The 139,893-nt window shown below is 49.8% G+C and overlaps 6 protein-coding genes across 15 annotated transcripts; 4 read left to right on the plus strand and 2 right to left on the minus strand.

Moving 5' to 3' along the window:
• Window positions 1-4,767: 4,767 nt before the first annotated feature.
• On the plus strand, window positions 4,768-9,382 carry LOC123377253 (transforming growth factor beta activator LRRC32-like). The gene is made up of 2 exons (XM_045029912.1): window positions 4,768-4,887; window positions 6,864-9,382. Exons 1-2 carry the CDS (start codon window positions 4,768-4,770, stop codon window positions 8,859-8,861), a joined length of 2,118 nt encoding a protein of 705 aa, XP_044885847.1. The 3' UTR covers window positions 8,862-9,382.
• A 16,581-nt stretch (window positions 9,383-25,963) lies between these two features.
• Window positions 25,964-34,249, plus strand: LOC123377256 (protein Wnt-11b-like). Of its 3 annotated transcripts, none has more exons than XM_045029919.1 (5): window positions 25,964-26,225; window positions 28,176-28,411; window positions 29,695-29,972; window positions 30,917-31,209; window positions 32,427-34,249. In XM_045029919.1, the coding sequence occupies exons 2-5, from the start codon at window positions 28,183-28,185 to the stop codon at window positions 32,599-32,601; spliced, it is 975 nt and encodes a 324-aa protein (XP_044885854.1). In that variant the 5' UTR covers window positions 25,964-26,225; window positions 28,176-28,182; the 3' UTR covers window positions 32,602-34,249. The 3 variants fall into 3 exon arrangements, with proteins under 3 accessions (XP_044885854.1, XP_044885853.1, XP_044885856.1); XM_045029918.1 differs by lacking the exon at window positions 25,964-26,225 and adding an exon at window positions 26,832-26,959; XM_045029921.1 differs by lacking the exon at window positions 25,964-26,225 and adding an exon at window positions 28,022-28,040.
• Window positions 34,250-44,176: 9,927 nt separating this feature from the next.
• IGBP1 (immunoglobulin binding protein 1) lies at window positions 44,177-56,209 on the plus strand. Of its 2 annotated transcripts, none has more exons than XM_045030602.1 (6): window positions 44,177-44,400; window positions 45,885-46,196; window positions 49,004-49,199; window positions 50,614-50,696; window positions 54,045-54,157; window positions 55,710-56,209. In XM_045030602.1, the coding sequence occupies exons 1-6, from the start codon at window positions 44,210-44,212 to the stop codon at window positions 55,853-55,855; spliced, it is 1,041 nt and encodes a 346-aa protein (XP_044886537.1). In that variant the 5' UTR covers window positions 44,177-44,209; the 3' UTR covers window positions 55,856-56,209. The 2 variants fall into 2 exon arrangements, with proteins under 2 accessions (XP_044886537.1, XP_044886536.1); XM_045030601.1 differs by having other exon boundaries at window positions 44,178-44,400; window positions 55,707-56,209.
• A 2,449-nt stretch (window positions 56,210-58,658) lies between these two features.
• LOC123377776 (diacylglycerol O-acyltransferase 2-like) lies at window positions 58,659-76,112 on the plus strand. Of its 3 annotated transcripts, XM_045031018.1 has the most exons (10): window positions 58,659-59,125; window positions 60,341-60,926; window positions 61,009-61,237; window positions 63,264-63,392; window positions 65,602-65,709; window positions 67,272-67,342; window positions 68,598-68,802; window positions 70,041-70,215; window positions 70,709-70,911; window positions 72,170-76,112. In XM_045031018.1, the coding sequence occupies exons 3-10, from the start codon at window positions 61,198-61,200 to the stop codon at window positions 72,322-72,324; spliced, it is 1,086 nt and encodes a 361-aa protein (XP_044886953.1). In that variant the 5' UTR covers window positions 58,659-59,125; window positions 60,341-60,926; window positions 61,009-61,197; the 3' UTR covers window positions 72,325-76,112. The 3 variants fall into 3 exon arrangements, with proteins under 3 accessions (XP_044886953.1, XP_044886954.1, XP_044886952.1); XM_045031019.1 differs by lacking the exon at window positions 60,341-60,926; XM_045031017.1 differs by lacking the exon at window positions 58,659-59,125 and having other exon boundaries at window positions 59,224-61,237.
• An 802-nt stretch (window positions 76,113-76,914) lies between these two features.
• P2RY4 (pyrimidinergic receptor P2Y4) lies at window positions 76,915-92,770 on the minus strand. 3 transcript variants are annotated; one of them, XM_045031021.1, is made up of 2 exons: window positions 92,603-92,770; window positions 76,915-80,024 (listed from the first exon to the last, which is right to left on the minus strand). In XM_045031021.1, the coding sequence occupies exon 2, from the start codon at window positions 80,006-80,008 to the stop codon at window positions 78,908-78,910; it is 1,101 nt and encodes a 366-aa protein (XP_044886956.1). In that variant the 5' UTR covers window positions 80,009-80,024; window positions 92,603-92,770; the 3' UTR covers window positions 76,915-78,907. The 3 variants fall into 3 exon arrangements, with proteins under 3 accessions (XP_044886956.1, XP_044886958.1, XP_044886959.1); XM_045031023.1 differs by lacking the exon at window positions 92,603-92,770 and adding an exon at window positions 83,473-84,735; XM_045031024.1 differs by lacking the exon at window positions 92,603-92,770 and adding an exon at window positions 80,348-80,678.
• A 2,879-nt stretch (window positions 92,771-95,649) lies between these two features.
• On the minus strand, window positions 95,650-125,252 carry LOC123377941 (phosphatidylinositol 3,4,5-trisphosphate 5-phosphatase 2-like). 3 transcript variants are annotated; one of them, XM_045031318.1, is made up of 28 exons: window positions 125,095-125,252; window positions 123,642-124,242; window positions 117,798-117,861; window positions 116,435-116,573; window positions 116,046-116,121; window positions 115,357-115,497; window positions 114,250-114,337; window positions 112,181-112,267; window positions 110,689-110,796; window positions 110,034-110,148; window positions 109,472-109,578; window positions 107,067-107,169; window positions 106,342-106,538; window positions 105,253-105,370; window positions 104,786-104,882; window positions 104,047-104,185; window positions 103,673-103,772; window positions 102,789-102,877; window positions 102,104-102,185; window positions 101,882-101,971; window positions 101,334-101,450; window positions 100,478-100,566; window positions 99,928-100,015; window positions 99,041-99,196; window positions 98,642-98,717; window positions 97,746-98,310; window positions 97,201-97,319; window positions 95,650-96,891 (listed from the first exon to the last, which is right to left on the minus strand). In XM_045031318.1, exons 2-28 carry the CDS (start codon window positions 123,776-123,778, stop codon window positions 96,759-96,761), a joined length of 3,420 nt encoding a protein of 1,139 aa, XP_044887253.1. In that variant the 5' UTR covers window positions 123,779-124,242; window positions 125,095-125,252; the 3' UTR covers window positions 95,650-96,758. The 3 variants fall into 3 exon arrangements, with proteins under 3 accessions (XP_044887253.1, XP_044887252.1, XP_044887254.1); XM_045031317.1 differs by having other exon boundaries at window positions 115,968-116,121; XM_045031319.1 differs by lacking the exon at window positions 97,201-97,319 and having other exon boundaries at window positions 96,749-96,891; window positions 115,968-116,121.
• Window positions 125,253-139,893: the final 14,641 nt, after the last annotated feature.

Raw genomic sequence — 139,893 nt, forward strand, 5'->3', positions numbered from 1 at the left:
CTTCCCTTCTCCCCTTGACTGGGCCATGTTGCTGAAACCATTAGAACAGCCAGATCCAGCATGTCTAGCCTGGTACTGCCCAGCCACCCCAGTCTAGTTCTGTCTGAGAAACACACAGAAGCAGTGTCAATTCACAAGAGCAGGTTCTCTGTGTATTCCCACTAATGGGATTCAGTGCCTCTGATGCTGAGCTGTGGAGCTGTACAGAAAAGCAGTTGCCCCTGGGGGGTACAGTAGCGCACTTGTATTTGGAAGACATCACTGGTTCCATCTGTATAAGGGAGTGCACCCCCCAGCCACCTCAGTTCCTTTGCCACTGCCACGAAGAACTAATGGCACTAGTTCCCTGGTCTGTGAGCCTATGCTCTTTGGATAGTCACAGCTAATTACTGCTAATTTTTGTTAGTTGGATGTTGGCCTTGGGTTATCTCCAGGACCATGCCTGATCTCAAATTCCATATGGGGTTCAAAAGATGAGCACCTTGCTCAGCCATCTTCACTGAGATGGATACACATGTCCATGCCACAGGCCTGGGAGAATCACACATAGTGTCCCAGTGCACAACTTGCCATGTTGTACTCCTCAGACAAAGAGGGACAGGTAGCTCAGGCTGCAAGCATCCGAGCAGACTGACCTGATACTCCTGCAGGAGGTCTGAGGTCTGCTTCTGTGCTGAGATCTTCTCTAAAGAGGCCAAAGATGCACCTAGCCACTTCTGCCTTGGCACTTCCCTCAATATCGGGCCCGAGGTCCACCTTTCCGAAGTTAATGCTTGCAGAGGCTGAGCTTTCCGTCTGGCACCATCCTTCACCACAAGCTCCATGTAGACAGTCCACACTGGCACAATGGTCTGTGACAGCACTGAAGACTCCTTTGGTCCTGTTAGAATAGATGCTGGTCGATGCTATAAGCAAAAGGCAGGCTTCCAGATCTCCATGTGACCCTGCCCCAGAGAAGAAGGAAAAGAAGCAGCATCCAACTTGCAGAGAGAGGCCAAGGAGAAGAAAAATAGGAGGCATCATTCTCCTCCAGCACTGACACATTTCCTTTGAGGACTCCTTACCAGTGCTGCAGTCACCTTAGGCACATACTCCTCCTCAGCTCAGGCCTCAGTGCTGATACCATCACCACCATCAATTTATCTTGTTGGAGAACCCCCCTCAAAGCTGTTGACTACATTGCCACTGCTTGAATCAATTTATCTTGTTGGAGAACCCCCCTCAAAGCTGTTGACTACATTGCCACTGCTTGAATCCCAACAGCAATATTTGCCTTCAACTTCAATCCAGAACATAATGGAGGAAGATGGTATCCCCTCTGAACCAACTGTGTAAGTTCTTCTGGTCCACTCCAGAAAGCCCAATTCAACTTGCCTCATGAAAGATATTATGCAGGGCCATGTTCAATACTCATGTGGCCCTACATTCAGGGGTCCAAGCAGGCTCTCTTTTTCATGGTGCCAAACTCATCATGGCACTATCTTCAGCACAAGATACCTCTCCTGGCACTACAGGTAGCTGCACTAGCACCAAGATATTTCGAAGGACGGAGCCTACCCAAGGCACAGTTCTCTTTGAGAGTGTGTTCCAGATGGTGCAGATATGCCCAGCACTATTGCGGCTGTCATTGGTGCCAGCACTGACACCTCTTCCTCTTCCAAAGGGAAGAATAGATATGGATAGGCACAGGGAATTCCCAGCCTTTGGATGAAAATGCTGGGGATTCTCCAAGGAGTACATGAGTGTGCCAGAGTCTGATCAGGGACTTTCAGTTAATTTCACCCTAAAGGCCTAAACCAGCTGTTTAAAGTGCACAGAGGAGTTTGTTTGGGTTCCCCCATCTGACACTCTGGGGATGTAGAAAAAGGCTAGGGGATGCACAGAGCCTGGGTCTTGTGCTAGGGAATTATGTCACCCATACCAGTAGAGAGGTTAACTTTGTTCCCTTCCCTGTACTCCCTTCCCCCTCCTCTGCTCCTTGCTAGGGGTGGTGAAGCTGGATGGAGGAGGTGAGCTTGAGAGCTGCAGGCCAGCATCTCCCTAGTTGGAGATTCCACATTTTTTGGAGCTGCACACATTTTGTGACCTCTTTTGATTGTCTCTAAAAGAACAATAAAGACTTGTTCTCTCTAAGGTCTGTCTTTGCCTTCATAGCATTGAACCCAGGCCTTCAATAGAACCAATATGACCAAGCAAGGTTTAGAAGAGCTGACGCCTTCAGGGGCCCTGCACCCAGTGAAGCCTGATGAAGAAAATGGGTTTAAAGCATTGTACCTGGTTTTCTAGTCCAGAGACTAGAACTTCCACAGGATTCTCTACTCACTCATAAGAACCCTGTTTATTCACTGAGGTGCATGTTACCCTCAGCACTGCATTTTGCTTGAGCCCTGAACCATAAGAAACAAAGAGCTTTCCCACAATGTAAACCAGCAAGAGGATGGAAAAATCTAACATGCAGGCCTAGCTCAGCTCCACTGTGCTCCATCTCCTTGTAAGACTACACCATATTCCTTCACCGAAGACGCCAGGAGCTGGGGAAATAGCCTATTAGGAAACATCTAAAACAACCGCTGCAAAATAAGCTCTTGTGCAAACTGGGCAGTGGCAGTGCTGCCTGCTGCAGGAAAGGAATGAAGAGTCAACAGCATTGAGCCAAACAAACAAAAAAGTCCACTTAGCAAAATATCCCATGAACTGTCCCAGCAGCCAGACATTCTTGTTGTGATATGTATGGACCAACCAGTAGGTGGCAGAGTGGTCCTGGATATGTGACTACAGAAAAATTCTTTTTTGAGATATGCTGGTACTGAGGGAGCTAATATGAGTAGGGTGACTAGACAGCAACTGTGGGAAAAAAAGGGAGGAGGGGAGAAATAGATGCCTATATAAGAAAAAGTCCCCCAAAACGGGACTGTCCCTATAAAAATGGGACATCTGGTCACCCTAAATATGAGGCTGTCATAGGAAAATCCCCTATCTCTCCTCTTTCTCCCCCAGTGCAGTGTAACTACCAGGCAATCATCTTCCAGCCATGCTTTGCACCATCAGGTTCCTGGGAGGAGGGCATAGTGATAATGCAGTGAGCAGTGGCAGCACAAGTTCCCCCTCCCATCACCCACATATACTCCTGGCTCCTGTCCATGCCTGTTCCACCCTATACTAAGCGCCACCAGGGAAAGACAGATGGTCAGTCTCTGTGGCCCATTCAGTTCGGGGCCAGCTCCAGGCACCAGCCCAGCAAGTAGGTGCTTGGGGTGGCCAATGGTGAGGGGTGGCACGTCCAGGTCTTCGGCGGCAATTCGGCAGCAGGTCCCTCACTCCCTCTCTGAGTGAAGGACTAGCTACCGAATTGCCGCTGAAGACTGAAGCGGCGGCAGTAGAGCTGCAGATCGCGATTGCGGCTTTTTCTTTTTGCTGCTTAGGGTGGCAAAAACCCTGGAGCCGGCCCTGACTGGGGGTGAAGGGATGTTGTGAACACCTATTTGCTGAGCCCTGGACTGAGACTGCAGACTCACTGCTCACTCACCCCAGTGATGGCTTCTGTTCTCTCTGCACTGCGCCCTACACTGGAGGTGAAAGGCTCTTGCTGGTTGCTGCTGCTGCTCAGAGCTGTGTGGTTGAGTTGGTACATTTGTTACTGTCTGGGGGGCAGGAGGGGAGGTGGAATACCAGGGGTTTAAACAGAGGCCACCTCTATGAGCCCATCTCTTCTGTCCTCACCTCTCTTTTGATGTAGCTCAGGGAGGCTCCATCCCTTTGGGAGGCTACTCTGATCTTGGGAATAGAAGCAGCCCATGGGCTGTGGGAGACTGGGCACCCCCTAGCAGAAGCACCAGTTGAGCCCATGGGATACTCCAGGTGCAGGAAACCCCTAGTGAGGGTGTGAGCTGGACTTCACCTCAGGACTGTGCTGAGTGACTCATTCATGAGAGCTGGATGGTAAAACCCTTGGTGCATTCGCTCCCCAGCAAAGGGTCAGGTATTGTTGTAAAATTTCCCTCTGCATGAGCTGCAGTAGCCCAGAGAGGGAGAAGGGAATTCCCTCTCCAGGCTCACCCCAGCCTCGTCTCCCCCACCTCCTGGAGGAAGGCATGGCCAGTTGTGCTTAACAAGGACACCAGTGCTGATTATGACCACAGCAAGGGATTCAATCCCCCTCAGATGTCCAGCACCTCCCACCTTGTGACTATTCCAGCTTGGGCAGCAAAGGGAGCCCTACTCTTCCAGTTTACATTTTGCCTGGTGGCACCATCCAGTCTTAGGTGCTAGCCTGAGCCCAGCATTTCCTACAGTGTCAAATTGTTCGCTTGGGATCCCTTATACAAGCTAACCAGGCTTAGCTATGAGTTCTGACCCAGAGCACAGCAGGAAGTGGCAGCAGATAAGACCCTAGGACAAACCCTTTGGACAACAATGTGGTTTCCAAACTGGGGAAGCCCCACAAAAACTCCTCTCCTTTCCTGGGCTTTGTCTGCTCCATTCTGATATTTATTTCCTTTATAGTTTCAAATTATCACCTGGAAGCATGTGCAGTGGCATCTCCACCCCCTGTTCCCTAGTTTCTCTTTCCCTTGTGGCTTCATGCACTGTTTTTCCCCGTCAGAGGCATATATCTTTATTTTCCCAGTACTGTAGCTGGGACTCCCACACACTATCTCCTTCCCCAAGCTTGCACTGGAGCCTATTTATATAGAAGTCTTCCTCTCCCTTAGCCCATATGACAGCACAGAAGCGGTGGGAAGGGGCTGCTTGCTCCTGGAGTCCATCATGTTTCTGTCAGAACACCGGCTGGCTGAAAGAAGATATTTGCTGCTCTGGCTGCTCCCATCTGTTCTCAAAGCCCAGCCTAGTGCAGAGGTGAGCCCAAAGCCTCTGCCATGCCAGCAGGTAAGGCTAATTACCCAGGATCCTTTGTGATTTAATAGCCAAATGATGCCCCCGGTGGGTCTGAGACAGGAAGTGCTGGTTGTGCTCATACCCTGCTGTGATACTGAAGGGGGCGAATGGAAGTTTAAAACCAGATTTTGAAAACCGTCCCCCAAAACTCTGACCACCTCAGCCTAGCAGCCACTCCTTTCATAGCCTGTCTTTTTAATGTCCCCTCTCTTACACTTTCTTGTCTCTCTCTGCTGCAAGGACTTTCAGACCTTGTCTTCAAGCCTCTCTTCCCACACCTCTGCCTTGTAATCTCCCCCCTTTGACCATTAGCCTTGTACCCAGGTGCTTTCATTTTTGTCGTTACCCCTCATCTTCAGACAGACTCTGTCTTGAGCAGCTTTTTGGATACCATGTGTCTGAGTGAGGCTTTACACAGCTCTTGTATGTCCGGGCCAGGAAATGCTAGATACTTTGGACACATCTTGTCACCCTGTATTGTCTGTTCCTCCCCCACTTTTCTGTGACTGATCTCCAGGATGGCTCCCCTTTGGCGACCAGTTGGTGAAACACCAGATCTATAGAATTAAAATGTGGGGGACAGAGCAGAGAGAGAAGGAGACCATCTGGGCCCCTATAAGCAATGAGAACGATGGCTTTCTCCTCCCCTTATACCCACCCAGTTTCTACTCCCTGGTTGTCTTGGCCTGGAGAGCAAGGGAACATGGGCCTGAAATCAAACCCAGTCTTTCCAATGACAGTGAGAGTACTAACTCCTAGGCATCTTTTTTTCTTCATGGCCAGGCGCTAAAGCTGGATCTAGCTCCCAGCCAGTCACTCAGGTGAATGACAAACTGTTTAAAACAAGGGACAGATGTCATGGCATTGCCTCCTGCTTGATCACACCCCCTGGCTGGGTCTTTTCCTGCTCACTAAGTGATAGGCTGTGGTTAGAGGAGGTGGGATGGATCAATTGACACTTGAGGGAGGATTGTGGCTGCCAGAAGATTGAGGTTTCTCATTGTGGAATAGGAAATGACTAGGCAGGTCCCAATGGGAACTATTCTTACTTCCCTGTCCACTCCTTGAATATATGCCTGTCTGAGGGCTGTGCTTGGGGGAGTGGCACATGGCACAGTGGAGCCATCAGGATATGCACCCCACTGCAGCCTAGGCTCTGGGATGCAGCTGGCAGACTCCACGCAGTCTCATACCCTTCTGCAGCCCAGTGAGTGTGGCACAGACCCTTGCTGGTAGAGGGGTCAGTGATGATGGTACCTGAGAGCAGCCAATGAACAGTGGTGACCTAGCAGTTGGGAGCTGTCTGCCTCCCTTGTGCCTTATATTTGTTCAGGAGAGGGAGCAGAGGTGCTGTGTGGTTCCTTCATTGAATCTAAGCTGTGATCTGCTGGCCCAGCACAGGTGCATCTGTGTCACCCAGGCTGGGGGGCTTCAGCAGCACACACCAATAACCTGGGCTTATTCAGGGGCCTCTCTGAAGGTAATAGTGCCAGCAGGACCCTCCCTAAAGGAGTGCAGGGCCCGGGGCAGAAGTGACGAATCCATCACTTCCGGTACAGACCTCGCTGGCCAATCGGTTCAGTCCGCGGGGGCCCCCAAAGCATGGGGCCCAGAATGGTCGCCCTGATTCACCCTACCCAAGGGACAGCTCTGAGTTCCAGCCCCCACTTTCCAGTACCTCAGAAAGCCAGGTCACAACCCCCTACAGCTCTGAAAGAGCTTCCCAACCCACAAGGTCGGATTTGTGATTATGCTAGAAACTGTGTGTGAAGGAGCTTATGCCTTGATCTCAGTCTGCCACGGCCAAAGTACTTGCCTAACGGGGGGAGCATGCTTGTGTCTGAGGATTTCTAGTATAAATTCCAAACTGCAGTAAGGTGTGTGTGATAGGAGTGGAGCCACATCTGAAATGAGGTGTGGGCTGAGCTCCTTCACTCTCATTGATAGCTTTCCTTGTTTCTCCATAGAGCTCAGTTCAGGTCTCGTGCCAAGGTCTTGGCCTCCGCACATTTCCAGAGAAGCTTGGCCATGGGGTTAAGCAACTCGACCTCTCTGACAACTTCATCCAAAACCTGACGGAAAGCTGCACATCAAAGTTAGGGCAGCTAGAGCACCTCAATATGCATTTCAACCAGTTGGCAACTGTGTCAGAAATGGCCCTGACTCCTCTAACTCATCTTCACTCTCTGCTCCTAGCTGCAAACCACCTTGATCGGAATTACTTCACCAACGGAAGAGCCTTCGGGTCACTGAAGAATCTAAAGGTCCTGGACCTTTCTGCAAATAATTTGGACAGTGATATGGCAGCCTGGTACTTCAGCAATCTCACCTCTTTAAAAAAACTGGATCTGTCCTGGAACAAGATGACCAGGCTGCCAGGGAGCATGTTCCAGGGAACTCTAAAGCTGAGAGAGATCAACCTTAACAACAACTACATCACGGAAATAGAGGAGGGAGCTTTTGAGGCTCTATTAAATCTAAAAGTGGTGAATTTAGCTATGAATTCTCTTCACTGTATCTCGGGCTTCAGCCTCACACAGCTGCAAGTTTTAAATCTCAGCTACAATGCCCTGGAATTCTTTGTTACAGAGGAAAGAAAGGAACACTACCAGCTTCAGGTGCTAGATCTGAGTCATAACAAACTGATCTACTTTCCAGAGCTTCCCAAGGTGCATCGCCTCACACACTTAAACCTCTCTGATAACGCCATGGTCTCTTTGGCTCCAAGTTCCACCAGTACAGCAGAGTTCAGACTGCGGTATGATGAGATGGCAAGACCTAACATATCCTTGAATATTTACAATGCAGCAGCTAGACTGTCAAAGATAACTGACTTAGATCTCAGCAGTAACCTGTTGTATTTGTTCCCAGTTACTTTCCTTCATAATCTGAGCTCCCTCCAGAATCTCAATATGGCTAAGAACTGTCTCCATAATATAGCTGTGGAGTCACCTCCTGGTGATATGGAAAGCAAGGAGCCAGGCGCGATGCATGACAATGCCTTTCTGTCGGTGAGGTCACTGGATCTTCAAGGCAATTTCATTCATTCCTTGCCACAGTGGTTTTTTGCTATTCTGCCCAAACTGGAAACACTTGACCTTGGTTCTAACAGCCTCCAGCCTTGTGAGAGCCAGAATGCTAATAAAAGAGAGATCCCTATAGGTCATAACTCAGCTCACAGAGGTAACTGTACATCCTTCTGTGACCTACCGCAGCTGAAGTATCTGAGTTTACGTAGGAACAACATTGTGAGGCTATATCCTTACATATTCAACCAAACCTCTTTAGTCTCCCTGGATCTGTCTGAAAATGAAGACTTGTTCATGCCAAAAGGAGCTCTGGAGGGTCTGGAATTCTCTTTGCAGAAGCTCTCTCTGAGAGGAAACCAGATGGACAACAACAAGACAGAGTTCCCTTGTCTGAAGATGCTGAAAAAGTTGGACATGTCAGACAACAAGTTGAGTCTTTTGCCTCCTGATCTTGTCTGCTCTCCATTGGAAAACCTGGACATTCGCAATAACAAGCTCCAGGCCTTAGAGAAACCTGCCACCGTGAGATGGTCCAGCAGCCTGAATCATCTGAATGTTGCTGGCAATCCCTTTAGCTGTTGTGCGCTGAGCTGGCTGGAAATTCTACAAGCTGCCCATGTGCATGTGTTGGATCTGAATGAAACTCTGTGCTCTTATCAGGACAAGAACAGGAACTTCTCAGCTAAGATAGCCAACAAGACCACGTGGCTTTGTCCTCATCAGATAGGAAATCGCTACCTGATGGTATTGCTGGTAGTGGTGATCACTCTTTGCTTCCTGTTTCTCAGCTGTGGGATATGCTGTCGTCTGAAAAAGAGTCAGAAGCTCTCAAAGTATCTGGGATTCAGAAGCAACAGGGTGGACCCCAATCCTTATCGTCCAAATAAGGAAAAGAGAACTGAACAGATTGCAATAGACAGAGTTACAGAAGTATAGTACAGGACAGGAGAGGGAGAATAATATTTATTGTATTTTAGGCACCTGCCCCTCACTGATACATTAAAGGTTTCACAAACAAGACAATAAAACATTCAAAATCAAATCAATATGCTGTGCTCCCTCTTGATGCAAGCAGCCTAGACACATGCTGTAGCCTCCATGGGCCATCTCTCCATACTGCTTTTTTTGTGTGCAAGGGATAACCGCTCATTGTGGGAGACTTGGAAATGTTTTGTTGTATTTAGAAAGAATTCCCTGATGGGTTTCCTGCCCTGAAACAAGGCCGGTGCTCTTTGAATGGATCTCTCCCTCCTGCTTCTTCCAACGCTCACAGGTGAACCCATCCTCTCCTGTTTGTGAGCAGATCGTTACCTCCACAGCAACGGAATTATTGTTCTACAGAACTGTTGTTCAGCATTGTCCAGGAGTTGTCACCCGGCCTTTCAATAGGCAAACTAAATACTTGTTACTTGTCAACTTAGTAAACAAGAAGCCCCCCACCCCTGCTTTCCCCCCTGCAATATGAGGGCTGCAGAGTCCTGTGAAATGCCCCTTGTAAAGAAGTGTTAGGCCTGGTCTACACCTAAAACTTAGGTCAACCTAGCTACAGTGCTCAGAGGTGTGAAAAGTTCACACCCTGGGAGATGTAGTTAAACTGAGCTAAGCCCTGATGTAGACACTGCTAGATCCTCAGAAAAAATCTTCCATCAACCTAGCAACCACCTCTCAAGGGAGAGGATTTACCACAGCAATAGAAAAACTCTTCCATCACTGTGATGTGTCTACACTACAGCAGCATTGCTGCAGCTGTTTGGCTGTAGCACTTGTAGTGTGGACAAACCCGTAGTGTATTCTTCTTCTTCCCAAACACAACAGCTTACAGTGTCAAAAATGGCCTTGTGGGGAAGAGGGAGAGGGTGATTTCTGCAGAATCCCAGGATATTGTTTAAAAATGTGACTCTCCCCTTTGTTGACACTCCTGTCCCTTGAACTTTCATCCAAATCTTTGTGCTAAGTTGACACCTCTAAGTGGCTCTGAGCAGTGCAGATTGTGCCTGAGGACAGCGTGCCATGTTTTTGGCCATTGTGATAGGAATGAATCTACCTCAACAAAAAGAACCCGAGTTGAAAATTCTCAGCCTCTCTGTCTGCTTTTAAGTCAAAACTCCTAAGCTTTTCAGCTCAGTGTGCAGGCAGATGATCATCCTCAGAGCTTGAAATAGGACAGCCAAGCCACAATTTCTGAACTGTCATAAACTGCAGTGACTTCTTCCACAAGGACAGGAGAGTGCAATCTGGCTGTCTAGCTCCAGGGACAGCTGGACCTCCCCATGGAAGCCATCAAGACAAAGAGCTCTCAGTCACTGTTCTAACCAGTAACACCCTCACCATTGGTGCTCACGCTCCCCAGATAATCAGCAGATGCTGCAGGAGCAAAGTCCTGAAAGCAATAAAACATACTGAGACTGCAGCTCTCTAGCTGCCAGGTTACTCCTTCCTGGACTCAGGAAGCCAAAGAGAAACACTCATTACTATCATGGGTGTTGTGCTTGAGCTCAGATGCATTCATTTTCCATCCTGTCGCTGCCAGGATTGCTGTGACAAAAACCACTGCTTTTCAGGTTTCCTCAGTTCTAGTCTTTGTCATCCCAGCCAGCCTGGCACTGAGTCCGACACCCAGGAACATTTACAAGTCAAGCTCTACACACATCTGGTGCTGCAGAGTACCGCAGAATGAATGGGGTTTGGAAAAGGGTTAAATTATTCGTGAATTGTCATTAAATGATTTATTGTAAAATAAAGGACACTTTGCTCTAAAGAAGGTGCTGCCCTCTACCTCCCCCCAATCCCCGCCACCTGCATTGTGTAGGTCAGCTATTATGTGCCATGACAAACCAGCTTTCCTAATGAATGGGAATCTATGCCCATCTCATTGGATGGAGCTGAGCCCATGTTTCCATGTTCAGTTCAGACTGTCTTTGATCCAGAAGGGTACTGTGGTCATTTCAAGATTGGCCATGGGATTATGCTGTTCTCTATTCCACTGTGCTTCCTCCTTATCCACCAGGCTCTGTTGTTATCTGTGGATTTATCCATCTCATTTACATTTGAAGCTCCTTAGGACAGGGATGTATTTTCTTATTTGTCTTTAGAGCATCATGTACACACCACTGGTGCTACATAAGTAGTCTGGCTGCTCCCAAGAGCTGTGTTTATCATGCAAGAGAAGGTAAGGGAGAGAGGGCTGGATGCCCTCTGCATATCCAGGGCATGGTTACTTCAGAGGGTGTTTCATGATAAACAAAGCCCCAGTTGCAGGTGCTATTGTTTTTTGACAGGTGTTTTTGAAGCTGTAAATGTGCATATTGGGTGGCCTCTTAGTTAGGAATGTTCCTCATTTAAACCACATACTAGGCTGTACTTTCCTCCATACATTCCACAGTGCGCTGCCTTGGCCTTCACCGGGTTTAGTCATCACCACCTTCCGCTGCCCCATGAAGAAGCCTTCAGTGTTGTACATTCCATGCACTCTAAACCAGGACAGCCCTGCTGTGCCCCACTGAGAGCTTTGTTAGTAATTCACCTGGTACCCAAGAGCCATAGCTGCTGGCAATGTAAAATGGAACAAATTACAGGCACCTTCACCTTTAATATGAAAGAGCAGCCCAGGGAGTCTACAGACCCAAGTATGCCTCCCTTGCAATCTGAGTGAATGGTGACTTGAATTGAGCTGGAACATTGCATGCTGGGCCCTCTAGTCTTCATTAGACGTACTTCTGTATTAAAGGTGACTCGGCTGCAACCACACGCAAAAGCCCCGGTGCTGCCTTTGTGCCCAAAGCTGCTCTTTCAGATGTCCATCCTGCTCCAGTCCTCACAAAGATGCAAGAAGCAGCTTTCAAAGGCTGGAGATTCTTTATTCTCTGTTGCTCAGTGTGCCAAGCACAGCATCTAAGCGGAAGACAGGGAGGGAGGAATGTTTTCCATAATCCCTAGGGCTTATGCTGTGGCCATTGAACATTTCACAGACACTACAGCTGTCTCTTCACTAGGAAAAAGGTGTGTTCTGTTCTTAAGTTAATGAGCATGAGGTAAAATCCTAGTGAAGACAAGGCATTTGTAGTATAAATGCATGTGAACAGGTCAGGTTAAACCCAAGGCTCCCTCATAGTTTAACTCAACCTCCTAGCTCATGTGAAACCACAAACTGCCTTATCTTCTCTAGGATTTTATCCCATGTTAGCTAACTCGAGTTGAGAATGCACCTTTTTTCCTCATGAAGACAAGGCCTAAGTGAGCCTCCTGTCCCCTGTGCAGCAGGTGAGGGAGAGTGGTGATGGAGGCTGAGTAACTGAGGTGAGTGGGAGACTCTTACGCTATGTTCTGGGGTCTTTGCAAAAGGATCTTTGCAAAAGAAGCTCATGAACCTTTTCCCTCTAATTTTACCCTGTTCCCCACCCCCCCCGAGGGAGATTGAGGTTTTCTAAGCATTTCTAGGTAAGGTGATGCTTGTTCTGTGCATTAGGGACAGAAGAACCTGCATACCATGCATTTGCTCACCTCCTCAGAGCTCAGTGGGCCCCACTGGGTGCCCTATATATGGAAGAGAGAGACTATTTCCTTCTCGTTTACACTGGCACCCATTGCGGTCCCCGCTGCCACTCCTTTCCACTATCTCTTAATACCGCTTGCTTGTTCTGTGTGACTCAGCAAAACTCCCCTGACAGCTGTTTCTAATTAGAGGTGCTGGGTTTTTTGTTCTTGTTCCTTCCTCTGTGATGGGGATCAGTAGGGACTAGAACCTGCCACAGCCCAGCCAGTGCGGCATCTCGGTCGGAGGGAGATTTCCTCAGTGGAGAGTGACATGAAGGCAATTCGCAGCCTCTCCTGCTTTGCAGCCTCCTTTTAGAATCTCCCTCCTGCTGTGTCTGAAATCTCCCTCGTGCTCGCTCTGTCCCAGCCTGATGGTCCAGGAAAAGCAGAAGAGAAATTGTTCTCGTTCCATTGGCATGTTTTCCCTAACTGGATCCTACCTGTTGAGCTTCCATCAAAGGAGATGGGTGGGAGCCCGGAGATGCAATCAGCCAGGTAGCCTGAACTATGGATTGTGCTGCTGTAGGTGGGCATGGTCCCAGGGGCGTGCGAAGCGCTGTCTCTCTAACAGTGCCCTAGCCCTTTGGGATCCCTTACTGAGTGGCATTAGAAACTGCTCCAGCCTCTCCAGCTAGTGCTGGGGACAGTCCCCCTGCCCTTCAATGCCTAGCCCATGGGAGGAGGCATTGCTGCTACAGTCATCTGGGGGAGCTTGCTGCTCAGGGCTATAATGGGGCTGTCTGAGTTAGTCCCTGTGTGAGCTCACCGAGTATGGGCCGGTTCTGGAAGGTTACTGCCTCCCACGGCCCATTTCTTAGTATATTTTCTGTGGTGAAGCCACGAGTTCAGCCAGCAAACCAGAAAGAGGAAGGAGGCCTGGCCCTGAGGGAGAGGCAGCCCCTCCCTCCTGGAATGTTTGCCTACAGTCTCTTCTGCCCTGGGTCACCTACCCCCTCAGTGAGGAGCTCTGGGATGGGGAAGCGTGTACTTGCCCCTAGTGGATGCAAAGTGTACGCAGACCGCCCCCACCCAAGGATTTGTCTAGATTAGGTCAGTGACAGGGAAGCTGCCTCACTCCTGAACAGTGCTGGGGATGGAAGAGTCACCACCACATGACAGCCTGACACTTCTGGAGCGTTGGTGGCTTTACGTCATTGCAATACAGAATCCTCAGCTATTGTAATGTCATAGGACAAGATACTCATCAAATACCACCAGCAGCCTCCCTCCGGCCACCAAGGGGCTCTCTCTTCTCTCTGTCCCCATTTCCCTTCTAGCTGCCGGAAGGGAGAAGGATTCCCAGCAAAGCACCTCTTTTTCCCCATTCTTGGGCAACACTGTACAGGGCTCTTTGCTCAGCTCTCGCCATTGCCTCATGATTGTAAGGCAGCCCATGGATGTTGGCATCTGTGACCTGCACTTTGGTGAGAAGCACCAAGCCAGCCAGTGGTGTGTGCCAGAGTAATGCAGGGCTCTGAAGGGCACCCAAAAACGGGTTAGGGCACCCCTAAGGGCTCCTAACTCCAATAGTCGCCCTTTTCCCATCATCCTTTGTTCTGGTCTGCCTATCCAAGCCACTTTAATTAATGTATCAGAGAAGATTTCATGAGAGCTATTATCGAATCCTTTGAGGAACACAGCTCTATCATCCTATCAGAGAAGCAATCAAGTTTCCCTAGCAAGCTCTCTCTCTGGCCCCCTCAATGCTGTTTAGTTAATGCTCACAGTTCCCTTAATGTCCAGGTATTTCATAACCTTTTCCTCTCTCTCTATTCCTCCGCCCTTTCACTCAGGAGGGTGGTTACAGACACTTGCCCTGCATACAGAAGCTTGTCCAGTTTAGCAAGGTGTGATGTGGCACTGGTTTAATGGAATGAGTGCAACTTCTGTGCACAGACAAGCCCAGTGACAGGTTGCAGTTTGCCTGGATCCCTCTGCTGTCCTTCCTACAAGATCTCCCCAGGGAGACAGTCTGTCAGCTGACTCCCTAGACATGTTATCCAGACTGGCTGGTTTGGACATAGTCATATTGTCCAAGTGTTCCCTTCCCTGCTTTTTATCCATTTATACAGGCTCTTCCGCCCCTCCCCACATGACACACAGACCGGTCACAAGAACAGCACCAGCTACTCTGGTGGGTGGCAGTGGTTACTGTGGCTCCATTTCACTTTCTCCATGACATGCTTCCCCCTCCCCCCCCCACAAAAAAAAAATAAAAACCACTTATATGTAGAGTCTATATAGAAAAGTGAAGCCTCCCTCCTGACCTGGGAAAACCCCTCAGGATGGAGTGTGACACGGAAGTGGACTGGGTATTTTTAGCACTTACCCTTTGTTCGTTCTCTGGTTCAGGTTGGAAAGAGGAACTGACCTCAACTGAAGAATGGCGTTTGCTTTAAAAGGAAGCCCTTGTTTGTGGGCCAGTCATTGCAAGACTCATCTGCAAAGGGGGCGACCTACAAAGTCGCCTTTTTAGGAGGCAGCATGTTCCAGTGGACTGAGCTTGGGAACAGCTCAGCAGCTGAACTGAGCCAGCAGCTTCTGAATTTTAACCCCGACGCTGACACTGGCTCATTATGGGAGCTTGGCACTTACCCTCTTTCCCTTATTTTCCCCATCAGAGAGTCAGGGAAGGGAATAGTGATCTTCACGGTATGTTATTAAACAGGCAGCATTTGCCAATGGCTCCTGCACAGTAACCAGTGACTGCAGTTTCTTCCAAGCCTATGAAAAACTGCCATGTCTCGGCTAGTGCTGGGCTGTGTCTGTCCGCAAATGTTGCCTCTAATTGGCAACTACTGGATCTCCCAGAGCAGATACGAATGTGAATTAGCTAATGTTAGTGCAGTGCTGTGTAAGTGCTCAGCTGTAGTAGTAGTATTTCTGCCTCTTCTAACACACGGTGGCTCAGAGCCAGGCTCTACACCCTGTTCCATTTTATCCTTAATTCCCAGCAGACTGACAGCATTACCACTTGGGAGTGCTTCCCAGCCAGACCGCAAGCTCCTTTGCTCAGCTTGTGCAAACAACCTTGAAGAGTCTTCCTGGTTCATGAAGCCTCCTATCATAACAACCAACCCCATCCTATGTCTGTCTCTCTGCCATACTGTGCGTGTACCCACAGGGCCTCCACACTAACTTATTCCAGGAGAGGATCCTGTTCTGTGATTGGGACAATTAACCCCCTGGACAACATCCTGTAAAATAACAACAAACCACTGTGCCCCCATTTTAGTTTATGGTGGCTTTTGCTACTGGCTACTCCTGGCTTCTACTAAACCCCATTATCCAGCTCTTCCTGCAATGTATATACTCTGCTCATTGCTACGTCTGCTTCTTACTGGGCTTTTCTTCCATAGCCACCAACCACTGGACAGGCGTGAGAAGAGCCCAAGGCATCAGGCAGCCATTTCTTCCACTGGACCTCTTAATCCAATCAAAACAAAGTAGTGAAACATTGCTCCTTTGACCTGGTAGGAAAGTTTGGTCCTTTGGGGGCAGGCCTGTGACTCTAGAATCGCCTGTGCAAATGGTGTGACTCTGAGACTTGTGTTTGATCTGCTGCTAACATGCAGCAAAGCCCCTCTCCCATCCAGTCACAGCAGAGATGAGTAAATGTTTTTACCTGCTCTGGTGTTCAAAGAATATCAGGGTTGGAAGGGACCTCAGGAAGTCATCTAGTCCACCCCCCAAAATACAACTCTGGTGGGACTCAAACGCACAACCTTTGAATAACTTCATCTGTCATTGATCTAGAAGTCTAATTCGCTATCCGTTGCGCCACAGAGCTTCGTTGCAGAGCATTGCAGGCTTCACTGAGGTCAGGGGTCAGACAGACAAAATTGCAGCATGCTGGCTGCTTCAAGCCTCTGCTGTACTCCATACCCTGAGTAACACTGACAGCGAGGCTGGTTCCTCAGTGTCAGATGCATAAGTACCTGGATATCATACTCACCAACTCTCCTTTCCCTCTCCCTTTCAAACTGTCACTGGCTTTGATATTTGAGTGCTTTGGGATTTTATTAGATTTGCCTGCTAATTACTTGAGTTTAGATTCTTGAGATTGCCAAGTTGCCAGTATAAAGTGCCAGCCATACCCAGGGCTATCTGGGTGAACTGAAACCAAACAATGATTTGATGTATCTGGGCCAGGATGCATCAAACAGGTATCAACCCAGGGCAATAGGGCACAGAATGCCAATCTGGGATCTCTCACACTCTGACTCTTGGGTGACAAGCTAGCTAGCTAAGGCAGTTTGTACCAAGGACAGGCAGAGGATGACTCCAAGATCAGATTCTCTGCCTACCCCCTGGGAGGAGACAAACTGGAATGGGGTCCTTGTGCCCCCCAGAAGGGACTCTGGGATCAGTACCATGTTGGGGACAGAATCACCTGAACTGAGAAAGGGATATAAACATGTCTTAGCTGTACTGAAGCATGTCTATTATATGCACAGCATGTTGAGATCCTCAAATGTAGGGCACTATCCAATGCTCTGTGTAGACACATTCTTATTTCTGTGCCTCCTGGAATGAGCTCTGGACAGGAGCTCTGCCTCCAGTTTTAATGCACCAACTAAAAAAATTCTTTTATGCCATAAATTGCCTCCTGTGGGCATTCCTGCCTGTGGAGACTGAACTCTGAGGAGCTGACCCCTGGACAGAATGATGTGCAGTTACGCTTGCCACAGACACCAGGCCCGGCTGCATGTCTGGGATGTAAGCTGCTGCCCCACTGCCAGAGGGTCAGGAGCCCATCTGTTCTGGTGACAGCATGGTCTGGAATCCTCAAGTCACCAGTTCATGCTTTACAGCCTCATTGAAAAGGAGATGTGGAGAGGTTTATGGTGGTCATAAAGGTGGAGTGAATGTTAGAACTGAAAAGGAGGGGAGCTGAGCGGGAGCCTGTACTTGGGTGTATGCAGGGGGGGAGGGCCTGCTCTCACTGCACTGTCCCTTCTCCCATTAGCTGGGGAAGCAGGGCAGTGGGAGAGCTTTGAGCGTGGGAGGGGAAGAGGGTCCTCAGCTGGAGCAGGAAGCAGAGAGCCTGGAGAATGGAAGAGCTGGTACCAGGGAGTCAATTGTGTAACAGATTAGCAAATTACATGCTGGTGAAAAGGGACAAATCAGCCATGGGGTTCTCCACGCAGTGGGTCCAGCCCAGGCAGCTGCAGTGCAACCTTCCCATGCCCAACATGCCTCAGGCTGCCCTGAGCTCCATCCCTGTGGTCTGTCTGCTGAGGGGTGAAGAGGCCAGTTAGTGCCGATTGTGGAGGAGTTTATCAGTGTGGACACCTGGCCACTAGGAAGTGGACTGAGAGGCATCAACACTTCCCACATTAGCAAGGTCAGTGCTAAGGGGCAGGAGGTGTCTGTATGTCTGGGACTCCCCTGTTTGGCTGAGAGTGTTTAGGAGCATCCTGAAGTTGTCTGTCAGGGACCTGCATTTGGTGTTTATATTGCATGGGGCCTTATGCTGCAGGCTGGGGGAAGGTGTTAGGTCCCTCTGGGGCCCTGTCAGTTTGCATGCAGCCCAGGATAGCCAAACCCATTTCTGGTCATAAAACTCCCCTGGAGTTTCTCTGAGAATCAGATAAACCAAGGAGCAGGGGTCACAATGCATGGCTGGTGAGGGTGAGTCACCTGCCACGTAGCATCCTAAGTGCTACTTTCCTGAAGGCTTAGGGGGGTTCTCCTTCCTGTCTCACCCTGCTGAGAGTCCTGCTCCCTCCCTCTGAATGTGGGGAATTCTTCTCACATCCACTTCTCAAGTATTCAGTGTGGGGCCTGCCAGGAGCACAAAGAGCTCAGAGCTAGGTAGATGAGGCAGTAGTTTCCCATTGCCCAGGAATCCCATCACAGGGCCGGCTGGGAAACTGCTGATCTGTCATGTTCTTGAGTGGTAGCTGCTGTTAAGAGTCAAATGTCCCTTATCCCTGTATTTAGTCAGTTAATGAACCACACAGCTCAACACCCAGGATTTGGGGGAGAGGAAGCTGCATGAGTAGTTCACTCTCTGCAAAGATATGGTATTTTGCTAAGCCTGCCTTTGCATACAGGCTTGGGGCAGGTTGTGGAAACGCTGGGGCATAGGCGTTGTGCTGGCAGTACTTTTCTTGGGGTTGTGTGGTTCTGTTAGAGGTAGCTAATGAAATTAGCCCAATGAAATCACACAGTGAGGTTAGGGTCTCTGCCAGTTTTCCTAAAATCTCCCACCATTCCTCTCACTGGTGCAGCCCCCCCCGCCCCCGGTGACAGCGACAGTGACAGTGTCATGAAGACCTGTTCAGAACTGGGTTAGGTGCATAGAAGTTAAAACGCTGGGACGTGCCTACACAAGGACTCCCAACAGCGCTCACATGAGTGGAGCTGCACTGGTGGGAGATTTTAGAGAAACAGAGCCAGTGTAGATACTGTCCCATTAAACACATTTTGCTGGGTGCAAGGCAGCTCTGGGTGCATGAACACAGAGCACAATGACTTTGAAACTGGCAGGGCTGGGGCCCAGTTCGGAGCTGCCAGAGCTACTGTGCCCCTTTGGATGGTGCTCAGAGGGTGCAGAGGATTGTCAGCAGGCTGGGAGAATATGGAATGCTCCACGGTCTATGTGATTCTGAACATTTGGTTAACTGCATGGGATAGGCACCTACGCTGATATGTAAAACACATAGCAGGCATGCCCAGTGCAGTGCTTCATTCACTGCAGGGGCGGCTCTAGGTATTTTGCCGCCCCAAGCACAGCAGGCAGGCTGCCTTCGGCGGCTTGCCTGCGGGAGGTCCCCGGTCCCGCGGATTCGGCGGCAGTCAGCAGGAGGTCCGCCAAAGCCGCAGGACCAGCGGACCCTCCGCAGGCATGCCGCAGAAGGTCCTCGCGGCGACCGGCAGAGCGCCCCCTGTGGCTTGCCGTCCCAGGCATATGCTTGGCATGCTGGTGCCTGGAGCCGCCCCTGATTCACTGATCACTTCATGGCTCACTTGAGCTTAGCAAAACATGCATCTCTGAGGGCTAAAGATGTGATGAATTTGAATTGGTATGTTCCAGTTGGTTTTATTATACCAGCATGAAAAAGCACCTGGACAATTTTTCACAGCTGAAAAACCAATTTTTCATGTTCAGAAAACTCCAGATCCATTGGACAGATTTTCTTCAAACTTTCCCCCCACCTCTGGACCTAGAACAAGCGCAAGACACTTCAGCTCAAAGGGGAACTTACGAGGAAAGTTATTTAAAAACACTAAAAAAGGAGGTTAAAAATGAAAATAATATGCGAGCCATAACTAAAGAGAAGTGTGAACCACATGTCTGAGCTGTGTTCTAGGTAAAAACTATCAACACACCTATGCCTTTAGGGTGTGAGAAAAGATATTTACAGACATCCAGAGGCACAGCAAGTAGCATCAGGCTGGAACGGAGCAAAGAAAACTGTAGGCTGATTATCAGGAACCATTTTTACCAATTTGACCTGGATTTATCGCCCAAAAGAATTGATGGAAGCGCCATTGCTTGAATAATTTAATAGTATACAGGACAAAGCACTGGAGATTATACTGTTGGACAAATCCTGCCTCAGTCCTCAGGAGAACAGGCTAGCTAGATGGGGCTTTTCCAGTTCTAACTTCGGGGATCTTATCTTGTGTACTATCCAATGTGTCACGGAATTAAGGGACCAGTTTCTCTCTCATAGCTCCTGGGAAAGGTTAAAGTTCATGGACCAGATTCATGTTGGGCGTAAACACACTGAATTCAAAGGAGTTATAGGAGCAACTGGTCCAAGGTGGAGAAAAAGATTTCACATGCAGTGACAATACTCAAGTCTTCAGATAACATGGGGCAATGCCCAACTGCAGCCCAAACATTAAGTGGAGCAAATGACAGCAGCGCACATTGTTAAACAGAAGGGGTGGCCTGAGGAGACTTTGGATTGATAAGAAGTAACTGAGCTGGGTCGATGATGCTGAGGCTGTTACAAACTAATGTAAAGATAATTGTTTCCTGCACCTGCAGTGCATGTGTTGTTCTTTCTGATGATTATACCACCACCTCCCAGCCAGGAATTATGCCAAGGCTGCCTCAGGGCTCTGGATTTCTGTGGGAGGTGATTCCCTCTGGCTGATCTCCTGGGACTTCCTTGAGATTATCCTGCTATGCAGCACCTAACCAGCTCTTCCTTCCTCAGCAGTCCCCTTACACTGCCCCATATGTTCCTCATGAGAAGATGATCTCACCCACGCATGCCTCCATGCATTTAATCTGAAACCAGCCAGTGAATTTCATCACAGATGAGATCATGCACATTTATTTCATGGCCTTGGAAGAGGCAAGAGGAGTTGCTGCCCTCTGAGAGAGACATACAAGGTAATTAACAATGTAGAAGAGGCTGAAGTGCCTGGAATGTGTCCAGGGCAATAAGGAAACCCAGGGGTTATGGTATTACCAGGCTCTCTGAACTCCACTTGGGTGTGTCTGGATTAGGAAATGCACAGGGATGCAGCAGATCATAGCTTTCCCTCACCTGTCACCTTCCAGGGCCTTCCATCAGGGCTTCCTTCACAGTTGAACTTATTCCTTCACAGCTGAATTGGCAACATAGCCAATGTCTTAATCTTTCATAAGAAAGGGCAATCAATGGATGGATGGTCCCTTCCCATTATGCTGTATCTTGATCCAAACAGCCAGGAGATGGAGGGAGAAGAGAGGATGCACTGATGGAACAAATGAGACCAGACGTGAAGGACTAGCAGTGGAAGAGGCTGTACTGATGTATGTGCTGGAGCTCCGTCTAGGTCAGTGGCTTGGGTTACTCATTAAGTAGCAGGCAAGCAGAGACAATACCAGTCTGAGAATCAAAGCCATAATAGCAGATTTGTCTCTTTATCTTTCCCATTCTGTTTCTTCCCTCTTCTGGCCATCATCTGGAGCAAGGCAGGGCAGTGAAGAGGGCAAGAAATCTGTCCACCTGTAGCTGAGACATCTCTTGATGTCACTGTTGTGTCTGATACTAGTTTTGTAGTGTTCCGTGATGACCACACATTAGAGAGGATTCAGACAAGGCAAGAAGGGAAGGTAGGAGAAGGTGGCCACTGCTACTTTGTTTATTCAGATGCTTCGCTGAAAAACATATTGATTTAAAAAATAAATAGGCAGCTTAGCCCCCAGTTCTGGTAAGAGTCTGATCTTTAACATGGACTGTAGAGCTCCAGGAATATGGGACAGGCCAAATCCTCCAGCCAGATACAGCATACTGCATGGCACTTCTTTGTCTCCGAAATGTGCAGCACAAACCTGCTTTCACCAGCAGGAAATCTTCCCCATTCAGAGATGCTCAGGGAGGATTTTCAAAGTCCCTGCTACACAGGAAAAGAAAAGACCATTCTCCCTCTGATTAGGGCCGGCTCCAGGCACCAGCCCAGCAAGCAGCTGCTTGGGGCGGCCAACGGTGAGGGGCAGCACATCCAGGTCTTCGGCAGCAATTCAGAGACGAATCCCTCACTCCCTCTCGGAGTGAAGGACCAGCCGCTGAATTGTCGCCGAAGTCTGAAGCAGCAGCGGTAGAGCTGCAGATCGCGATGGCAGCTTTTTTTTTTTTTTTTTTTGCTGCTTGGGGCAGCAAAAACCCTGGAGCCGGCCCTGCCTCTGATACAGAGCACTCAACCCTCTGGTTCGACCTCAGAACCCAAAGCAAGATACTGGCAGTGTTCTGTCAGAGAACACATGGTAAATGGAAACTGGTTCTGTCTTGTGCCCTGATCTGAGGTGCAGAGATGAACCAGACTCCTCGTCCTGGAACACAGTGAAGCAGAAATCCATATGCAGGAGGGTATCTACTGGCCTCCATATGAAGGGGTCCTTGCAGAGACATCCCAGCTGTGCCTTTGTTGGGCAGCCGTGTGAAGCAGCTTTCCTCCGTTTGACTCTCCTACTCCCCTCCCGGGTCTCTTCTCCCTCCACTCTGCTGAAAAGTCATTCCACAATTTACTAGGGTTTGCTGAAAGCCCCGTGGTTCAAAACCTAATAATTGGGGAGAGCCCAGGAGCAGAAAGACTAATGAGATGGAAATCAGCTGATTTCAGCAATAATACAGTATCAGATTTTTCTCTTTTTCTTTTAATTTAAGCCTTTTTTATCTCCCTTTGGGATTTGGGAGTGACCTCATCCCCTTCCCAGTAGGTACCTTCCTCATGGACCATTACTCAGACACAAAGCACTAAATGCCTTTTCATCCCAGGGAAGTAACTGGGGAAGGTCAGCAATCCAAGCTCCATCATCGTTTTATTTCACATGATGGCAAGTCAAAAGGAGGTCAGGGGGAAGATATTAACTACCCATCTAATTATGGCCAGTAAAGAGAAGATCCCTTCCATTTAAAGCGGTGATCACACAAGGGAGAGAGTGAAAAAGCCCAAGGCAGATGTCTTATAACAGGGAATATTTCCAAAAGAAATTAGTATTTGACTTCACAAGGCTGTTGGCTCCATCACAGCCCATCTGTTCCAGTGGGAATCCTTCCCCTCAGCCCGGCTTTGCACTGGGACATCAAATGAATCTACCGTGGATAAGAGCCCAAGTTCACTCTGCTGTGAAGGCATACTTTCCTTTATATTTTCCCCACCTCTTTTTTTTCCCTCTTTCTTTGTCTTGCTAAATTCCTGAGTGTTATATGCATGGTTTTCCTCAGTTGTGTACATTGGTCAGCAGGGCTTCACACATTGTAGCAGTGGAATTCAAGATGCTGCTTCTGATCCAGAAAGCCTGCTGTGGTTTGGGACCTGCTCTGATCCCCTGCACCAGTGCTGTGGCTGAGATAGTTGAGGTGCTTTATCTATAATTTTCCCAGTGTGCACTCTGGGGTACTACTGGAGGCAGGAGGGTAATTTATGTGATGTGCTACATTCTGGAATTCAGTCCATCAAAGCCTGAGCTTCATTGTGCAGTGCAAGGCACATTGCTTTGGTCAAGCATTTGCCTGGCTGGATAATTGCTGGTTCTTTTTATGGCTGGTATGGGCCAGTGCAGAAGGAAAGGGCTTCATTGTGCTGTGAGACTAACTGCAGCATCATGCTGAGTTAGGTCATGCTGTGGGCAGATGTTTTGGTGATGGGCGTAGAGGAAGTTCAATCAATCAATTAGTTTTAGGGCTGCTGTGTATTGTGTGTAGTGTGTCTGTTCTCAGTGCTTGTGTATATATTGTGTGCCAGTGTTATGGATTCCAAAATGATGGTGGAAGCTGCTTTGCAGCCCCTTGCCTTCACACAGCTTCCGGAAAGGTGCTTTAATGAGATTACATTGGAAATGTTTTTGTTGGCAGCATGCTGAGAGCTCTCCCCAAGCTGGTCTGACACATCCCCAGTAGGTGTCCCCAAGTACCTCTCCTAATCACACTAAACTTTTGCAGATTGATCCTCATACAGTTATGAAACCTATTAGCAGCTCCTAATATCCTAAGCAAGTCAAACAGGTAGCGCAAAGGATTTGTCTCTAGGAAAAGAAAGAGGAAGGAGGTAACACTGAGAAGTCAACGGCTAGTAGCAGGACTTTCCCACGTTCAATCAGATACTGAGGAGTCCCTATACTCATTTTCAGGAGGGGACTCACTGGGGAGCCCAAATTCCTAGCCCCAAATCCAAAAGAGGGGATCTTTGGGCTTCCCTCATTTACTTTCCGCCCCATTTAAGGTGGGGACTTAGCTTGCTTTTATTAGTAACGCTGGTGCTTTTGGCAGTAATTTGGCCCCACATGTCTCTGCCTTTCCCAGAGGGCTGGATTCTCCCTGCTGATGAGGCTTAGTGAGATGGTCTCTATGTTTTTGATTGACTCGTATATTTGGATAGTCCTGCTGTTTAAACTGGGGGTGGGTATTGCCACTGAGCTCCACTGTAGCTAACCTGGAGACTGTGGAGGAAGTGGGGGCAGGAGAGAAGGATAGGACAGAAGGGCCGAAAACACAAAGCAAGTACTTGTGTAGGGTTGCAGGATCATTTTATCCTACAGAGCAAAAGGCCAAGAAGAGCAACCCTTGACTTTGTGCCCTATTGCCACTGGCTCTGATGTTCATGCCAACTGTTAAACCATGACATTATGCTGTTTCCATCATTTCTAAACTTATTCCAGAACTACGATGATGTCAGCACTGGAATAAAACACTCAGAGGCAACAGTGGCCACTGGATTATTAAGAACAAATGCAATGGAACACAGGGCTAGGGGCTAGGAACTGCCAGAGTTCAGTTCCCATTCACAGTGTGGCAATGGTCAACTCCCTCAAGGAGACGAGGTCAACTTGAAATTCAATCAGTTAAAAAAAATTACAAGTAGTTTCAACCCTGCCTGAGATAATTTGTAAAGCCACCTCTTGGTTCTCCTCCTTCAAATCCCTCAAGGCTTGACCTTGGGAAATGCACCCATTAATCATGGCTAGATTGAGGGACAGGTGGGGAGAGTGGATATTCTTTATTTATGAGTATTTAAAGTATTCAGAACCATCAAGCTCTGCACATAGTAACCTGGAGTTCTTCTTATTATCACCCTCACTTTTCCTTCCTGATGTCTTCTTGCATCTTGTTGAGACTGTAAACAGTAACTTCTGGATAAAGAGTGTCCTTGTGTGTGTCCCCCTACCAATGCCCAAACAATAAATATTAACAACTCAGCTCCTACATCTTCTGCTGAACTCCCCTGCCAGCCTCAGAGGTTTTACTATTTTTGTAAACCATTTTTCTCAGCAAAGTCCCACTCAAACTAGAAAAGGAAGGCCCAGATCCCAACTTCCCTTGGTTTCAACTATTTAAATGGATTCAGATGATTTCAAGGACCTCTGAGGATCTGGCCCTAATTGACTGCAGGGGAAGGTGGAAAACTGAACATTCACAAAGTGCTGTCAAGTCAATTAACTCAAAAATTCGGCTCCCCCCCCCCAATCTGTCACCTCTAGGAGGTGTAATTTAGAACTACCCTAGGTAAAGCAAATCACCCAGAATGTGAATACAGTGTAAATCGGCAGCAGCAATTTAACCTGGTTTGTCTCCCTCTTCCTATCTGCAACAGGGAGATACTACTTAATCGTTTCCCCCTCGAGGCAGCTCAATAATCCTAAATATTTGTACACTGTTTGCAAATGCAAGGCGTTATGGAAATGCCAAGCCGTGGCTGGCAGCGGACTCACTGGCTGGCTCTCCTACCTGTGCACTGAACAGGAAGAGGCCGCCACGCTCCGGCTGTTCACACGCCTTGGTCAATCCCAGGGGTGGTTTGCAAGCCAGGAGGTTTAAGGGTTTGAAGCAGCGGTGTAACGTTACTGGCCTTTGCTCTAATCCAGAGCCGCCGGGGAGCGGGGACCGGGCAGTGCAACGGGGGCTCCCCTTGGTTTTGGGGACGAACCCCTCGTGAGCTCCTAGAGGGACAGCGCCCCCAGTTGATTGCCTTGATTCACAGCAATTCACATGCAGATAAACCGGAGCCGCCTAGTTCTCATTTCAAAGCGGCAGCCAGCTCCTCGCTACTCCCCGGGGAAGTGGAGATTGACACAGTCTCAACACCTCTGAGAACTGCCTGAAATATTTGTCTGACACTATTTAAATGCCGAGGGGGCTGTTAATGCAAACAGGCCTGGCCAGGGAGAGCCCCCTCTGCGAGATCAGCCCCTGCACTGCCGTGAGATCCCGGGCCAGCCCGCAGGAGAGCGGCCCCCCAGGGGCGGCGCTGGGGAAGGCTGGCTCTGGGCACAGCCGAGGGGCCCGACCCTGATGCGCCAGGAAAAGGCACCGTCCGCGAGTCAGTCCCCGGGCTCTGCGCCCCAACCACTCTCACCCCACACCCCCGGCCGGGCTCTGCGCCCCCCCCCACCCGGGCTCTGCACCCCCCCAACCCCACCCGGGCACTGACCCCCCCAACCCCCCAGCCGGGCTCTGCGCCCCCCCCAACCCCGCAGCCGGGCACTGAACCCCCCAACCCTCCAGCCGGGCACTGAACCCCCCAACCCCCCGGCCGGGCTCTGCGCCCCCCCAACCCTCCAGCCGGGCACTGAACCCCCCAACCCCCCGGCCGGGCTCTGCGCCCCCCCCCAACCCCGCAGCCGGGCTCTGCGCCCCCTGGGCCGGGCGGGGTGGCGGAGGCGGAGGCGCGGGCACTGCCGCTGCCCCCCGTTCTCGCTGACCCTGGGAGCTCCGGGCAGCCCCGGGACACCTGGCCGGGCCCTGGGGCGGGGGCGGGGGCGGGCTGTGTGGCTTTGACACGAAGCTGCGAACGGCCCCGCGTGTCCGGCCGGGAGCGGAGCCGCCGTGTGAATGGCACCGAAACTCCCATTGTCCGTCCCCCCGGGGGGTGCCGCGCCCGGGCGCTTTAAGAGCCGGGGGCTGCCGGCCGCCCCCCAGCCCCGCTCCCGCACTCGCCTCGCCCCTCTCCTGAGCGCCGCCTGCTCCTGCGATGGGCTCGAGCTTCCCTGCCCCGCTGCGGCTCACCCTGGCGCTGCTCGGGCAGCTGGGACTCTCCGCGGCGATCCAGTGGCTGTGAGTAGCTCCTCAGGGCGGAGGGGTGGGGGCCTGCGGCCCGCCCCCGCCGCTGAGAGATGCCCTGCCCGGGGCTCCCCAGCTCAGCTGGAAAATCCCTGTTCCCTAAACGGCTGCCTGGGGCCAGGGCAGGCTCGGCCACCCGCCGGGGGAGCTGGCTCCCTTTCTCTGTCCTCTGCTATCTAGGGGGTCCAGCGCCCCTGCCTTTCCCCCTGGGTTAGCGCTACTTTCTGACCACGCTGCAGCTCCTTGCACAGGCTGTGTGCCATTGTTCCCCTGCTGGATTTTAAACTCTACCCGGTCCTCCCTTCCAAGCCCTTTCCCCTTCTGGCCAACTAGCCACTGCCTGCCTTGGGGCTAGCGTGGAAGGATTTTCAGTCTTGCTTTTTAAATGGCATCTCAAATCAGACTGACATTTGCCCCTCAGGATACAAGTGTTGGCTGGTCTTTATAACTGCTTAGGTCCACTGAGTTCACACATAGCAATAATGGGTCACATGCAGCCTTGGGTGGGTGGGAGCATCCATTTGCTCCAGTTTGGCCCTTTGTGTGTATAGAATAAACAAACATACACACCTATGTGGCGGTTTATAGCCCAATTTGCAGATGTTCTGGGCACCGACACTATTTTAAATTAACAGAAACTGTGGCTGCTCATCCCTCTGGAAATCAGGCCCTGTGTGTCTATGTAACAAAAGCGTGTGCTAGATGTATACGTTCTAAACCCCACACACTGTTCACACTTATTTCCTCCAGTAGGGAATGCCTCTAAGGGTGGAGTGCCACCAGGACAACTCACAGCGCTGACGACCAGCTTCCCAAGTGTGCTGCCCTACAATGTACCTCAATCTGGATCTGGAGAGGGTGCCTCTAGGGACAGAGGGGAGTTTTAGCTGTCAGGTCTATTCAGTCCCGGTGCCTCTGCTGAGGATACCAACAAAGGGATGCAATTAGTACCAGCTATGTTTGTTTTAACAATGGTGATACCAGGCCTGAGACCCACCACCTCTTTTCAGGGGGGGGGGGGCACCGCTGAACAGCTGTCACTGATTTGGACTGTAACCAGATTCCTGATCTAAAGGTGAAAGGCTCTTACCAATACTAAACACATGGCTCATCTCTCACCCCCAGTAACAAATCTGGTCACAAGAAGGGTGGGCTGGACTGGATTCTCTACCCATCTCACTTGTTTATGGTAATTCCTCTTTCATGACAGAGGGCTGATGGTGAATGGCAGCAGGGTAGCCTGGAACGAGACCCAGCACTGTAAGATTTTGGATGGGCTAGTCCCAGACCAGGTGCAGCTGTGCCGAAGAAACCTGGAGCTCATGCATAGCATTGTACGTGCAGCCAAAGAGACCAAGGGAGTCTGCCAGAAAACGTTCTCGGATATGAGGTGGAACTGCTCTTCCATTGAGTATGCACCCAGTTTCACCCCTGACCTCATGAAAGGTAAAGGAAGCTCTGCTTCTATACTCCGCATCTGGCATTTCTATACTCTGCTTGTCTAGGCACTGTATTTTCATTCTCCGGCAGTCCGTTCACATGCAAAATTCCCATTGTAATCAATGGGCCATATTCTGATGTCAGATACTCTGGAGTAACCATATTGACATCACTATAGAGATACAGAATTTATACCAGTGTAACTAAGATCAGAATCTGGCCTGGAGTGTGCAAAGAGACTGCAGGATGCAGTCTCAGAGCTAGCTCTCTGTCTGGGTGACTGACATTAACTTCCACATAAAAAAGAACAATTGCTAGAGACCCCCAAACAAGAAGGGGAGAGTTAATCCCAGGGGAAAGTAAAGAACAGAACAAAACAGGGTGAAAAAAGATAGCACAAAGAATAGAATCAGAATGGGATGCAGATGGGTGGGGGCACAAAGGAAGTATATTTTCTTATACCTGTTTTTGTCCAGTTGCTATTGACTCAGCAGGAATTTTGCATTCTTGCTCCTGTGAAAGGAATTACTGGCTAGAGGGAAAGAAAGTAGCTTTTTGGAAGGAACTGAGAGGGCCCTGTCTCCCTAATCTAATAGGGCTCTGGCCCTAGTGGCTGGGGTGCAGTGGGGTGGGGGGGAGGATGCCACTATAATAGAAATAATACATCTGTCAGAGGAGATCTACTTGATCCGTTAAAGTACATTGCTGAGTAAACCATCCTGGGTTCTGTTTCTGGAGCTGCTGCTGTTTTGCTGTGTGACTTTAGCAAGTTGCTCTAACTCCCTGTACTTCATTTTCCCTTTCTGTGAAATGGGGAGAATAATGCTGACCTACACCACAGTTTTTGTGACGAGTTTGTGAGATTTCAGTAGAGAGAGTGTGTGCGTGCATGCTCTGAGATCTTGGGTGAAGAGAGCTGTAGAAAACCAAGGTACTAATTGTAAACAGCACTGCTCTCTCCAAGGACCCATGTAATGAGGCTGAGGAGAGCGAGCCTCTGCTCACTCTGGAGCCCAAATCAGTGTTGCCTGGAGCGTCAGCCAAAAGGAAATGCTTCCCTCATGCCCCCTCACCCCAAGTCCTGAATTCTGATTGCTGTTGTGCTGCCGCTGTCACCGTGCTGAGATCCCTGTGAAACGTACAGTTAGCATCAAATGGATGAGAGGTGGGGATGATTCTGAAGAGTACATGGTGATTTTCTCTGTATGAAGAAAGCTCTGTGGCACTAGGAATCACATTGGTGTTTCTGGGATTCAGGACTTTCTGGGATTCTTCCTTTTTCTTTTTAGGGACCAGGGAATCTGCATTTGTCTATGCATTGGCTGCTGCTGCTGTCAGCCATTCCGTCGCTCGGGCCTGTGCCTCAGGGGAACTACCTATCTGTTCCTGTGGACCTGCACCATCTGAGGTGCCTGGGCCTGGCTTCAGGTGGGGTGGCTGTGGGGACAACCTCCGCTATGGCCTCCAGATGGGTTCTGCCTTTGCTGATGGTCCCATGAAGTCCAGTAAGGCAGGAGGACAAGCCACCAGGCTTATGAATCTACATAACAATGCAGTGGGCCGACAGGTGGGTATGGTCACTGGCCACAAAAATTGGCAAGACAGCCACAACCAGGGCACCTCCTTTAAGAAATAACTGGTTATTCTGCCTGAGTTGCAGAGGAGGGCTGCAGCCTCTTGCCAGATTGTTGGGAGACCACGCATGAATAAATTGTAGAAGCAATCGATGGGTTAAAGTAACTTTATAATGACCCATGCACGCAAACACATGCCTTACAGAAACAGGGCAGAGTCCCTGTCTTGCTAACCTCCAGGGAGATAATTGCTGGCTATTTATATCTTCCCAATGATACATTGAGATCCATCCTAGCTTTGAACCTGCTTTACCCCAGGAACTAACCTGCTATACTAAGAACTGCATGTTTTTCTGTATGTCTCTGCAGACCTCCACTCCTGGTAGCTAATGGACCTGTGGTGACCAAACTAACCCAATCAATGACCTTGCTGACAATTTGCCAGGAGCCCACAGCTGGCACCTAATGTGCAAAAATGAGCAAATAGCAGCTACCTCTCCTGCTTAATACTATGGAGTGATGGCATGCAGAGACTACAGGTCTCCAAACGTAGCCAAGCTACTTGGAGCAAGATGGGAAACATCCCACAGCACACCCCTGAATTAATGAAGGGAAACTTCAGGTCCCATTGCAAACTTATGGATGGCACTTGTCCCAAGGACTACCCTCTTGTTACAGGGACACTAAAGAATAGTAAATGAGCCCTTGGATTCCCTGTTAGTCTTGATGCAGCATTTCATGTTTGGCAATGCAGGAAAGCATCCCCCATAGGTAATAAGTGAGATAAGGCCTCCTGGGTGCCAATGACTGGCCATGTTTTCTCATATCCTGAAGCCTCCTGTGGATGCTCTTCAGAGATCTTCTTGGGATGTATGGGCTGTGTCAGGGAAGGATGAATCCCAGCCTTGGGTTCCTTAGTGATTTTATTTCTTTCCAGGTATTGATTGACTCCTTGGAGACCAAGTGTAAATGCCATGGTGTTTCGGGCTCCTGCTCAGTTAAGACTTGTTGGAAGGGGCTGCAAGATTTGAGTGAAATAGCCACTGACCTCAAATCCAAGTACTTGGCAGCCATCAAGGTGACCCACCGACACATGGGAACCAGAAAGCAGCTGGTGCCCAAAGAACTGGACATCAGGCCAGTGAGAGAGGCTGAGCTGGTTTATCTAGTCAGTTCTCCAGACTACTGCACAAAGGATCCCAAACTGGGGTCTCTGGGGACTCAGGACAGGTAAGGACCAGCTACAGATACTGTAGCTTCCCTATGTTATAACTCTCCCTCTGGTATAAGGGGCTACCTTAGACCTCTGCAGTCCAACCTAGAAACAGTCTCTCTTTAAATCCCTTCTTGTCTGAATGATGTAATCTCTGCTATAACATACACAACATGTCCCATAGCCAGCTTGATTGTGAGTGCATAGGGAGGCTGTAATTGCAAGAGGTTCTGAACTCTCCCTGCATCAGTTTTAATAAACTCCCTAGCCCCTCTCTTGTCGTGCATGCCCTACCACAGGCAAACCTTGTAACCATGTAACTCGCTGCAGACTTGAAGACAGTTTGAGGGAGGGGAGAGGATGCAAAAGGTGGAGAGAAGCACCTTCTCATATGGCATGGTCTTACAAGGGACCTCCCATGGTCTAGATTGGGCCCCATCCATCTTATTATTCTATCTTTTCCACTAGAGCTTGAGTGTTTTGTGGAGAGGAAGAAATTGCCAGTTAGTTAGATGACAGACCCAGCAAGTGTGGGGGATTCCCATGAAACCCTAGCAGCTTGTTTATCTCCCCTGGGTACAGGATGGCGGGCGCCCCCATATTCAGGATTCGGCTGTAAAGGCAATGGAGAGCCCAGTAGATTCAACTAGTCCATTCCTTAGCCCAGCCCTGCTGCCTGGCATATGAACCTGCTATTCCAATGGGTCTCAAACTTTTGTACCGGTGACCCCTTTCACATAGCAAGCCTCTGAGTGCAAGCTCCCCCCCCCCTAAATTAAAAACACTTTTTTGTATATTTAACACCATTATAATTCTGGAGGCAAAGCAGGGTTTAGGGTGGAGGCTGACAGCTCGCAGGCCCCCATGTAATAACCTTGTGACCCCCCTGACGGGTCCCAACCCCCATTTTTAGAACCTCTGAGCTATTCAGTAGGTGGAGTCAGAAGCATTTACCCACCCCACCCTGATGAGTCATGAGGATAATGGTCCTCCAGTCTAAACTCTTCCATAGTCCTCCTGCATCAAACTGGTTATCATTCCAGTGTCCCTCAGGGAGAAACAGCCCCTCCCAAACTATTCTCTGGTGCCCATGTATGTCTTTCCCTGGAGGCTGAGCAAGTCGCTTTCTAGACTGACCTATCTCAACTCCTATGCCATGACTAGCACCTCGACACAGCTGTGCCGTCACATCCCTGAAGCCCCTCAATGCCCTCATCTGCTTCCACTTTGGCAGGCAATGCAACAAGACCTCTGTGGGCAGTGACAGCTGCAACCTGATGTGCTGCGGGCGTGGCTACAATGCTTACACTGAGAGTGTGGTGGAGAGGTGCCAGTGCAAGTACCATTGGTGCTGCTACGTGATGTGCAAGAAGTGCCAGCGGACAGTAGAGAGATACGTGTGCAAGTAATGCAGGAGGTCCTGAAGCAGCCCATGCACTGAGAAAGCACTAAAGGACCTATGCTCCGAGACACTCCAGAGCATGCCTGGATATTTAATTAATCACAGTGGAAGCTGTGAGCTTTGGCTAGAAAAGGGGCCATGGTGGAAATCCTCATATTGGCATTACCCAGGAAAACACACATTTTTTGGGAAAAGGCCAGGCCTGATGTCCTTAGCCTCACCCCTTCCAGAGCAAGAGAAACAGCTGCCTACTGGGGCTGACCTGGTTTGTTTAAATTCTCAATCTCCAGCTGGGGACAAATAATTTATCACCCTACATGCATGGATCTCTTTCTCCCCTGAGCTGCCAGCAGCCATTGTCTCTTTGTGGGAAGCTTCTGAAGGTGGCCTGAAAGTCAGGAGTGATGGATGGAAAAGGGTGTGGGGTGGGGAGAGACAAGAGTGAATTCAGGGGAAGAAAGAAGTGCTGCTCCTGAATAAGCATGCTGAGGAAACCATGGGCATGCACTTTTGGGGTGGCAAGCTGACCCAAGGCCACCAGATACTCTCAATTTCAAGACAGGTACATGTTCATTGTCTTCTGCAGTATCACACTTTCCCTCTAACATTAGGATCAGGCTTGGGTGTAGGCTAGAGAAAGACCTCTGCCACCCTCTTCACTATCAGAGAGATCTATTCCTCTGTCCTCTTATAGCAATGAGAGAAAGAGAGAGATTCTAATATCATGGTGATGGGCATGCTATAAAAACTGAGACAAAGGAAAAGTCCATAGGGGATGTAGATGGAAATAGTGGGATGGAAAGCGCTATTGAACCAGAGGGGTCTTGGTAAGGACCAGGCCTGATGCTCCTGCCCCCGAGCTCACACCTTGTGAGGTGGAGAAGCCAGTAAATTGGGTGGCACATTCTCATTCTCACATCCTTTTCTCCCCTCCTCTTTTGCTCCTCCACACCCAGGGTGGCAGCCTGTCTGCCTGCCCCTGTCTCTGAACCAGGCTCACTCAGGAGTGCTGACAGTGAGTGCTGAGTACATTGGCTCCAGGGCCCCTTTGTAGGATTTGGAGATGAAACTGAATTTTTTGATTTCTGCTTATTTATTTGGTGCCTTTTAAATAAATATGTGCGTGTCTCTGCCAATGATGGCCCTAAGCCTCATGCGTTACCCAGGAAGGCTCCCCACTCTGTACCCCCCAGAACTCAGCTGGCCACAAAAGGGATGAGGCAATGCTGTCTCCCCTCTTTGCCTGGTAAAGGGAGTGCAAAGCAGACATTCCGCAGCCTTTCAGGAGATGAAATTGCAGAGGTGGCTTCATAGTTTAAAGGGAAAGGATGTTTATTTTCATTTGAAGATGCTTTTTTCCCTTTCTCCTGTATCTCCTTTGGTACTGATAACATACTGATTTGGCTGTTGTGGCCAGACACAGGTTTCCCTATATGCACATAACAAGCTTTGGAACATTTTTCTGGGTTACTGCAGATCTAATCTCCCAGCAAAGTACCCACTCTTCTGGGATTTATTCCTAGTAGCAGAGAGCTTGAGTCTGGGGAAATGATCCCTGAGTTGTTTCTGATCTTTATAAATCATGGGTCAAACTGACCTCTATGAGAGCTGGCAACTGGAGGAGAGGTCAAAAGTGAGTAACTTTCAAATGGACTGACTTTTTGATACATTTTCCTCCCCCTGTTTGTCTGTGGGTCACACTGCAGCTAGTGCTGGCCCCAACAGCCTTAGTTCTCTCAGAATACACATCAAAGCCAAGATGAAAGCAGAGAGACACCAGCTGCAGCTTTCACAGATTCCTCTTCCTCTGAGTGTAAGGGGAAGGATTTTTCTTTTTTTCTAAAAGGCAATATGCGCAGGACATCTGTAGGGTGGGGCAGGCTTGTAAACTTGATCAAAATTCTAGGGCAAAGCTCTTGTGGCCCTGGGGATTCTGTGCAGCTGCTGATACATTTATTTAAAAAAAATTGTGGGTTTAATTGAATTAAATAAGGAAATGAATAATTCTTTTGCTTCACTCTCTTGTGTCATGAAATCTGTTCTAACTCTTTACTGTACTCAGCCTCTAAATGTTAATATGCTGCAGGTTTTGTATTGAAAATGAAGAGCTGCATCTCACCAGTTCTCAGCAGAGATCTGGAGGTAGTTTGAGATAAGCAGATGTGCTAGAAATTAAAATGATCAGAGGTGAAATAGCTAACTGTTTACAATGAAATGCATATAATAAGAGTTCAGCTTAATGACTATTGTTTCAGACAATCTGCAGCCTCAGCCAGATATCTCTGCATCAGCTACTCTTAGGCCTTATGTAGATAGTTTTCTTCACAGCTGTGAAGGTTAAAAAGTTAATTTTCTATTTTTAAACAAAAGCTCAAATCTGGAGCTCATGCTTGTGGCGTGTTTGTTCTCACAAAATTTTATTCACAGAGAGAAGGGAGCTTCCAGCCCTGTTGGTTACAGAGGGCTTCCCACTGTGACTGAGGTGCTGGACTTTTTGTGCCTGCAACCAGCAAGTATAGCCAGACCTACCCTCCTTTATTCCAGTGAGTTAATGTTGGTGCTTAATTAGTAACATAAATGCCTCCACCATAACCACTTAATTGCTGAATAACTACCAGATCCAACCAGCAGAAGACATCGCCATGCCAGGCATACCATGAGCTGGAAATGCAGGTTAATAGTGTTAATGAACTCTGTGTATACTAAATATTATGGAAGTAGGAGGAGCTATGAATCCCACTGAGCATGGCAAAATGATTTAGTGATGCCAGAAATGTGAGTAGGAAATCACAGAAGGTGATAGTACACTAGATGTGAATCTCCAGTGGTTTGAGAAAAACCAGACTGTTTTGTGCTAAATCTGGAAAGGCATCATTTCTGGAGCCGTTAGAGGATAGTCCCACTCTATCTGGCACTGGTGAGGTTGTACCTGGGAGGCATCATTCAGTTCTGGGCCTCTCAGCCCCAAACATATTGGCGAAAGCTCCAAGTAGAGCAACAATAATAATTGGGGGTTGCAGGGACTGATAAATGAGCAGCAATTGAAAAGGTTAAAACTCTATGTGAGGGGAACATGATACATGTGTAATGGAATGAAGGGTGCAAACACTTTAAGGACTTATTTAGGGTGGTACAAGGGGATATAAGTAGGTGTCATGGGCTGAAGCTGAGAGGGAATCTGTGAGAAGGTGGGGGTGGGGGACAGACCCAGTGTCCAGTCCCCCAGCTCCAATGACTTATTATTTAGCATAGTGGAACAGTTTTGGCAAGAGAGGTTGAGGGAGCCCTGCATCACAATATCCCATAGCTCCCCTGAGAGGCAGGGGAGACCTCCTTTTCCAACCAAAGGCAGCTAGTCAGCTGTCACTGCAGCCTCAGGGCTGTGTGTCACCTCTCTTCCCCAATAGGGGAATAGATAAATGATCTGGGTAGTAGTGGATCCCTGGCCCTCATCCCCCCCACTGATGGTAGTCCCACAGAGCTAGAGAAGGTAGGTTGTGTGTGTTGGGATGGAATGCTCTTTTTACCAGAAATCTTTAAGCAGCCCCTAATTTGCATGAAATGGAGCAGATTGTAGCTTCTATTTGTTTACTCCTGCAGCTGGAGGCTTATCATAGTGTGAGCAAGAGCTTGGTGAATGATTACATATATGTGCAGGAGAACCATTTTGCTTCTGCATACTATGTTCATTATTTAATATGAAGGGGTAGCCTGCAAAGACATGTCCCACTAGGCAATACTCGGTCACTATCCAAGCAGCTAGGCTGCATTCTCATACCAGTAGTCATAACTGGCTGTGCCTATGTTGAATATAAAGGCAGATACAGGCCATATCCAGCCTAGAGCCCATACTTTGGCCACCCCGGCTGTAAGTGGCTCTGTAAATCTAATGAATCCTAAAGAAGAGCTAGATGTAGCTTGAAAGCTACATCTCTCACCAACACAAGTTGGTCCAATACAAGATATAGGGTTACCAGATAGCAACTGTGAAAAAATGGGACAGGGGATAATAGGCACCTATATAAGAAAAAGTCCCAAAAAAACAGGACTGTCCCTTTAATAATGGGATGTCTGGTCACCCTAGATATTACCTCACCCACCTTGTCACTGAAAATCTAACTCATTTTAGACCTAGGAAGGCAGCAGGTGAAAACAGGAGCCATAGCTCACAATAGGGGAAGGGCCTGGGCTCCTGACAATTCAACAGCACAGGTAAGAGCCTGCCCACACCGCTGGGTGGACCTGCTTGCTCACTCTAGACAAGACCTGGGTGGGGGGGCATTGTCTCAGCTTCCAATTATTTCCTTTCATCTCAATCTAGGATCCATTTGGCTAATGTTGATAATGCTCCTCTAGGCCTGTTTAACCCCACCCCAGATAATCGACACTGAAACTGCTCACACACAATGCAAAGGGGTGGGGTGCTATGCTTGACCATCAGCATGTTTGCAATTAGCCAGAGAGCACCACTTCAAAGAGGGAGCATCAGATCTGGTGAGCAGTTGTTGAGCCTGATAAGAGAACAGGCACTTCATAGGATTTCCTTTAGTTCTGGGCAAGGGATTTATTCTTGAAGGAGTTGGCAAATTCCAGTTAGCAGACAAAGCAAGGCCATTGATAGGAAAGATGGAAGTGGCCTTCATCGTCTTCCCTGTTTATGGAGCAGGGTCCCTTACCCTCCTCCCGAAGCTTCAGCTCTGCAGAGTGTGGGGCATCTAGCTTCCTTCAACTCCCCCAGACATTGTTGTTGTCCTTAGAGAATCATAGATTTAGAGTTGGACTGGATGACCTCCTGAGGTCTCTTCCAACCCCCTGCTCAAAGCAGGACCAACCCCAACTAAATCATCCCAGCCAGGGCTTTGTCAAGCCGGGCCTCAAAAATCTCTCCACCTCCCTAGGTAACCCATTCCAGTGCTTCACCATCCTCCTAGTGAAATAGTTTTTCCTAATATCCAACTGCAAAATAACTCAGTTGCTACGTGCCAACAATTGCTTCTTTAGGGCAGGTTCTGTCATGCTGCTTTGTTCAGACTCTGTGCTAATTTTTAAACAAGACTTGCCCATAGCGACATCTACTCCATAAACACCTTCTGGAGGGTCCCTGGATTCACTGACAGGGGCAGGTTTGCTCCTACCATGCAAACACACATACGTTTGGGGGTGGGGAGAGTTGTTTCACAAGCCTGGAAATCCTGCTAAATTGAGAACAGCTGAGGCTTCCTCATTGGGGGAAGGGGGAAAGAAAAGAGTTCTGCCTGTCCAGGTGGAAGAAATTAAGGGCTCGACTCTTGTTAATACCAAACATATGCCTCTCTGGTTTAGCTGATCTAGGACAATAAAATGACAAGGGTCCTCATTACTGAGCTAACCTTAGTACTCAGAACTCTAATAAGCTAGAGGAGCTGTTTAAGACAGCAAAACAAATGACCCTATGAGAAAGGAAAGAGCAGTTCCCTGCTTCCATCTCCCCACCCCAAGCCAAAGGGAGACAAACAAATGACTGGTTGATGTTCTACAAGAAGTTGACTCCTGCTTGCTGTTTCTTCCGGCTGTTATCCTGCTGAGGCTCCACTGCAGCCAGTTTGAAGTAAGTCTGTTTTTGTACAGGCTGGTGGGAATTGCTTCACAATTCATCACTTCTATCGGCTGAGTTCACACCATGGGCTCATCTTATTCCATCCAATAAACTCCCTGTGGGCCACTGTCCCATCCCTCTCTATTTCAAGGGCTCCCTGCAACTCCCCACCATCCTCTCCCTCATCCCTGGTGCTCTGTGTGCACCCCCATATTAGGGTCCTGTATTCTCTCCCCCTATGCCAGGGGATGTGAGGATTTATTTACTTTAGCCTCACCCAACCCTCCTGTGGGGTAGGCTTAGGATATACAAGGATCACTGACCTAATTGCTGAAAAACAGCCATCTGTGGAGCATGGTAGCCATTTAACAGCATCAGTACACAGGTGTTTAGGACAGGAAGTGAAGTAGAATTCTTTATCCAACTGAAAATGTAGGAGGTATTTAGGGAGCTAGAATTCATGCCCATTGGAATTTGGCTAGGAATCTGGGTTCTGTATGATGATGTCTCAGAAAACACTCTGAGTAATCAGGGGTTTGGTTTGATGTCCTCTGAAAATTGGCACCTTCAGCAGCATGATGTTCCTAGCTCCAGCATGGGGTTGTGGTAGAAAAATAAAACTGGCAAGAGACTGGGTCTGTGCTGATCAGGGCCTAGCCCACACCTTATTGCTGGGAAATTGGATCATACTAGTCCCGCTCTCTGTGAGGCTTGGGGCCAACTACCATGTGTAGATCTCTCGGATTCTGCTAATGTATCGTGGGCACCTAGCCTAGCAGTTTGGGAAGGAAGAGCCTGTGTTTACACTAGATTTTTTCCCTAATATTTCCCACTGGTGCTGCCAGCAGTTAGCCTCACCAGTGAGAGTGTAGTTGCAGGCCAGCTCCTGCTGTTCTAATCACTGTGCTGTCTAAACCAGCTCAGAGCAAGTCTAGGTGACATAATGGTTAAAATGCTGGAGGAGCCAGTCTACCCTACAAGTCCTTCTGTTGCTATCACCTGGAGCGCTGCATGTCCTAGAAGAGGATTACATTGTTGAAATCCCATTTCTAGAAGTAACAGTGGGTGGTTCAATGGGAGGTACTCTCCCCTCTTAACTAACTGATGTGCTGTACAGCTAGAGGTGCTCTCTTTCTGATGAGAGAAACTGGTTGTAATGCCACATTGCATTCTTTTTTCAGAGTAGCAGCCGTGTTAGTCTGTATCCGCAAAAAGAACAGGAGTACTTGTGGCACCTTAAAGACTAACAAATTTATTATTGCATTCTGTCTCCTTAACCCCTTCCCCCCTCCGCTTCAGTTGGATATAGGATTCTCCTTCTCTTCTTCTACTAGTCTGCTGTGTGGTGTCCCACTCTAGAGATGGCTGCATTTATGCAGTGGGTAAAATGATTAAATAGAGAGCATATAATTCATTAGTAAAGAGGTCTGGGATCCATTTGGATGACAGGCTACAGAAATTTCAAACAAAATATTCCTTTTAAGAAAATCTACACCTTTCCAGGGCTGAATCCATGTCTGTACTGGATTGTCTGTGTCTGATTTAGATCATGAGCTACTTATTATTATTATTATTATTAATCCAGTACAGCAAAAACCTCTTTAAAAAAACCTGCAGCAGCACTAGCTCTAATACAGCAGCATCAAGGTATTACTGGTGATCTTGCAATAGGTGCTTCTGGCTTCTTCAAGGGAGGGGAGAAGCCAAAACCTGAACCCACACCTCACCAAGAGTTACTTTAATCCTGGGATGAGACACAGTATGTGGGGGTGTTGCACCTCACTGAGAGACCAATCACAAAGGCTACTGTGGTCTTGGTTGGCTTTTCCCACCAAATCAATGAGCAGCAGCAGTTCGGTCAGGCATCTCCTGCTCTTTCAGTCTTGCAAGGAATTAGCTCCATTGGGTGAAGTGCAACAGGCAAAGCATATCAATGGACCGTGTGTCTGTGTCCAGCATGTGCTTCTAGTACAGCCAATATGTGATATTTCAGTTTTATAAAGCTTTTATTGGAAAGGATTCCCTGCTCTTCTCCCGGCACACAATAGGACTATGGGTGCAGCATCCAGATTTTCATTTTCACTGTAATTTCTTCATGGTAAGGTTAATGGGGAAAAGTGAGACTAACAATGGTATAACAAATACATCTTCAGAGAGCTGTGCGAAGGAAATTGGAGCAAAAATCATGGGAAAAGGTAAGACAATTAGCTTTAGGAAAGCTAGGTTTTCTCTGCATTAAAAGTAACATTGGTTTAAGATGGGTGCCCTGCTACTTTGCCCATTTTGCTAACAAGGGAAGATGCATAGCAAAGCTTGTAAATAAAATTGTCCACAATAGATCATTTTCATGTGCCCGCCAAAAGCTTGGGGCAAATACACAGCCCCCATATAAGGCACTAACATCAAACAAACAGGCTTCCTGACTAACAGTGAAATGCCCAGAGCACTCTGTGGGACCGTGAGAGCGGGAGTCATGACCAGGCTGGCAGGAACACGCTTCTTTCAGAATTTTGCCCATGGAAACTTCTTGAAATTCACGGTTAATTTACAGAGGATGAGACTTTGCCCTGTACACAGGCAAATGGTATATTCCTGAGGAAAAAATATTCTTTGATAATGGTCAAGGTTTAGAAATGCTGCTCCAGACATATACAAAGGTACAATTTATTTTAAAAAATACCCACCAAAATGTTAAAACTATGGCAATAACCCATAAGGTGAAGTATACATTCCCAATCCCTATTGGAATCTTGTTAAGATTTTAGCCTCCATATCTTCCACTGGCAATGAGCGCTACAGCTTAAACACATCATGCGTGAACAAGTATATCCTTTTAACAGTTTTGAATTTCCTACTTTTTAATTTCACTGTCTTGTTCTTAGATTATAAAACAAGGCAAATGGAAGCCCTCGATCTACCTGTCCTATAACATTGATACTTCTATCATATACCTTCTTATTTGTCTCCTTTATAAGGTAAATAATCCTAGTCTTTTCTATCATTCCTCTCATGAGTTTTTCCATATCTTTGATTGTTCTCATTGCTCTTCTCTGACCCCTGCCTCCAGTTCTGCAATATCCTTTTTGAGATGGAGTGACTAGTACCATACACAGTATTGCAGGTGAGGCTGCACTGTTGATTTATATATTACCTTCCAGTTCACTGAAGTGGATCACTGGGGATTTCCAGGACCTTGAATATTTGTCTCTGCTATTGCAGAGAAAAGAAAAGAAAAAAGAAAAGGAGTAGGTTCTTTCACCTCAAAGGGACTACTAGGAAACTAAGACCCTTCCTTCCTGGGCCAGGTGTATCAACCAAAACCAACACTGAAAACAAAAAAAGAAGGGGAACAAACAGCCTCTCTGATCCTAAACAACCCTTGGGGGATTTCCATGTATTTACTCGGTTCACTGCTTTCTTGTACTACAGAGTATAATTAGACAAGTAGTAAACCATTCACTAAATTACCCTGGCTTCATAGTCTTTTTTTTCAAGAGCACAGTAACCCTCTCTGAGACCATATAGCCTCAACTCAAGGAGACAATTGCAACCCCATGCAGTATCTTTGGGGACCTCTGTATTAAATATATGAAGACAAAAATGGGGGGTGGGAGCTTTTGGTATAAAAAGGCTGAATTAAGCTGACACAGGATTTTCTTTCTGATCCAGCAGAATTTTTGTCTAAGGGAGTTCCACTCCTGCTGAAGGCTTGGAAAGGCTTTGGCACTGTAAGTAGAGCCCGGTGTGGATACCAAATTTATATCTGCAGGTGTGGATACCTGAGGAGCTGCAAGGCTCTACCAGGAACGGCAGCGGCGAAAGCAGCCGCATGTCCAGCCACCGCTTGCAGGAGCCAGCGCCCTGTGCGGGCAGCTCCTCCGGTGTGGCTGTATTGCCCATAGCCTTGCCCATGGGAGTGGGCACCAAACTCAGTGACTTGCATGCTCCCAGTCTAGCATGACCAGGGACAGCTGCCACTGAGCCAGGTGCCTGCCCCAGTGGGCAGGGATGGTACAGCCATGCCGGAGGAGCTGCCCATGTGAGGTGCTGGCTCCTGTGAGTGGTGGCCAGACGCGCGGCTGCTTTTGCCGCTGCTGTTCTCGGTAGAGCCCTGCAACTCCTTGGATATCCACTTTATACCTGCATCCGTGTATATACATTTGGTATCCGCGCAGGGCTCTACCCATAACTGATGGGTGAATCCTGGTATGTTTAGTGTGTGGTTAAACTTGTTTTATTGTTTTTATACATTTTTTTTCTGTAATGCTTTTAACCTTAAGAATAAAGGTACTGCTGAAAAAGCTGTGTGGTCACTTGTAACTGGTGGCAACATACTGATCATTGTCCTTGGAGGAAAAATCACAGCCCACTGCTCTCGGATGGGAACACGGAGATGAGAAGCCTCACGGAGCAGCTGGGCTCCCAGTGGGGAGCTGTGCAGAGCTGAGAGTTCTGGGTCTGTTTCCCACACTGCCCCTTTTCAGTCGATGGAAGCGCTCCTGGTGAGGATGTGTTCCACTGACAGAAGGAGGGTAGTGTGGACATCAGCCACTGCAGTAATTAATGCAGTGGCTATAAGTCGACCTAACATACGTCAATTTAAGATTGTAGCATAGACATAGCCTCAGGCTTCCTGCTTCTGATATAAGATATTAAAACAAATTAGATTCTTTAGCTATTTGTTCTTCAAACTCCATTTTGACTCTTCTAACTTCCCTACTGCTTATTGCCTGCAATAATTTATGCTTCTGTTTCTTGGGCTCATGAGGGACGGACTTACAGATTTTGAAGGATTTCTGTTTGGTTAAATAGCCTCTCAAACTTTGGCCTTTTAGCTATACTGATTTCCTCCGTGCTTCCTGGTTCCTTTTTTATCCAGCAGTATACATCTCTTCTGAGATTCCATTATTGTTTTTTCTTAATAGCATCCCAGCCACCTCTAAGGATTTTATTTCACTTTTAGCTTTAGTGCATTTTTGACTAACCTCATTTTATTGATCATTTCTTTTCTAAAGATAGTCTGTGGATTGTGGAAAGTGATGTCATGTGCCAATATGAGAGGAGTTACAGGCATATGGTAGCGATCCAAAGTCATGTCAAATTTTTCTAGTGTGAAGATGGTCAGGGAGTTTTAATAAAAACTAAGTTAAGGAAGGACAGTCTTCTTTTTGCTGCTGCTCCTATAAGGAATTTATAGGTAAGGAAAGGTAACGTACACGTTTTCCTGGAGGCTTTGTAGAACTGCAGAGTCAGGCAGAGTTTGCTCAACCACTATACAATTAACAGTAATACATTCTAGAGGAGTTGATCACAGCTGACACACACATTTCCTATGAATTGACAGGGTTGGTTTAGGTATTTGCTGTAGTCCATGGAGGGGCATTAGTGACGAGTCTGGTAAATCCAATGTCAGTGTGTGCTGCTACAGTGGGCTCAGCACCTTTGGCCAGCACCAAGTTCACTTTTACAGGCAATCCTGTACCTGTCTCTATAGCATGCGGTGCCCCGGCCTCCAAGTGCACCAGCCATTAACAAGTTCACACACATACAGAGACGTGTCAGTATTGTCCTCATTTTACAACTACCCAGACTAAGGCACAGCGAGGAGAATGGACATGCCTGTGGCACACGCCAGGCCGGGCACAGCTGGCCACGGAACCCAGGCGTCCTGCCACGCTGGGTGTGACTCCCGCTTTCCCCGGGCCCAGCCCGAGGCACCCGCGCCTGCAACACCTGGAACCCAGGCTGAGCAGGCGCCTTTCGGCCTTTGTGCGGTGCTAGGCCACTGTCGGTGCCAGAGGCGCGACAGCCCAGGCACATCAGCCGGGGCTGCCTGGGCCCGAGCTCCCGCCCACGAGGAGACTCTCCGGGATCTGCCTCAAGCCCCGAACCCTCCGCGCAACTCGCTTCGTTTCGTCAACCAAGATGGCGAACGGGCGCGTGAGTTGAGGGCTGCCTCTACTAATATGGCGGCCGGGCGCGCCTTCGCCGCTCCCGGCCCCGGAAGGAGTTGCGCATCGGCCCCGCGCACCTTCCTAAGATGGCGGCGGGGGCAGCAGAGACGCTACCGCGTCTCCCCGAACTGCTGGAATCGGGCTGGCGGCTCTTGGAGGAGGTGGACGCCAGCACCGAGCCCTCCTCGGGGGCCCCGGCGCTCCAGGACAAGGTCCGGCGGGGGCTCGAGCTCCTGCAGCAGGCAGCCCGCGGCGTAGCGCAGCTCGACCTCTTCAGGTGCGCGGCCGAGCTGCCCCTTCGGGGGGTGGAGGCTTCAGACCGGGCCCCGCGGCCCCTTCCCCGGGCAACCGGCCCGGCCCCGGCCCCCTTTTCCCGGGTTCCGCGGCCCCTTCCCCGGGCAACCGGCCCGGCCCCTCCCCCCTTTTCCCGGCTCTGCGGCCCCTTCCCCTGGGTAGCTGGGCCCCGGCCCCGGGCTCTGCAGACCCGACCAACCAGTCGGGCTACCTCGGTCCGCGCACTCGGTGGACGAGCCTGCTGCATATCGCTTGGGTGGGCCGGGCGGTCAGTCTCGGAGCCTGCTGTCGGTCCTGGGAGCGCAGGTTTAGACAGGCCGCGGGTGTTTGAAGCCCCACATCACTGAACCCTTCCCAGATCTTAAAATGTCCCCGATAGGAAGCAGCTCCCTTACACCGGGACTCTGGCTGGGGTAGGAACCTGAACTGGTGCCACTAGCAGTGGGAAGGGTTTGCAAAATATCCCTAATAGAGGCAAGATTATGGAGGGTTAGCAGCAGAGCTTCGGTTAGGATCTGGGACTCCCAATGTTCGGATCACTGAATCCTGCTTCTCCGGTAAATATAGTTTCCAAGCAGCGGGTATGAATGAAAATCCCAGATATACTGTTTGTGGTAGGTGAGAGAGAACTCCTGCTGCCACCTCTATGGCAGTTTAGTGGTTAAGTTTTACAGAAGATGACAAAGCATTTCAAAGCATGTCAGAACAGATTTGGCTTTGTGCAAAATGATAAGATGTGTATATTTGCTCGACTTCATAAAGTGCAATATTTAAAAAAAACATGGACAACATTCTTGATAGAGAAGCAAAAAGCTACATATTAGTTTTATACTACTTTATTTTTCAAAGCCTGACCCCTCTCACCCCCCAGGGAGAAACTACCCTGGAATGTCACCACCACCTTGCAGATGAGGGGCATTGGCTTTCATAGCCCATCAATTCTCCAACTTGGTCTGTCAGAGGGATTGCTTCATAGTGACATGAAGTGCTCCATCACCTAAGTGCTAAGCAGCCTGCATCTATTTTCTTGCTGGTTCTGTTAGCAAGAGATCAAGTTAGAGAATTAAAACTGGCCCCCATTAATTAATGGGCTGGTCTACAACTATTTTAGGAGTGCATAACAATCCATATGGTGATGCAGAAAGACCTAAACCAATTGCTAAAGAGCATTGTATGTTGTGAGTATTACTGCTGTATCTGGGGCCTTGTCTAGGCTAAGATAAAAGCTATGGTGATATAAAATATTAGCTAACACATTTTAAAAACCCATCTTTTATCCTAGTTTAGACAAGACTTCAGAGCTTGCACTCCAGGAGCTGTCTTCAGCTGAGGAAATGTGTTCGTTCCATCCCTTCCTTTTGGTCCTCCTCCCATGGCAGAGATGTGGAGATTACAGCTCTTCCTATACATGCCATAGGCGTGAACCCAATAGGGCAGAGGTACAAGAAGATCTTATTTCTCTTTCAGCCAAAATGAAGACCTGGAGGAGATTGCATCTGCTGACCTGAAGTATCTGCTGTTACCTGCTTTGTTGGGAGCCCTCACCATGAAACAGGTCAATCTCAGCAAGCGGCTGGAGCATGTGCAGAGTGCTCGTGCCCACTTCATGGACTTCCTGAAGCTCTGCAAGAACTACCAGATTGGCAAGTTCCACCTTCCACCAACGCCAGAGAGTCCTAATGAAAATGAGCCTACAGAGAGTACTTCTGGGGCTGGCCCAGCTGGCAGACAGTCCAGTCTGGTGGCCATGGCATCTAGTAGACAAGCAAAAATTGAAAGGTAGGTCTTCCTTCCCCCCCCCCCCCCCCACCTTAAAGCAGTTGCAGATACAAAATTAGGGGTGGAAAAGTAGAATATTTCATAGTACAAAATGTATAGTATGATATTATAGAAATGAAGAATATAAAATGGTAAAGAGAATAGCTTGAATTGTAATTAAAGTGAAAAAACAGTTTTTCATCATCCATTTATTAAATAACATGCATTCTAGTTTTCAAGATATTCACCATAGGTATCATTTAATGCTATAAAGTTCTCCCTGGGCAGGAGAGCCCTTGATTTACTATAGCATTCATTAATAGGCATGTTGATTACAACTTCTATTCAGTAGTTGTAATCACTCAGGTAACTAAGACCCCATCTTGCACAGAGAGGAACCATTTGTGCCGTATTTACCATATTGGAGCCTAAAGTTGTAAAGGAGAGGAAAAGAAATATTACCAGAGCCTCTATTTCAGGCGTGGCCAAACTTGTTGACCCACCAAGCTGCATACAAACACATGGTCCCAGCCCCAAATTGTTCATATTCTAAGATAAATGGATTTGGGATTGGAAAATAGTATCATTTCACTGATCCAGTTGTCTCCAAAGCCTTTTTACTGTGAGAGGAAAAACACCATACACTTATCAAAGTCCTCAGTACTGCTACCTCTTCTTCAGCATAAGTTTTAATGCAACAATTTAAACAATACCTATTTTTCAAATTGTATAATAAGATATAATGTACATATAAGGTCATTTCTTTCTATGAGACCAAGATTGTTGGCAACAATATGTATTTGGGGGGGAGGCAACATCTTCTCTGTAGATTCTGTTCAAGGGCAAGCTGCAGTCTGATCTGGGAAGTTGGCTTGATGTCAGCAGTGAGGAATCACGTTGACTTTGATAAAGACAAGCATAGTTCACACAGACTGGGCAAGATTTTCTTATGTGGATTCACCAGTACACCTCAGTTCAGGTGAATGGCACCTCTTCCTTATATTCCAGACTTGCATGTTCCTGCCTCCTCTTCCCCCTCACCCTCCATCACCCCAAGTGCATGGAGGCCCTCAACTGTAACTGGAAGGAATGTGGTAGAATTCTAGAGTCTGGGGAACAGTAATAAAACGTGTGGTGTCCTTGGAGTAACTTATTTGAAGAGGATTGTCCTACTTCAAAGTATAAAGGTCGCTTGGATGGGGTCACTTCCCTTGTACTGCTCCAGGAGGGAAGTTGGAGTTCTGGTCCTTCTGTTGCTTAACATTATGCTTCTCCAGTCCCTCAGTATTGAATTTACTAAGAGATTCTCCTGAATGATCTGCCCTTCCAACCCCCTTAGTTTCTCTCTCCTTGGTTCTTAATGTTTTATTCTGAGGACCCCAGAAACGATTCCCTTGCTGAGTTTGTTAATCACTGAAACTGGGCATAAGGGGCTAGCCGTAGAAGCATATTTGATTTAAATAATCCATAAAGTAATAAAACAGCTCCCTGTTTTCTAGTTCAGGTGTCCTTTTGCACTTTGAACTCAAGGATTCAGACTTTGAAGCCCAGATCTCTGTCTAGCCAGGAATTACTGCATCCTATAGGATCCCCTCTGATATCTTTATTTCCTAAGAAGGGTTTAATTAGCTCTCATGTTGGTGGTCTCTCAGCAGGGGCACTAAAGATTTTAGGCCATAAAGTTCCAGTGCCCCTTTCCTTCAGGTAATCCCTCCATTAGGAGTATTGGTTGTATTGTGTGTGGGAAACTCATTGCTTCTGCCCATGCACTATCTATTCTATGCATAGGTGGCCTTAGCACAGCTTCTACCATAATAACATTTACTTGAGAAAAACCAAAATGACCTTTGCTGGAATATTTTATGCACCGTGGGTGGTTTTTTCTATTTGGTTTTTCCACCAGTGGCTATTGTATTGTTGGAGAAGCTCCTGGGTGTTAAGTACTCCCTTATTTGCAGTTATTCACACATCCTGTCAGCATGACTTTTCTCTTTAAAGAGCTAGTTTCCTTAAGATGGCACTGTACCCACTTTAAAATTGTATCTCTGGTTTTCGTTAATGGTCAGCAGGCTTTTTGGCATCTCAGCCAGCCTCTTGTTTGAAATATCTCCACTTTGCTGTTAAATAAGATATACCTGCAGCTAAGGTCTTTTCTTACCCACACTGCAGCAATGAGCCATCAAAAACTGCCCTTTTGTGTATATTTTTTTTTTGAGTTCCAAAAATTGTATTGGGCACCTCACAAAGACAGGTGAAGATCCCATGCTTGCTCCAAAGATCATATAATCTAAACTTGATTTGACACATCAAAGAAGGATCACAACCAGACAAAGTGAAGGGGAGACTGTAGCAGATTTCCCTCTTGTATTGTGCTATATGCATGTGACTTTTTATATATTCTCAGTAGCCTTACATGGGAAAGGGAAGGCCTTTAGTCAAGAAGATAAAGCCATCTGCTGGATGCTGATTAGTACTGATTAGTATGGGAAGAGTGTCCTTATACTCCATGTTAGGGTTCTCAAACTGTAGTTTGTGGGGCACTTTGCTGATGGTCTCCAGAGAGTGGGCTGGCCATAAGGTGCTGACTTGTATTGAAATATATTGCTTTACTTTTCCCTGTAAGCCACTGTAGTTCTGTTGGGATGTGTTCTAATTCTGAACTTCAGAGCTACTTGTTCCAAAAGGTAATTTTAACAAAGTGTGATCCACCCTGTGACAACATCCTGAACTCTCTTTGCTGTACTGTCAGCTGTGTCAGAATAGCATCTGTTAAAAAGTTGTTTGAAAGAGGCTCCTTAAATGGTCCTATCTCTCCCTCCCTGAGGCAGATATAAGCAGAAGAAGGAGGTGGAGAACAAGTTGGCCTCCATGAAAGCTTTTGTGGAGAGTGGCCAGGCAGAGGAGGAACAGATACGGGAATTCTATATTCTGCAAATCCAGAAGTGGATCACAACAAGCCTGGAGGAAATAGAGAGCATTGACCAGGAAATAGTGATTTTGAGAGGAAGGAATGCACTAAAACAGGTATGAGATTTGGGATATGTCGTGGGGTGTGGGGCTTGTAGGTTTTGTGTAGGTTGATGACGGACATTGGTGAGCCTGAAACAAAATGAAAGATTATCAGATGGTTTCAATGGCAGAGCTTAGTGTACGTTCATATGTGAAGTCATGGGTTAAAATCCTACATAGATCACAAGTAAAATGAATGGAGGAGTCTCTGTTTATATATTGGTCTCTGTTAACAAACCAGGACCAAATTTGGCATGACCTTTTCTAGTTGTGGGCAATCAAGGCTTGAAACAGCAGAGTGTTGCACATCAGACTAGAGATACATTAAAGACTGCTGGAGCAGGTTTTCCCTTTTTCTATACACTATGCCAGATTGTCAGTCCCTCACTCTTAAAATAATAAATCTGCCACAGTTAAAATAATAATCCAGTGATCTTTTAAGCATGCAGTCTTGGCTTTCGGAATGTCCAGGTGCCATCTGAAAGGAGTGACCCTGTTAAACAGTAAAAGCCCCTTCAGCAAATGCAACATCTGTATCATACAGAATGATGCTGTTTTCAAGAGTTCAAGCTTTGTGCTGTTCACTTAAAATGTCTACTGGTTAGAATTAGAAACACACTAAATGGATATTGCATACAATATCCTATTTGGGACATAAACTTGTTTTGTGCACTTCAATGACCTGTCCCTGTAGCACTGTCAGCTGGAGTGACAGTGCTCTGCTCATCTGTAGTGCTCTGAGGTGGTAGAATTACTGCTCGTGATAGGATTTACTGAGTGGCAGATGTGCCATGTTTGGTCTCTGGGAGCAATAACTGTTCTTGTTTCTTTCCTCCAGGTTAGTCTAGCTCAACTGAAGCTGCCTCATGTTTTATCAGCTTCTTGCTTTCACCCAGGACGGGAGTGCCTGAGTCACAGGGAAGTGATGTCACATGCTGAAGCTCACCTAGGAAGTTTATGGCGTAGCATGGGTTAAGGCCGGAACTTGTCAGACTCATGGTATGTCTACACTGCAGCTGGCACGTGATTCCCAGCACCAGTAGATAAGTGCACTTGGGCTGCTCAAGCAAGTATGCTAAAAACAGCAGTGTGGTCATTGTGGGACAGATGGTGGCACAGGCTAGCCATCTGAACTTCGACCCAGGGGATCAGGCGGTCTTGGATTCAGGCAGGAAGCCTGAGCCATTGCCTGTGCTACAACATCCATCCTGCTGTTTTTAGCACACTCTCTCAAACAGAGCTAGCACAAGTCTCTCTCCTCACTGGGAATCACACCTCCCAGGTGCAGTGTAGACGTACCCTCAGTATGTTTCTCTGACTGCAGAGGTGGCGCTCTTCTCATGCTCTGCACTTGAGGACATGGAGGGGGATGCAGGGGAGGTTATTCTGAAGGTAAATCTTCTGTTTGCTTTTTGTTTCCCATCTCAAGGCTTCAGCACCTCCTCAGACTTCTCAGCATCCCAGGACTGCAATGAAACCTTTCATTCTCACCCGAGACGCCATGCAGGCTAAGTATGTTGCACCATAATAATGTTAGATGCAATCTCTGTCATACGGCTCCATTTTCCTGGAAGTAGTGAGCAGAGCACTTGCGTTTACAAAAGGCTAAGCTGGGCTCGGGGCATTCTTCCACGTCCAAAGGGAATATTTCTTCGATACCTGCACCACATCAGGGTGGCTTTTATTGTATGTGGTGGAGTGGGAGCCTGTAAGAGACCTCCTCCCACTTTTCCTTTCCTTTTTATTTCCCCTCTACCAGCATGCTCCAATATGCTTTCCTAGCATCTCTCTGTGGAGTGCACTGATCCAAGAGTACCACCATATCTCTGGTCTGTTTTCTTTATATTTGGTTAACTGGGGAGAGTTCCCAGCTGGCAAGGCTTCCTTTGCCCCTCTCTGAGCCCTCGATGTGTCATAGCAGTATCACTGTTGCAACTCACGCAGAGAGTCTCTTAGCACTTCCTTTACCAATCTAGGGCTTGAAACAGAGCCAAAAAAGGAAAGAAGGTTGGTGGCTAGTAGGCAGTCTGAGTTGGCCTGCTATGCTGCTCTTTGCTTCACCTTTGTTACAGTTCCCTTTTCGTCCTATGTTTAAAGGAAATTTTACTCCCGCAAAGCTTGAGGTTTTGGATCTATCCATAGGAGTGAGGTGCATGTTTGTGCTCAAAGGATCTGGGTAACTCTGTTGTAGTTTGTCAGTGTCAGTCTCTAATGTGATGCGTCAATGTGTTAGAGCCAGTGAAAGCTGTGACTTCAGAAGCAGTCTGTCCATCAGTCTAATGGCAAACTCAGGAGAAGACTGTCATATAGCCAAAATAAATAACCTTGATAGGGGGAGCAAGATGTTAGCAGACCTCTCTAGTAGATATGTTTCTTGAGAGAAACACACAACTCCTTAATTCTAGCTGTTAATAGGAAGTGCACTGAATGGATTCAGGATTTTATATTTGTATACCTACCAGTTAATTGTATCGGAAAGAGTATGGTTGCCAGGTCTTTTGTCACCATCCTGTGCCTAAGCTTTTTGTCATGTTCACAGTATGGCCTTTGTTGGGATCTTAAAATGTGTTTGTTTAGCTAAGTAAAGGACTGGATTCTGAGCTTGGTTCCTAGTTGCTTGGTGGTCTACAGCAAGCATGTATCTAGAGGTGTCGTCCATCCTTATCCTTTGGGGTGAATGGATGCTGCTTCAAAGGTCCTAAGAGCTGAGCAGGTCTCTGCCTTTTAGACTTCTGGGATGGTCTCTGTGGATGTAAGGTTACTGGAGAGCAAATTGCTGTAGGCTTGAACTCCTATGTAAATACATTAGTTCAAGCACAAACCATGTTTATGTCCCGCATAGCATTACAGGATAAATGTAAGGTGTCCCAAAGTAGGTGGTATGCATCATAACACATATTAGACATTCCTAGCCATTAGTGACTTGAACTGCAACTGCTGAGCCCCAAATCCTCAGAGAAGATGTTGATTATAACTATTTGTGCAGAATAACAGCGTATATCCAGAGTTCACGGGGGTGGGGGGTGTGGATTAAGCCCATAGTGGCAGACTCCGGAATAGAAGTAGCCCTCTCCCAGAAGATGGCAAAGTGCAGTATGCAACCAGTTTGCTGTTTTCCCTATCCTTTTTGATAAACAAGGCCACATTACAGGCTTTGGGACAGAACAAGACAGGAAATGGAGGAAGAGACATTTCTAACCTTATAGCAGTATTACTATAATGTCCAATTTGAGGGGGAAAGTTTAAAAAAAAAAATACATTAAAAATAAAAAGTTCCAGAGGTTGGTACTTGCTCCTCTGCTGTTCCTAGTGAGTTTAAATTATCTTGATGGGGCAGTGACACAGTACAGCAGGCGCTCTAGGAGATGGAAGGGTATGTGTGTAAAGTTACTAAATGGGAAGACTGTAGGAAAGGGAAATCAATGAAAGCATTCAAATCTGTGTTCTGCATTGACTGATATAGTAAATAAAACGGACTGTTGCCAGATCTTCATTATGGCCATTAGATGCAAAAATGAATAAGCCAAATAAATGGAACTGAGCTAAAAGCAGCAGGAAACTGCATCGGATACACCCTGACTTTGACCGATGAGCCTAATAATGAACAGAAGCAATAATGATTCAGTAGTCCTGGGATATTGTCAGACCAAGAGCCTGAAGAAAACAAGAACAGGCTGGAGGGGAACAAAGTGTATATTGTAGAAAGAGAAACATCTTCAGTGGACTGGAGGCGAGTCTAAATTATTCTCTGGGGAGCAGTTTAAAGCAAAGCTGTGAGTTGTTACACCCTGAGAAGACAGTAGAGCAAGCAGCCATGGCCAGAAGCTGTGGAATCAAAAAGCTAAGTCAGAGTAATGCGTTAGTGGAACAGACTCATTGAGAAGGTGGCTGAGGCACTATCCTTGCAGAATCAAGATCAGGGAAGATGAGATGCTGGTGGGAAGGATTCATAAAGTTCTAAGTGATGACCGAAGTGGCCTTGTCTGGCCCTTCTGTCTCTTTCTGTGGGACTCCAGAACATAGTTCCTTGCTGGGACTTCCTTTCGTTTACAAGAAAACTGAAAGGAGTTTGCTCTGAGGAGAGAGAGAAGAATCTCTAATAGTCCGGTGGTCAGGATGACCTCATGGTTCACAAAGGATCCAGAAGAAAGACCCTGAATACAAGGATCAGACTATAAACTGGCTGTCAAGCCTGTGGAGAAATTGGAATGATTTGTGCTGCTTTAACTAGACGACAACAGAGATTTTTGCAGGGATGGAATTCTAAGGCATTCTGTTCTAAAGTCCTTAACTATCTTCTGGCCCCAGAATGACATCCTCAATCTTGTTAATTTGATATGTGACTGGATCTAAACTCATCTTAATCATTTTTATAATTGTGTGTTTCAAGTGCTCCTCATGCAAATGCAACAGCTTTGCAAATTTATTAGTTACCACCACTGAAATGCAGTCACTTTGTGGGGAGAACATCAGCCAGGCAGATGATTTTCTGTGCACTGCAGCATCATAAAGGAAGAGCTTTTTGGTCAATGATTCTAGGTCTAATCCTACCTTTACCAAATGGGCCAAAAGGAGGTTAATATCTGTATAGAATTTACAGGGTTATGCTTTCCTTTTATTTTATTTCTTACTTAACAGGAAAAATAACAGACGGTACAAATCAGGAGGGTTCATTTAAACAGACTAAGGACTCTCTTGAATGGGAGGTGAGAATATGCTTGATAAATTGGGGCTGCCCTGGAAAGACTGTTGTCTTGGTGTGTTGTGGGTACCTGCGATATGAGGCCGCAACAGGAGGATTAACTTGACATAGAATGTGCACCATGTATGTAGCTTTATGTTAACTGTTTCTTCCTGCAGGGTGTTAGGAGCTGGCTATCCTAGCCTGGCAACGATGACAGTAAATGATTGGTACGAACAGCGCTGTAAACAGGGCATCATGCCCGACAAAGGCAAACCCCTGACAACAGCAGGTATGGAGCAGTAAGGAAAATGTAAATGGGGGTGCTAATGATCCTAGGAATCACAAACCAGTGTGCATTATTGCAGTGTCAGGAAAATTGGTTGAAACAATTATACACAATTGTAAAACAACCAGATAAACATAATATGATGGAGACAGGCTGAAACATCTTTTGTAAAGGAAAAATCGGACTTTTTAATCTACTAGTGTTCTGTGAGCTTGTTAACAAAATAGGAACAGGCATGCTTTTTGAAAATCCAGATACGCTGTAATCTGTCGTCCTTCAAAGTCTGTCACAAGAGGCTATTAAGAAAACTAAGTAGCAGTAGGATGACAGGCAAAGTATTGCCATGGCTCTGAAACTGGCTGAAACAGAAAACAAAAGGAAGGGGGGGAAAAAAAGTGAAGAATGCAAGGAACTTCAGAGGGACCCAACAAACGTAGCTGAATGAGCAACACGATGGCAAATGAGTGTTGGGAAATGTAAGCTAGCGTACCTCAGAAGGAATCATTTGAACTCATCATGCATAGAACTGGGTTCTTAATTAACTGGAACCACTAAGGAAAGGTATTTGAGTGTCACTGCAGACATCTCAATGAAAACACCTGTTCAATATGCAGCAGCAGTTCAAAAAGCAAACAGTGTTAGGATGTATAAAGAGTTGGATGGAGAATAATACTGAAAACATATTACCATAATATAGATCAGGGCACACCTTCTCTTAGATCAGAACGGAACACACATACTCTATCTTTTTTTGAGATGGGCTGACCAGAAATCGAAGGGTGTATATATGGGCCACACAAGTGATGAAAGGTTTTGGAGAGACTTCTATTTGAAGAGGTACATGGTGCAGTTTAGAGAAGAGAGAAATAAAAGGGGATATGATAGTTATTTAAAAACAAAACCCAAGATGCAAAGAAAGGGTACACAAAGGGTAAATGGGAGGACCATTCTCATAATACAAAAACAGGGAACGCTTAATGAAAATGAAAGGTAGTCCCAGCCCCAAAGAACGTATCTATAAGTTGGTGAAATGACTAGCACCATGGGGCCCTGGACTGTCGGCCCTACTGCAAATAAATTATAAAGTAATATACTAAACTGCTGAGGACTCTCTCTTCCCCCCCCCCCTCCCCCATATTAACCACTGGGACTCTCTGCCACATCATCTCTGAAGTAAGAGCCTAACAGGATTAAAAAAAGGATTAGACACTTATATGACTGAGTATATCCACAGTTATATTTGAGTAGAAGAACAGAGAGGATATAAGCCTTTGTGCTTCAGGGCATAAGTCAGCCATTAATTGGGGGAGGGGTTAGAAAGACACTTTCCCTATGGGTGTGTTTCATAATTGGCCACGGTGGACTTCCTTGCACCTTTCTCTGCAACAGACAGGCTACCAATCTAGATGAACCATTAGGATGATCCCATATGGCAAGTCCTTTGTTCTTAAAGATCATATTCCAGGAGACATCACTACAGAGAACTTGACTGGTGATTCTCATTTGTTTCCGTTTCCCTGTGTGGTAGCTTACTCTTTTTCTTGACCATCAGCAGATCTTTCTGAAGAGGAGCTGCAGAAAGAGCAGCAGGAGAAGAAGGTGGAAGAGGACGATGAGGAAACTCTACAGAAAACTCGAGCCTGGGACGACTGGAAAGACACACACCCAAAGGGATATGGGAACCGAAAGAACATGGGCTGACTGTCGAAGGGATAAGTAGGGCAGGAAAGTCTCAACTGAGAGCACTCCATGATATAGCAGGAGTATATAGCTGTACATATGCAGGGTAGTCCTTGGTTTCTGCTGGGGGCTCACCTGTGGAAGGGGACTGAACAGGACAGTTTGTCTTGATTTACATTAAATATCAGAGAGTGCACTTGTCATGGAGTGATGATGTGCCAAAGCTTCATCAAGTGAGGGGCCTTTACTTGAGGGATCAGACCAAAACTTATCTGATCCTCCTAAAGTCCTATTCATTTGAAAGTGGCTTTGTATTGTGTATGGCTGTATTTATTTTTCTCTATTTTTAAAAATAAATTTTCTTGTGCTGCTTAATCCTTCACATAGTTTCTTGCTTCTGGCCTCATCCTCTGCCCGTGTTTCTTTATCATGCTGGTGTACCCTTCCGGGGCCCTGGACAGTGGCGTACAGGTGGACGGTATGGGATGTGAGAGTTTAGACAACAACTTGTAGGAGCAAGTTGTCAGTTGAGGCTCTGAAGGGGGAGTTCATAAACATATGATTCATCTTTTGTGAAGGGCTGTAGTTACAAAGAGGGCCTCTTGTGCAACCAGCAAGTAATGACGCTGCTTCCAGTGTCGGACATCTTTATTCTTCCCCAGGTGGCTAACAGAAATGCTGTCTTTCTGTGTAAAACAGGCAAGATGTCTCAAGGACGCTGGCTTTAAATGATGGTAAAAGACCCAATACAACTGCGACAGTAGGGATGTCAGTCTCCAGCACTACTATAGTCTCCATTTAAATTCAAAATGGAGACTTTGTGTGGCTATAACACTTCTCTAGAGAATACAAAAGAGCTGCCTGTGTCTTGAGACCCACTTCTGACCAACTGAAATAAAGGTAAATATCAAGGGGAGACAAGAACTACTTACGGGGCTGCCAGGGGCTAGAATTAAGAAATGAGGTGATATTAAACGGAAATTTTAGTCTGTTCATTGAGACAAGCTGTGTGGTGGAGGCCTCCTTGTTTGGAGTGTTTAAAGCTAGTTTAGATAGAATACTTAATGTAAAAAAGGAAAAAAAAAATGCTGTAGGGAAGAATAATCCTGTACTGGCTGAGAAGGGATAGACTAGGTAACATAACTGCTGCTTCACATTTGGCATGGAGTTGCAACTGCAATACTGACTTTACTGGGTAGGGAATCTAAAAAGAGAAATTGCTTGCCAGCAGCTCTGTACTATACTGCCCCCTCCCCTTGCATGTTTGTCAGGGATCAGTAATGGTTTCTGAACCCGCTCTATAACTGTTCTGCTACTGAAAGCCTTGTTACAACTGTTTGACTTAACACTGTTGGCTAAATTTCTTGTCTGCTAACATGGTCAGTCCTGGGTACAAGCCAGGCCATTAGGTATTTGACACCTCTGATTTCCACGGTTCATCTTGGAATTTCCAACCAGAGCCCAATTAATCTCCTGTCTCTGCTTACCTTTTTTGGGAATAAAGTCTGGCTTTAAAAAAGGCTTAGTGCTCATTCTTTATATCTAGTAGTTGGTACCAAAAGTAGCCAGAGTTCTGGTCCTGCTTGGCAGAGGCCTTGGTGGAGAGAGGCTCGGTACTGGGTACTGAAATTCACTCTCACTTACAAAAGCAATTTTTTTAGGTGGGAAGATTCTGCATACCTGCAACTTCCTCCATGCTGCTGCTGTCAATGTGGTCAGTGCTGCACCTGGACTTTCCTTATCTCTATACTCCATATAGGAGGCTCTGTATTGTTTTGGCTGACCTAAAAACTCAGAATGGGATCTTAAGAACTAGTTTTAATGAGAAAGTAACCCTGTGCACGGACAAACCCAGTTTGCCAGAGTTGCACATCTGTGTCTTGGAGTCTCTGCTGCTTCAAGCATGTGGCCCATGCACACAATGAAATTCTTTGGTCATAGTGTGTGTTGGGGCTGTGTCTGCACTCTAGGTATCCTCCAGTACCAGGATATAAAGGATGGAGGAAGCACAATTGTTTCTTAATTCTTTCTTGCTGCAGCAAGGTGGAACCCTTGCAGTGTTTGCTTCTCTGTGACTTTGTTGTAGTTAGTGTTAGTTTAGTTGGGTTTAGAAAACAGGGGTTGTACCCATGTTATCAGTACTAATTAGGTCTTTGGTCAGCAGTTGAGACTTTAAACTATCTACTTCCCCTACCCTAGGCAGAAGGGATGGATGAGTGCCCTAGTGCACCAGAAAGGGTAGCCTCACCATCTTCTCCATCAGGACACAGTAGAGACTTATCTCCTGCTCATCCCCCATCCCCTCCATTGGGTCTTTCCCTGACTTCCCAGTGTGGAGCTGAGACTGCTCTTAAAACAGGAGATGGCATGTATCTCACAGGGAGCAAGTCTCTGGCATCCTCCTCTGTGTCCATCAGTCCAATATCCATATGCTTGAGTCATGGTCCTGAGGTAGGCAGCCACATACCTGCAAGCCAACATCCTTTCTCCCCTCTTTTAGGGTTAAATCCTCTTATCCTAAAAGGCAGTATAGATCTTCCCAACCAGGTCAGTTAGTGCAACCATAGCTCCTAGAGAGAGAGGTGAAACGATCCTAGTGGCAATTTTGATGAAGCAGTCAATCCCTCTGTCAGTGGTTTTCAACCTTTTTTTCATTTGCGGACCCCTACAAAACTTCAAATGGAGGTGTGGACCCCTTTGGAAATCTTAGACGTAGTCTGTGAACCCCCAGGGATCAATGGACCACTGGTTGAAAACCACTGCTCTATGCCTTGTCCAACAAATGACTTCAATGCGTTCCAAGACCTGAAATGTATGGTCAAGACCCTTAATGTTCCACTGGAAGTATTGAAGAGAAGTCACACAAGTCACTAGATATTCTGCACCCTTCTATACCTGATAGATTGATCATGTCTATTAACAAGGGATTGTTAGAGCCTGTAAAGGACAAGAGTGGGATCCATGTGGACAAATACTTGAAAAAGTAACTGTTCTCTCCCTTACAGCAATGGTGGTTCTTCAGCATGGGTTGTCCACATGGATTCCACAACCATTTTTGCTGCTGCTAAGGAGTGCTACACTTCTTCAATCCTGTATTGGCAAAGGAACTGAGGGGTGTTGGGCACACTTCACTCTTTATGCCCTCAGTGTGGGATAAGGGCATCTAAGGCCCAGGAGTTGCCCCAGTGGCTACTACTGGCCAAAAGAACCTGATCTTGCATGTATGGGGTGCATGTGCCTCAAGAGAAGGAGCCATATGGGCAAAACCTCTCGAACCACAGTTACTGTAAGGTAAGTGTTCTTTTTGACTGACTCTCTCAAAGTAGAACACAAAACTCTGTCCCAGTTGTTTAGGCTAGAGCAGCCTAGCATGTGCAATGGAAAAACAAGTTTAAATCTTTACAATGCATGGTGTTGACTTGGTGGAAGATGCTAATTTGTTAAATCTCATCTATAATTACCAAGATTAGATGTAATTTTGCGAAGAGGATCAAAATGCAATACCTTTTCCCAACTTCTCGAGACCCCTTTTAGGAGCTAGTCTTAGCTGGAGGTTCATCTCTATGTACAACCTAGTCCACGGGAAGCACCGGGCTGCAATAGCTGTGAGGCCAACACCTTGTATTTAGAGGTGGAGACCAGTCAGTCTGTAGTGAATATACACTAGTGATCGATAAAAATCTAGAAGCTTTACAGAATCTCAAATCCAAACCAGTCTGCAGCAAATAGAGGGTAAAAAGTAACCTAGTGCTAGCTTTCTTCAGAACTATAGATACAAATTCCAAGCAATCATTAGCAAATGTACAGCATGCATACTTTCTCCTTGGTTTGTCAAGTTTCTCTCAAATACCTATCACACAACAGTCTAAAATTCCTCCTCAATGACACTTTTTTTTTTCCCAGTCCTTTTAAAATCCAAATATAACTTCTGACACAAGTTGTGGTTTTGGTGCTAGAGCGGTCTCTTTTGGCAATAGATGTGTGCAAAGGCTTGTATTTTTATCAGTGCTTGGGAATATGACACAAATATTTTCTCTTTCTATTGGTGAATGTAGCTTTTAGCAGAAGTAATGGTTAAAGTGGCATCCATTCTTCTGAAGTTAGAATTTGCCCGTTTACAAGATATTTTGCCCTTTTTTAACAGCAAACGTGGAACTTCTCTTCAGTACTGAAATTCACTCTAATTTACAAAAGCAGATTTTTTAGGAGGAAGGATTCTGCATACCTGCCACTTCCTCCATGCTGCTGTTGTCAATGTGGTCAGTGCCGCACTTGTGAAAACTGCGGAAAAGTGTAAGGCAGAAGAGGAAAAATAAGCATCCAGCTAGGTACTCAGATTGCCTAAACAACCAGCAACAGCTGAATACCTAGCCGAGCACAGCCGAGAGCGAGAACATCCAGTGGCAACCTCATATAGTGCCTGACCCAGAACATCTTACCCCAACTCTGTAGCACTTAACATAGCATTGCCTGGAACCTCCTTCAATAACTATATATTATACCTAGGAGTCCACTCCAGCACCCAGAAGGCAGTAGAAAGATTCCTATTGATTTCAGTGTGAGTAGGATCAGTCCTGGGATACCACAACCCAGAATTCTGATTCTGGCTTCAGACTGTCTTCTTTCCGCTTCTGTGGTTCTGGTCTGATTTCCAGTAAGCCTTGGAAGAGATGGGTGACAGGAAAAGCGTTCAGTGTGTCAAGGATGCCTAGGACAAGGAATCAGATCTTCTACGTCAAGGTATAATCTCTGCTACAGTGAGCAGGAAGGAGTCTTTCCCCTGTGAAGCCTTGACCAATTTGCCAGGTGCATCGTAGAAGGGAGTGAGGCAGTTGTGCTGCCTTGAATATATTGGCTATTGGCTACTGGATTTAAAAGTCTGAGCCAGTGTGGCAAATGCTACTTTCCTCTAACAAATGATGATTTGAGTTTGACTTTTTTACATTTTCAACTTGCCTTTAATTAGAATCCCACAACTAACACCTGGGCAGTAGTTTGTGACATGCCCAGGAAAGTACCATTCCAAGCAGGGGGGAAGACAGACTCAGGCAAGTGTCTTCTGATGAAAATATCCAGCATTGTGTACATTTGTGTAAGTGGGTGAAGGGTGCAGGATCCTTTATGGAAACAGCCACCTGGGACCTTCTGCTAACTCCTCCTTTTTAATACCACAGGGTTTTCTTCTTGCTTTTTCAAATGAAGGACAGGGTTTGTCCACCACCCCTCCAGTGCGGGCAGTTTACCTTGGGCCAGACAGTGGCGCTTCAAAGCAGTTGGACACACAATCAGTTTCACAGGTTGAGATTTGCAAACCTGCTTTTTAACCTGCGGATCCAAAGTCTGGGAGAGAACTTGTTACCAACATGAAAACAATTATTGCAGCCTATTCCCAAAATCGTAGTGGTAAGAAAATTGCAAAGCATATTTGAAGTTTATTTATAATGCTCTAGACTTGCCAGTTTCTAGTCAATTGATTAGTATTTGTTGTTATACACTTGTTTTACGCTGTTTAATAAAAGGGGAAGGCTTTTTATAAATATTGTGTAGCAGCAGCAGCTGCAGGGCACAAATCCCTCAAATTACTCTGCAGGAATGAATTCTCTGAAATTGACATTGCAAAGGAGCATCAGGTAGTTCACCAAAATAGGGGGCTGCAAAGGGTGGCAAATTCTCCCTGCTTGAGTGCTAATTCAGACATGTAGCCCAAATCAAAGGAAAGCATCTAGCAACTCTTACTCAGGAAAGATTCCCGCTGATTTTAACAGCAGTGAGAGCTAAGTAAATCTGAGTAAAGTGTGCTGGATTTGGCCCTCGCTCAACTAAGGGCAGAACTGTGGGGTATGAGATTTCTGGGATCCGGTGTGATACATTGGGGAGTCTGTCTGGCGTGTATCAGGGATGAGTAATGGATTTGACAGAACGTGGTAAACTGCTCTGGGGAAGAAAACACATGCATTCAAACCCAATGAGAGCTCCCATATTCATTTAATTTCCACTGCCCTGCCCATGATTTGGATTTGCCTCTGGAAGGGATGAACCCCCAAAGCTGGATGGGTCTGACACAAATCTGGATTTGGTGGCTTTTCTGTGACCTCCTGTTCCTGGCTTTCCTCTGATCCAGCACAGCAATGTATGCTGGGGCCCCTCTGTTCTAGCTATGTAGATACATGTCTTGGGGGTTGTTAAAATTACAGCACCTGCCAAAGTTATTTTCCCAGCCACGGAAAGGCCAGCTGTGACTCTGTGCAACTCTTCTGAGTGCCCTGTGAGCCAGTTGCCTTGTGGTCAGGCCTTGGTGGGACAGGCCATTTGGCACATGGAGGCTCTCGCAGCTCAGCCTAAATTCCTCACACAAACACTGAGCCCTTCCATGGCAAGGAGAGGATGGGTGTGCACATGGAATTTGGAATCTGACTCCAGTCCAGAGAGGAGGAGGGATCGAAAGCCCCTCACTGTGTTTGCTGTGCCATCAGTGGGAGTTAATTGTTCACCAAGGTTAGCTGGGGGGAGGAGAAGTGAAGCAAGTTAGTGCTGTTGAACTCCCTCTTTCAGGAATCAAGGCCTGGGGCAGGGGCGAGGTCACCTTATCAGGCATTGCAGGACAGGACCATGAGCCTTGCACATTCCGGCTCGTTTGTCACTAGTTCAGACGCTCCTGCCTGCTGGGACGCTTTAGCCGGGTGCGTACTTGCCCCCCTGCTTCCCATGACTCCTAGCTCAGGCTTCCCCAGCACACATCTATAGAAAGGATGGCTGCTGCCTTGCATGCAGCAGAGTGACCCCAGCCTTGTGCAGAATCTGGCCTCCCTGGGAATCTGGCCAGCTTTGAAACTTGAATGTTTTGCCAAACTCCTTCCCTATGAGGCTGAACGGGCCCAGGGAGACTCCTCCCCAGACTCTGGAGGAGTCTCCAGTCCCCTCAGGATCTTGGAACGTCCTTGGATGTACTTCATTCACCTAGCAGCACACCCTCATCCCCATCCCAGCACAAAAGCCCCACTGGGCCTTGCCCTCTCTCCCTCTCTGCTCTGAGCTTCATATTCATCTTCTGCACCTGTGGTCAGCCTGGGCTACTGGAGACAGCCACTGAGGAATCAGCCCTGTGTGTGTACGTGCTGCGGGCTCAGTGTATGTGCAAGGGCCTGCAGGTGCACATGTATGGGCAGTGGGGTGACTATATGTTTTGGTGCATGGAGTGGTTTGTGCAGCTGTGTGTCGGTGCATGCAATGGGGGGGACTGCGTGTGTGTGTGTGCGCGTGCGTGCATGTGAAGGTGTAGGTGTGTGTGGGATTGTGCGTGTTTTTGGGGGTTGTGTGTTATGGGGGTGAGGGAGAGAAGAGGCTCAGCAGGTAAGTGCAGCATGACCAGCAGCAGGCTCAGGAAGTGATCGATCACAAGTGCAAACCAAATGGTGTGTGTGCTTTGCAGGGAGCCGTGCCAGCGTTCAGGCCGCCCTGCATACTCTGCTCACCGTGCCCTGGCCCTCGCAGCGGGAGTTCCGAGCATGCATCCAGCTCCTCTCAGTTCTGCAGTGGGTCCTCAGCTTCTTGCTGATGGGTGAGTAGACCCAGCTGGCAGGAGGAGGCATGCCATTCTCCATCTCTCTCACCAATCAGATACTGCTGTGGGGTTGTTGAGATTCTGCATTGGGGTCCGTATGATTTGTTACTCTCTATCCCTAGCACCACGGTTGATAATTTCACAAAAATTCAGGACATCGGAAAATCCAGCACTAAGGCCTGAGGGAATGACCAGGGACCAGGAAGAACAGCAGTCTTGCCCAGGGGAATGAGGGGTGCAAGAGATCTTTGCTGGTTAGTGGGGGAAGGATTTTCAGATGAGACCTCAGAAAAATACCCCATGATACTTTTCATAGGAGCAGAGGTCTGTGTGATCCTGAGCCAACATCTTTCCCCTCACAGCTGTGCAACGTGGTGTGCCCCCTTGGGCTGTCTGCTTCTCTCCTTGCCTTCTGGGGTTGCATTTCGAGCTTGCTGAAGGACAAAGTGCTTTGGGGTAAAGGCCCCTGTATAGGTGGGGTTAACTGCATTCAAATTAGGCCTGGCATCAATCCACCTTCTCAGGATACAAAGGGCCTCCTCCTAACCCCCCAGAAAAAGCTTAGATTGTGGATTTGGGGGCGGGGGGCAGAGACTGTCTCCGTAAGTGTTTGTACAGTGCTTAGCAGGACAAGGTCCTGATCCTGACTGGGGCCTTCGAGCACAACCACAGATGAAATAGCTCAGAATCCCAAGCAGGAATTCAGCTCCTTCAGCTTGCCTCCACTTACAGAGGGGATAGGAGGTGCCTTGGCTCACTTACAGATACCGCCCCCCCCCCCGCCACCTCCCAGCTGCACTCTGTGACAGGAGACTTCCCGTTAGCTTAATTATCTTATTCTGCGGAATTCTGTTTTGGGACTGTGACTTCCAAATCAGATCAAGTTAGTGCTTGCAGAATAATTGATTTAAAAGGGAAGGGAGGATTAGTGGTAAATGGCTTCAGCTTTTCAGAAGACTGAATTTGTAGTTGAGACACGGGGCTTGTCTACACTGGCACTTTACAATGCTGTAACTTTCTCAGCCCCATGAGCGCGGCAAGTTTCAGCGCTGTAAAACGCCAGTGTAGACAGTGCCCCAGCGCTGGGAGCTGCGCCCCTCGTGGAGGTGGTGCCGCGACTACACAAGCAATGTTAAAGCGCTGCCATGGCAGCACTTTAACATTGCCAGCGTAGACTAGCCCTAAAGAGACTTGAGACATTGTTACCTACAGTCCTAGGCTGTAAACTGCTGGGGGCAGGGACCATCTTTTTGTTCAGTTTGTCCAGTGCCTTGGACCATGGGGCCTGATTCTTGCCTGAGGCCCCGAGGTGCTACTGCAATAGAAATTATACTAATATGTACCTCAGCAAGTTCTACAAATATGGGATTAGCTTTCCACCAATAGACTCAGTGGTAGGCAGGCTGCATTTTGAGACCTCTGGTGGGTCTGCATGTGGCACAGTCCCAGCACATGTGGTTACTGCAGTCTAAGCCTCTCATGCTCTTTCCCCGGTTGCTCCATGTACTAGAAGTGGGCTGTAGTTTGAGAACACGATATACGTTGGGGGTCAGAGGGGCTCGGGTTCAGCAGGCTTTCTCATATCTGAAGCTGTTTGGCCAGACATAGCACCCCCTTTAGAAGTGTCTCCTGCTGTCCAGAGTTGATGCTCAGCTTTGGCTGCTTGTCTCTGACCTGGGGAGGCTCCCACACAGGCTGCATCTGTACTAGGAACATTGGAGCCTGTAATTCTCCATCAGAGTGGCTCCAGCATAGACCAGGCTCTTGAGGTTTTACTATTGTGGTGCCTAGACAGGCTGTACAGCTAAAGATGACAGTAGTAAAAAGGCCTGAATCTTGTCTCCAACGCAGCCTCTTTCCAGGGAGCACCACAGGTAATGAATTAGGGCCCCAAATTTTACTAGTGCAGCAAAGCCAGTCTGGCTGTTGTTCTGCCCTTACCGATTCAGCGTGGAGGCTTAATGGGTCTGGATTGGTTGGTCAGGGCTGAAACACAGCCAGTCAGAACACACAGCAAATAAGCAGGCATTTTGGCCTACAGACATGTGCTGGGAATCAGATATTTTCTGGGGTGGGTGGGAAGATCTGCCCAGTTCTGAATCAGCCCAAAGAGGATGGGATACACTGTGGACGCTCATCTCATCCCACATTAGAACTAGGGCATTATGGGATATGTGAGCTAATCTCTTGCTTGTGATACCCTCAGGAATCGTCGCCCTATTTCTCCTCGTCTATTTGGTTTTCACCAGTTTCTGGCCAGTTTCTGCTCTATACTTTGCCTGGGTAATCTTGGACTGGGACGCACCGGAGCAAGGTATGGGAAGGTACAGCCTAATTTACTGCGTATGTGTATGCATAGCAGGACAGAGGGGAGACAGACTTGCTGGAGGATTCAGATGTCTGTCCAACCCCTTGCATGTATGTCCTTGTCTCTGAGAGTATGATCTGTGTTTGTAGGTCTTCAGGTCCAGGTATTTGCTAAATCACACTCACGCTAAAGGCATTTCCCCAAGAGCAAGGGAAATAGGTCCAGAGACACACACACGGAGTAAACCATAAAGTTTACAGCAGATTGTGCAAAGATCTTTGTGTGCTCTTTGCTGTTTTTCCCCTCTCATCTTCCATTATTTGCTTGCTTATTTAATGATCTTTAGTGACTGGCCCTTCCACAACATCTGCTCAGTGTCATGTGTGATTAAAATGTGACTCTGACAGCACCCGGGCTGGAACTCTGTTTAATTTCATTCTGTTTCTCTGTATTGTAACACCTAGCAACATTTACAGCAGCAGCAGGGATAGTCCAGAAGCACAGACTCCTGCCACCTGAGATTAAGGAGACTCTCCTTTATCTGTTAGCAATACAGGGCCTATGACATAGTTCTGGGCAGTTGTGATTCCTTCTAGTAGGGCACAAATATGCACAGAGAATCATTACATCAGCTGAGGCATAAGCAGCCAGAGAAGGTAAGATTTCCAGAATCATTTCTCCGGCCTAGTGACAAAGACAAACTACAGAGGTGCAGGGGTTCCCCAAAAGAGTCAGTCTTTCCAGCAATCCCCAGTGTGGCTGTGATGGATGGTCACTGTATGAGGTCTAGTTGGGGACTACGCTCCAAAGTTGCAGCAGTTTGTGGTGGTCTCTTGTCATTGCCCCTGCCTGGATTGTGGCACAGCTATTTTTGCAAAATATCAGAGGAGAAAGCCAGTTAGTAGTGGGAACGTCTGCAAAAGAATAGGTCTGCTGTATGACACTAGAGGGCAGCAGCCCATAATATACCCAGGAGATACTGGCCCTGTGAGAGGATAGGCCTAGAGCTGGCTCTTCGTGGCAACTTCCAAGGTTTCAAAAGCTGTTTTGTTCCTCGCTGCAATAAAATGACCTTTTGGACAACTGATCTAAAACCGAATTGTGCCAAAATGTCTGTGTTCGCATCAGAACACACGTGTGCATCCTAGTGAGTAAGGCGCTGGCCTGCAGTGTGGGAGACCCAGGTTCTAATCCTTGCTCTGTGCCTGATTCAGAGCATAGCTTTTCATCCCAGATCACTCTGAATCAGGCAGAGCAGGATCTTGAGCCTGGGTATCCCACATCCCAGGGCAATGCCTTGGCCAACAGGCTGCACAGTACAATTTCTCCTCCCTCCCCCAATCTTTCCAGTGAAAACTGCACATCTCTGCAAACTGTTAACAGTAAAATAAATAAATAAAAATCAGGTCGTCACCAATGTTCTGACTAGCTCTGGTCTGCTGGGAGGCAAGGGCTAAAAGGAAGAGGAAGTGACCAACCTCCCAGTGGAAGTGGAGTCTGTCCTCACAGTGTCAGTGTCTGTGTGAGATCCTTGCCCTCACACCTACTCCCTCTTGTGTGGTTTGCAGGTGGGAGGAGGTCGGCATGGGTTCGAAACTGGCCTGTCTGGAAGCATTTCCGAGATTATTTCCCTATTCAGGTAAGCCGTGCTGGGCAGGTGTGCCATGCCCTTGCTGTCCATACAGTATGTGCTGAGTGCTATACTGTAGAATTTTGACTTCCTGCAAACCTCTGGACAAGCTCCTAAGTCTCTCAGGCATCTCTGTTGGGCCCTCCTTGCCTGAATAAATCTCTCATGTCTCTGTATACATCCATCCTGCAACCTGATTGCTGGCAGCTTCATGGGTGCCCAGTACATCCACCTGCCCCTGAAATTGCACATGCATTTTTCTGTAGACGCCAGGCCAGACCCTGCATGGAGCTTCCAGTAAAGCCGACAGAAATTTGTTTTAAAAATTGATGCTGGAATTAATGTGACCTCCTGCTACCCCCTAGTGGACATTTGAGACAACAGACACCTTACTCGTCAAAGAATCTTTAGGATCACATCCGGTGCAGATGCTTGCCCCCAAATCGAATCCCAGCCCCCACAAAATTCAGCAATTCAATAACTGTTCAGCACATATATTTATTTTGGATGAGGGAGTAACTACTGAGCACAGGTCAGCTCAGGAATGAAAGGAAAGGCTGCTCTATGAAGAGAGATTAATAAGACGGACTTTTCAGCTTGGCAAAGAGACGACGAAGGGGTGATATGATAGAGGTCTATAAAATCATGACTGGTGTAGAGAAAGTAAATAAGTGGTGTTTACTCCTTCCCAGAACACAAGAACTAGGGGTCACCAAATGAAATTAATAGGCAGCAGGTTTAAAACAAACAAACGGAAGTATTTTTTTCACACAACATCCAATCAACCTGTGGAACTCCTTGCCAGGGGATGTTGTGAAGGCCAAGAGTATAACGGTTCAAAAAAGAACTAGATAAATTCATGGAGGATAGGTTCATCAATGGCTATTAGCCAGGATGGGCAGGGATGGTGTCCCTAGCCTCTGTTTGCCAGAAGCTGAGAATGGGCAACAGGGGATGGATCATTAGATGATTGCCTGTTCTGTTCATTCCCTCTGGGGTACCTGGCATTGGCCAATGGTGGAAGACAGGATTCTGGGCTAGATGGACCTTTGGTCTGACCCAGTATGGCCGCTCTTATGTGTTGATTTGCCCATCTGTTTGTGGGGGTGAGGGGTGCGCCAGGTGGGGATTGCCAAGTTGGTATTTATCCAGCACTGCCCACCTGCAGTCATGTGTAGAGACCTGTGACCCAACCAGGGTCCTCCTTCCCTCTTCCCCCACCAGTCCCTGCCTTCCCCATTGATTATGTATCTTCTCCCTCTAGTTAGTGAAGACTCACAGCCTCCTCCCCAGTCACAATTATATCATTGGCGCACACCCCCATGGGATCCTCTGCGTTGGGGCCTTCTGCAACTTCATCACTGAGTCCACTGGCTTCTCTGAGAAGTTCCCCGGCATCAGACCCTTCCTGGCCACGCTGGCTGGCAACTTCCGGCTGCCGGTCTTCCGGGAGTACCTGATGAGTGGGGGTGAGCATGCTCAGGGAGTGTCCCTTGCGCAGGTCCAGCGAATCACACCAGAAGTGTTGCAGATGTGGCTAATACAAGAGACCTAGGAGATCTGTAAAATAGCCAGCTCCTCTCCTCTCCTTTCTTTCCATCACTGATCACCTGAGTCCCTTCCCTCTGCAGCGTCTGGCCAAAGCCCCTTTCGAACCCTCTGGATACTGAATCTACTGCTGGCAACATCATTCTGTTCTCTGCTTCTGTTGTTTTTTTTTTCCCCTGAGACTAAAGCAAATTTTAGTACTTGCCAAAATGTCAGCTTGACATTGCTGCCTGGGCCAGGCTCAGTGCAGTCAGCAGCTCACTGAGATTCTCCCACCATGCTCTGCTACTGCACCTCCATTCTGCCCCACACCCAGCACTACTCTAGCCTGCCCCCTCCCACTCCGCCATTGCTCCTCTGCCTGGGTTGGGCGATGGAATTCCATGCCGCAGCCAGGCCCTAGAGAAGGAAAGACAGGGGAACGCCACAGAGCTCGAGTATTTCATGGGCTACATAGGGCTTCCCTAGGGATTGTTCCTTGCACCATCCCCTAGGAAAGCTCAAAGACCTGAGCAACTGTCATCTTTCATGCAGCCCAGACGTGAAGTGTGCTCTGCTCTATGTCCTCCACTCCCCGAGTGCCAATTCCCAGGCTCAGTCACTGAAAATGGCACCATAACATCCCCTGGGAAACTGCATTCTGCCTGGCACAGCTGCTGCTTCCTGCTGCTAGCTAACATGGGCGTTCAGGAGCTGGGGCCCAGTGAGTGCCCATTTCGGCCTCAGCTCTGCTGATCTCCTTATCCTATTGCACCCTCCAGAGCAAGAGACCCCGTGGCTCCTGGGTGGACACAGGGTGTCGCCCTTATTCCACGTGTTGGGCTCCTGGGCAGGGACATAGGTCTGCCTACAGCATGTGGCTCTGGGCAGGGCTCAGCGCTCCTAACTCTATGCTGGGAGGAAGGAAAGAGAATAGCTCCCCTGCACCTTCTGCATGCCTGAGTGGAGGGCACCTGATCATCCACCTGCCCTTGCTTGTTGGGATGTTCTCCTCAAATCCTAACTGTAGGCCTGGTTCCAAGCCCCCCAAACTCATTCAGAGATTGGGGCCAGGGGTCTATCCCCCAGGTCATCTGGTGAGTCAAGGGGTTCTCAGGTGGGCCAAGAGCTGGTTTCCATTGCAGTTCTCCTCATGTTCCCTTGGTGCTCTTCTCTTTAGGCCTGTGCCCTGTGACGCGCCGGGCAATAGGGTACCTGCTCTCTCAGAATGGCAGTGGGAACGCTGTGGCCATCGTGATTGGAGGTGCGGCCGAGTCGCTGTCTTGCCAGCCAGGAGTCACCACATTAATCCTCAAAAACCGCAAAGGCTTTGTTCGGATGGCGCTGCAGCATGGGTGAGTATCATCAGCCAGACACTGTCCTGAGAGGCCTCCAACTCCTCTGGTAGCACCTCCAGGAACCTGCCAAGCCAGCCACTTGCCCAGGAAACAGGGCCTGGCACCTCTCCCCTCCTTGGGATCTCCCCAGGCAGCCCATCCCTGGACTACCTTTCAGTAGGACCCAGGAGATAGGATAGTGAGTGTGCCTCAGCTGCTACTTACTGTGGCTCCCAAGGGAGACTGGTTAAATATTATCAAGTTTGTTGCAGGGCCCCATGGTGCTGAGGTGCAGTAGTGAGCATAGATGCTGGAACTACAGGTCCTGGGGATATGGCTGCACCCACTGGCTTGAAGTGGGTTCCATTATATAGAGGGTTTACAGTTTGGTTCAGTGGTGCTCAGCACCCGCACTAGACAAATGGTTCCGCACCCTTGGTAGCGAGTGCTACCCTGGGAGTGGGGGCGCTGGCTGCGGAGGGTACTCATAGTACAATGCTTTCTCCCCCAGGGCACACCTGGTTCCTGCCTTCTCCTTTGGTGAGAACGACCTCTTCCGGCAAGTGGTTTTTGAAGAGGGCAGCTGGATGAGGGGCATTCAGAAGAGGTTCCAGAAGCTGGTGGGCTTTGCTCCCTGCGTCTTCTATGGACGGGGTTTAACCTCTATCCATTCCCGAGGCTTCCTGCCCTACCCGAAGCCTATCACCACTGTCAGTGAGTATCCCCTTACTCTTCTCCTATGGCTTGGGCTGCTCCAAAAGCCCGGGCACTGGTAGGTGGTGGGGGTTGAGTCCTGGTTGTCTAAGCCAGCGATTTTCAAATGTGGATACAGCAGCCACATGCGGCCACCAGCAGCTTTTCTTGTGGCCACAGTCTCCTGGACTGTGATTTGGGGGGAGGGTGGGGCAAGCAGCAGCCTCCCCCACCTCCTTTGCTCCTGGATGCGCTGCCTTGGTGTTGGATACTAGGGCTGCAAGCAGGGGTTGAGCCCTGCCCCCTCTGGAGACAACTGGGGTACAACGCTGGAGGAGCAGGCTGCTGGTGAGTTCCCCACCTCTCCAGGGGTGGTGAGGCTCAGGTTTTGGGATTCACCCCTGGGGGAGTGTGGCAGCAAGCTCTGGCCATTGGTCTTCGGGCTCCAGCCCTGGCTACACCTGCGCGGCCACAGATGCCAGGCTCTGGCCCTGCAGCTTTGGGCTCCATCCCCCAGCCACGGTGTTTTGGCTCTGGCTACGGGGCATCAGGCGCTGGCCCCCAACTATTTCCCCCAGCATCCCCAACCCAATCACCCCTGGCTCCTGCTGGCTCCCCTGACTTACTTACTCAGCCCCAGCTTAATTTGTCCCCAGGTTTGTTGGGGCTGAGTAAGTCTGCTGTGAAAAGTGATATTTGTATGTTTGTTAATATCACTTTTCACAACAGACTTATTAGCTAGCAATAAATAAATTACAATGATTTGAATGTGAATATGTGCATATTTGTTTGTTTTTCCCGAAACTAATTAAGTATTTTAGGAAAAAAATTGAGCGCGGCCACCAGCAAGAGTTGGTGGCCGCACTCTGAGGCCACCAAAAATTTGTCCTGAGAACCCCTGGTCTAAGCTGACAGAGAGGGTTCCACTTGCCATTGAGTTTGTGGAAGGTGTGGAAGCCAAAAACTCATAATGTGAGGAGTGAAATCCAGCAATTGGCAGAGTGGGCCCAGGGGGCTTGTGATCCTGCAGTTGGTGGGTGTGATCCCAGGGCACAGTGTGTTCTCTTCCTTCCCTCTCTGCCCCATGCTTGTGGCCAGGTGCTGTTGCTGTCTCTGTGGTACTATTGCCCGTATGTAAGAATTCACTAGGAAGAAAGTTTAGCATTAGCATTCCAAGGCCCAGCTCATTATGAGGGGCAGAGTCTCCTCCCAGCTGTACCAGCTGGTTTATTCTATGTGCTTAGGATTCACTCTTCCACCCTCTTTCTGGCTCTGGCAGTAGGAGAACCTGTGACGGTGCCCAGGATCCAGGAGCCTAGCCACGAGACGGTGGATCTGTACCATGCTATGTACATCCGCTCCCTGCTCAAGCTCTTCAATGACCACAAAGCCAAGTATGGCCTGTCGGAGGCGGACGAGCTGAGGATCTTGTGACTGAGGTCGGAGAGAAGCCGGGGGACTTTGGGCAGCCAAGCCCTAACTCGCAAGGGCTGCCTGCTCATGGAGGTTGGAATGGCAGCTTACCTGGCAGGATGGGGGCTCTCAGGGACATACTGTTCACCCCAACTACTGCTTGCTCTCTCCCCCAGTGCCTTACTCACTTGTCCCCTTGGTGCTGCCCCAGGCTCTGCTTCTGTTTGTTCCCTCCAGAAGATGAAGGAAGGAAGGAGGGAGCTCCTTGCTTGTCATATCCCCGCGTTTCCTGTGTGCTTTCTGCTCGCTCCCATGGGCAATGCAGTGAGTTGGCTTCCTCAACTCCCAAAGCCCCCTCAGGGAAGGGAGGAGCACAGGAAGGACAGGTGCTGGGGCTTGGAAGGGATGGGGAGTGTGCATGTGAGCAGAGGGACATGGGGGAATGTGTGTGGGGACATTTCTCCTCTGCCCGGACCCCGCTCTCCTGGAGGGAGATGAATAGTAGCTTTGTGCTGCTGCTAATGGAACAGAGAAATGCAACCCTGCAGGCTAAACTCTGCCCAGGGCTCCAGGTCTGGCTGAGAAGGAGGGAGGGTGAGATGGATAGAATGGGGGAAAAGAGGGGAGGGAGGAGAAAAATGGAGGGAAAACCCTTGACTGTAGCGAATGTGAAAAACAGTGTTACCAGAGGGGCCTGCAATGCCATGCAGGGTGTGTTGTGAGGGGCAGGGCCCTGAGACTGAGGGTCTCTGAGGAGCTGGCTGCTGACTCAACTCCTTGCCTAAGGAAAGCTGGGCAGCTATAACTCCTTGTGGCCTTGTCTGTCCCTGGTGCCCATGTAGAATGGAGCCTCCTGGGAGGGTTTGTCCTTCCATCTCTGTTTTGCTGGCTAAACGTGTCGCTCAGAAGCGGGCATGTCAGGCTGTTTACCCCCAAGGGGACATGTCATCCCTGCACCGGGTTGGGGAGTTCTCCCTGTGGTGGTTAGCACAGGCAGCTTTGCCTCAGCCTTAGAATCAGGGCAGGTTCATGGCTTCCCTTCCCACAGTGAGGAGGGATGGACAGTCAGGGAGTTCATGGGAAGCTTGGTGAGACTCTGGCCAGGACGTAGCCAGGATGCACAAGATTTTTCCCCTTGCATCTCCCCTTCCCAACACATCTTGTTCTCTGCCTGAGCTGTGGCCATCCCTGTGTTTTCCCCATGGCCCCCGTATGTGCCATCCACCACTTTCTTCACTCGTGGGTCCCAGCCTCACAATTTCTTGTCCCTGTCTGTGTGAATTGGCAGCAGGAAAGGCCAGTGCACCTGGAGCTGCCTGTGGAGAGACACCAGGTCCCAGAACAGCAATAGCAGAGTCTCTGGGGAGACCGCACGTGGGAGATTGCAGTGATTTCTGGGCACCATGTGACCAGAAAGAGATTGATCCTAGGAAGGGGATCAGAATAGAGCAAGAAAATCTCCCAGGAGCCTGGAGGGAAAGCCTAGCGTGCAAGTCTGCAAACCTCTGACAAGTGTGTCCCCTTTGGGAGGGCAAGAAATTAGTTACGAGTAAAGGCAGGTGTAACTAAGAGGTTTGGAGGCAATTGATGATGAGAAAATACAGACTGTCTCTCAGGGATAGTGAGATTACTGAGCTTGGGTGTTGTCTCCCAAGGGAAGGGGTGTGAGCCCCAGGACATGGGGCATTTCAGGCTGGGTCTGACAAAACAGTAGGACTGGACTGTGCTGTAGGGGCCAATCCCGCTTTGGCTCCAGGGCTGGATGGGACAATCCAATGGGGCTTGTCCATCGCTCACCTCAATGATTCTTTGTTGAATACATTTTTATAAATCTCATACTGACATGGCCCACGTTGTGTGAGAAGGCGGCAGTTCTGGAGGTGGGGAAGCACCATGTGGTAGTCCATACACCTACATACATGCCAAGAACATAACCATGCATGTGCCTGGACATCCCCCTCCATACCCAGACATGCACACAAACACACACTGCTCCTTACACACGTGATACATACACCCCTCCATGCATGAGCTCAGAGCACACACTCCTAAGGACTTTCAAAGACACTTCATTGTTCTTTGGAGAAGGGAGGCTGCTGCATGTAGTTCCGAGGATTCAATAGGATTCAGCCCAAAGGGGTGCACTAGCCTTTCCCTGCTGAAGACAGCTCTCTTGAGCAGTGAGCCTGTGCTGGTTGAGGGGGCAGCTAGCCTGCTACTCCCACTGTACAAATGACAATGGGTCTATCACAAGCTCCTGTGCATGGAGTATAGGGTGACCAGATAGTAAGTGTGAAAAATCGGGGTGGGGGGTAATTGGCACCTATATAAGAAAAAGCCCCAAATATCAGGACTGTCCCTATAAAATTGGGACATCTGGTCACTCTAATGGAGTAGCTTAATGGGATGGCAGGGTTGCTCCTGTGGTCACAGATTCTATTGCTGGGCTCCCTTCCAATTGCCTGGGGCCCTATAATTCTGCTCTGAGCTACCTCAGTGGCTCTCAGCTGTGCTCTCCTGCTGTGCTGCCATGCCTGGAGGCCCAGAATGGGGGGCTGTGGCACCTTATGGGAGCACTGAGTAGAGGGTCCTGCCCTAGCTCTAAACTCTTTGTGGTGAGAAGATTCGAATGGTGCCAGGGGAATATAACTGGGTAGCTCCCCAGGCAGGAGCTTCTGCACCCAGCCCCTGGTGCTTAGCTCAGGTCCCAGGGGTTAGTGTTTTGTTTCTCAAGCCGAGTGAGTAATGTCAGGCAGCTGGTACCAGCGTAGGGCAATCCCAGCATTATGGCTGGGATTAACCTCCCTGAGGAGCTCAACTCCATAAAACAAAAGCTGCTCTGCTACTGCCATCACTTGTGAGCAAAGCCTCAGCCTGATGCCTGCTGGAGCAGCTGCTGAGGGCCTCCAAGTGGGGAATGTCTGAAGCCACCCGCACTGCAGTATCAGAGGCAAAGTAGTGCATGGATTAGCCCCGCTCGTGGTACATGCTGGTACTAAACCCTGGAGGATGCAGATCAGGGGCACAGCACAGCCAGGCACTGCTTTCCACGAAGTCTGTGAGGAAACAGGGCTGAAACAATGGTAATAATTTCCTCCATTTCCAAAGCTCCCAAAGCAATTTGCATGTCCACAGCCCCACTGAAATTCAGCACCTCTGAGGTGGAGACATCATCAGCACCTGGTGCAGAGCACCCTGCACAGGAGTGAGAGAACCAGGCCAAGAATAAACAGCTAGGAAACTTGTTTCTGGCCTTAGAGAGTATTCAGGGGTAGAGGGCTGCTTCTGCACCTGACCCCCCAGCCTCTGCAAGCAGAGAAGGTGATGGCACAAGACCCATCCCTTAGCTTAAAGCTTTTGCTTTGCTGTAGGGAAAGCTGGTGCTTGGGTAGTGCCCAGTGTTGGGCCCAGGCCAGGGGCATCCTGGTGAGCTGTTCCCTGGGCATAGATGACAGCAGCTTTGAAAGCAAAGATCACCCATGAGGCCAGGCTGAGTCGTATGAACACAATCCTGTGGCGAGGACAAAACGGGTTGCTTTGCAGCTCCCCTCTCAGATTCCCAGTGGCAGAGATGGCCCTGCCCCAGCTCTGCTCCGCACAGAAGGCAGGCTTGGGCTCATGAATTCTAGAATGTGGAATATCTAATTCATTACAACCTAGTGCATTAGTATCATCCAGCATCATCACTGGAGCACTTTACACACTCACCTGTATGCTCCCTTGCGGATACCACCTTATGCCCACACAATTAAACAATAGAGCTATGCAAACATTTCAAAAGTAAATACTAATAAAGGGAACATTCTAAAGAGCTTGTTAATTTCCTATTATAGAGCCTCTAAGTACTTTACACTCCCAATTTCCTGGCTTCCCTGCAGAAATGCTAACACACATGCCCTAGTCAGCAGTGGTGCCACATCAGGGCATGCTAGGGTCTTGTCGGGGGCTGAAGGAAGCTTTCCACTGGCTTTAGAAATGCTTGCTGGAATTTGGCTAATACCTGGCAGAGAAAAATGGAACATTAAGTAGTGAATCTTCCGTGCCTCTTGACTCTCACCACGAATCTAAAGGGCATATTTCAGAGGCTGAAATGCCAGAACCTGTGTAAATAAGCCCATCCTCAGTTGGGCGAGAGGCACTGAGAAATGGTGGGGGTGGGGGTGGGGGTGGATGGTGCTGGGGTGTGTGAAAGCCATTTCAGGTATGATCTGGTGGAAAAATTAGCAAAAAGGAGGGGAAATGCCCCCTTTCTACCACAGGCCTTTCTTCTTGAGGCTCAAACCTTTTATTTGAATACTTGAGCCCACTAAATGCAGATCTAAAGGGACTGGGGAAATTTCCCCAGCAGGAGCAATGTAGATGTAAAACATGCTGAGCTTGGAGTCTCCGGTACAATACCAGCCTCACAAATCATCTAAGACCTTCTTTGGAGGCTCTGGGAAACCACCTGGGCCTTCCCCTCTGATATCCTTCCCCTTTACAAGACCTATCAGGAGGTAGCAGCTATGCCTTCAGTTATTTCCCCACTCTGACTGCAATGGAAAACTCACTCTGGCCATCTCCAGGAGTCCTGAGGGGTGAAACTGGCTCTGAACTCTCCTGAGGCCCTAAGGAAATGTGCCAAGCCACTGAGCCCAGGCAGACATGTCACCTGGCATTCCATCCTCTCTCAGCTTTCAGCAATGGACACGTCACAGCCTGGCTAAGCCAAATGGACCTTCAATGAGGCATTTAAAAGATTCTCATGCATGCCAGTTCTCTCCTGTTTATTGATTTCCTGGTGGCAATAAACAGTCCAGGGCTCTAGGAAAATTGCTCAGGAAAACATTTTATTCATGGATCAATTAGTTGCTTTCATGGGCTTCATTGCTCTGGGGGCTCTGCCCACCCTCCAGCCACCTGGAGCTAGGAGAGTTGGGAGCAAAGGTGCTGTGGTGCCTTCTCTGTTAGTTATATGGTGAGTCATGCCCTCCCAGACACAAAGGGACAGAGACGTGTAACAGCATCTACAATTCACACACAATTCCATGGCCACTGCGCAGGCTTTAACTCTGTGTGCATCCCTACCCCATCACCTTCATCCTGCCAGAGCCAGCCCCAGTCTCTCTTCTGCATTGCTAGAACCAGTGCCCTGAAAGTGCTTCCTTGCCTGCCCTGGCTGCCTGCTGGCGTGGTGCCTGCTCCATCAACAGCAGCTCAGCTACTTTTGCTTGTGATTCAGACTCAGTTTCCCCCATCTTAGAGCAGTAAAAGGGAAGCAAGGCAAATGAGGTGATGTTAGTCACGATCAGTAATCCAGGAGATACCCTTCTGCCGGCAGGGAGTTCACAGTTGGCATGGCAGCCACTGCTCTGTACAGATACTGACTCAGGCTATGACATAGCGTGGTCTGAGCATGGTCAGGAAAGATTCCTGACATGAGACCCCCTACTGCTGAAAGTATGGCCAGCAAAAGGCCAACCCACTAGGCTCAGGAATCCAGGTCAGTTATTTCTTCTCCCCTTTCCTGTCTGACCCTCGTGTAGTCCTCAATAGCATATGCTGTGCCTTGAGTCCTAGCTGCAGGAGCTCCCTGCTGTCCTCCCCCCGCCCTGCACTTTGACCCAGGGTTGACCCCATTAGGTCACTTAGTTACTGTTTATAAAGTGCTAAATATTCTTCTTTGCCAGCATTGTCCCTATTTATTTTTCAGCAGGGGTCTCTATTTTCTCTGGGTCACTTTGAAGGAAGCTCTAAATGGGTTTTCTGTGCCTGGGAAGACAGGTTCCTTTCTTCTCACCTGGACCCCACCTACGTAGCATATCATTAGACACAGCATGGCCTATGCTCAGTCCTCAGCTCCCTAGCATTGTACTGCAGACACTAGGCTGTGACCTTCCCTTGTCAGTAGCCCAGGGCCCCAGGCTACTTGAAACAGCCTACTTGGGCTTCTCCCAAAAGACTCAGGAGGCCAGTTTTGTGGCCTGTGGTCACTTGCTGGCTCCTTTCCTATGGTAAAATCCTCCATCTCTTTGCTCTCAGCCTCAGGCACTGGGGCTTCTGGGTTCCTAGGCTTCTGACCAGCGAAGTGTCACCGTGTCCTCTCCCTTCCCACTGCTCTGCCCCAACTTGCGTCTGAAGCAGGGAATTCACTACCTATGAGTCTCTCGTACTCTTCATAAGACAATCCCTCTGGCCTCCTCCATTTCCTTATGGGACGTAGGGGTCTCTTCTCTCTGCACTCCCATTGGCATTACTCTGGGCAGTTCTCCCATGCTGTGACAAGACACGGACTATCCCTGGCTCTGAGATAGCTGTTCAGTCTGTCTGAGGGAGTGGCGCATGCTTTGAGAGTGGGAGTGTAAACCTAGTTCAAAAGCATTCAGAGGTTAAACCTGGTGCCAGAATGTGTCAGAAGCAGACACAGCATAGTGGGGAAATAATTCACAGAGATTAGGAGGAGATGGAGAAGACCTCCATTCTGGAGTGAGACTAACCCAGCAACTCTACTGGCCTCCCTAATGCTGGTCCCACATTCTGGCCTAGATGCATACTGGCTCCCCAGGCTCTAGCCCTTTCAATACCCCTTGCTGCTTCCATTGTCTGTCAGTTTCACCCCCTTTTTTCAGGCATCATTCATGGAGTAGCTGGCACCTCGGGAGGTGGAGAAGCCATTCTTCTTGAGTTGTGAGACGAGGGCTAGAGTAGATGGGTTCTCAGATTTGGGCATTTTGAGCGCAGCCCGACGCAGCCTTCCCCTGTACTTATCCCCAGCCAAGAAGTACAGGATGGGGTCTATGCAGCTGTTGATGCTGGCCAGAGGCCGTGTGATCTTGTAGGTGAAGTTGACGATGTTGAGGGTCCTGCAGTTGGCTTGGAAGAGCCGGGCAGTATAGTACAGTGTCCGTGTGATGTGGAAGGGTAGGAAGCAGATGGCAAAGACTGTGATTACAATGATGATAAGCTTGATAGAGCGTTTCTTGTAGAAGGGGATGCTCTGGTTGGAGCTGGATAGGCTGGGTTTCCAAAGGCTCTTAGCCATCAGGCTGTAGCACACGACGATCACCAGAAAGGGGATGCCAAAGAGGAGGACCATGATTGAGGAGCTGTAGTGCACATAGTGGTCAAACTCTTCGGGCTTGGTGGTGTCATGGCAAAGGGTGTCGTTGCCCCTGGTGCTGATGGTGACAAAGATCAGGTTGGGTATGAGGCAGATGGTGACAACGAACCACACACCCACGCAAATGAGGCGGGCATGCTTGGTCTTTACCCACCCAAGCGACTGAATGGGGTGGCAGATCCCCACGTAGCGGTGCACGCTGATGCAGGTGAGGAACAATATGCTACAATATAGGTTGGCATAGAAGAGGAAGCGCACAATCTTGCAGAGTCCCTCCCCAAAGGGCCAGTTGTTGCGGTCAGCATAGTAATAGACCAGGGTGGGGAGAGAAAGCACATACAGAGTGTCTGAGACGGCCAGATTGAACATGTAGGTGGTGGTGGCGTTCCAGGGTCTCATCTTACAGATGAACATCCACAAGGCCCAGGAATTGAGCAGCAGCCCCACCACAAAGACAAACGCATAAGACACAGGCAGCAGGATGAATTTAAACTCCTCATTGAAGACGCAATTCTCCTCACCTTCACTGGTGGTATTTGCTGTCAGCTGGAAAGCAGGTGTTGGAGTCAACAGAGCAGCTGGGAATGTCCCCACTGAAGTGGCCATTGCCTGAAGCCAATCTCTGAAAAGGCAATAATAAAAACATCTGTTAATCACTGATCTCAGCCACTGTCAGATATGAAGAATCCAGGGGGCCAGATCTTTCTCTCCCAGGCACTTCTGCTGCTTTGATGATCGTTTGTGGGGTTTTTCCAAGGCCTCCCGCCTTTGGGCCTTTACCCAGCCAAGGAGGATTTGATAACTCCCCTTTCTAAGCCCCCTGAGTGACACAAAGCACCTATGAGACCTTACAAGTATGCGTCAGAAGAAAAGCCTGTTTCTCTCCCCACTCCCCAAACTCTAGCAGCTACTCAGATAATCCCACTGTTTTCCTAACAATGAGACCTTTGTGAGCCATGGCAGCTCCACACTCGATGCCAGCACAGCCTCTCAAAAACTGATTCAGACTAATTAGCATGTCCTCAATGATGCTGCAAATCCCAGAGGAGTGATTTACAAAGGAGAGTCCAAGGTCACTGGAGAGGAAAGAGTCTCGCCTGGAGGCACATTCTGCTCTGGAGAAATCCCTGAGGAGCTGCTAAAGGGGCCTCTTGGAAGAACATTGTCCATCAGCATTGAGAGGGGCCTCAGCTTTCCCCAAATTGGAGGCATTCCCAGTTTCAGAACATTGATCTCTGAGCCACACAGAGAAGAGTCATTACAAAGCTGAGTCTCATCCCAGTGCAGCTGTGAGCTCAGAATCCAGGTGGAATATGTCCCAGGTAGCACATCAACAGCAGGGGCCCAGGAGTTGTGTGTGTCTGGCAAATGAATCCCCAGGGCAGGGAAAGAGCCATAAAATGGCTCCACTTGCATCTCAGAATATCTACAGCCCAGAGTCCTGATTCTTCCCTGCAGAAGATGAGTAACTTGCACCTACTAGCTTCATCCCATGGGGGTGTCAGGCCCCAGAAGGTTCTGAGCACCTCAGCAGCCCCCCAGAATCTCCCTAAAGATTTTGAAATTAGCTCATTTCCCTGCCTGGCATTTTCAGAAAGGCAGCAGCCCATCACCCAGGGCCCCAGCTACAATGAGGGACCACAGGCAGAAATCAGGAGAAGGCAATTGACAAAACTCACCAAAAGCTCCCAGTGTCACAGAGGACAAAAGTGCAGCTGACTGAAGCAAACAGCTGCTCCAGGCAGGCACTGGATGACCTAGGAACACTTGCTTTATCACCATGCCCCGGTGCCCGTTCCACTGTGAAGCCAACACTTGTGTAGCTCCGTTAACAAAAGGCCAAAGTCACATCAAGGGCAAGGCCAAAAGGCATAAACTGGTGAATGGTGGACTGGGTGACAGGGCCCCCTCCAAGAATAAAGGGTATCTACAGTATTTGGCCTCTCAATCCCAGAGTAGGAGCTCAGGGTAAGCGGTGTGCAGCAGGCCCCAGTACTCTCAGGAGTGCCACTCAGTCTGCACCGCATCTCATCACCAACCAGACTAACACAGCTACCACTCTGAAACCTGAATCTACAGACATCTGCTGGTAAGCCCCCTCACAGTGGATTGTCCTGAGAGCAGCAACCTGCAGAAACCATCTCTGAAGCCCTGTTGTGGGGGGCAAACTTCTTGCCAGAGGCTGGGGATGGAGAAGGTGTATATTTTGGCTGTAAAGGGCACTAACTTAGATCTGTCTGTTGTACCAGTGACTGGTTGGCTGGTCATTCCCACCACCATTTGCAGCATCAGAGGATTAAATGGATTAAAAAATGGTTACGTGATAATCTCACAAAATAACTGTAAACAAGGAATAGTCATCCAACGTGGGTGTTCCTAGCTGGGGCCTGCAGAGCTCTGTTCTTGGCCCTAATGCTATTAAATAGTCTTATCAATAATCCGGAAGAAAAGCTAAAACCACTACTGGTAAAATTTCAGACGACACAAAAATTGGTAAATAACGATGGGGACAGACCAGTTGTACGGGCTAACCTGGATCACTTGGTAAGGTGAGATCATTTGAATAATATGCATTTTAATACAGCCAGTTGCAAGTCATACTAGCAACAAAGAATGTAGGTCACATTAAATGATGGGACACAGTACTCTAGAATGCAGTGACACTGACAAGAACTGAAGGGTCATGGTAGGTAACCAGTTTAACATGAGCTCCCAGTGCAATGCTGTAGCAAAGAGGGCAAATATGATCTTAGATGTATACACAAGGGCATACAAGTAGGAGTAGGGAGCTGGTATTATCTCTGTATGGGGCAGTAGTGAGACCACTACTGGAATAGTGTGTTCAGTTCTGCTGTCCATCTTTCAAAAGGAATGTTGAAAAATTGTAAAGGGTTCTAAAAAGAGCTAAAAGAATGGCTGGAGATCTGGAAAACATGCCTTAGAGCGAAAGCATTAAGAAGCTCAATCTATCAAGTTAACCAAAAGAAGATTGAGCCTATTAGTATCCACATGGGGGAAAGATTTCTGATAGCAGACAGCTCTTTAATCTAGCAGAAAAAGGCACAATGCGATCCAAAGGTTGGAAGGTGAAGCTAGACACATTCAAATTAGAAATAAGGTGCATATTTTTTACAGTGAGGTTAATTAACCACCGGAACACCATCCTTAGGGATGTGGTGGATTCTCCATCATTTGAAGTCTTTAAATCAAGACTGGATCATTTTCTAACAGACATGCTATAGTTATGTGCTTGATACAGAGTATATTGGGTATGGTTCTCTGGCCTGTGTTATACTGGGGGTCAGACTAGATGGTCTTAATAGTACTTTCTGGGCTTAAAATCTATGACTTAATGAAATTGCTACATTCTTCTCATCAAAAGCGTGATGCCCAGAGAAACTGCATGTGGCTCACAACTGTAGACATGTTCAGAAGAAGACAAGGCGATAGTCTATGGTAGTGGGGATGCTGGTTTACAGTGGTGCAGGGCAGAAGCCTGCAGTAGCCAGACCTCTGTTTATTTTGTTATAGCAACCTCCCATCCTGTTTGTCTTTCATCCACCTGTTGTATCCTATCTGACACGTAGATTGTGAGCTCTCTGTGGCAAGAACTATCTTCCTCATTACTTGGCTGTACAGTGCCTATACAACGGGGCCCTGATCCTTGACTGCAGTTCCTGGACCTACACTAATAATAATCCTGCAGGTGGACTGGGATGCAAGTGAGACTGACATGCAGAGGGTGCATACGAGGCTGCTATAGGTTTCCACCTGCAGGACATCCAATGCTAGTGTCAATCATATCTCTTGATTGCAGTATTTACTTGTGTTCCAGATGGAACTGGATCTTGAAGCCCAAACTAAACACTGTCTGCAATTTCCCTCCAGCTACCAAAGGTGCAGATTGCTGCACAGGTTTATTACAGAGCTAAATTATATTCAGTATCCTTGGAGAGCAAATGCCTTGAGTTCAGAGGGCAGACAGGCCCTATCAAATATTAACAAATGGAGCTCAGCCAATTCCACTGTAAACAGATGAGAAAAATGGGAAAGTATGAAAGTCTAGCAACCTTCACTGAAGCTGCTGTTACCAGATGCAGGACACTTCTGCAAGCTGTGACTTGGCTTTCCTGTGGGGAATGCTGCAAGATTGTAGCATTGTCTTTGGTTATAATAACTTCATTGAGAAACCACCCAGGGAAATCCAGACACTACAGGAAATGTTGCTGGGGATTTAGGAGGTGGCCCATGTCCCTCTGAGTCACTGCTAAATCAACGCCCCACTGTGATGCCAGGTGACTGTTCTGTGGGAGGCATGATATTCCAGAGGAGATGAAATGCTCAACCACCTGTGATACTTTTCACAAGAATGTCTGTCAGGTTCTCAGCCCCCTAAGATGACACGTTCACATAACCTTGTGCCTCCCTAAAATTCCTCTGCAGTTTCTATTGGATCCAGAATTCTTCTTTCTCTCCTCTTCTAAAGTGCTGTAGAATGTTGATATTAATCAGCAATCATTGTGATGCACGTGATATAAATACCCAATGATCGATCAGATATCTTCAGGTTCATAAATCAGTAGTGCTCTATTGAAGTCAATAGAAATATGTTAGTTTACACCATCTGAGAATCTGGCCAAAGAAACAGCTACCATGTCCCAACCCAGGGCTCTGTCCGTCAATTCCTTTTTGAATATTCACAAGGTAGAGGCTTCCTGTGAGTGTTTACTGGCTAGAAGATCCTTCTGGGTCAGGTGAAGTTTGATTTATTTTAAAGTGGTGCCCACTTCAACCAGGCATTTGGTTTGGCCGGTGTGTTCCTGGGAAGCATTAAACACTTTCTCTCCTCACTGAAGGGTGGTGTAGATCTGACTTGCTGCCCAGACAGAAGCTGCTCTATTGAACAGTCTCATACGGAAAGAAAGGAAGAATGAAATGGGGTGAATGGAACAGTGGGGACCGGCCTGTGTCCACTCAGCTGCTAAGGAGCGGTTGGAGTTTTCTTTCTAGTAGTAACCACGTGGAAACCATGGGATTCTCCCAGGCAGTCTCTGGACTCACACATGCAGCCAGACATATGTTGAAGCCTATCTTCAGTCTAGGAATGGATATTGGAGATGTCACCATCATATAGTTCGTCATCTGATCACCACCTCATCTAGGCAGAGACCAGAGCCGTTCCACAATGGTAATGATCAACCAAAGCTGGTCCACCACTGAAGACTCCTGAACTCCCTAGGTTTTCAACTCGCCCTAGGAGAAAAGCCACACAAACACCAAAGGCCAAAGCACCAATGAGTTAGTACAGTACAATCACCTGTTGTCCACTACCATCGGCACCCAACCCATCCATTTCCCCCACCCCCAACTGACCAAGAAGACACCAGGGTTGACAGATGAACTACTGCAGTTGAGGCACACACGCAGAAAGTTCAAACTTCAGAGATGCAAAAAACATTCTGAATCCCTCAGCCAGCAGCACAAACAACACTTCTAGGACTAGGCCACTGCAGTAACAGAGTCAAAATGAGCCTTCTACTCATCAACAATCAGTGCAGCAAAATCAGGGCCATAAGAGCTATTTCATACAGTGAACCAGCTAATCAACCCCGACTGTGTAGCCCAGCATCGACCATTGTGAAGAGCTGTCAGCATACTTCACTGATAAGATCAGTTGAATACCTATGGAGCTAACTGAGACAGAAAATTCCTCCCCGACATGATTTGTATTAGCTGCCTCATGGTCTATGACTGAGTCTGGCTCAATCACACAAGCCAAGGCTCAAAAAGCCCTGAAATATATTAGAGCCACAACCTATGAAACAGATCCATGCCACTTCTGGCTGGTACAAGCCAAAAAATAACAAGTCTGCCTAATCCTAATGGAAATAGTCTGTGCCCTCACCTACCAGACTCCTTGAAAAATGCCGTCAACTATAGCCAACACTTGACCCTGAAGATCTCTTCAGCTACCATCCTGTCTCCAGCCTTCCTTACCTGGACAAAATAATTGAGAAAATAGCTCCAACATATGACATCAGCCAACACACTGGATAGCTCAGAATCAGGATTCAGCTCAAGGCACAGCACAAAGACCACTCTAGTAAAACTAAAAGATAATTTTCTCATGGCCATGGACATAGGTCAGATCTCCATGCTCACTCTGCTGGACCTCTCTGAAGCCTTGGATACAGTGGACCACAAGGCGCTACTAACGCACCTATATGACAAAGCTGGAGTAGTCAGCTCAGCATTACAGTAAGGCCAGTCATTCCTCACTGGCAGATCCAGAGTGGTGATGGGTAGTGGCTCTTCCTCTCCAAAGGCCTCACCTGCTGGGTCCTGTTGGATCCACACTCTCTATCCCTACTTCTCTTCACTACTTACGGGAGACCACTGGGGGAAAGAGACAGACCTCATGGGCTCAGCTGCCCAACAGTATGCCACGGACACAACTGTTTATTTCATCCTCAATTAATGCAACCACTGCCACTACTAAAGTGTCAGAATGCCTACAAGAAATAAGCTCTTGGATGAAGAGCCGCTGATTCAAGCTAAACCTGAGCAAAACCAAAAGGATGCTAGTTGGAAACAGAAAACACTTTGAAGAGCTGGCCAAGATATTGTCTCCACCTTCCATTGAAGGCATGGAGCCCCCGTTGGTCAGAGTGGTACAAAACCTCAGAGTCTTGTTTGATTCATTGCTAAGCCTGGATAACCAGGCAGTATCAGTTTCCAAAAATGTCCTCTTTCACCTTCAGATTGTTAGGAAACTTAGGCCATTCCCCCTGGACAAGGACCTGCCCATACTAATCGATGCATTTGTCACCTCCAGACTGTGTTACAGTAAATCATTATATCTGAAGCTCAATGTCAAGATGATGCACAGGCTCCAACTGATACAGAATGTGGCTGCCCGCCTTCTCCATGGCATAGGCTGCCATGAGCACATCAGGCCTGTGCTCAAGTCCCTCCACGTGCTCTGAGACCAGTTTAAGGCCTTGATCCTAATTTTCAAAGAAATTAATGGATTGGCTACATTGGGGACCGAATTTTGAACTATGAATCATCATGACAGCTGTACTCCTCTGGGGCAATAGAAAATCTCAAAGCCTTGGGCGAAGCACAATGCATGGAACAGTCTTCCAGAGGTGATCATGCAAATCCAGAGCCTGACTATCTTGAGGAACCACTGCAAGGTCTTCCTCTTCGAGAAAGCCTTTCCTCTCTATGTGGTGCTCACAATATGAACACCCCCTTCTATTCTCAAACCCTTACCCACTACTATCACCCCCCCAAAAAACAACCCCACACTCTACCCTACAGAGTTTTGATTCTGAAAAGGGAGGAGTGTGAGAGACTTTATGAAGTTCACTAAGGACTTTGCTATTGTTGTTCATAGAATCTCAGGGTTGGAAGGGACCTCAGGAGGTCATCTAGTCCAACCCCCTGCTCAAAGCAGGACCATTCCCCAACTAAATCATCCCAACCAGGGCTTTGTCAAGCTTCACCTTAAAAACCTCTAAGGAAGGATTTTATTGTTGATTTTATGTGGATGGCACTATAAAACCCTAAGATAAATAGTAACTACTCACTCCGCCTTTAGCCCTGGAGGCTGCAGAGAGCCTGAGATGGGAGAAGCCACTGTCAGATTCTGAACTGACGCATCTTTCTGTGCCCGGGTCTCTCCTTAGTGGACATAACCTGGCAGTAAAGTGTCCTGACAGCTGGGAGATAGGGAACATTCCACAGCTCCTTATCTCAGTTGGAATGATTAACAAATGGAAACCCTGTAAACTCTGCAATTCACCATGGGGACAGCAACATTATCTCACTGGTGACAGCACCTTCACAGAGTGAAGAAGTGGATGTGTCCTCTTTACAAAACTGCACAGGAAACTCCCCAACACTGCGCAATGAGCCCAATTTCAGGACTGAAGGAATGAGTCACTCAGAATACCAGGCATGAAATTGCCCTGGGTAATTTGGGGAATCTCCCATAAAGAACAGAATAACACAAAGCTCCCCAGGGCTGATAGAGCTCAGCAAACCTAAATTCAGGGCAGAGTGTATGTGGTGATGGGACCTCAGCTGTAGAACACATCTTCCATGAGTGGCTCAGGCTGAGCCTATTCAGATCTCTGGGCAAAAACCATCTCTTCACTGAGGTCTCTCCAAGGAATGGCATCTCCCTAAGAGAAGAACATTTCCAGGAATGGGAAGAGACAAAGAGCTGCATCATGCAAATGTCAGCTGTTTGACATTAGAATGCTGTAGTGACGGGCCTTATGAATACCGGAGATAGATGCCATCTGCTGAAGAGGATGGAGCAGGGCCAGGGCTGAGAGGAAGGTAGGGAAGAGACATTTGGAATCCCTCTGCTCTGGGGCGAGTTCCTCCTTCAAGAAGTATTACCAATAGTGGCAGAACAAGGCTCCCAAAAGCTCATCTCCTCACAGGACAGAAAGGTGTGAGACAGTGACACCCAATATGACATGGCTGCTGCCAGCTCACAGAGAGGGATCCCTGCTTCTTTCTGTGCCCTGCCCAGCTCATCATCAAGGGGCACTCCCCTGCCTCACCTCCCTGCTGATGCCCTTCCCTCAGCCCTGCCCCTCCCAGCAATCGCTCCTATCAGGTTTGTGCTATCCTGGGGCCAGAGCTCTATATTTGCTCTCACTGTTGACATTGGCTTGGAAACTGGCTGGGGAAATGAGAAGATGCACCCTCCAGATGGGATGCAGGAAGACAGTCTCAGGCCAGATGCAACTTGGAGCAGCTCAGAACAAGAACAGGATTCTGCATCCAGTCAAGAGGACCCTCAGTAGCCATTCTCCAGGATCCCTCCCAGTCCCAACTGCTCAGCCTAAAGTGCTCCCAATTTCAGGTGTCCTTGACAGGGCACTGAGGATTCATAGGTTATAAAGCCAGAATCAACTATTGTGATCCTCTACTCTGCCTTCCTGCATAACACAGGCCAGAGAACTGCCCTGAATTAATTCCTGTTAGAACTAGAGCAAATCTTTTAGAAAAACATCCTATCTTGATTTAGAAACGTCCCTTGATGGAAATCCACCACAACCCTAGGTAAATAGTTCCAATGCTCAATTACCTTCACTGTTAACAAACTGCATCTTATTTCTAATCTGAATTTCTCTCGCTTCAACTTCCAGGCCTTGGATCTTGTTGCACCTTTGTCTGCTAGATTGAAGAGCCCTCTCTTATCAAACTCCTGTCCCCGTGTATGCAGAGATATTGGAGCCAAGTCAGTCCCAGAATATTAGAGAAACAAGGTCCGTGAGGTAATGTCTTTTATTGGCCCAACTTCTATTGGTGAGAGAGACAAGTTATTGAGCTTACACAGAACTCTTTTTGAGGGCTCCTGAAGAAGAGCTCTGTGTAAGCTCAAAAACTTGTTTCTCTAACCAACAGAAGTTGGTCTAACAAAAGATAGATATTCTCTTTCCCCATGAAGGTACTTATAGACTGATCAAGTCACCCCTTAACCTTCTGTTTGTTGAGCTAAACAGCTTGAGCACCAGGAGTCTGTTTAATCATTCCCATGGCTCTTCTCTGAACCGTCTCCAATTTATTAACATCATTGCTGAACTGAGCACACCAGAACTGGATTCAGTATTCTAGCAGTGGTGCCAAATACAGAGGTGATGATAACATCCCTACTTCTACTTAAGGTTTCTGTTTATGCATTCAGTGATCACATTAGCTCTCTTGACCATGGTGTTGCAATGGGAGCTTATGTTCAGCTGATTATCCACCAGGACCCCAAGTCCTTTTCAGAGTCACTGCTACCCAAGATAGCATCTCCCATCCCGTAAGTAGGGCCTGCATGCTTTTTTCCTAGATGTAGGACTTTACATGTATAAAAACATATTGTTTGCTTGCACCCTGCTTATCAAGTGATCCAAAAGACCTGCCCTGTTCATTATGTTTTCAGTCAATTCATTGATAAAAATAGTGAATAGCATAGAGTCAAGAACTGATCCCTGCTGGACCCACACATTCCTGATTCCCCATTTACAATTACATTTTAAGACCTGTCAGTTAACCAGTTTTTAATGTGTTTAATGTGTGCTGTGTTGATTTTGTGTGATACCATCTCAAATGCCTTTCTGAAGTCTGTCTATTACCTCACTGCTATTAGATTTATCAATCAAGTTTGTAATGTCATCTAAAACAAAAATCAAGCATTGGGGGGAGGGGCAGGGTTCAGGTCCCATACACTGCACAGAATGTGATCCCCAGAACCCTCTTCACTGTGGCTTACTGCATCTGAATGTGTCACTTCTCCTGGCCCTGACACATGAGGAATGCCTACAGTGGAGCTGGAGGTGTAATTTCTAGCTCAAGCTATATTTCAAGCTATACCCACAATAGCTTTGATCAAGCTAGCACCCTAAAAATGGCTGCATGGTCAGCAGGACGATAGCCAACAGAAGGAGCAGCATTGCCAGGTTCTGGAAGGAAATGGGCCCCATCTGTCTAAGAGAAGGGCAGAGCCTATAGAGGGGGAGGTGATGTAAGGGGTAGAACAGTGATGACCGCCCAAACAGATGTATGATCAGTGTCAGGCAATGCAACATGGACACCCTCTCATAAGCAGCCCCTTTGTTCCCCACTATGGTTCTAACCCACATGCAATGCTGTTAGTGAAGCACCCGCCCCTGCAATGGCCAGGCATGCAAATCTACAGTGACCAAGAAATAGTGAGTGCTACAGCTGGTGGAGGCACTAGGGCATGCATTGGCCTCAGCCCTTTGACACAGGAAGGAATCTGCAGACTGAGGCTCCAGGCCCTGCCTGTACCCCACCACCCACTCCCAGCCCTTCTCAGACCCTGCTGCCCACTTTAAATACATTGTGCTGCCCCTCTCCCATGCCATGCCCTGCCATCTCCCACTGCCCAGGACAAATGTCTTCCACTACCCATCTCCCACTGCCTGCACCAAATGCTTCCTGCTGCCAAGGTTTCAATCAAGACTGGATGTTTTTCTCAAAGATCTGCTCTGGGAATTATTTTGGGGACGTTCTGTGGCCTGCACAGTACAGGAGGTCAGACTAGATGATCACAGTGGTCCCTTTTGGCCTTGGAGTCTTTGAAACTCCCTTCACCTGCACTCGCTCCTGGAAAAGGATACTGAACCCTGCCGTGTGACTTTATTCCAGGTGCCTCCTAGTTTGTATATTTACACAGGCAGTTTAAAAGTGTCAATAAAATGAATGAGCCTGTCAGTAAAGAGCCCAGATTTTCCTTTAGCAGCTCAAAGCTCCTGTCTCCTTCCTTTCAGGAGCCAATGATATACTACTCTGTTCTATCTGCGTGACGCACCCTGTCTTGGCAGGAAATTGCAAGGGTGTGTGGCCTAAGCCACCACTCTGGGGGTTGGAGTGCAGATTGCACTGTATACAGGGATGGGCACTTGGGGGCTGTTGACAGACAGACAAGCATCTCAGTGATTTAGCAGCTGAGGAACAAACCCAGTCAGGGTCATCCTGTGACCTGGGTAGGGAGTGGGGTGACCAGATGTCCCAATTTTATAGGGACAGTCCCAATATTTGGAGCTCTTTCTTATATAGGCTCCTATTACCCCCCATCCCCTACCCCGATTTTTCACACTTGCTATCTGGTCAGTCTAGTAGGGAGGAGCGCACCTTCATCGTCTTCCACACTCCTCTAGGAAATTGCAAAACAAGAGAGGAAGTAATGTAAAACTTCCTGTGTAAGGCCCCTTGTCTATAATCACTATGCTACAGTTCTGTAACAAGGGAAGCATGACCCAATTTCTCTCTGAGACTTCCCTTCACAGCAGCAGCAAAAACAGGTACAGTGGGGCCAGGTCCCCAAGGACCTTTCCCTGAAGCTAAAGACAGCCCAACACTTCCACACACAGCCTGCTCCTCCCCACAGTGACCCGGTTTCTCAGCCAAGCAGGATGGGAGGTGAGGGCCCTTTCCATTTCTCTCTCAGGAGAAAGATGCCAGGAGCCAGTGTTCCCACCCAATAGACCCTCATACAATGGGATGCATGGGAATTTCACCCTTCACACACCTTTGGGGAGGCAGGAGGGAACCTGTGCAGTCTTTCAAAGTTAGTGGAGATCAGTGCAAGGAGCAAGTCTACCTTACACCAAGGTGGCCATGTGGGCTGAGGAAGAAGGTGAGGAGGTGGCCATGTTGAATTGAGGAGGGGGAGGCCATGTTAGAAGAGGCAAAGAAGGCAGCCATGTTGGGGTGAGGAGGAAGAGATGGTGATGTTAGCAGGTGTGCTGAGTGAGGAGGGAGCCACGTTGGGACATGAGCCAGGGCTCTGCCTGGTGACACCACACATTGCTTTCGGTGAGTTATTCAGCTATTTCTATTTAACACCCATAAAACCCAGACCCCATCCCTAGAAAAGCTTGGGCCCGGTTCTTCTTTGGGGCAGGAATAGTATCAGTGTGCTGGCCTGCTGAGGTTAGCCAACCCCTGCATGCCTGGACATGGGGCTGGGAGGGGATAGCTCAGGACTCCATGCTGGGGAGGGTTTGATTACCAGTGTTTGGACTGTGGTGGTGGTGGTGCCGCTCAGGGATCAGGGCCCCTCTGTGTTAGGTGCTGTACACACAGATAACAAAAAGATAACCTCAAAACAGTTACAGTCTGTGTCTGAGCACTTCTTGTGTGAGCCCTGGAGTGAAATTTGTTCCCCTCAAAGTAGGAGTCTTCCCAGTCTTGGCCACTGCCCCTATGTTTTCCCCAGCTGATTTTGTTTTGCTGGTTGCTGGTTCTGGAGTGAACCCCACTCTCCAAGGCAGGACCCTCCCCCACTTGTGTTTATTTGCCTTTCTGAGCCTCTGGTGTTCATAGGGGGTTAGTTTTGTGGCAGCATGACAATTCATCCCGCACCCCAAACATCACAGGATGGCATGGGGCTCCAATACAGCTACAGAATCTGGGTTTTCTCCCTCCCCTTCCTTTGTGCAGAAGGGTGACCAGACAGTAAGTGTCAAAAATTGGGACGGGGGTGGGGAGCCTACATAAGAAAAAGACCCAAAAATCGGGACTGTCCCCATAAAATCGGGACATTTGGTCACCCTAGTGCAGGTTCTTGCAGTACCTCTCCATGGCCATTTGGGTCAGCCTGGCCCTGTTGCCACAGCTCCCTGCAGGAACTCCACAGTCTCCCCGCATGCCCAGCCTCACCTGCTCTCCCCGGTTTCAGGGTCAGTTCCTCAGGTGATGTGTGTCCCTGTGTTGGGCTGGGCCCCAGCTTGATCCCATCCCTGGCCAGCCGGTGCTGCTGTTCCTCCTGGTCACCATACAGCTCTTGCTCAAACTGGGCACTTGCAGAGTTTCAGGCTTACTCTCTGAACAACGTGCCAAGGAGAGGGAGGGCCAGGGGTGGGGAGAGGCGGGGACAGAAGCCAGAGGCTGTCAGTGCCAACTCCCTCCTTCCATCCAGCTCACTAGCTCAATGTGCACTTCTGAGAACACCCCCTCCTCAAGCCTGCCTATCCAAGGGGCCCAGACCCAGCCAGAATCCCTGAGCTGCAGCCTCATCGCTCCCCGCTTATTCATTCCCTTTGCCCTTCCTCTGCCGCATTTCAGACACTCTCTTCACTGCCTCTTGGATTGCCCAACAAACTTTCTGATCCTTTGTAGATTCACCACACTGTGACACTCCCACTGACTAGACTAGAGGGAGGATATAGGTCTGGGAAGCTGCAGGGGAAATGGGTGCCCTGACTAAGGTGCCTGCCTGAAAAGAAATTGCACTGCAATGGAGGACAGTGAGAAACTTGTCTCGGGAGTGGGGGGTGGGGAGACTGGAAGTCACTGGCTTTCTGATCCCCCATCACAAGTAGGTGAGCCACCACCCCTCCTTTCAGCTTCCCTGCCTTCCTTTGCCAGCACTGCCTTCTCCCAGCCTCAAAAGGGGACCCACTGGATTCCTGCTGTGGTGAGACAGGGCCAAAGGCTCCTGGTTCAGGAGAAGACTCAGAACCCCTTGCTTTGCTGCTCTTTGTTGTGACGTCCCTTGAAGATTGTTTTTTACTAATGATGCTCTGCATTGACCCGCTCTCTTGACACCTGCAGTCCAAAGGCACAGCCTGCATTTATGTTGAGCCTTAGCATTCCCTTGTCTGGTATTTGGGCCCCAATCCTCCATGCCCTCTCTGCAGCCTCCAGTCCCCTACCCCTCCATGCTATCTTCCTGTGGCGCCTGGCCATCCCATCACCAGAAACCTGGTCATCAAAAAGCAAATAGTGCATCATTTTAGAAAACTGAACTGAATGATAAGAGATTCCCATTTGTGGGACTAAGGTGCCAGCTGCGTTTTAGCCTCAGCCGCACGCTCCGTTCCTACCCGGTGCTGTACTATACCCCTTGCCTGTGTCACACCTGCTACTCAGCACCACTGCCTGTCCTGTGCTGAGTCCTACCCTACACCACTCCCTTTGGCGAGAACCTTGGTGCCATACTGCCAGTAAGGCCAGCCTGAAGTGTCGTTTGTCCCTAGCATTAGCTAGAGTTGTCCATCTGCAGCAGAACTGAGTGGCAGGTGAGAAACTGGCAGATACAAGGTGTGGATCACAGCTCCGAGTTGGAGCAGCAGGTGACACATGTTGGTGCCCCCTACAGGCTGCAGCCTTCCAGGGTTCTGCGGCACCACACAATGCCATCAGCTTCTGTCCCTGAGCCAGTGAAGGTTGGACACACGTGGAGCTGACAGGCAGGCCATGTCAGAGTCTCTGGCCTGTGGCACATTCTGCACAGGAGATATTTCCCCCACCTGTGAGCACCAGGGTGCAGGGGTTGATTCCGGGGGCAGTGTGGCATTTGATACAGCGTGCATCACTGGAACCATGTCACTAGGTTCCACCAGAAGCTGGGCAGGGCACAAAGAGCCAAGCCAGCATTTCCTCACCATTTTTTGTACTGGCTCCCTCATAGGAGCTGTATGACTGCCATAAGTGCCCTCTGAGCAACCCCTGCAGTACAGCGCAATCAGAGTCAGCAGAGCCGGCGCTAACGCAGCCCCCAGCACCCCCAGCCGTCCATGTGTCAGAGCAGCAGGGGTTGTGGCTGCTGCATTCCCACATTCTGGTATTCACAGCTGGCAGAAAAGCCCACAAGCCATTGACAGCAAGGTACAAGTTAGAGCAGCCCCCTCAGGAACTGTTCTAACCTGTGCTGGCGGCTGCGTCTGCTCCCTGCACCTTACAGGGTTTTCTCCTGTCCCTGTGCTAAGCTCAGCTCCAGTGCTGCTGAACTGGGCCCGGTGGCCCTGAGTGCCCTTCCACTCATCCCCACCCGGCAGCAGAACTCCGGAGGAGGGGGCTCAGAGGAGTTACTCCTGATTCACACCAGTGCCAGTGAGGCCCAACCTCTGCCAGGGTTAGTCTTGGGTGAAAGACTAGTGCTGCCACCTACAGGCCAGTCTGAGAGTGCCTTGGAATGGGTATCTGGGGCAGGTGTAGCCAGCAACACTGCCAACTACCCTGCATGTTTCAGCCATGATATCGCACGCCGGAGTCGGCCAGGCTGACGCACAAACATGCCCACATCCGGCTGACATGGCATTGAGTAGGGGCTTGACTAGATGCTCAAACGAAACCCAAATATTTGCTCAATGTCCACCCTGAAGCTCAGTGTTAAACAATACACAGCAGCTTGTGTGACCTAGGCCCATCTCTGTGCATGGGCAGGGCGCAGCTGGACTGCTCAGATATTAAGAAACAGATTGCTCCATGCTGGGAACAGGAAAGAACCTGTTGGGACAGAAAGCACCGGCAGCAACATTGCAAATGGAACCAGTGTTTCCTCCCAGAAAGCAAAGTCACCACAGCAGAGGGTGGGGGCATGTACATCACATATGTACACAAGCTTCTCCAAGACAGGCTTCTACAGTGTGTGAGACACAGACTCACAAGCACCTCTCCCCACCATGTCTGTCACCAGACAACACCTGGCTCTGATTAGGAAAGGTTTGGGTGGTGTTGCTTGCGCTGGAGGGGCATAGGCAGAGCTCTGTGGGAAGACCAGGACTACTAGCAGGAGGGCTGCAGGTCAGGACTGGGATGGCTATGTTGCTAGAGCTAGCTGGAGGGAAAAGCTTCGACCAGCCTAGTTCATAATGTGCCTGGTTCTAGCCAGCACTATCGCCCTCTTCCTGCCTCAAGCACCAAATTCATCCGTTCACCACAGGGTCAGAGAAACCAGAAAGTGGCCTAGATGTGGAGCTTCCTCGCAGCTTTGGGGTTTTATTGTTAACTGAAACAGAATGTGCATCTCATGAGAAACCAGCAATATGGAGCCTATTAAAAACTCCATGTGGCAACTGCAGCTAAACACAGTGTGATTGAAGGCACATGACAGGAGGCTGTGGGGTGCTCTGCAAACACCTAGCTGCCATCTAAGGGGCAGAGCAAGCAGCCTTGTTCTCCCACAGAGGGACCAGGTCTCTGCCCCCAAGGGTGGCTGGACTCTGAGAAGCTGTTGCCCACACATAATAAGTGCATTAGACTAGAGTGTTCTCCCCTGTGATGCACTTGGAGTCCCCATGAGGCTGCAGTGCTGGGGCTCCCTCCTCCATGTGATGTTTCACGGTTCAGTTCAGACCTTAGAGAAATCAAGCCCTTGTGACCAAGCTACAGCCCACATCTAGTGCTCCAGCACCTGTGTGGGCAGAGACTGGGAGAGGTGCCCAGCCAGCCCAGGTTGTAGCGTCACCGCCCACATCAGCTGTATCAGACTCAACAAGGAAAGTCTCAGCTCCAGTGCGATGTGGCCTCATGGACTGTTGCTCCCATCAACCCTGGCTCAGAGTGTATCATGCCTCTATGCTGGGTGGAAGTGGAACGAGGGCTCAGCAGTAGGATCCATGCCCACCAGAGGTGAAGCTAGGCCCTTTCTGTGGCTCAAACGGGGAAGGATGAAAAGTTAGTGCTGGAGTCTCAGTAGCTGCTGGGGCTCCCCTGTTACGTTCTGGCTACTCTGAATTCCCAGTCACCCCGCCATGGAACCCGGCTAGACAGTTTGGGGTTGTGGCCAGTTTCACCACAAGGCTAAACATCCTTTTGGGTCCAGGCCTTTGGCAGAGCCTCATCCAGATGCACAGGGCATTTCTGCAGCTACCGCCAGGGGAAATTATGCACGATGACATCAGAGTGACAGTGAAGATTGCAAAGGAAGGCAGAAACGGGGATATTTCCAATCCAGAGGCTTAGGCCAGTGACCCCAGATCTTGGCCCTGTCCCAGGGACAGAACACCTTCAGCAGCACTCCAACCCCCTGCACCAGGAAGCTGTCCAGAGGAGATTAGAAGGGCACGGAGGAGTCTGAATGCCAGATTCACTATGGGTTTGGTTTCACACTGGGTCCCTGCTGCAGGCTCCTGGGGCTGCTTTCGTGTAGCTTGGCTTGGATGAGCTTCCGATGAGTGGGGCTCAGCACACCAGCGTCCAGCAGGTCCTGGTCAGTGATATTTCTAGACAAGGGAGAGAAGGAGAGCAACTGAGGGAGAAGCCAGCAAGGCAGCACAAGGCAGGGAGGAAGGGGACTCAACCACCTATGACTATTGGACATGGAAGGACTATGGGACTCCAGAGGTCATCTCCCCCTAGTCTCTGCCCTGCGCTCTGCATCCAGGGTTCAGCTAGGAACCCCAATTCTCCTCCTGCCCCAGAGCTCTTGCCAGGATGTCCATGGGGCACACAAGCTGGACTGTCATACTCCAGTAAGGCACAGTGGTACACATGAGCCAATGAGCCCTCACACTCCACTATCCTTATGATACCTGAAGAACTCCAGATCATCCCAGCCATTTTCATACAGCCCCGCCTCATACTGTTCCAGGCCCAAGCGACTCAGCCACATGCCAACGCTCCGGGGGTGATCACCACTGCCACAGGGCCACTAGGAAAGAAGAACCAGGATATGGCCCAACAGCGTCACGCCAGGGGACTACAACACAACGACACTAGCCCCAGCTCTGCTGAGTCTCCTGATTCCAGTCTTGTGCTATCCCTGCTCATCCCCCATCACAGCTCTGCTGAGGTGCCTCCCTTGTGACCTGCAGCATCCTGCTGTTCCAGCCCCAGGCCTCCCCTGAGCCAGACTGACTGTGGTACCCAGTGTGGACAAGGGAACTAGGATGGGAGACCCCAAGCTCGCTGATGCCCAACCAACACATTTACACATGGGTCTCCAGAGACTTGTGCATTAACGCCCTCCCTATGCCTGGAGCTCCTTCAAGGCCAACACGAAGCCCTCGCCAGGCATCATGTCTCCCTGGCACATGAGCCAGCTGGTGCTTTCCAGTGTGAGTTGCCGGGGACATACCTCTCCGGCACGGTTGAGTCGGCGAGTGTCCCGCTGGGACCTTGCCCCCTCCCAGCAGCTCTGCGGTGGTGGCTCCAGTGCGCTGCGGGTGTGGCGCAGCAGGTTCTTCCGGCCCTCTGGCTGGCTGGGGCCCAGGCAGCTTCCTCTCTTGGGGGGCTCTGAGTCCACGTCACTGAGGCACCAGGCCATGTGCAGGGCTGTGAGGGAACAATCACCTGACGTCTGCGGATCTCTCGTCAGAATGGCTGACTTGGGCCTCTTGTGCCTCCCAATCTGGGAGAGGCTGAGCTGGTGCCCACAGGAGGTGGTCTCGGACACAGGGTAGTGGGGGCTTCTCTGTAGCTGTTCCTTGGAGGAGGAGGCGGCTTGTGCTCCTGTCAGGCTCTGCAGCCTGCGGCATGGAGAATGGCCTGGGTGCCTGTCAGCCTGCGTGTCACTGGCCGGACTGTAAGGAGGCTCAGACAGGCTGGGACACTGTGCCCAGGTGTTGGGGACCCCCTCAAATATGAAATAGGCTGGATTGGTGTAACTGCTGGCTGCATCCGGGAGACTGAGGGGCCGGCTCCTGAAACACACAACAGTCGAGTGGGTGCTTTTGCCCAGAAAGACAACACCAAGAGATAGATAATCCCAGCACTCTGGGACAAATCCATCCCCAGTTCCTGGCAGAGACAATCTGACCGACATCCCCAACACCGCGACAGAGAGACAACCATGGCACTCTGGGGCAGATGGACCGACAATCCTAGAAGACAGACAGACAAGCAGCTACTTCATCCACTCAGAGTGCGCCCTCATTCAGAAACCAAACCAAACCAAACAACTCCCATCACGAGCCCTGGACTGGCAGCACCAAGTGTCCTAGCAGGTTAATGGCCAAACATACTGGCAGTTACCTGATGGCACGCAGAGCTGGCTTGGAGAAGGTTGGGACGTCGGACTCCGTCTCGTCGGTCTCAAAGCTGATCCACTCTACACAAAACAAAAACTGTAAAGGTTAATGGGAATGCTGCAGCGTGTTTCTACTGAACTGTTAGCCCGGATGGCAGGAACTCCCAGCTGCTCCAGTCCCAGCCTCTCCCAGCTGGGAGCTCTAGAGGGAAGGGGGCATGAGGAATGGCAGCAGGGGAACTCCCACTTATTCCCAGCCTGGCCTGGCCTGGTGCCTCCTGGGGCAGAAGAAATGGCTGCAGAGGAGCTCCCCGCAGCTACTCTGGGTTTTCCCTGGTCCCCAAGCAGGGAACTGAAGCCCATATCTCTGAAGCAGCAGCGGTTCAGTGGCATGGCTATATTACCGTAGAGCCTCTCGCGTGTGCTCCGCCTGTCCTTTGGGACTCGGACCTTCATCCAGCCACGCATGGAGCCTGTTTCTTCACCCCGGTGGAAGAGGAAAGTCTCAAACTGCTGGGCCAGGCTGCCAATCATGGATCTCATGGCAATGCAGCACTCACCTGCCCAGAGAGCACAGCATCACCTCAGAGGACGGGGCACCCCACGGTCACTCAGGCACCCACCGACAGCAGCTAGCATCCTCCTCCTCCCACTCACACGTTCCCATGGAAAAGTACTAGGGCCAGGGACTGGTGGACACCACACCACTATGTGACACCCACCAGGAGCATGGAGTTGCTCATATACACAGAGCTAGTGTTCATGAGGGTGTGGGGGGGGGCGGGTAGTCTGTCCTGCCAAAACCCTAGATGTGCTTCTAGTTTCCCAGTAGCTTGGAGAAACCATTTTCTCCTGGGGGAGACAGTAGTCAGTCTTTGGTCACCACATTCAGGCTACAGCACGTCTTCAGTGAGGCACGAGCCTCTCCTTCCTGGGCCTGCTCTGGTGGTCATGGCCCCGCACTATCTACAGGCCCCCAGGTCCTCCCCCTAAGTCCCAGGGGCAGCAGGGGCTGAAGGACAGTGCCCTGCACTGCTGTGAGGAGACCTTGCTGCTGCCCCTGGGTCTAGTCTCTTGCTCCCTGGTTCAGGAGCAGGCAGGGGAAGCCACAGGGGGACCTGGACCCTTCACTAATGTAGGTGCTCACCCTGATCCCCCGGGTCTCCTGCTCTGGGCTGCTCCAGGATACAGGGAGCCCTGTAGGAATCACCTTAACCCTCTGTGGGGTTCATGTGCCATCCTGGCCACTCCCTAACACTCCCCCTTTCAAGAGGAGGTGCTGGACACACACCATATGACTCGCAACTGTCCATGCCCTTGATGCTGAGGAGCAGGTGCTGGTCCAGCAGATACTCCAGGTCCGACAGGATTGGGCTCAGCTGCACAGGGAGAGATAACAACTCTCAGAAGGCTAGCAAACCGCCAGTCCAGCCACACAGCCATGGGGCCTGAGTGCTGGGCTTAGGTACAGAGACATCACACTGACCCCCCTGTCCTATAGTACAAGGGATAAAGCCCCAGTGCTCACCACTGGGTTCACTCTGTGTGCAAAAGAACTTGCTCAGGAGATCAGCCAGGGAAAGGGAGCACCAGGGAGTCAGGGCAGAGGGAGAGGGATGGGTATGCCGGGGAACAGGGGATGGGGGTGTGCTTCAGAGCCAGTGGCGTGGGAAGTCAAGGCCAGGGAAGGGTGGAGGAGCCAGGGAGTCTAACAAAGTCTACAGGCTGTCACTCCTTATAGTCTGCCTATGTCCTTCTCACCTGCCTCCTCTTTGTTGTGCCAGCCCCTGCCCATGCACACACTCACCAGCCTGTACTCCCCCCCGCCCCCCCGTGCTTACCACTGGCAGCTGTTTAGCTGACCAGCTGAGTTTGAGGAAGCCCGGGATGTCGCTGCTTTGGGAGCTGTTCTCCCCACTCCGCTGAGACTCTGGCAAGAAATCAAGAGAGAGAATTACAAGAGCAAAGCTGTATCCTGCTGCAACCTACCCACCCGTCTCTCCACCTGGGTACTGGCCTCCCTCCTCTTCCCTGCCAGCTCCAGCCTCTCCTAGGCACCAACCACATTGCCATGGGGAAGGCGGGTGGACTCAACCCAGGACAAATCCCAGTTGTTTGTCATTGAGATAGAGCTGCCAGCCCCATTGCCCCCAGAAAAAGAATCCCAACACATGAACAGACTGCACGGAGATCACATCACCCACTGCTGAAATGCAGCCACCTCTGAGGTGAGACGTAGCAGCTGCTTATACCACGGACAGCAACAGTGCACAACCATTTAGGACAGGAAGTTTAGAAGAGGCCCAATCCTAGTGAAACTAGAGGTTGTCACAATCTAACCCAAGTGTGACACCAGCGGTACACCTCAATCCTTACACAAAATGTCCTGGGATATGTAATGAGCACAACAGGCCAGAAGCTTGGCTTTCCATCTCACTTGAAAAACGGCACCGCATGCAGCACAGCAGCCTTGGGCCTGAGGTCAGAACTGATTCTGGGGACAGCACCCCCTTCCAAGGAGCCCTCTGCAGCACAGAGCCCCTTAGCACTGCACTGGGGTATTGGGGTCAGCACTGACTTGGTCTGGAAAGTCACCTGTGCTGCTCCCTGCAGCACTAGGTTTTCCTTGCTGGTCTCCCTTCCAGGTGCTGGACGGGCTTGGCATGTGGCCAGCAGACACACCCAGGCTGCTCTCACCTTCCAGGCAGTAGGAATGGAACTCAATGTAGCACTTGCTGCGGCTGGCTGTTTTCACAATCACCTCGATGCTGTCCCACTCGATGCAGGCCAGGGACTCAGCGCTGGAACCAGGAGCTGCCAGCACAGAATGGCCAATCAGTGTCATGCTGAAGGGGCCCCACCCTGTCCCCAGATCTGACCCCCTCAGATGGGCTGTTCCCGTGCTGGCTGATATGACCCCTTGAGGACCTGGGCAGGGTGTCAGATTGCTACTACCCCAGTCATAGCTCAGGTCTGTCTGTGGGGTCAGCCAAATGAGTTCCCTGGACCCTACTCCCCAGGCAAAGACTGACCTGTTCATCTCCCCACTAACAATGCTAACCAGCACTGCTGGTTGATAGCCCTGTGGCGACGTGCGTTGGCCCTGAGAACACTGCAGTTTGGAAGGGATGGCAGAACCACTCAGCACATACGGGGCTAGGACTGCAGCACTCCTGCCCTAGATCCACCAGGGGAGCAGGCCCTCCCCACCCTGTCCAGTGGCCTACGGGGGGCAGCCTCCTTACCTTTCCTAGGCACAAACTGAGACGTCACTCCCACCTCAAACGTGGCAAAGACGGGCGAGTGGTCACTGGTCACAATGTCATCAGTGCAGCCTGAAACACCGAAGAGGGAGCCACGTCTGCCACAGAAACCCACTGTTCCATGCACCTGTTCCAGGCTGGGTCTTAGAGGTGCAGGCTAATGGCCTTTGTGCGCCCAGACAGACCCCGGGGCTCCTCACTCACCATATGAGTTACAGAGCACGTGAGTCTCAGGGCGTGACTTCCATAGGATGCGATCGCACCACGAGGGAACGTTGATCCTCACCTGCAACCAAGAGCAAAGAAGCTTTAGGTGCATGGCTGAGCCTGGTTTGAGCGGCCTGGATTTCCCTGCAGCCTCCCACACTCCCAGCACATCTCCCCTCCGAGCTGAACTAGGGAGGTTACCATCCTGTTCATTCCCAAGGGCAGGGTACCGATCATCCCAGTGTCACTGAAGGCGTGGGGTCCCCGCTGCTCACTGTTCAGGGACAGCACAGATCACAGTGTGAGAGAGGCAGGGAGTGTAGGGAGAGGCAGTGTGGGCTGAACACAGGGCTGGGAGCCAGGAGCTCTCAAGCCCTAACTCCAGCCCTGCCATTGCCTCGCTCTAGACTTCCTTGGTCCAGCTATTCCCTCGTGGCCACAGGCAGCCAGCACAAGCCAGAGGAGCTTCAGAGACCCAGCCGGAGAATAAGGTTGGCTCAAAGCCACTGTGTCTTCATCCCTACCCTGAGTGCAACTCAGCTGGAAGACCGAATCGAGCCTGCTGGCCCAGTCCTATTCCCTCTCCCAGCCAGGTAGGGCCATGGAGCACCTCACCTGGGACAGTCCCACATGGGAGCCCTAGCCAGATCCCAGCCCCTTCCCCTCGGGGCCAGACACTCACCCCTGTGGTTTTGAACTTCTGCCAGACATAGTTGTCTCGGGAGCCCCGTTCGTATCGGTATGTGGGGGGGAAGGAGATGTCTTCCTCACCTGGAAATGGAGGAAACAGGAAGACATGGAGGCGAGACCGCGCCAGACACCCACAGCCCAGGGCAGGCAGACACTGCCCGCAGAGCCAATGGCAGGGCCAGAGAAACCCAGCCAGATTATTCTGTCAGACTAGAAAGACCTCCTTGTCCTCCACTGACACACACAGATCTACCATCCTCCCAGCCCTGAACTTCATCCCTGCTCTTGCTCTGCCAAAGCACTTCCACCCTGGCCTGTAGCCCCTCTGCTGTCCAGCCCAGGGCCTCTCCTCAGCACAGTGAACTGTGCACAAACATCCCCTGGGGACTAAGCCGAGCCAACTACCTCACTGAGCTTACCACCTGAGGCTGGGTTTCTTTTGTGCACATCAAGGTTTCTAGCATATTTAGACACTATGTAGCACAGCCCTGGCTGGGAGGTGACACTAGACTGTTCATGGCTGAGGTATGGGACAGAGTGATGGTTTGGATGGGTGTGGGGGGTGTAGCCGAAGCTCCTTGGCCCGTAGCTGTTAGCTGCATCATGGCAGGGGTTAAACCCCAAACACAGGGCAAAGCCCCATCCTGGCTGTGCTGTATCTGCTGCTGTTGGAGACCGGGGGGCTCCTGTCTCTCCTGCACATTTTGGCAGCAGCTGTAGAGCTTGTCCTGCCTTAAAGCATTGTTGAACTGTGAGTGCAGGAGGTGGCTGGAGATGGGGGCATGGTATATGGGAGCCTGGCTGGGGGCGAGGCAGCAGACAGGCAGTGCTCTGGGAGGGCAGTGTGGGCTCCCCATCTGTCCCCATCACACTCACTAAATCGCAGGAACACCTTGTTCTTCTCCCGCTCCAGGGTGAGCTGGTCCACAGCCAGCAGGGCCTCAAACTCCTTTTTGTTCACATGAGCTAAGATGTCCTGAGAGGGAAGAGGGAAAGGTCCATAAGCACTAGGGTTTGCAGGGCTTTTCTGTACCCTTCCCCCAGCACGGGATCCCACCACAGGAGTCCTCCGAGAAGACAAGGAGCAATATGTTCACAGTCCACACCCATCCCCTGCATGCCTTTGGGGCTGGGCTGGGAGGAGGGACTGAGCTGTCTGCCCCAAAAGTGTTCCCACAGTTGGCCTGTTCTCGAGACAGCTGTGTGGAGCTCAGCAGCAACCCAGGGCACAAATGGGACCAGAGTCCTACCTGGACCTCCATATCAAGGCGGTAATTGAGGTCTCCAAACCAGAAGAGGTGGGTGAAGCGCAGGGTGAGGTCAAAGCTGCTGAGTCTCTTGTCACCCAGGACCAGAGAGCGCAGAATGTCACTGTAGTTCTGGTTCCGCCTGCACCGATGATGAGGGTTGCACAAGGCAGAGAAAATCAGAAAGATTCCCCCAGAACTCCATTGCCCTGCAAATCCGCAGGACACCACCTGCCTCCACAGATCCCACCCTGACCCCTACCTGCCTCCACAAATCCCCCCAGCATCCCATTGCCCCACAAATCAACCTGGGACCCATCTCACCCTGACACCTACCTGCCCCCACAAGGCCCCCTCTCCTTGTCCTCACCCATTCCCAGCCCCCACTTTCCAATTTGACAGGGATCAAAGTGACACTAACCCTAGCCCATTCAAGCCAACACCTTGGCCTCTCCCCAGCCCTGCAGTAGGCTGGACAGAGTCCCAGCCCTGCACACATCTACCCCAGCCAGCTGGAAGAGCGCAGTCATTGGGTGAGCATGTCCAGCCCGGTATCCAGGCTGTCTGGCCATGGCGGGGAGGCTGAGATGAAGGCTGACTGTGGCTGAGGCAGAGGAAATGCCAGGAAGTGGCTAATCAATGCAGGAGGTGATGCACTGGCTATGGGGCAGCTGTGCTGGCATTCCCAGCCCCCTGAGGGTCTCATGCAGGCACAGGAGTCAGGAAGCAGTCCCCCAATCACCTGTGTGTCTTCTCGCTCCCTGAGGCCAGGTGGCAGTTCACAAACCCAAACGACGTGCCGTTGAAAAGGAAGGAGACGCCCACAGCCCCTTTGTTACCTGAGGAAACACACCAGGCCCGGTCAGCCCTCAGCCCTGCATGTTCCCCTTGCCAGGGGCTCCTCACAGGACCTGGCTGTCCCCGTATGCTCTGATCCCCACTGGGACCTGAGACTGCCTCACCCCCCTGGTATGGCGCCCAGAGCACTCCCCTCTGCCCCAGATACAGAGTACTCCCCAGCTCCTCTCCCCCTGATCCATATACAGAACCCAGACCACTCCCCTGCCCCTTCCCCAGATACGGCCCTGGAACATGTCCCTCCTCCCACCTCAACATGGATCTACAAGCACTCCCCTGCCCCCCAGTGTTCTCCTCTCCTCTCCTCTCCTCCCACTCCAGCCCCCAGATGCCCTTCCCCTTCTGCTGCACCTAGTGTGTTTGCAATTCCTGTTTTCACACTTGATGTGTTCACATGGCTGATCCGGCGTTCATGCTCTGGTTTCACCAGCACCACAATCTTGATGCTCCAGAGGCACTGTAAGGCAACCTGCAACGAGATTGGGGAAGGAGTGAGACCACCCCAAGCAGAGTAGGGGAATGAGAACACACTGTCCTCTTCTGGAAATCATGCTGTAATAGGCAACCCTCCAGCAGCTGGGCCAGGCATCCCTGAAGTCTTGTGTACAAACACCCCCTCCCTGGGCCCAACGTCAGGTTTGGATTTGCAGCGTTTGCTGGATCTGGCCTGGACAAGACTCCATTAGCTCGCTCCTGGGCTGTGGGCAAGACCTGCCTGAACTCAGGCTATGGGGAGATTTCTCATGCCTGCTTCCCAGCTCTCTGGGCATGACCGTGGCCATCCATGCCACAAGGTCCTGGCTGCAGAGGCCACAGCCTGAAAAATGGCACCACACAGATGAGAGAACGTGTCCTGCCGAGGCAGGCACCAAGGAGGATGCCTAAGAGAGAATTCAATTCAGCTGGAGAAATGGGGAGAGAGGGAGAGAGAACCCAGGGCTGTGAGATAGAGAGAAGAGGACACAGGTGAGAGGACAATCTTGGCTTCCCCATCTCCCACTGGAAGCATCTGTGGGTCCCTGAACTGTTCTCCAATCCTTCAGCCAACAGGTGGAAAGGGGGATGGTGAAGGAAGCAGAAAGGTGGGGTCAAACAAGCCACCAAAGTGTCTGAGCACCAGGTCCCAACAACAGGCTCCATTTGGGGAGGGCATATTTCTTGCTTGTCAAGGGCTCTGGTGGTGTGTTGGATCCCTCTGGCTTTATCTTAGGCAGTTGGTTATGGGTGTAACAGCCCAAGGACAATTTGTTGCTGAGCGATCTACTTCCAATAATAGTTGGATGAAGGATAGGCTCTTAACTGAGTGAGTGCTGGCAGGCACCACTCCTTACAAAGCCAGAGAGGTAAGGTAAGGGAAGCCAACAGGGACGGGGGATACTAAGAGACATGGGTACTGTCCCTCCCTCAGCGTTGCGTGAATGGGGTGGCCTGGGCCCATACCACTCGGAAATCTATGGACATCAAGGTCTTCAGAGAGGCTCGCAGGAACTCCACCCATTCACGGTCCCCCAGCGAGTTCTCCTGGGTGCCAATAACATAGATGTCATGTGGGATGCCAGCTGTGGTCTCATCCTGAGTCCGTCCCAACCCTCTTGATGTCAGCCATGAAGCCATGGACCTGGGGGGTGGAGCACTGCCTGGGGGGAAAGGAGAGATGGGATCAGATTGCTACATTTCATTGCCTCCCCTCCCCTGCACCAACCCAAGCACATTGGTGGAATATCAAGTCCATAAATTGGAACCACGCTGGATGAAGTGGGATTTGGTTACCTCTCATTCTGTGCCAGGCCCTGGGGGGTCTAATAAGTCCCCTGTCAAGGATGGAAAGTACTATGGCAGCTCTTGAGTCCAGCCAAGAGACAGCTTGTTTATGAGGTTCACTGACATGTCCCACCACCACTGACCATATATCAGCAGCTCTATTTACTCAACAAAAATACCAGGTGTGGCAGGTGCATCATGATATTGACCCAAGCCCAGGTAAGGCCTGAGGATGAGGGCTTCTCCAACCTTCTCACCCCACCAGGATTCAACAAGGATCTCAGAACTCCTGGGCATAGCTCCTTTTGGAAATCTGCAGAGATTTCAACTCCAGAACTGTCCCTGGATTCATGACAAGAACCCATGGTCACACTGGAGGTCTCTGAGCTGTCCCTACTCCTTACCCATGTTCCACGTCCCAACGTACACAGAAATGAGGTCTGGCTCATCCAGGTTGGAATGCTGGATCTTCATGAGCTGTAGCAGTTGGCAAAAGGCCTCTCGCTTCTGCAAGAGAAGAACACGACTGTCTGCTTGGATCCTGACACAGAGTTCAAGAGAACATGGCGCCCAAGCTGAGCCACAGGCCTGTCCCCACAGAGCTGTAGACTGATAGTGGCCAATGTTAACTACCAGTCTTCAGTGCAGGACTCATCTGTATCACTCCAGAGCATCGCTAAAGCCTCATAGTGGTGGACAATCCTGCTTTTAGCTGTAATCCCCATGTCTAGTGATGATCAATGATCAATGGACCCACTTCTTAGGAGAAGAGCACAGGAGGAAGGGCCTCCAGGACCACAGTCAAGCTCACATGGGCATCATGGAAAGAGGCAAGGAGAATAAAATTTGACAGTGGTTGGGCTGCTGGTGTGGCAAGACCACTGTCAGTCATGCTATCCAGTATTGTCTCATTGTGTCCTAGTTCTCCCTCATCTGTCTGTCAACATCCACCTGTCATCTTGTGTCTTAACTTACTGTGAACTCTTTGGTGCAGGGACTGTCTTTTCATGTTGTGGTACAGTGCCTAATACACTGGGGTTTGGGCCCACTATAATAATAAACCTCAGGGACCCCAAATCTCCAGGCTCCTGCCAGCTAATGAGTAGAGGGAGAGGAGGCCCCATGCTCCAGCAGAAAGCAATGGAGCACACTGCAGCCTCACAGGCCAAGCCTCCTTGCTGAATAGTTCAGAGTCTAGGGTTAGTCTGTGATTAGCTCTCTTCAGTGCACCTCCCAGCATAGTATCTAGGTCAGGGGTCTCAAACATGCGGCGGCCCTCAGGGCTATTTCCTGTGACCCGCCAAGCGTCCCGCTCCTGCGCCCGCCCCCCCAGCCTACCTCCAGGCCAGGGGTGGGCAAACTACAGCCGCAGGATTGCCCCCTTCGAGCCCTGTGCCGCTCCCTGAAGCGGCCGGGAGTTGGGGGGGGGGGAGAAGCAGAGGGCTCTGTCCATGTGTTGCCTTGGCTTCCAGGCACAGCCCCCCCGCAGCTCCCATTGGCCGGGAACGGGGAGCCGCGGCCAATGGGAGCTTCAGGGGAGGTATCTGGAGGCGCGGCAAGCAGCATGTGGAGCCCTGCATCCCCCACTCCCCCAGGGGCCACAGGGACATGGTTCCAGCTACTTCCCAGGACAGAGCAGGGCCGGGGCTGGCAGCCTGCCCTGGCCCCGGTGTGCGCCGCTGCCACCTCGGAGCCCAAAGCCCTCCTGCACCCCGCCCCCCAAATCCCTGCCCTGAGCCCCCTGCCTGCACCTCAACCCCCTGTCCTAAGCCCTCTGCTGCACCCCGCACCCCAACCCTGTGCCCTGAGCCCCGTGCTGCATCCCACACCCCTTCTGCACCCCAATCCCCTGCCCTGAGCCCCGTGCCTGCACATCAACCCCTGCCCTGAGCCCCCTGCTGCATCCCACACCCCTTCTGCACCCTGAGCCTCCTGTCTGCACCCCAACCCCCTGCTGCACCTCAACTTCCTGCTCTGAGCCCCCGCCACACCCCTCATGCACCCTCTGGGGGCAGGGAGGGGGGCGGAGTTGGGGTGGGGACTTCAGGAAAGGGGTTGGAATGGGGGCAGGGAAGGGTTGGGAAGAGGCAGGGCCTCATGGAAGGAGTGGAGTGGGGGGCAGGGCTGGAGGCACCGAGGGGGGGTGTCAGTGGGCCAATGACCTAGCCCTTATGTGGCCCTCGTGGTCATTTGAGTTTGAGACCCCTGATCTAGGTGATGCATATAAGTGCCATGGTCATCAGCTATCTGTAAACACACAGGGCAAAGCGAACAGACAGGGATTCCGGATACTGGCCCCTCTTTACTGGATACCAATAAGCTAAGGGCCAGCTCTGCTGACTCACACCAGAGATGGAAAGCAGTGATGCCCGAGAGGTCTCTCCCACACCAGCAGAGGGCAGTGCTGCACAGCCACATAAGCACCTGGCTCGGAAGATGGGCTGAAGCCCCTTGTTCCCCTCTCTGGTTTCATGGTGATGTTCCACCTCCTGGGTGCTGAGGGGAAGCCCTCACCCACCTTTTCAATGAACCTTTGCAATACTCTGCATCCATGTGTCACTCAGAGAGCTTGCGCTCAGGCCCCTGCGCTTTCCACGCTAGCATCCCCTCATTGCCCACATACAGCAGAGCATAAGTGGGTTTCCTACCAGCCAATTCTCAGAGGCCAGGCAGAGAGAGCCTGGATGCCAGCCCACATACAGGGCTAGTCTGCACCAGGTGCAAATACAGCCCCATGGTCTGAGGCCTGGCCCTAGTCTTTTGCTGCAGTGAAGCTGGCAGGAGCCCAGGCCTGGGGAGGACCCCTTACCCGTGCGTTCTGGAAGATGAAGTCCCTGGTCAGGCTTCTGTGCTGGTCTCTGTCATACACCAGCCTCACTTTGCTCTGCATGCTCTGGTATTTAATCAGCTGCAAGACTGAAGACAGCCACACCAGCGACAGTGAGACACGGAACAGCACAACCTCCAAAAGCACGGCCAATACACCCCTAAGGAAGGGCACTGCTGCTGCCTCTCAGCATAACACAGAGGGGTGTGGATACGGCTGCCCCTCGCTCCCGCAGGATGTCACACTGCAGGAAGGCAGCCAGCACTGAGCTCACCAAGCAGGGCTCCTGTGTGCATCCAGCAGGCTCTGGCTTATCCCTCCCATCCTTGAGATAACGGTTCAGCAGATTACCCTGGGTGAAGGAGCCCATCACCCTGGCTTCAGCCAGGAAGCCTAGTGGTGGCCATGTTCCATTTGTGCACCACAGAGTATTCTTGACCTCTCACTGCTGTTTCTCCCAGGGGTCTACTTCCACAATGGGCCAATTACTCAATAACCTTCCAAGGTCTACGCCAAGTCAATGGACTGAAGGGGTTTCCCTTACTTTTGTCCTGAGAGATGGTCTCCTCTGGAGAGCTGCAGCCCCTCTTTGTGATGGCCATTGTCCCAGACTCCACATCCACTGTCAGGGAGGCCCTCTGTGTTTTGCCCACTTTCACCTGCAGCACAAGGAGCTCGGTTATTGAGGCAGGTGCAACTAGGTTGGGTGCAACTGAGGGCAGGAGCAGGGAATGTATGCCCCTTTATCTCTGTAGCTCCCTGTAGTATACCATTGGGCCGGGGGCTACCCCTCTCCTGGAGGGACACTGCTCACATAGCACCCCGCTGAGCTCACTAGGCAGGTGCTGTAGCTGCTTCACACCTGTGTCTGAACCCCCATGTATTGTGGCAGGTATAAACCAGCTCTTCTCATGCTAGCTTCTGCTGTCCATTGGAGAATAGGAGAAGGGCAGCCCCACAGACTTCCTGCCCCTCCCCCCAGATTGGCTTTCTCATCTGCCTGAAGGGGAAATCACACCCCATGCTGTCTCTCCCACAGTCTCACTGCCCAGCTGGCCCACAAGCTGCAGGCCCCACATTATGTAGGGCCCAAGCTGATCATACCCACCCTAGTCTCTGCCTGTGCTGGGAAAGGCCCCATCAAAGCCCCTGAAGGGAGCAGTGCAGCGGAGCTCGCCACACCTAGGTGCCTCTCTCACCTCAAAGTTCTGCACAGCCATGGGCTTGGCAGCAGGGGGGTGTGCCACAGCCACACTGGGAAGAGCCAGTTTGTGCTTGGTCACTGTCTCCTGCAGTGTCTTCAGCACCTACAGAAAAAGAGTCAGAGACAGGCAGGTGTTGAGAGACACAAACAGAGAAACCAGCTGCACAAGGGAGAGGGTTCAAATCCAGCTGCCTTGCCAGCAGGCGAACTAGAGTCTAGTGGGAGCAGGAGATTCTAACATGTTGCTGGCTGCAGGGCATGGCTGGGCCTTCCTGCTAAGCACAACAAGTGACAGCGGGAACTTTGGAATTGGGTCCTAATGAGGTACCACTTGCTGTTTGCTCTGTGTCTGCACAGATTAAAGTGAAGGCAACACCACCTACTAGTCAGAGTGGGAGACTAGAGCCCTGGGTTCTGTTCCTGGCCCTGCCACTGACTTGCTTGCAATCAGTCACCTCCTCTTTTGGTGCCTGAATTTACCCATCAGCTATTGGCACTATCTGGCATGTATTGACTAGGCAGTGCTGGAGCCATCAGTGTGAAGAAGCCAGGCAACACTCAGCAGAATGTGCTCCCTCCTGCCCAGTGCTCCAATCACCCAGGGAGGGGACAAGGTGAACAGCTCATGTTTGAGAGAGCCATATGCAGACTCTGTCAGCTTCACCATGGAGGCATCCAGAGCAATGGCTTGGCTACAAATCACAATGCCCTGCTCTAGGAAGGAGGCAATGACACAGATCTATCCCTCATGGCTGTCCTGCAGGAGTGGCAATGTCAGACTGCTTGTGATAGACACCTCAGGGATCTCAGCAAAAGTGAGCAGGAATTGGGAACCAGGTGACCCAGTGGGCCAGCACAAAAAGCATGAAGGCCCAGAGGCAGAGGTTGGTTTGTGAAAGTGTTAAATTGGTAATGTGTGTTGTGAGTAAGGTGGAGGGGGCTGATTGGCTAGAACCTGTTAGGGGTGGGACTAAGGAACTATAAAGTATGCTCCTGGTGGAAGGAATTCCCTTCCCTCCAATTTAATGAGAGGCCAGTACCCTTCCTGAAGTGGTCTCTAATGTCTGGGAGCTCAACCTAGTAGAAACTTGCTCTATCTGGGAGTTTTAATTTATCCTAGGAGTTTGCTCAAGTTTAAGGAGCTTATTCTAGTCTGGAGAGCTAGGGGACATTAGTAAAGGTTGCAATTAGTAGCTCTTCTACCCTTCATGGGGGAATTTATAAAAGGGTATTTCTTCAGAGGTTTTTGCTGTAATTCTTGTAATTTAAGTTTACTTCTTCTGGGATCTTAAATTCTAAACCTCCCTATATTTAACAGACTTCTACCTTCTGCTCTCTTTGCCTTCCTTTTGTACCTTAATCCATGAAAAATGCACTGCTCATGTGCCATGGGTGCAGGGTGGCAAACCTGTAACCCTGGACTTGTTTGCAGAGTAATGGTCCCAAGCCCTAGCAACGTGTGCTGAGATTACAAACTCACTAGGTACCTTTTTCTCTAGAGAGGAGAGCAGGTGGTTGACAGTGGAGATCTTGCTGAGGAGCAGTTCAAGGTCTGGATCGCTGGCCAGGAGACCCTGAATAGAAAGAGAGACAAATTCTGATATCTGGTGCTCTTAAAGCAGCAATGACAGATTAAACTGTAGTGGATATGTCCAGAAACCTTGACCAGTTTCCAGGGTCATTTCAATACCTATGGAGAGTAGAGCTGCATGAATAACTGTGGTTTTTTTCCCCCCAAGTTTGGTAGCTAAACTGAAAAATCTGGAAAAAATCATTTTGAGTCAAAACTGAATTTTTTTCTTATTAAAACACAAAAACATGTTGCTTGGGTCAAACAAAGCATTTTGGAGGTTGACGTGAATTGAGATTTTTTTTAAACCATTTTGACATTTCTGAAACTTAATTTTAGGTATGCTCAGCCTAAACTATTTGCTGAATTTCTGAATAGTTTTGGTGCTCCACAAATGCCTTTTTCAGAAAATTTACTATTTGACAAACTGAAAAAAAAGGCTCTCTAATGTAGGGTGACCAGATAGCAAGTATGAAAAATTGGGATGGGGGTGAGGGGTAATAGGCTATATAGGAAAAAGCCCCAAATATTGGGACTGGCCCTATAAAATCGGGACATCTGGTCACTCTACTGTAATGGTTATTAACTACACTTTGGGTCACTAGCAAAGAGTTGGGAAGGTCTGGAGACACTTCTCTATGGAACTAAAACATACACACACAGTTTAGCACAATTAGCACCTCTGTGCATAGGTCTGTGCAGGGAGCTGCGGAGCAGGACTGAGGCACACAGGCAGAGCAGTGAGGGCAGGCTGGGGCTGGGACAGCATGGGGGGCTTTGGCTCAGGACATAGGTCTCAACTCCCAGGCAGATCTTAGAATCATAGAATATTAGGGCTGGAAGAGATCTCAGGAGTCATCCAGTCCAACCCCCTGCTCAAAGCAAGACCAACACCAACTAAATCATCCCAGTCAAGGCTTTGTCAAGCTGGGCCTTAAAAACCTCTAAGGATGGAGATTCCACCACCTTCCTAGGTAACCGATTCTAGTGCTTCATCACCCTCCTGGTGAAATAGGTGTTTCCTATTATCCAACCTAGACCTCCCCCACTGCAACTTGAGACCATTGCTTCTTGTTCTGTCATCTGCCACCACTGAGAACATTATAGCTCCATCCTCTTTGGAACCCCCCTTCAGGTAGTTGAAGGCTGCTATCAAATCCCCCCCTCACTCTTCTCTTCTGCAGACTAAATAATCCCAGTTCCCTCAGCCTCTCCTCGTAAATCATGTGCCCCAGCCCCCTAATCATTTTAGTTGCCCTCCACTGGACTCTTTCCAATTTGTCCACATGCCATCCCTTCTGTAGTGGGGGGACCAAAACTGGACCCAATACTCCAGATGTGGCCTCACCAGTGCTGAATAAAGGAGAATAATCACTTCCCTCGATCTGCTAGCAATACTCCTACTAATACAGCTCAATATGCCGTTGGCCTTCTTGGCAACAAGGGCACACTGCTGACGCATATCCAGCTTCTCGTCCACTGTAATCTCCAAGTCCTTTTCTGCAGAACTGCTGCTTAGCCAGTCGGTCCCCAACCTGTAGCAGTGCATGGGATTCTTCCTTCCTAAGTGCAGGTCTCTGTACTTGTCCTTGTTGAGCCTCAGCAACACGCTCTGGGTCAGTCCAGCTGAGGTGTCCCAGACCAGATCCCTGACCTGCCCCACCACTGAAGTATTCTTCCTCTCCCAGGTCCCTGCATTGCAATTTCCAACCTTCACTGTAGCATCTAGCCTGCTGCATCTGAACTCCCTCTGGATTTGAGCTCTAGCACTTGGTTCATGAACATAGGCAGCTGGCTGGGCCTCGCTCCAGGAACGGAGCATGGTGCCCTCTAAGGGTGCAGATATGCAGGAAAACCAAACCCAAACAATGAAATCCCCCAGGACCAACTTCCCCCTCCAGGCCAGCCATAGGGGCAGAGACATGCTGTCGCCTACAGTGAGGCTCCCTGCCCTGGGCCAGCACTTTGGGGATGGGGAGGGCTCACCTGCTCTCTTACGGGGCTCCGAGGGGAAGCTGGAGGGTCAAACACTTTGGCCAGAGTCTCTAAACCAGCCAGCGTGAAGTCAATCTCACTGCAGAGAGAAGAGCAGTGAGTGGGGAAGCTCTGTGTGGTCCAAGGAGCCAGTCACCAGGACACCCCTACTGGTCCTATCCCAGGTCCTGATAAGCCACCAGTCACACCCACTCAGAGAAGTTGGGCTGGGGGCAGCAATCCCTCTGTCTTACTGGTGGGGACTACCATCAGGTGGTGCCACCTGACACCACAGTGCCAGGAGCAGGTCCTTCCCACCAGAGAGTGCAGCAAACCAGAGACACTTTCAGTGCCGGAGGAATCTAAGCAGGGTTGGGCCTAAGACTCCACAAAGCTATGCAAAGTGGGTGTGCTTTGCAGTGACTTGCTAACACAACTGCTGCTTAGGCACTTGAATTTGAAGGATGCAGCCACTGAGGGAGAGGGATAATTGGGAGGGAGGGGAAAGGTGCTGTAATTAGGGCTGAGACCAAGCAAAGGGAACAGCATAAGACCTTCCGGGTGGAGATTTCTCAGCTTGTGGATGAGCTCAGCGAACCACACTCCCCCAGCATCCACACAAGAAGAAATTCATACAGGGGTTTTGTGGAGGCCAGTGGGTTCCAGGTGCTCTGGATGCAGGAACTGGCCTGGCTTCCTAGCAAAGGCCTTGTGCAAGCTACCTTCTCGCAGGGGAACTTTCTTCTGCCTCATTGGCTGCAGGACACAGAGCCAAAGTAAAAGGGCAAAGCAGCAGGTTCCATCTGTACCCAGCACATACAAGACCCCCCTAGGGGAAGGTATTCAAAGCAGCAGATGCCAATTTTACCCAGCAGAGAACAGCCTGCCAGCGTTTAAAGTAGCAGACAGCATCTGTACCCAACACAGATGAGATGCCCAGAGGAAGGACTGTGAGGGCCGGATATGAGACAGATGTCTTGTCTCTAGAGAAACCTGACATCCTGTCTCTAGAGAACAGACAGGAAAGAACAACCCAGCCCTAGGACCTCATGGGGCTTTTCTGCCTCTGACTTAGGATGAGTCTATCCCCAGCCCAATTCCTTTCTCTCCATTGCTCACCTGTGCAGCCCACGGCAGGCGGTCACTAAGGCCGTGCTCAGGTGTCTCAGCTGCAGGTTCCCATTCCTCAGGGCCTCCAGGTCAAGCTGTAGATGGTGGCTGAGGTACTCGGCCATGAATCCCATGAAATCGCTGGCCGGGCTGCAACAGGTGGGGATGTGTGAGCGTGGGAGTGAATTTCTTATTGAGAGCTCCAGCTGCCTGCCCCGCATTGTGCTGATGCGGGTACTGCCCCTGGCACCACGACGGGGAAAGTCAGAGGATATTGCAGACTTCAGGGAAAAGACAGGGCTGGCTGCCAGTCACCCCGAGCTCTCCAATCTCACTCTCACCATGTGGGGTTGGGCGAAAAGGGGTGTTCTAGTGCTACCTGTGGGCAAAGGCAGGTGCTAGAGGTACAGCCCCCACTGTGTCCTTTAATCGAGCTGTCCAATTCCCCCCCTCACTGCTGTGGCCTCGCCCTTCCCAATGGGACAGTTTCCACTCTCCATAGCAGGAAGGGAAGCTCTCCTCACACGTACACTGGTAACTCACTCCAGCAGCCTCTGGACATCCCAAAATATAGGGCTTGCTACCTGCTCTGTGACAGGTGTGGAGGTGCCAGGCAGTACCTGCTGTGAACCTGCTCCTGCAGCCTCAGCTGCAGCTGCTGAGATATCTGGGCCTTGTTTGGCTGAGCACTAACCCACCCACTGGTGCTGCCCACGATGTTCCCACTGTGAGGCACCAGGCTTGGAGGGTGGCTGGCTCCGCCATCTTCACCATCTGCAAACACAAAGGCACAGCATCTTAAGAGAGAAAAGTAACCAGTTTCCCCTCCCCCAAGCTCACCCCTGATCTCCCCATTGCTGGGTCAACGGGGTGTGGGGTGAGTGGAATGTTATGCCCCATTTAAGCCATGACCCCCAGGCACAGTTAGGTGCTGTGGAGACTATAATTCACTCTCTTGGGGATCTGAATGGCTGATCTGCACCCTCCACATCCCCCCATTTCATTTCCTTCCCTAGCCCATGGCTTCATCCAGCCCCCCAAATGCTCCCCTCACCACACACGCACCCCCCAGTCCCTCCAGACTCACCAGAGTCCTCATCCACTGGCTCTCTTGCTCTGTTCACAGGGTAGAGCAGTGGGATCACCAGGCCATTGTTGGGCTGCTGGTAGGCCCCTATTAGATCAGTCAGGGTGCGGAAGCATTTGGCCTGGATGCCCTGTATGGTCTAAGGGAAGAAGAAGAATGGCTGTTGCTCTGGCAGATCCCACCCCAGATTCTGGATACCCACGGCATCCTGCAGCCAGCCCAGGAAGGATTAGGATTAGGAACATGATACAATATCTCTCTGTTGGGTGCAGCTAATGAGCCTGACTTGGCTCAGGGTACAATGGAAGACCATTCCCATCCCAAGGAACTTACACTCCACAAGACCCAGGGGAGCTGGGGGTGGTGGTGCTCACTTAGAACATTAAACAGCCTTAGATTTCTCTCCTCTGCCCTGACATTGTGCTGGGGAGGGAGGGAGTTTGCCTAACGTGGGTCATTGTTCATGGGATCTGTCTTTAGGAGAGATTTGAGTGAGGAGAGGATGGGGGCCGTGGGACAGGGAGATCATTGCACACACAACAGGGCAACCTGGCAGCCATCAGAAAGATGGGAACGGGAGGAAGACCCAAAGGGTCATGGAGGCTGGTGCCATTGGCACAAGTAAGGGGAGAAGTGGGGACATGCCAAGAGCCAAGGTCTGATCTGAGTGGGTGGAGTCATGCAGGACTTAAAAGGGAACACTTCTGGGATGGGATGGGATCACTGTTTTCTGAGAGCTGTTACCCAGTCCCACACAGCAGTTTAGGACAGGAATCCTGTATCCAGCTGAAACTGAAGGTGGGTCAGAAAGGAAATGGGGAGGAGTAGATGTCTCTCTAGAGCCACCCCAGTTATGACCGTAACATATAATGCAGGCATGCAACATCAGCATGGAGTGGCCAGAGAGCTGCGTTCCCAGGCTGTCACTGAGTGCCAGGCCGTACCAGAGATGCGTGTGAGGCTGTGACGCACTGCGTCTGTGCAAAGGAAACACATCCTGTGGGCTCTGAGCACTGCAGGTGTCTCATGCTGAAAGGAAACCACAGTGCTAGCTTGTGGCTCCCAGCAGGAAGGGAGGCACATATACCCCCTAGTCCCATCCCCAGATGCGGCCAGTGCTGTGTCCCTCCCATTTGCACCTGCAGAGTAGAGGGTAGAGGCAGGACCTTTCCACATCTGCTTCCTGTGCAAACCCCAAATCACGCAGCCAACAGGGGATCTCCACACCTAAAGGCCATGGAGAGAAGTGCCTTAAACATACCCGAAGGAGAGAGATTCAAGGGACAGCAATACTAGTGATTGGGGCATCTCTGCTACAGCTGCCTCCTTCCCACCTGCAGCCAGTGGACCCCACTCCACCCACCTGCACAGATAGCAGCCCCTCCTCATCGGGCAGGATCCTATAGGTGTGCACGTGTCTCTGGAACCTAGGAGGAAACAGAACAAGGTAGCAAGTATCAGAGGGGTAGCCGTGTTAGTCTGGATCTGTAAAAGCAACAAAGAATCCTGTGGCACCTTATAGACTAACAGACGTTTTGCAGCATGAGCTTTCGTGGGTGAATACCCACTTCTTCAGATGCATCTTCAGATGCACCCACGAAAGCTCATGCTGCAAAACGTCTGTTAGTCTATAAGGTGCCACAGGATTCTTTGTTGCTTTTACAGAACAAGGTAGCAACACCAGATTTCCACCCTTGTGGGTCTAACAGTCAGAGGGGGCCAGTGACGGTGGGAAGAGCCGTTAGCCCATTAGGAAGGCAGGGAGGGATCACAGCAGCACCCATGAGCTCAGCTATATCTGGATGAATCTGGAAACCAGTTGTTCTCAGGGAAATGAGGGACAATAATACTCCCATTCTCCCAGCTTCTGTCTTGTCTGGGGAGCTTGTGATCTCCCTGAGGCAGGGACTATCTCTCACCATGTGTATGTGAGTGCAGTCCCATCCCAACAGGGCCTCTGGGTGTTGCCACAACACAAATACATCATAAGTTTCTGTCCCATTTGGGAGCAGCAGCCAACGATCCCCAGCACTGTGATAAAGGGCCCAATTGGCTCTCAGAGCATTACCCATAATTAGTACCTGGGACAAAGGGGCCAGAGAAATTAAGCTTCTAACCCTGGAAATAAAATTATCACCATAGGCTCTAAGCTGTAGTAGCTGCTCCCAACCCAGGCCACACAACAGGGAGCCCCATTGATGGACGTATGCCCTGCCCCCATTGAAGCCTGAAGCTAACTGGCTTGTCACCTGGATAAACATCCTTGTTTGGCCAAAGAACCCCCCTACAAGGCCATTGCAGCTGGATACTGGTTCTGACTCAAGGCCTCACTCCTGGTTTGTGGAGGGAGGGTTTGAGTGACACATTTCCCTCCCTCCTCAAGTGACAGGCCAAGCACAAAAGGACTTTATGGGCAAAGTTTTCAGGAGAGGCCACTGATTACAGATGCTTCCAATTCTGGGTCTCAGCTGAAGTACAGTGGGCCTGATTTTTCAGAGGCACTGAGTCCCTGCAGCTCCATTTGGCATCAGCAGAAGCTGTAGATGCTCATGCACAAGCTGTCTCAATTTGGGTATCCAAAATCTGAGCCACCTAAAATTAGCTGCCATTGCTGAAAATAACGAGGAGTCCTTGTGGCACCTTAGAGACTAACAAATGTATTTGGGCATAAGCTTTCGTGGACTAGAACCCGCTTCATCAGATGCATGCAGTGGAAAATACAGCAGCAGGTATATGTATATATACACAGGACATGAAAAGATGGGAGTTGCCTTACCAAGTCGGGGGGTCAGTCTAATGAGACAATTCAATTAACAGTAGAATACTAGGAGAGGAAAAAAATCACTTTTGTAGTGGTAATGAGGGTGGCCCATTTCAAACAGTTGACAAGAAGGTGTGAGTAACCGTAAGTGTGCGTAACAGTAGTAAGCTCTAAGATACAACTGCATTTGCGCCAATCCCTCAGACAGAGACAAACACCTACTGCAGTAGTTCTCAAACTTTTGTACTGGTGACCCCTTTCACATAAGAAGCCTCTGAGTGCGAACCCCACCTTATAAATTAAAAACACTTTTTTATATATTTAACACCATTATAAATGCTGGATGCAAAGCAGGGTTTGAGTTGGAAGCTGGCAGCTCACAACCCCCCATGTAATAACCTTGCAACACCCTGAGGGGTCCCAACCCCCAGTTTGAGAACCCCTGACCTACAGGATCGCTATCAAGTGTTCTTAAAACTACAATACCCACCTGGTGAAGTTAAGAAACAGATTGACAGAGCCAAACAGGTACCCAGAAGTCACCTACTACAAGACAGGCCCAACAAAGAAAGTAACAAAACGCCACTAGCCGTCACCTACAGCCCCCAACTAAAACTTCTCCAGCGCATCATCAAAGATCTACAACCTATCCTGAAGGACAATCCCTCACTCTCACAGACCTTGGGAGACAGACCAGTCCTCGCTTACAGACAGCCCTCCCAACCTGAAGCAAATACTCACCAGCAACTACACACCACACAACAAAAACACTAACCCAGGAACCAAACCCTGCAACAAACCCCGATGCCAACTCTGTCCACATATCTATTCAAGGGACACCATCATAGGACCTAACCACATCAGCCACACCATCAGGGGCTCGTTCACCTGCACATCTACCAATGTGATATATGCCGTCATGTGCCAGCAATGCCCCTCTGCCACGTACATTGGCCAAACCGGACAGTCTCTATGCAAAAGAACAAATGGACACAAATCTGACATCAGGAATTACAACATTCAAAAAACAATAGGAGAACACTTCAATCTCCCTGGACACTCAATAACAGACTTAAAAGTGGCAATTCTTCAACAACAAAAATTCAAAAACAGACTCCAATGTGAAACTGCAGAACTAGAATTAATTTGCAAACTGGACACCATTAAATTAGGCCTGAATAAAGACTGGGAGTAAATGGGTCATTACAAAACTTAATTTCACCATACTAATTTCCCCCTACTGTTACTCACACCTTCTTGTCAACTGTTTGAAATGGGCCACCTTTATTACCACTACAAAAGTGATTTTTCCTCTCGTAGTATTCTACTGTTAATTGAATTTAGGGTGACCAGACAGCAAGTGTGAAAAATCAGGACAGGGAGTGGGGGGTAATAGGAGCCTATATAAGAAAAAGACCCAAAAATCAGGACTGTCCCTATAAAATTGGGACATCTGGTCACCCTAATTGAATTGTCTCATTAGACTGACCCCCCACTTGGTAAGGCAACTCCCATCTTTTCATGTCCTGTGTATATATATATATATACCTGCTACTGTATTTTCCCCTCCATGCATCTGATGAAGTGGATTCTAGCCCACGAAACTTATGCCCAAATAAATGTGTTAGTCTCTAAGGTGCCACAAGAACTCCTTGTTGTTTTTGCTGATACAGACTAACACGGCTACCACTCTGATTGTTGAAAATGTGGTTTTGGACATGACGGGGGCAGGGTTAAGCACACCTATGACAGCCAGGCCACAGGAAGCAGACACTGATCCATGGTGTTGTGCTGAAGAGCCAGACTTTCTGTAGCTCATGTGGCCACTCCTGTTCAAGTGTGAATTAAACTGCCCACAAAAGGACAGCCTAGGCCTGGGCTAGTGAGAGGATGTCCTTCTCTGGGAGCCCAAACACCCCACAGCTACTCAGAGCCAAGGCAAGAGCTTTGGAGAGAAAAAGTTCATAGCAGTATCTAAGTCCTTGCAAGTTCTGGGGGTCTGAGCAGCTCATTGGTTAAATCCCCAGCATGCACTGCGCCTCCCACTCTCCTCAGGACCATGTGTTTGTAATTTGTACCATGCTCTGGGCCAGGAAAATCATCGGAAATGGAACGGCATCCTTCCAAGACTCTTAAAGGAAAAGCATCTTATTCCTGCAGCAGCCTGACTACTAGCTGAGCTTTCAGTGAGTTCTGCAGACGTGTGACTTGGTTGGGAGTCGGGATCAATGTGGCAGCTCAGTCTCTGACAGCACAAAGGGACACCTGCCCACTCAGATCACACCCAGCAGTCAATCTCCAGTCAAAGGCTTTAAACCATGTTTAGGCAAATCTGATACAATGTTGTCCTCAGGAATACAATCAATTGGACAGCACTGGTTAGCCAAATGCAGTGCAGAGCCCTGCTACTACGTTCAAATCCAGAGCTGCAGCACCCCTGGCTAGTCCAGCCCCGAGCTCCCACACAGATCTGCCAGTGCACTCAGCCCTGACCTACAGAGTCCCTGCTAGTCCAGTCCTTGCACACATGCACAGCTTGCTCTGTCTGCTAGTGCAAATTTTAAATTGTGGTTACGATCAGAAATGTGACTGTATAAAAATGGCTCCTGCTTACTCACCAGATCTGAGCGCCATGCACATCAGAGTCAGATCTGCTAACTTCAGGGACAAATTGGTTTTCACAGTCTTTTACTCCTGTAAAGCCTACGGGAACCAGTGCAGCTAGAGTAGAGGGAGCTACCTCAGTGGTAGCTCCTTCATCACCCACACAATTCTTAACTAACTAGCCAATTGCAAAACCATATTGCTGATAAGCCAGAAAGAGCCCAGCACAATTCTCCGATCCCAGGGGAGTTTGCAGCGCTGGCTGCTAGAAAAAAAACGACAGCTTTTCACTTCCAAACTGAGCTAGTATGAACTGGAGTTAAAATACAATGAACATAACATTCCACATTTGCCATTTGTATACAGGCATGTTTAGAGCAGAATGCCACTTTAGATTTCAGGGCATCAGTAGGGTCTGGGTACCAGGGATCACCTAGTGCAGAGTGAATTATTAGAGGGATTACTATTACATGGCGCATGGGGAGAATCGGCTGCCCCCATCAAAACTCCACTCTGAGTTACCTGCACGTACTGTCCTCCTCAGGGACCTGTCCTTTTTGTGCAGTGCCACGCATGGCTGAGGACTTAGCAAACACATTCCCATGCCAGGGATGGACATTTAAAGGATCTCTGTGCCCTGGAATCTAAAGAGTTAACTGTGCTCTGTGGTCTGGCTGCTGCTGAGTTTTGGGGTGACTTTGTTTTTACAGAGGGTGGATTGCACCCGCCTGGGTGACTCACTCCCTCACTCACAGCACTAGCAGGGTCCTGCAGTCTCACACAGTGCACAGTGACTCCACTGAACACCCACATCAGAGGCAGACTCTGCTAGGACGGATGGGGACACAATTGAGGCAGGCTCTCTGGAGTGTAAGGACCTGATTCTGCTCCTCCTTACACTGATGAATTGAACATGGTGTGAATGGAGAATCACACCCAAGAGTCACTGCCTCTGTAGCCACATATCACAGATCCTGTTCCCAGAGCAGGGCTGCTGGCTTACAAACCAGGCAAAGCCACTTGCACTCCAGGCCCCCTTAGAAACAGGATTTTCCCCTGCATGAGGAAGGGCCGGTGGTGATGGGTATATCTCATTTGCCCACTTCTCAGAAAAGAGGGTTCCCAGGCTACATAGCTCATGGTGTAGCCAGGACTGTCTTACAGTCAGGCTGTGTAGTTACTTCCACTAGAAAGACTCATGCTTATTCCATTGATACAGCTGCACTGTGATCTAGGGGTTGGAGCATTGGTTAGGAACCAGGGACTCCAGGGGGCTAAATCTAACTCAGGCACTGTCTCACCCTATGCCCTTGGCCAAGTCACCTCACCTCACTGTACCTAGTTTCCCCATCTGAGGATACAATCCTTACCCGCTTGGTTAATGTCTGCGCACAGCTTTGAAGGCTATCAGTGCTCAGCAATATTATTAGTCACTTCCACAATGAGCAGCCTGGAGACACCATAGCCAGATTCTCACAGCAATGTGTGAGCATGTGTGCATGTTTACACCATAGGATCCGGTGGCCCATAGTTAGAAAAGGGCTTCTCTTTGTCATTATTCCCTATTGACCTCTCCAGGAATGATCCAAGGAGTCTTAGCGCACCGTCAGAGACAAAAGGGATTAGAAAGGCTGGCACCAGCCTGAGGTGCAGAGAGATCTCTCCAGGAATCATTCACCCAGGTTCAGCCTGCTTCTCACCCTGGGTCTGGGCACTGGAGATTTGGGCCTCAGGTCAAAGCCTTTTGGCAGAACAAGCAGGTTTGTAAGTGACAGGTGTCAGAACCCGAAAAAGGAAAAGGGACCGAGAGAGACAAAGATGAGAAGTGAGATGGGCACTTACAGCAGGCAAAGGGCGTACGCCCCAGACACGGACTCGCTGTCTCGCACCAGGAAGCACCCATCCTTCCCAGCTTTGGCCAACAAATCCTCAGCCACAACACGACTGATGTCCCGGTGATACCAGCTTGCTGCTGTCATTCTCTGCACCAGTTGGGCATGGACTGAAAGTTGTCCCCAAAGGCAAGTCCACCCTAGTGATCCTGCTGCCACAGAAGCTCTGGGATCAGCAGCTGCTGTCAGTGATCAGGCCAGACTAATGGGGTCCAAGCCACAGGGTTCAGTACAGAGGCAGTGAGGTGAGAAGGGCTCCCAGCCCTTGGATAAATTAGGGGCTGAAGATCAGAACACAGCTGTGTCAGCTTCAAATCTGCATGTCCTGTATGTGGTCTCTGATTCATCTGTTCCGCCCATTAGGGGACCCTGCCTTGGATCTGCACGACCATGTGAACCGAGCCAGGCGGAACCCCCACAAACATTTAACTTGGTCCAAGCAGAGCCAAATGGGGCTGAAGTTTGCTGAGGAGGGTTGGTTGTCCAGAACGCTGGTACACTCTTCATCTCAAATCATTCCGTCGGGCCTGCTGGACAGGAGAGGGAACGATCTGGGAAAGGTAAAGACAAAGGGGCTGGTCAGTAATCGCACTTCTGCCGCAGCGACTTCCAGTAACCGTCTACCCCAGGGAGCTGCCAGGCCCCTGCCTGGTCTTCTGTTAGGAGCCTATGGTCCCCGTGAGAGCCTGAACAATCTCTGCAGCAGTGAATGTGACCCTATCACTGGATGACAGGGAGACCCATTCTGTACAGGAGTCCAATAAAAGCAACCTCCCTTTAATAGGGATGCTTAGAAGGGGGAGCTGAGTTTCAGCCTGGGATTCCTTGGGATTGTCCTAGGGAGCAGGATCTGTGCTGCAGTCAGAAGGGGAGGGAGTTCCCTCAGAATGACTGGTCCCATGGCAAAGGGTCTCCATGCTGGGATTCCCTGGCCCTGGGGTCTGTCCAGGGAGCAGCCTAAGGACAGGGCCCATTCACTTCATTAGCCAGGACACACCCAGGCAGACTCCATACAGGCACCTCTCCAAACATATGCCCCATCCAGAGCTTGGGCCATTTCTCTGGAGCACACGAAGCCCATACCCTGTACCTGTGGGGGTCTCAGTCACTCCCTGGGCAACTTAGTCCTGTGCACCCCAGAAAGCCGACTGAGCCCTGCTAGCTGCTGGTAGCTGTGCTGAGTGCTAAATGTCCACTTGATGATTTCAGTTTCCCCCCCAGCCCCTGTCTCCTGACTACACCAGGCACACACCCCAGCCTGCTGCAGCTCCCTGCGGGACCCCTAGCTGCTGCACCAAAGCCGGACACATCCCAGACTAAGCTTGGACGCTTAGCCCAGGCCCCCACAGTCCTCCCCTCAGGAACACCCGGGCCCAGGAAAACTTTCTCCGGTGGCTCTTTACCAATGTCCCATGGAGCAGGAAAAACAGCATCACCCTGCCGGCTGGATGGGTCCTCCGTCTTTCACCTGGCTACAGCTGGGCCTGGCTCCTCTCCGCACAGTGTGGCTCTCTTGCTTGTGCTCCTCTTCCTTCTTCTCACCACTTTCCTCTCCTCCGTGGCTGTCAGGACCAGCCTCCTCGCTCCCCCTCCCCCAGGTTCAGTCACTCTGCAGCAGGCGCAGCAGCAGCCGCTCTGCTAGAGGAAGCCAGTATTAGTCATGTGGGTGCAGCACTCACATGCTGCCTCCATTCTCACAACTCCAGTGGTTCAGGAGGCAGCCCTGTTTGCAAGGCAGCCCCAACCCTGTGGGGAGAGGCAGCCAGAGAGCCCCTCAGGGGGCCAGCTTCTGAGTGAGTCCTGGCAGTGTCTTAGCCTTTGCTTCACAGAATCCTCAGGGTTAGCAATGGAAACGGCCCATTGGAACACCCGGCTTCTCTCCCAGGAGCCAGGGCAGGGTTGTCTCCTGTTGGACATTGTTGAGTGCTTTCTTCAGCATAGTTCAAAAGGTCTCAGGCACTGAGGCATCCAGCCCATACCCTGGGGAGGTCACTGCACAGCTTGCTGGCTTGAAATGTTTTCCCACAACCAGTCTACACTTTTCTTTTCATTGGCCATGTCTGCACTACGGGGACTATAGCGGCTTATCTAGGTCACTGTGGCTATGCAGCATAATCCACTGCACAGACACAGTTTACAGCAATGGAAGGGGTTTTTACATTGCTGTAAGAACACCACCTCACCGAGCAGTGGTAGATAGGTTGACACAAGCATTTTCCCATCAGTCTAGCTACGTCTATACTGCAGCTTAGATCAGCATAGCTACAGCACTCCCAGCATAGCTACAGCGCTGCCAGCTTGGATTTTTCACACCCCTGAATGCTGCAGCTATCTCGGCCTAAACTTTAAGTGTTGACCAGGCTTTTGTTTCATCTCATTTCTCCTCATTTTACCCCCTGGTACCACCCTAAATAATTACATTCCTTCCTTGGTGTTGACACCCTTCATGTACTCACAGATTGTGAGCATCAGATTTCAGCCACTGTGGTAGCCGATGACTGGAGCCTCCTTTTCCACTGATCGAACAGTGGGCTATCTGGGAGCAGACTGCACTGCCCTCGTATGGATTAATTATTCACATTTACTTGGTGAATACTTGCCCTGTGTGGATTGATTGCAGCATGCAATACTCAGTATTTGTGATTCCAGTGTCTTGGTTTGTTGTGATTGCTAGAGCATTCATGTGGTATTATTTCCGATCCCTAAGTAGATAAGCATAAGAGAACTTCTGATATGAATATTCACACCTGTGACTTTCTATGAACATCCAGGCAAGTAAAACTTACTGGACCAAATGTTTTCAGGGAGCAAATACAGAGGGGCCATGGAGTGCTTAAGTTGTACTGAAAGAGGTGTCGGGGCTCAAGCAATTTTTTTACATTCATAAATGATGCGGCAAGCTCAGAGGTGCTGGGGCTATGAACTGCCAAGCCTAGAAGTGCCAGGGCTCAGCCCTGGCAAGCCCTGGCACAAATTAAGCACTGGGGGCATGAGCTTAGATTTAGTCAGTGAAAAACTCAAGCATATATTCCCAGAGACTATCTTAGAGCATTCCTCATCACCCCCTCATGTTCACACTAGGAAAATTACCTCTTGCTGTTGCCAGGTGTCAGCAAAACATGCAGCTGAATGGGCGCCAGTACGGCTTAACTGCAGATATAGACCAGAGCAAAACCATGGTTAAAACTTGCTCTATGCTCAGCTTCCGGCAAGAGGAGCCTGGTTCAGCCACCCCAGGAGTAATGATGGGTTCCTGAGGGGTTCACTTCCCAGCCAGAAGGGTGGGTCTGCCCAGCATGGGGCTTTCAAGGGAGATGGGAAAATAAAGAGAATGGCCCCCTCCCCTACAAACCGACCTCACCAAAAGGAATGGAGAACCCAGCAAGCTCTGCCTGGAGCAAACAGCAGAAACAAACCAGAGAGCAGAGATGGGCTCCAAGGGTTCCATGGGGTAGGACCTGGTCAGTGGGCCAAAGCATCCCACAGGGACTGCTCTGTGACTCTGCCCTTGGGACACCTCCATGCCAAGGGAGGCCGTCCATATGGGATGAGAAATCCTCAGTGTGTCTGGCATCGGCTGTAATCACACTTACGATGGCACCACATCCCCATCCTCTGGGAGTGGGGAGGGAAGACATGAATTAAGGGCTTTGGGGTCCTCCTGGAATTTGGGTGAGAATGAGTGGTGGGGCTCATGGGAATAGATAGGCAGGGCAGAGCAGCAAATATCGCCAGAGCTTCCTAGGCTCTTCCCAGACAGAAATCCAAGAGCTTCAATCAACACAGCTATAAATAGGCTGTTAGAGGGAGTCAGTGTGTGTGTGTGCGTGTGTATGTGCGTGCGCGGTGCTGGTAGGGGGAGGTACTGTGTTGTGGCCACTGGCTCCTGAGAGAGAAGCTAATTAGGGTTTTGTTAGGATGATTATCAGCACAGAGTTCAATTAATTACAGATGAGCAACAGCCACCATCTGTCACTGGGGAGGCTGTGGAAAGGTGAGACCAGAAGGGCAAAGAGAGAGGGTGATAGGTGACAGCCAAGGTCCAGCAGGAGGAGGGGCCCAGATTTCAGGCCAGGAGAGGTGCCCCTCTGCCTTAGAACCAAGGCCTGTGCCCCTCCAGCAACATGGGACACAGCAAATCATAAAGCCAGCTCTGCCTCTGAGCCTCTTTAGACCCTTACTCAACCCTTTTCACTGCAGAATTGCCACGTGCCTTCAGCACAGGATGACTTTACCTCCCTCGGTTTGTTTTATTGGAACTGCAGGAACCACAGGGACTATGGCTTGGACAGCACTCATCTGCTCAGTCTTTTGCAGTGAGCAAGGCAAAGGTTCTTAGGGCTGAATCAGGAGTATGAGTGAATGTCCTGGTCCCCCAAAGGCAGGCTTGGGAGGTGTGTGAAGAGGTCAGGGTGGGGAGCCCTGTGCTAGAGGACCTCGGAAAGCCCAGGAGTGAAGGAAGCTGGGGACTGGGGCCCTGAATCTCAGCTGCAGCTGGTATAGTCCAGAATGCAGGATGGGCAAAGGTGGCAGTGCACCCCCTTCACAGCTCCTGGGTCTGCTGGGGACAGGTTTAGCCTCTGCTGTTAGCTTCACCAGACCCAGCCTGCAATGGTCCCCAAGGAACTCTCTAGCAGCTCAGAGCAACCACGCCCCATCCTTCCCCAACACACCTCCTCCCTGCTCTGGGCCTACCCCTGAATTGGGGCCCGTGGAGGGCAATTCCGCTGACCCAGCAGGGAGAACACAAAGGAAAATCAGGATTCTACAACCATTTACATAAAACTGCAGGATCTGAAGTGGCCAAAGCTTCTTTCCAAGGGTGGCAGCATCATGCAGCTTCCTGTGCACTTTGGTTGCTGCTGTCACATATGCCCTTTAACATCAGTGGGAGGGTCTGTGGGCTGGCCTGCTGGGAGGTTTCAGAGAACCTTTGCTGCCTGCTTTGTGGCTCCCTGGGTTGTGAGCAGCTCTGACCCCTTCAGGGCAATGAGGGAGCGATGCTAAAGAGTGATACTAATTCCTCTGGTGATATAATGTGTGTAAGCAGGACAGGCTGCTCACCAGTTACACAAGCCACCAGGATCAGAAATAGCAATCAATGGACAGCCAGGAGACTAGCTGCTTAGGGACTCTTTCCATAGAGTCACAGAGGAAGCTGTCTTCCTCCCAGGGACCCTCTCCAATACAGATTTGGCTAGTAGGGGGGTGCTTATCTCCCCTTTTAGACAAGCAGGAGTTATTTAACAGCATTGCACTAATTTGTCAGACCTAAGAGGATGCCCAGATCTGGGAGCAGAGCTTGGTGATTAATGCCACTCACACGCCTTAATCCAGACCAGAGAAGGAAAGATAGTTTGAAGCTTTGAGGGACTTTGGGAAATGACGAGAGTCTGAACCAGTCATACAATGGCTCCAGCACAGGATCTCTGTAGTGTTTATGTAACGATGTGTGATGCATGCACATACAGACACCATGGCTGTCAGCTGGGATCATATTTTGGGCCTTGAGCACCAGAAGTACAGGCCTTTACCACTTGAGCTAAGGGAGAGCTCTGTTAGCTGTGAGACAGTAGGAGGCTGTTCAGTCACTGGAACCAGCTACTATAGGGATACATGATCACGCACACACACCAGCGTATTAAATGCAGGCTCTATTTCAGGGGAGGCCGACCTGTGACTCCGGAGACACATGCAGCTCTTCAGAAGTTAATATGCAGCTCCTTGTATAGGCACCAACTCCAGGGCTGGAGCTACAGGCACCAACTTTCCAATGTGCCGGGGGGTGGTCACTGCTCAACCCCTGGCTCTGCCACAGGCCCTGCCCCCACTCCACCCCTTCCCTCCCCCTCCGCTGAGCCTGCTGTGTCCTTGCTTCTCCCCCTGCCCCCCAGAGCCTCCTGCATGCCACAAAACAGCTGATCAGGAGGTGCTGGGAGGGAGGGGGAGGTGCTGATCGGTGGGGCTGCTGGTGGGTGGGAGGCACTGGGAGTGGGGTGGGGGAGCTGATGGGGGGCTGCTGATGCATTACTGTGGCTCTTTGGCAATGTATATTGGTAAATTATGACTCAGGCTGGCCACTCCTGCTCTATTTGGAACACAATGTGTTATGCATTGGGTGGGTGGCCACCTCAAAGTGAAAGTGTACTGAGGAGAATAACAACATGGGGGGCTCTACATTCAGAGCTGGGCTGGGCTGGCCTGGTAAGTGGTGGGAGGGCAGGCATGTTAACACCTTTCCCAAGCTGCCATTTAGGCTCCAGAATCTCAGCTCTTATTTGTCAATAAAGTAAATCTAAAGCTGCTGTGGTTGCATGTGAAAAGGTGTGAATGGAGTGTAAAGGTTGTAGTGATCTCTGCCTGAGTCTGGAACAATGGCTCTGAGAGGTGTGAACTGGCCCATGCATCTCAATGAGGGGTTAACTCTGATGCCCAGTGAAGATTATTTAAAAGCTAACATTGTAACTATTCCATTGTTCATTAAAGTGTGTGAGAAGAGAAAGGTGGGCTGTGGGGGAGGAAGGTCTCTAATCTCCACAATTGTCTGGGAGTGGCATCTCATTTTGGCACCATGGTGGATGGCATTTGGGAGATACCAATACTGGCTTTCTCTCCTGTCAAGGAGCAAAGCCCTGGGAGCCTAGAAGCGTTCAGGAAGGCATTCCAGCCCACCAACGGGGAGCCATGCTCAAGGAGCTCAGTGGAGCCAAGCAACAGGGCCGGCTTCAGGGTTTTTGCCACACCAAGCGGCGTGGAAAAAAAAAAGCCGCAATCGCAATCGACGGCACTTCGGCGGCAATTCGGTAGCGGGTCCTTCCCTTTGAGAGGGACTGAGGGACCCGCCACCGAAGATCCAAACGTGCTGCCCCTTCCCATTGGCTGCACCAGGCACCTGCTTGCTGAACTAGTGCCTGGAGCCGGCCCTGTCAAGCAAACACCCATAGTCATATTCCAAATACGAGCACCTATACCACGCTGTCCAAGCCAGCCTCTGCACTATCACAGGTCTGCTCAATGAGTGGTGCCGCATGTGTGTGGAGCTTATTTTGTGGGGTGGGGCTTGGAAGAGTACCATCACCTTTTTTCACCAACTTGACTCCTGAATTAATATGTTAAAATGTGAGTTTTCCAGGAAGCTTCCAGAGCCCCCTGTCATTGTGTTGCTCTCCATAGCCATGCAAGGCATTGGTGTCTCCCAGTGAGACTAAGACGTGGGTGAGGATAGGATTCAGAGAGGGCAAGCCTCCATTTGAATGCAGAGTAAAGCAGGAGACTTCCAGAGGGAGTTATGGCAAATTGGTTAAACGCCTTTCTACTGGTGTTGGTTGCTGCTGTGATACAGAGCTGAACTTTGCTGAACTTTGAAAGTCCCCTGCTTAGCTCTGCATTCCAATGGGAGCTGCACTCCCTGAGACAAGCCTCAGTCTACCTCAGAGTCTCAGAATATCTTCCTGGTGGCTCCACTTTGGCTGTTCATTGCAATGCTATTGCTATAGGCTTCACAATGGTTCCCTCTGCTCTGTGAGTCAGTGTCATAAGTGGACTCTCTTTATATGTCCCTGCACTTTTCCTGTAGCCTCAGTTGGCTTTTATCATAGCCAAGGGATCAGATGTGCCTCCTGAGTCCTTGTACCCACTGCTCCCACCCAACCCTGGTGGCACTTCATCCTCTTGTCTACATCTCCTCTGGTGTAGACCTTACACACCCAGAGTTATAGCTCCTCCTAGTGGGAATCGTGCACAGAGGGAGCGAGCAGTGCATTCTCAGAGCCATGTGACCTGAGGTGATGTGCACAGTATTGCAGGGACCCCCTGCAGGACCAGCACACACACTCCAGAGTAAGAGGTTTCTGAGAAGGGCAAGACTGACAGCTTCTGTCTTGGTAATTCTGCATCCTCATCAATGGGGGATTGAATCCCCCTGCCCACACATACTGCACATTCTCTTCATGGACTTAGGGGGTGAATTTCCCCCCTCACACACACACACACACATACCCATTTCACACTCTGGTAATAGGGCTGAGGCATGGGTCCTGGCTTCCTGCCAACACATTTCAGAGTCTGTTAATGGAATTAGGGGAAGAATCTCCTAAAACGCAGTTCAGATGCTATGGGGGTGGGATATGGATTCCCCCATACATACGCCAGACTCTGTTAATGGGGTTGGAGCATGGATCCTCCATACACATTTCACATGCTGTTAATAAGGATAGCAGAGTAAATGGGGCCAACTCCTGATGCAGACCAAACCCTTAATCCTGACCCTACCAGAGGGAGCTAGAGTAGTTTGCGGGGAAGGGACAGCACCAGGACCAAAGGAACGGTGAAGAGTTTTCACTGGTTTTATTTTCTGTACAGCCCAACCTTTGTCCTTCCAGCCCCACTAAGGATTAGTGCCTCCAAAAGATCACTGAGTGCACCCTGCCAACTTGCACAGTACTGTCACTGCAGAGACCCTTGTCCCATGGAGACCCACAATGCTCCAGCTAGCTAGTTAGGGGCCTCTCAGCACCCAGAATCAATTTCTGTTCCTATGTTGCATCCCTTTTCCCCCACCCTTTGTCTTGTCTTAATTATAAGCTCTTTGGGATAGGGGCTGTGTTTTACTATGTTTTTGTACTGCTTCTAGCACAATGGGGTCTTAATCCTCATTGGGAGGCACTATGGCACTAGATAGATAGATAGATAGATAATACCAGGAAGATGTTGTCAGGTTGGATGGATTCCCTGGGGTCTGAAAAGATTAGGACTAAGTCTGTCCATTCTGGCTATTGGATATGCTAAGGGTCTGGAAGAACCCGATGGATGCAAATGCCAAGAACGGGGAGAGACTGTTTATTAATGGGGCCAAACTAGGAGAAATTGAATGGAAAATCCAAAAGAAAGTCTTAGAGGCAATCAGGAAGCATTGCCAGCCTGTGAGATTGATCAGGTGGTGGAATCATCTCAGAAGAGAAGGGCTGGGAAATGTAGACCTAGAGACATTTAAAACTGGACTGGCAATGCCCTGGAAAATCCACTGTAGGAAACAATCTTGCCTAAGTGTTGGTACCAATGGATTCAATTCTTTATTGATAAGACGTCAGATAACTCAGCTCAGTTTATTGAGCATAGATAAATCAGCCCAATACAGAAAGAGTTAAATACTTTACCCAATCAGGAGAACAGGCTTGCAGCTTACATCTTCACTGTCCCAAATGGATTACAACTACCTGTTTGTATACCCCACTTGTTTACAACAGATAGAAAATTCTACAGATTCCACGCCATTAATTAAAGCACTTACACACCTGTTCTGATCCAGTTTCTAATTATTTTGCAGGTCACAAAGACATCTGAAAGCATCTTATACCAATTATCCCTAAAACTAGCACTGTTCATATTTGGCAAGCCTTAACAGACCATACATCTTCTTTTTGTTGGGTCCTATATGTACAAGGAACAGGTGTCATACACAGTTTATCTATTAGTACATTTCTACTATAAGCTTAGCATGAATTGCAAAGCATGATGGAAGTATGTTCCTAGTTGTACAACTTAGCATATGTGATATTGTCTGACATAAGGCTTTTCTCAGGCACTCCCTTTCAGGAAACTGAAGGAAGGGCCCTGTGTAAATTACAATTCTATTTTATTTTGATTTTTTTAGAAAATTCATGCCAGTGTAAACAGCAAAGTGTTGAATTTTACAGTTTTCATGGAATTAATTTTACAACTAAATTTAATCAGTTTCAGGGACAAAAGCTCACGGTTTGAGGGCACTTTCACGATTTCCATGCCCTCCATGAAACTGTGGTTTACACAGCACTCAACTGATGGGCAAAAGGAGACTCTCTGCTATCTGAGAAGGGAATAACCTCAGATATTGAAACCAGCTGAGATGAACTACCCCCAAGACTACTGCTGGGCAGATCTAACATGTCATTAGTCTTTGTTACCAGCAGGTGTCACTGTCCTCAAGTCAGGAATAAAAATGAGCAATCTGAGCAACTAGGAAATAGTTAACTCCAGCACCTATACCCACCCTGTCCAAGCCAGCCTCTGCACTATCACAGGTCTGCTCGGTGAGATGGCCTGACACACTCCCTTATGTCTAGGGTGACCAGATAGCAAGTATAAAAAATCGGGAAAGGGGGTGGGGGATAATAGGTGCCTTTATAAGAAAAAGCTCCCAAAATCGGGACTGTCCATATAAAATCAGGCCATCTGGTCACCCTACTTATGTCTGCACACACTCACACTCTAACATAGGCATGACAGAGCTGCAGTCACCTATTCAATCCCTTCAGTCCTTTAAGCGAAATGGGACAAGGAAGAGGTCTTTGTAGCTGCAACCAGATCAGATTTAGGTTAGGGTTTGAAGTTGCACCAGGGTCCGAGTTCAGATTCCATGGCACAGAAATTTCAGCAGTTATTCTCAAGAGATTTGCCTGCATCTGAACTGGAACCAGAAAGTAGGCTTCTTCTGGGTTTGATCCAACCCAGATCCCAAATGGAGGGGTAGGTTTGGATCTGGGGAAGCTCTTACGGGGTTCAGATTTGAGGATCCAGTTCCAATCTCAACTTTAAACAGTGTTTGAATTTGAGGGAAGGGGTACCAGTAGGAGGGATGTGCCCAAAGTTGCTTCTTAGGCCTGGTCTACACTTAAAACTTAGATTGACATAGCTATGACACTGAGACACATAGCTACCAGATCGGCGAGTAGGGTTCGATGTATCGGGGATCGTCTGGATGCAATAAATCAATCCACGAATCGGCGCCATACTCCACCTCGGCAGGAGGAGTCGACGGGGGAGCCGTGGCAATTGACTCGCCACTGTGAGGACGGCCAGGTAAGTCGAAGTATCTTAGTTTGACACTCCCCACCCCCTGCTAGTGTAGCCCAGGCCTTAGGTGTGAAAAATCCAGACCTTTGAGTGCTATAGCTATGCCAACCCAACCACTGTGAGATCCAGCTAAGTCAAAGGAACTGGTAGGGAGGTGGCAGAAAAACCCCCTCCTGTCACTGTAGTCTGTGTCTATGGTTCAGAGTTACAATGGTATAGTCACGACACTGTAGCTAGTCCACTATAGCTCCTGAAGTGCAGACATGGCCTAAGGTTGTAAACTCTTTGGGCAGGGACTGTCTTTTTGTTCTGTGTTTGTACAGTGCCTAGCAGCATGGGGTCCTGGCCCCCAATGGGCTCCTAAGCACTAGAATCATACAAATAATAATAATTATAATAAGAGAAAAAAAGGTGGAGCTCTTCATGGAAAGTGCACCCCTCCTACCCTCCCACTCCAAACACTATCTTTCTGTTACACGTTCCCAAGGTGTCCATCTGGTTAACACGGTTGAACTTTTGCCTTGTTGGATGATAAGATCCTTGGGTGTTGGCAGTTTCTTCCTCTGTGTTTGTTCAGCACCCAGAACAATAGGAACCCAATCCCGGCTGAGGCCTTTGGATGCTACCAAAATGCAAATAAATAACAAAGAATCATAACTGCTTAGACAAAGCGTAAATGCTAATTAGAGAGAAATTCTAAGGATAGCTAGAGAAATGTCAGCTAAGGAGGTTATGTTGAAACGCGGTGCGGGGGAGGAGGGGGATTTCATGCACTCACATGGATCGGAGTGACCAGAAGAGAATACATTGTTTTGTGCTTGCTCAAAACAAAACAAGCCCACAAAGATTTGGCTGAAAGCTATTATCTCCGAGAGTGCCAATGGGAATTCAGATTGGAAGGGCCAGATCAGGTGTGTGCATCCCTACACTGATACACATACACTAGCAAACACACTGTCCTGTGCCTGACTACAGTGGGCTAGTGAAAAGCCTGAGAAGTTTCTTTCAGCCGACCTATCCCCCACACATGGTCCATAATTCAAAAACAGAGCCAATGAATACAATTTATTTGTTTTAGTCAGGGAAATAAATTCTTCCCCACTGGATCCAGACAATGGGAAATAAACTGAACTGAACCTCTCGACTATGTTCCTTGCATCCTGCTTGGACAATATTCCGATTGATCTATCCACCTTCATTTTCTGTAGTGTTCATGGCCACTGCACTACTGAAAGAAAGCAGGCTTTAAGGGCTATCCTAAGAGCCTGAGTCTCAGGCCAAAACCTTGAGATTAGGCAGCTTTGATACATGCTGAGGGTTCTCCATCCCCACTCATCACAGGTGTCTGTGTAACTACCACCAAGAACACAGACCTGCCCACTCCTATGGGTGTATCTCTACCCACTACATCTGTGCAGAACAGGTCTCTCAGGAGTGTGCATCCTGTTCCCTGCAAGACTGTCACTAGAAAGGTCACAGTTCATGTGTCCTTCTGACCTTGATGGAAATAGCCAGTGCTAATCTACAGACTAAGCAGCTCTCCTGTGTACAATTACAGGATCACAAGCCCCAGCGACGGGCAACGTGTTCTGACAGACAAAACCCTCCCAGCTGAGGCTGGCCTGACAAAGATGCTTCTTTTCAGCTTACAGAGACCTGAGAGTACAGGTGGGCTAAGCGTGAGGAGGGGGTACACAGTGATTAAAGGCTGGCGACAGAGTTCATGAGCACCAGAGGTCCCTGGCAGCCCTGGGAGATGGGCATAGAGGGGTCCCAGAGGAAAATCGGTGGGCAGAGAGATCGAAACAATTGGCAAGCTGGCCACTATCTGAAACAGGGTCAGCTGATCCTGTGCCCTAAGAGTAGGGGGTATCTGTGCTGCTGCAGCAGTGAGACCCAGAATCAGAGACCTTTACAGTCCAGTATTCCACCTTCCCTGCTCCCCTGCTGCTTTTGGGAGTCAGCTACCTTGTGAATGCACCAACCATGAAGCACAAATCGCAAAGCAATAAAAATAAATACGAACGCTCAGCCTCAACTATCTACAGTAGTGCTGGAGCCCTGCAGGGCTGTTGGACAGGGTAGCAGGGGCCTCAGAGTTGAAACAGAAACAAAAGCATACTTAAGGCAAAGGGATATAAAGGTCTAATAAAGCAACCTAGGCCTGGGATAGTGTCTGAGCACAGACCCTGGTGAGCTCACTCATTCACTATACCTTGCACACACAAATGGTAGCATGTCCGTGTACAGACCCCACTAGTGCTCAGTCTGTGATGGATTTGTGTTTGCAGAGGCGTTTGTCCCTGCCCATCTTTCAGTGCTGCACAAGCACAAATACAGCCCAAATTCTAAAACACAGGACAAGGATTGCACCTTGAATTGACAAAGTGGCAATAAAGCCCTTGGCCTATAGTTTTGGCACTGTTGTCATTTTTCCAGTCTGCCAGACAATATAGTAGTTATTGATCCTATAGGTTAGTTGTGCTCAGTGTAATGCTTAGCGAATAACATACATGACCCCCAGAGAATTCAGGTATCAGGCTTGCGCTGCTGCACATCTGATGCTGTGCAATCACACCAGGAAAGAGCTGCTTCTGTCACAGATGTTGATGGCTGGGAGGTCTCTTTTCTCATCTCCCAGTAACAGCGCCAACATAGCCAGGCACAAATGTTCTTTACTGCATTCAAAGTCTTCACACATCCCCAGTTTTGCTAGTTGATCAGATAAACAGAAAGGCTAAACCCATATCTTCTCCTTAGCAGGTGGAATTTGCAGGGTTTATATTCATCCTGTGGGATTTTTTTGTTCTTGGGTTTTATAAATGCTAAACTGCTCCATAATGGCTGTCTCATAATGGGCACTTCTGTCTGGGTTCTGATAACAGTCCTTGGGATCTGAGCTTCATTCTCAGACCAGAACCCCTCAGTGTAACAGCACAGTTTTGTGTTGCAGTGAGTGCAGTCACTATCCTGCTGCCAGGTGCAATCACAGGAATTCAACAAATCTCTCCTGGTGGGAGAGGAGACTTTGGCGCACTCTGTATTCAGAGCGATCAGCACATGTTGCAGCACATTGCAAATTGACAGAAATCACCAATTTTTTCCCCCCAAAGAAAAGTCATTCCAGGAGGATTTTCTTGCTGAAGGAGGGAAGGAGACTTTGTTGTTGAATTTCTTTTCTTGGGGTTTTAGTTGTGATCAGAGGCTTTTGTGACTCTGAACTCAGACTGTCAGAGGCCAAAGAGAATGGGCTTCATCTAGTACTTTAGCAATACCGGCTTCTCTCCTGCCCTCTCCCTTTGGCTGTGTTAGGCAACATATGTCACCCCATCTGACAACTCTGACACCCTGGGACTGCGCCAGCTGATAGCCAGACAGACAGTGCTGTAGAATATTCCCGTGAATGCGCTCTAGTGGCTCCTGATCTTGCTGCTCCCTGGGGCCTGGCACGCCCTTCACATTGACTGGCAAATCAGATTATGTGCTGTTATTAATATAGCATGATCCAAGGGCTGGAAGCTGAAGCTAGACAAATTTAGACTGGAAATAAGGCATAACAGTGGGGGTAATTAGCCATTGGAACCAGTTATGAAGGGTCGTGGTGGATTCTCTATCACTGACCATTTTTAAACCAAAGTTGGATGTTTTCCTTAAGGCTCTGCTTTAGGGATTATTTTGGGGACGTTCTCTGGCCTCTGTTATGCAGCAGGTCAGACTAGACCAGGGGTCTCAAACATGCGGCCCGCGGGCCGCATGCGGCCCGCGGAGCTCTTCCCTGCAGCCCGCGGAGCTCCCCAGGGGAGCTCCGCAGGGGCCCCCCAAGAGAAAAGCGGAGGCTCCCGCCTCCGCCCCTCTCCTGGAGCCTCGGCGCATAGAGCGCCGAGTCTCCGTCCGAGCGCCTGAGCCCCGCCCCGATCCGAGCCGCGTGGGGAGGGGGCGGGGCTGGGAGCTCTGGGCTGAGCGCTGCGCTCGGCGTGGAGCTCACAGCCCCGCCCCCTCACCACGCGGCTCTGAGCGGGACGGAGCTCAGGCCTCGCCGGAGACGCGCTCGGGTAAGGGGGGGGGAAAAGCGGGACCCGCCGGGGCCGGGGCCAGGGGAAGGGAAGCGGGACCCGCCGGGGCCGGGGCCAGGGGAAGGGACGCGGGACCCGCCGGGGCCGGGCTGGGGGGGGGGGGGGGAAGGGAAGCGAGACGGGCCGGGCCGGGGGGTGGGGGAGGGAAGCGGGACCCGCCGGGGCCGGGCCGGGCCAGGCCGGGGGAAGGGAAGCGGGACCCGCCGGGGCTGGGCTGGCGGGGGGGGAAGGGAAGCGAGACCCGCCGGGGCTGGGCCGGGCCGGGGGGCATGGGCGGCAGGTTATATACTTGTGTGGGGCCCGGGCCCCAGCAATATTCAGGGCTGGGCGCCCTGCTCCAGCAATAGTTGGAGCTGGGTCTCTTCCCGCCCCCCCCCCGGTACTGCCTGGATCGGCCCCGGCCACCACAGGTCTCCCCCCGCCGCGACCCTGCCTGGAGCAGGTCCCAGCCCCCACCTGCCACCCCCCCTCCGTGTGTTCGCCCCCCTCCGCCGCGTTGTGTTGCGTCCCTGCCTGACAGAACGCAGCGCGCCTCTCCCCTGCCTGCTGCCCGGAGGGCTCCCAGCAGATTTGCTGTCTGCTGCCGCAGGGTCCTAGTGCCTGCCCTCTGCCAGTACTGGCAAGGCAGGCTGCCCTTACCCTGAGCCTCTCCAACCCCAAACCCTCAGCCCCAGCCAGAGCCCTCATTCCCCCCGCACCCTAATCCTCAGACCCAGCCCTGAGCACCCCCACATCATGAACCCCTCATCCCCCTGCACCCTAATCCTCAGCCCCAGCCAGAGCCCTCATCCCACCCACACCCTAATCCTCTGCCCCAGCCCTGAGCGCCCCCACATCATGAACCCCTCATCCCCCCGCACCCTAATCCTCTGCCCCAGCCCTGAGCGCCCCCACCACATGAACCCCTCATCCACAGCCCTCACCCCACACTCCAAACCTCTTCCCTAGCCCTGAGCCCCCTCGCATCATGAACCCCTCATCCACAGCCCTCACCCCACAGCCCAACCCTCTTCCCTAGCCCTGAGCCCCCTCCTGCATCATGTACCCCTCACCCTCAGCCCCACAGCCCTCACCCCTGCACTCCCTCCTATCCCCAAACTCCGTCCCAAAGCCTGCACCCCCACCCCCTGCCGCAGCCTGGAGCCTGCATCGAGCACAGAGCCTGCATCCAGACCCCCTCCCCCACCCAAACTCCCTCCCAGAGCCTTAGGCAGTAAATCTAAGTGCGTGTTTTGTCCTTTGAGTGAGGTGCATTACTGAGTGTATATATTTATTAAAACTGCGCGCGCTTAGGGGAGG

Source organism: Mauremys mutica, chromosome 9, assembly GCF_020497125.1.
Source record: "Mauremys mutica isolate MM-2020 ecotype Southern chromosome 9, ASM2049712v1, whole genome shotgun sequence".
NCBI lineage: Eukaryota > Metazoa > Chordata > Testudines > Geoemydidae > Mauremys > Mauremys mutica.

Excerpts from the sequence above, each read along its gene's own strand:
- LOC123377776 (XM_045031018.1), top strand. The coding sequence starts at position 61,198 with ATGAAAACAATTATTGCAGCCTATTCCCAAAATCGTAGTG. Across the intron at positions 61,238-63,263 it reads CTATTCCCAAAATCGTAGTG|GGAGCCGTGCCAGCGTTCAG; the intron begins GTAAGAAAATTG and ends TGTGCTTTGCAG. Across the intron at positions 67,343-68,597 it reads GAGATTATTTCCCTATTCAG|TTAGTGAAGACTCACAGCCT; the intron begins GTAAGCCGTGCT and ends TTCTCCCTCTAG.
- IGBP1 (XM_045030601.1), top strand. The coding sequence starts at position 44,210 with ATGGCGGCGGGGGCAGCAGAGACGCTACCGCGTCTCCCCGAACTGCTG. Across the intron at positions 46,197-49,003 it reads AGACAAGCAAAAATTGAAAG|ATATAAGCAGAAGAAGGAGG; the intron begins GTAGGTCTTCCT and ends TCCCTGAGGCAG. Across the intron at positions 50,697-54,044 it reads CGAGACGCCATGCAGGCTAA|GGTGTTAGGAGCTGGCTATC; the intron begins GTATGTTGCACC and ends TTCTTCCTGCAG.
- P2RY4 (XM_045031021.1), bottom strand. The coding sequence starts at position 80,008 with ATGGCCACTTCAGTGGGGACATTCCCAGCTGCTCTGTTGACTCCAACA.
- LOC123377941 (XM_045031317.1), bottom strand. The coding sequence starts at position 123,778 with ATGACAGCAGCAAGCTGGTATCACCGGGACATCAGTCGTGTTGTGGCT. Across the intron at positions 116,574-117,797 it reads AGGGGCTGCTATCTGTGCAG|ACCATACAGGGCATCCAGGC; the intron begins GTGGGTGGAGTG and ends TTCTTCCCTTAG. Across the intron at positions 97,320-97,745 it reads GACTCAACCGTGCCGGAGAG|TGGCCCTGTGGCAGTGGTGA; the intron begins GTATGTCCCCGG and ends CTTCTTTCCTAG.
- LOC123377253 (XM_045029912.1), top strand. The coding sequence starts at position 4,768 with ATGTTTCTGTCAGAACACCGGCTGGCTGAAAGAAGATATTTGCTGCTC. Across the intron at positions 4,888-6,863 it reads AGCCTCTGCCATGCCAGCAG|AGCTCAGTTCAGGTCTCGTG; the intron begins GTAAGGCTAATT and ends GTTTCTCCATAG.
- LOC123377256 (XM_045029918.1), top strand. The coding sequence starts at position 26,877 with ATGGGCTCGAGCTTCCCTGCCCCGCTGCGGCTCACCCTGGCGCTGCTC. Across the intron at positions 26,960-28,175 it reads TCCGCGGCGATCCAGTGGCT|AGGGCTGATGGTGAATGGCA; the intron begins GTGAGTAGCTCC and ends CTTTCATGACAG. Across the intron at positions 29,973-30,916 it reads ACAATGCAGTGGGCCGACAG|GTATTGATTGACTCCTTGGA; the intron begins GTGGGTATGGTC and ends ATTTCTTTCCAG.